The following is a 144179-nucleotide window of genomic DNA, read 5'->3' on the forward strand; positions in this document are numbered from 1 at the left end:
TTCGATTCAATTCTTTTCGATTCGATTCGATTTGATTCTTTTCGATTCGATTCGATTATTTTCATTACGATTCAATTCGATTCGATTCTTTACGATTCGATTTGATTCTTTTCGGTTCGATTCGATTTGATTCTTTTCGATTCGATTCGATTTGACACTTTTCGTTTTGATTCGATTCTTTTTGATTCGATTTGATTCTTTTCCTTTCGATTAGATTCTCTTTGACTCGATTCTTTTCGATTCAATTCGATTTGATTCTTCTCCATTCGATTCGATTTGATTCTTTTCGATTTGGTTTGATAAGATTCTTTTCGTTCCATTCAATTCCGTTCGATTCTATTCTATTTGATTCGATTCAATTCGATTATTTTCAATTCGTTTCTATTCGATTCTTTTCGTTTTGAATTGATTCTTTTCGATTTGATTTGATTCGATCATTTTGATTCGATTTGTTACATTTCAATTCGATTCTTTTCGATTCTGTTCAATTTGATTCTTTTGATTCAGTTCGATTCGATTCTTTTTGATTCGATTCGATTGTTTTCCATTCGATATGATTCGATTCGTTTCGATTTTTTTCGATTCGTTTCGATTCGAATCTATTCTATTCTTTTCGATTCAATTCAATTCGTTTGATTCTTTTCTTTTTTTTATTTATTTTTTTTTATTTTTTTTCGTTTTTCGTTTGATTCTTTTCAATTCAATTCGATTCGATTTGATTCGATTCTTTTAGATTCGATTCGATTCTTTTTGATTCGATACGATTCGATTCGATCGTTTCTTTTTTTTTTAATTTTTATTTATTTATGATAGAGAGAGAGAGAAAGAGGCAGAGACATAGGCAGAGGGAGAAGCAGGCTCCATGCACCGGGAGCCCGATGTGGGATTCGATCCTGGGTCTCCAGGAATGCGCCCTCGGCCAAAGGCAGGCGCCAAACTGCTGCGCCACCCAGGAATCCCTGATTTGATCTTTTCGATTCGATTCAACTCAACTCGTTTCTTTTAGATTCGATATTTTGGATTCGATTCTTTTCAATTCGATTAGATTCTTTTCGATTTCATTCTTTTCATTTTAATTCGATTCGATTCTTTTCAATTTGATTCGATTCTATTCTTTTCGTTTCAATTAGATTCTTTTCTATATATTTGATTCTATTCTTTTCAATTTGATTCGGTACTGTTCGATTCGATTCTTTTCAATTCAATTCCATTGGAATCGATTCTTTTCAATTCGATTCGATTCGATACGATTCTTTTCGATTGTATTCGATTCGATTCTTTTTGATTCAATTCGATATGATTCGATTCTTTTCGATTCCATTCGATACGATTCGATTCTTTTAGATTCAATTCTTTTTGATTCTTTTCATTTTGATTCGATTCGTTTCGATGCTATTCAATTCTATACTTTTCGATTGGATTTGATTCGTTTCTGTGCTATTCAATTTGATTTTTTTCGATTTGATTTGATTCTTTTCTTTTTTTTTAATTTATGATAGTCTCACAGAGAGAGAGAGAGAGAGAGAGAGGCAGAGACATAGGCAGAGGGAGAAGCAGGCTCCATGCACCGGGAGCCCGATGTGGGATTCGATCCCGGGTCTCCAGGATCGCGCCCTAGGCCAAAGGCAGGCGCCAAACCGCTGCGCCACCCAGGGATCCCCTGATTTGATTCTTTTCGATTCGATTTGATACTTTTTGATTCGATTCTTTTCGATTCATTTTGATTCTTTTCGATGTATTCGATTCGATTCTTCGATTCGATTCGATACGATTCAATTCTTTTCGATTCGATTCTATTCTTTTCGGTTCTATTCTATTTGATTCTTTTCAATTCAATTCAATATGATTCGATTCTTTTCGATTCAATGATACCATTCGATTCTTTTCGATTCAATTTGATTCCATTCTTTTCGTTTCGATTTGATTCTTTTCGATTCGATTTGATTCTTTTCGTTTCAATTAGATTCTCTTCGATTCGATTCTTTTCAATTCGATTCGATTTGATTCTTCTCCATTCGATTAGCTTCGATTTTTTTCTATTCGATTCGATAAGATTCTTTTCGTTCGATTCAATTCTGTTCGATTCTATTCTATTTTATTCGATTCAGTTCGATTATTTTCAATTTGATTCTATTAGATTCTTTTCGTTCGATTCGATTCTTTTCGATTTGATTCAATTCGATCATTTGGATTCGATTTCTTACATTTCGACTCGATTCTTTTCGATTCAGTTCGATTCGATTCTTTTTGATTCGATTCAATTCTTTTCCATTCGATATGATTCTTTTTTATTTGATTCTTTTCGTTTCAATTCGATTCGATTCTTTTCATTTCAATTTGATTCGATTCGTTTCGATTTTTTTCGATTTGTTTCGATTCGAATCTATTCGATTCTTTTCGATTCAATTCGATTCGATTTGATTCGATTCAATACTTTTCGAGTCGATTCGATTCTTTTCGATTCGTTTTAACTCAACTCGATTCTTTTCGATTCGATTTTTTCGATTCGATTCTTTTCAATTCGATTCGATTCTTTTTGATTTGATTCTTTTCCTTTCAATTCGATTCGATTCTTTTCAATTCGATTTGATTCTATTCTTTTCGTTTCAATTAGATTCTTTCGATTTTATTTGATTCGATTCTTTTCAATTCGATTTGGTACTCTTCGATTTGATTCTTTTCAATTCAATTGGATTGGAATCGATTCTTTTCAATTGTATTGTATTCGATTCGATTCTTTTTGGTATATTCGATTCGATTCATTTCGATTCAATTCGATATGATTTGATTCTTTTCGATTCCATTCGATACGATTCGATTCTTTTCATTTTGATTCGATTCGTTTTGATGCTATTCAATTCGATTCTTTTCTATTCGATTTGATTCATTTCGATGCTATTCAATTTGATTCTTTCTGATTCGATTCGATTCTTTCCGATTCAATTCGATACTTTTCGATGCGATTCGATTCGATTCATTTTGTTCTTTTAGATGTATTTGATTCGATTCTTTTCGATTCGATTCGATACGATTTGATTCTTTTCATTCGATTTGATTTGATTCTTTACGGTTCTATTCTATTTGATTCTTTTCAATTCAGTTCGATATTGTCGATTCTTTTTGATTCCATGATACCATTCTATTCTTTTCGATTCGATTCGATTCCTTTCTTTTCGCTTCGATTTGATCTTTTCGATTCGATTCTTTTCAATTCGATTCGATTATGTTCGATTGGATTCTTTTCAATTCAATTTGATTCGATATGATTCTTTTTTATTCCATTCGATTCGTTTTGATTCGATTAGATTTTCGATTCAATTCGATTCGATTCTTTTCGATTCAATTAAATACGATTCTGTTCTTTTCGATCGATTCGATTCTTTTTGATTCGATACGATTCGATTCGATTCTTTTCAATTCGATCTTTTTGATCGATTCGATTCGATTCTTTCACTTCTATTTGATTATTTTCGATTCTATTTGATTCTTTTCAATTGATTCGATTCAATTCTTTTCACTTCGATTCGATTCTACTCGATTCATTTCAAATCGATTCGATTCTTTTTGATTTGATCTATTTGATTCGTTTTGATTCAGTTCTATGCGATTCGATTCTTTTCGATTTGATTCGATTCTTTTCCACTCGATGTGATTCGATTCATTTTGATTTTTTTCGATTTGTTTCAATTCGAATCTATTCGATTCTTTTTGATTCAATTCGATTCGATTCGATTCTTTTTGGTTCTATTCTATTTGATTCTTTTCAATTCAATTTGATTCGATTCGATTCTTTTCGATTCAATGATACCATTCAATTCTTTTTGATTCGATTTGATTCCTTTCTTTTCATTTCGATTTGATCTTTTCGATTCGATTCTTTTCAATTCGATTCGATTATGTTCGATTGGATTCTTTTCGATTCAATTCGATTCGATACGAAACTTTTCTATTAGATTCGATTCATTTCGATTCTCTTTGATATTTTTGATTCGATCTTTTCAATTGATTTGATTCGATTCTTTTCGATTCAATTCTATTCGATTCTTTACGATGCAATTAAGTACGATTATTTTCTTTTTGATTCGATTCGATTCTTTTTGATTCGATACGATTCGATTCGATTCAACTCGATTCTTTTCAATTTGATCTTTTCGATCAATTCGATTCGATTCTTTTTGTTTCGATTAGATTCTTTTTGATTCGATTCGATTCTTTTCAATACAATTCTATTCTTTTCAATACAATTCTATTCTTTTTGATTCGATTCGATTCGATACGATTCGATTTTTTCGATTCTATTCGATTCAATTCCATTCTTTTCAATTTCATCTTTTCGTTTTGATTTGATTCTTTTCTATTTTATTTGATTTGATTCATTTCAATTAGATTCGATACTGTTCGATTCGATTCTTTTCGACTCAAGTCGATTGGAATCGATTCGATTATTTTTGATTCAATTTGATTCTATTCGATACGATTCCTTTTTCGATTCTTTTTGGTTCTGTCCGAATCGATTCTTTTCGATTCAGTTCAATTCGATTCTTTTCGATTCGATATGATTCGATTCGTTTCGATTTTTTTCGATTCGTTTCGATTCGAATCTATTAGATTCTTTTCTATTCAATTTGATTCAATTGATTCTTTTTGATTCAATTCGATTCGATTCGATTCGATTCCATTCGGTTCTTTTCAATTCGATTCGATTCATTTCTTTTAGATTTGATTCGATATGATTCTTTTCAATTCGATTCGATTAGATTCGTTTTGATTCGTTTCGATTCTCTTTGATTTTTTGATTCGATCTTTTCAATCGATTTGACTCGATTCGATTCTTTTCAATTCAATTATTTTCGAATCGATTTGATTCTTTTTGATTTGATCTATTCGATTCTTTTCGATTCAGTTCGATTCAATTCGATTCTTTTCTATTTGATTCTTTTCCACTCGTGATTTGATTCGTTTTGATTTTTTTCGATTTGTTTCAATTCGAATCTATTCGATTCAATTCGATTCTTTTTGATTCAATTCCATTAGATTCGATACGATTCGATTCTTTTCGATTCGATACGATTCGATTCTTTTCGATGCGAATCAATTCGATTCTTTTTTATTCGATTCGATTCTTTTAGATTTGATTCGATACGATTCTTTTCTATTCGATTCGATTCGATTCGATTCGTTTTTATTCATTTCGATTCTCTTTGATTTTTTTGATTCGATCTTTTCAATCGATTCGATTGGATTTGAGTCTTTTCGATTTGATTCGATTGTAATCTTTTCGATCAATTCGATTCGCTGTTTTTCATTTTGATTCGATTCTTTTCGATTCGATTTGATTCTTTTCGATTCTATTCTATTATTTTCTATTCCATTTGAATCGATTCATTTTGATTCAATTCGATTTTTTTCGATTCGATTCAATTAGATTCTTTTCGATTGGATTCAATTTTTTTCGATTCGAATCAATTTGATTCTTTTCGATTGGATTCCATTCGATTCTTTTCGATTTAATTCAATTCGATTCTTTTCGATTCTATTCATTTCGATTATTTTCGTTTAGATTAGATTCTTTTCGATTTGATTTTTTTCGATTCGATTCGATTCAATTCCATTATTTTGGTTAGGATCAATTCGATTCGATTCTTTTTTATTTGATTTGATTCTATTCAATTTCTTTCGATTCTATTCTATTCTATTTTCGATTCGATTCCATTCAATTCGATTCTTTTTGATTCGATTCAATTGTTTTAGATTTGATTCAATTCTTTCGATTCTATTTGATTTGATTCTTTTCGATTCGATTTGATACGATTCTTTTTATTTTGATTCGAATCGATTCTCTTCAGTTCGATTCATTTTGATTCTTTTCGATTCTATTCAATTCTATTCGATTTTTTTCGATTTGATTCGATTCGATTCTTTTAGATTCTATTTGATTTGTTTCTTTTCGATTCGTTTTGATTCGATTCTTTTTGATTCATGTCGATTCGATTCGATTCTTTTGTTTCGATTCGATTCTTTTCAATTCGAATCTTTTCATTACATGGAATTCGACTCTTATTGTTTCAATTCGATTCTTTTCGATTTGATTCTTTATGATTTTTTTCAATTCGATTCAATTCGATTCTTTTTTTAATGATAGTCACAGAGAGAGAGAGGCAGAGACACAGGCAGAGGGAGAAGCAAGCTCCATGCTCCGGGAGCCCGATGTGGGATTCGATCCCTGGTCTCCAGGATCGCGCCCTGGGCCAAAGGCAGGCGCTAAACCGCTGCGCCACCCAGGGATCCCTCAATTAGATTCTTTTTTATTCGAATCTATTCGATTCTTTTTGATTCGATTTGATTCTATTCGATTTTTTTCGATTTGATTCGATTAGTTCCTTTTCGATTCAATTCAATTCGATTCTTTTTGATTCAATTCAATTCATTTCTTTTTGATTCGATTCGATTCTTTTGCATTCGATTCTTTTGGATTCGATTCGATTCTTTTTGATTCGAATGGAGTAGATTCTTTTCATTTCGATTCGATTCATTTCGATTCGATTCTTTTCAATTCGAAGGTTTTCAAATCAATTCGATTCTTTTTGATTCGATTCGATTCTTTTCGTGTCGATTTGATTCTTTTTGATTCGATTCTTTTCTATTTGAATCGATTCGATTCTTTTCATTTTGATTCGATTTGATTCAATTCGATTCTTTTCGATCAATTCAATTTGATTGTTTTCGATTTGATTCGATTCGATTCTTTTCTATTCTATTCAATTCGATTATTTTCCATTCGATGATACAATTGGATTCTTTTCGATTCGATTCAATACGATTCGATTCTTTTTGATTAGATACAATTCGATTCTTTTCGATTCGATTCGATTCTATTTGATTCGATTCGACTCGATTTCATTCTTTTTGATTCGATTCGATTAGAATTTAATCGACTGATTCAATTTGATTCTTTTCTTTTCAGTTCGATTCTTTTCTATCCGATTTTTTTCTATTCAATTCGATTCTTTCAATTAAATTCGATTTGATTCGATTCGATTCTTTCCGTTTCAAATCGATTCGTTTCGTCTTTTCAATTTGATTCTTTTCGATTCGATTCGATTTTTTTAATTCGATTCGAGTCTTTTCTATTCGATTCGATTCTTTTCATTTCAATTCGATTCTTTTCGATTCGATTCTTTTTGATTCGATTCATTTCGATTCGATTCGATTCTTTTCAATTCGATTTGATTCTTTTCCCTTTGATCTGATTTGTTTCATTTCAATTCTTTTCGATTCATTTCGATTCTTTTCGATTCCATTAAATTTGATTCGATTCTTTTCAATTCGATTGGATTCTTTTCGATTTGATTCAATTCTTTCGATTCGATTTGATTTGATTATTTTCGATTCGATTCAATACAATTCTTTTCATTTCGAATCTAATCGATTCTCTTCGATTCAATTCGTTTCGATTCTTTTCGATTCTATTCGATTCTATTCGATTTTTTCGATTCTATTCTATTCGATTCATTTTGAATCATTTCGATTTGATTCTTTTCGAGTCGTTTCTATTAGATTCTTTTCGATTTGATTCAATTCGATTCAAGTCTTTTCGATTCGATTCAATTCAATACGATTCTTTTAGATTCGATTCGATCGATTGTTTTCGTTTCGATTCGACTTTTTGATTCGATTCTTTTCGATTCGATTCTTTTCAATTCGATTGATTCGATTCTTTTCAATTCTATGCTATTCAAAGCGATTCTTTTGTATTTGATTCGATTCGATTGTTTTCTTTTCGATTCGGTTCGATTCGTTTCTTTTCGAATCGATTCAAATCTTTTCGATTCGATTCTTTTCGATTCAATTCAATTCTATTAGATTCAATTCTTTTCGATTTGATTATTTAAGATTCTTTTCTTTTTTTTATTTTTTTTATTTTTATTTTTTTATTTATTTATGATAGTCACACAGAGAGAGAGAGAGGCAGAGACACAGGCAGAGGGAGAAGCAGGCTCCATGCACCGGGAGCCCTACGTGGGATTCGATCACGGGTCTCCAGGATCGTGCCCTGGGCCAAAGGCAGGCGCCAAACCACTGCGCCACCCAGGGATCCCTTAAGATTCTTTTCAATTCGATTCGATTCGGTTTTTTTTTATTCGAATCTATTCTATTCTTTTTGATTTAAATCTTTTCGATTCTTTTGATTCGATTCGATTCGAATCTTTTTATTTCAAATCCATTCATTTCGATTCGATTCTTTTCGATTCGATTCTTTTCGATTCGATTGTCTTTGATTCAATTCGATTCGATTCTTTTCGATTTGATTCCAATCGATTCTTTTCGATTTGAGTCGATTCGACTTTTTTGTTTCAATTTGATTCTTTTCGATTCGATTATTTTTGATTCGATTTGATTTGAGTCTTTTCGATTTGATTCGATTCTATTCTTTTCGATTGATTCGATTCTTTTTTCTCGTTTCGATTTGATTCTTTTCGATTCGATTCTTTTTTATTTGATTCTATTCTATTCTTTTCTATTCTATTCGAAACGATTCGTTTTGATTCAATTCAATTCTTATCGATTCGATTCAATTTGATTATTTTCATTTAGATTCGATTCTTATCGATTCGATTTTTTTATTCAAGTCAATTCAATTAGATTTTTTTCATTTAGATTCTATTTGATTCGATTCTTTTTGATTCGATTCGATTCTTTTCATTTAGATTCGATTCTTTTCAATTCGATTCTTTTCGATTCGATTCGATTGTTTTCATTTGAACTCGATTCTTTTCGATTCGATGCTTTTCAATTCAATTCGACTCGATTCTTTTTGTTTCGATTCGATTCTCTTGGATTCTTTTCGATTCTTTTCATTGCAATTCGATTCTTTTTGATTCGATTCGATTCTTTTCAATTCGATCGATTCGATTCTTTTCAATTCTATGCTATTCGAATCGATTCTTTTCTATTCATTTCGATTCTTTTCGATTCGATTCGTTATGATTCTCTTCAATTCGATTTGATTCTTTTCGATTCAAATCTATTCGATTCTTATTGATTCGATTCAATTCTAATCGATTTTTTCAATTCGATTCTTTTTGATTCAATTCGATTCTTTTCGATTCAATTCGATTCGTTTCTTTTCGATTCAATTCGATTCTATTAGATTAGATTTTTTCGATCCGAATAGATTCGATTCTTTTCGATTCAATTCAATTGTTTTCGATTCGATTCGATTCGAATTGGATCTTTCAATTCGATATGATTCTTTTCCATTCGATCTGATTCGATTCGTTTTGATTCTTTTTGATTCGATTCTTTTCGATTCGATTCTTTATGATTCTTTTCAATTGGATTCGATTCGATTATTTTGATTTGAATCTATTCGATTCTGTTTGATTCAAATCTGTTCAATTCTTTTGATTCGATTCAATTGTTTTCTATTCGATTCGATTATTTTTGATTCAATTCGATTCGATTCTTTTCGATTCGATACTTTTCTATTTGATTCGTTACAATTCTTTTCAATTCGATTCTTTTTGATTCGAATCATTCGATTCTTTTTGATTCGATTTGATTCTATTCGATTTTTTCTTTTTCTTTTTTTTAATTTGTTTTTATTTATTTATGATAGTCACACAGACAGAGAGAGAGAGAGAGAGGCAGAGAGGCAGAGACACAGGCAGAGGGAGAAGCAGGCTCCATGCACCGGGAGCCCGACGTGGGACTCGATCCCGGGTCTCCAGGATCGCGCCCTGGGCCAAAGGCAGGCGCCAAACCGCTGCGCCACCCAGGGATCCATGGATTTGATTATTTTCAATTCGGTTCGATTCGATTCGATTCTTTGTTTCTATTCGATTCTTTTGATTCGATTCTTTTCGATTCGAATCGATTAGATTGTTTTCATTTCGATTCGATTCATTTTGATTTGATTCTTATCGATTTTTTCGATTCTTTTCGTGTCGATTCATTTCTTTTCGATGATTCTTTTCGATTCGAATCGATTCGAATCTTTTCATTTCGATTCGATTCATTTCAATTCGATTCTTTTTGATTGGATTCAATTCGATTCTTTTCGAGTAGATTCAATTCGATTGTTTTCGATTTGATTCGATTCAATTCTTTTCTATTCTATTCAATTTGATTCTTTTGCATTCGATTCGATAAGATTGGATTCTTTTTGAGTCGATTCGATACGATTGGATTCTTTTCAATTCGATTCTAATCTTTTTTATTTGATTCGATTCTTTTCCATTGGATCTGACTTGATTCGTTTCGATTCTTTTCGATTCGATTCTTTTGGATTCAATATGGTTCGATTCGATTCTTTTCGATTCCATTAAATTTGATTCGGTTCTTTTCATTTCTATTACATTCTTTTCTATTCGATTCCATTCAATTCGATTCTTTTCGTTTCGATTTAATTGTTTTCAATTCGATTCAATTCTTTCGATTCGATTCGATTTGATTATTTTCGATTCGATTCAATACGATTCTTTTCATTTCGACTCGAATCGATTCTCTTCATGTGATTCGTTTAGATTCTTTTCGATTCTATTCGATTCTATTCGATTTTTTTCGATTCGATTCTATTCGATTTTTTCGATCGATTTGATTCGATTCTTTTCGATTCGTTTCAATTCTATTCTTTCTGATTCGTTTCTATTCGATTCGATTCTTTTGTTTCGATTTCATTCGATTCGATTCTTTTCGATTCGATTGTTTTCGAGTCGATTCGATTCAATACTATTCTTTTAGATTCGATTCGATTCGATTTTTTTGTTTCAATTCGAATTTTTTCTATTCGATTCTTTTCGATTCGATTCGATTCTTTTCAATTCGATCGATTCGATTCTTTTCAATTCTATGCTATTCGAATCGATTCTTTTCTATTCGATTCGATTCGTTACGATTCTCTTCAATTCGATTTGATTCTTTTCGATTCAAATATTTTCGATTCTTTTTGATTCGATTCGATTCGAATTGGATCTTTCAATTCGATATGATTCTTTTCCATTCGATCTGATTCGATTCATTTTGATTCTTTTTGATTCGATTCTTTTCGATTCGATTCTTTATGATTCTTTTCAATGGGATTTGATTCGATTCTTTTTGATTCGAATCTATTCGATTCTTTTTGATTCAAATCTGTTCAATTCTTTTGATTCGATTCGATTGTTTTCTATTCGATTCGATTCGATTCTTTTTGATTCAATTCGATTCGATTTGATTGCTTTCTAGTCGATTAGATTCGATTCTTTTCGATTCGATTCCTTTCAATTCGATTCTTTTCGATTCAATTCGATTCGATTGTTTTATTTCGATTTGATTCCTTTCGATTCGATTCGATTCGATACGATTCTTTTCATTTCGACTCAAATCGATTCTCTTCAATTTGATTCGATTCGATTCTTTTCGATTCGATTCAATTCTTTTCCATTCAATCTGATTCGATTCATTTCAATTCTTTTCAGTTCGATTCGATTCTTTTCAATTCAATTCGATTCGATTCTTTTCAATTCCATTCGATTCTTTTCTTCTGTATTCGATTCAATTCTTTTCGATTCTATTTGATTCGATTCCTTTTGTTTCGATTTGATTTGATTCAAATCTTTTCGATTCAAATTCCTTTCTTTTAGAATCGATTCGATTAAATTCGATTTTTTCGATTCGAATCTTTTTGATTCCATTCGATTCGATTCTTTTCGATTTGTATCGATTCGAGTCCTTTCGATTCGATTTGATTCTCTTCGATTCAATTTGATTCGATTTTTTTGGATTTGATTTGATTCGATTCGATTCTTTTCAATTCGATTCTTTTCATTTCCATTCAATTCGATTCAATTATTTTGGATTCGATTCAATTCTATTCTATTCGTTTTTTTCGAATCGATTCGAATTTCTGATAGACTTTTTCGATTTGATTCATTTGGATTCGATTTGTTTAGATTTGATTCAATTCGATTCCTTTCGATTCGATTCTTTTCGATTGGATTCAATTGTTTTTGTTTCGATTCCATTCGATTCTTTTCGATTCCTTTCTTTTCGATTCAGTTCGATCCTTTTCGATTCGTGTCTTTTCGATTCGATTCGATATTTTTCAATTCGATTCTTCTCAATTCAATTTGATTCTTTTCAATTCGATTGAATTCTTTACGATTCAATTAGATTCTTTTCATTCGATTTGATTTAATTCAAATCTATTTGATTCCATTCGATTTGATTCAATTCGATTCTTTTCAATTCGATTTGATTCGATTCTTTTCCATTCAATTCGATTCGATTTGAATCTATTCTATTAGATTCTTTTCAATTCGATTCTTTTCGATTCGATTCGATTAGATTCTTTTTGATTAGATTAAATTGGATTTTTTGATTCGATTCGATTCCTTTGATTCGATTTGTTTCGATTCGATTGAGTTGATTCTTTTCAGTTCGATTGGATTCGATTCTTTTCGATTGGATTCGATTCAATTCTTTTCGATTAGAATTGATTCGATTCAATTCGATTCTTTTCGATTGGATTCGATTCCTTTCAGTTGGACTCATTACCATTCGATTCGATTCAAATCAATTGTTTTCGATTTGATTCGATTCATTTTGATCAATACTATTCGATTCTTTTTGTTTCGATTCGATTCGATTCTTTTCGATTCGATTACATTCGATTCTTTTCGATTCAAGTTGATTCTATTCGTTTCAATTCTTTTTGAGTAGATTCTTTTCGATTTGATTCTTTCGATTCGATTCAATTCGATTTATTTCGATTCGATTATTTTTTATTCGATTCGATTTGATTCGAATCTTTTCGATTCGATTCGATTCTTTTCTATTTGATTTGGTTCAATTCTTTTCTTTTTTTTAAATTTTTTTTATTTATGATAGTCACAGAGAGAGAGAGAGAGAGGCAGAGACACAGGCAGAGGGAGAAGCAGGCTCCATGCACCGGGAGCCCGACGTGGGACTCAATCCCGGGTCTCCAGGATCGCGCCCTGGGCCAAAGGCAGGCGCCAAACCGCTGCGCCACCCAGGGATCCCTATTTGATTTGGTTCGATTCTTTCCGATTCGATTCGATTCTTATCGATTCAATTCTTTTCGATTCAATTCGATCCGATTTTTTCAATTCGATACGATTCTTTTCGATTCCATTCTACTTGATTCAATTCAATTCTTTTCGATTCAATTTTATTCGCTTCTTTTCGATTTGATTTGATTTGATTCTTTTTGATTCGATTCAATTATTTTCAATTCGATTCAATTCTTTTCGATTCTATTCAATTCGATTCGATTTGATTCAAATATTTTCGATTCGATTTGATCCAATTCGATTTGATTCTTTTCGATCGAGTCTTTTCGATTCGATTCATTTGGATTTGATTAGCTTCAGTTCGATTCTATTGTTTTTGATTCGATTCCATTCGATTCTATTCTTTTCGATTCGTCGATTTGATCCTTTTCCATTTGATTCTTTTCGATTCGATTTGATTCTTATCAATTTGATTCTTTTCGATTCGAATCTATTCTTTTCAATTCAATTCTTTTCAATTCGATTCTTTTCGATTCGATTCTTTAAGATTCGATTCTTTTTGATTCGATTCGATTCTTTTCGATTCGATTCAATTATATTCGATTCGAATCGTTTCGACTTGATTCGATTCAATTATTTTCAATTCGATTCGATTCGATTTGAATCGATTCGATTTCGATTCTCTTCGTTTTGAATCGATTCGAATCGATTATTTTCTATTTGATTCGATTATTTTCTATTAGATTTGTTTTGATTCAATTCTTTTCGATTTTATTTGTTTCAATTCGATTCAATTCGATTATTTTTTATTCGATTCAATTCTATTCGAATATTTTCGATTCGATTATTTTCTTTTTTTTTAATTTTTATTTATTTATGATAGTCACAGAGAGAGAGAGAGAGAGAAGCAGAGACACAGGCAGAGTGAGAAGCAGGCTCCATGCACTGGGAGCCCGATGTGGGATTCGATCCCGGGTCTCCAGGATCGCGCCCTAGGCCGAAGGCAGGCGCCAAACCGCTGCGCCACCTAGGGAACCCTCGATTCGATTATTTTCTATTAGATTCGATTCAATTCGATTAATTTCGATTCAATTCGATTCAACTATTTTCGATTCGATCTATTTCGATTGGATTATTTTCGATTTGATTCATTTCAAATCGTTTCGATTCGATTCGATTCATTTCAATTCAATTCGAATCGATTCGATTATTTTCGATTCAATCCGTTTCAAATCGATTATTTTCGATTCGATTCATTTCGATTAAATTCGATTCGATTAGAATCGATTGGATTATTTTCGATTCAATTAGTTTCAATTCGACTATTTTCGATTCGATTCATTTCGATTCTATTCGATTTGATTATTTTGATTCAACCCGTTTCTATTCGATTATTTTCGATTCGATTCATTTCAATTCGATTCGATTATTTTCGATTCAATTCGATTCGATTCGATTTGATTATTTTCGATTCAATTCATTCGATTCGATTACTTTCAATTCGATTCTTTTCGATTCGTTGATTCGGTTCTTTTCTTTTTGATTCTTTTTGATTCAAACGATTCTTTTCAATTTGATTCTTTTCGACTCGATTCTTTCCGATTCGATTCTTTTCGATTCGATTTGACACTTCGATTTGATTCGATTCGATATTTTCAACTCGATTCGGTTTTTTCGTCTCGATTCGATTCTTTTGTATTTGATTCGATTCAATTATTTTCGATTCGAATATTTTCGATTTGATTCATTTCTATTCGATTTATTCGATTCGATTCATGTCGATTCGATTATTTTCTATTCTATTCGTTTCAATTTGATTCGTTTCGATTACTTTCGATTCAATTCGAATTGCTTCGATTATTTTGGATTCGATTCAATTCGAATAATTTCGATTCGATTATTTTCCATTTGATTCATTTCGATTCGATTCGTTTCAATTTGATTCGATTCGATTATTTTCTATTCGATTCATTTCGATTTGATTATTTTCAATTCGATTCTAATCGATTCGTTTCATTTCGATTCGATTCGTTAATTTCTATTCGATTTGATTTGATTCGGTTCGATTATTTACGATTTCATTCATTTCGATTCGATTAATTTCGATTCGATTCATTTCGATTCAATTCGATTAGTTTCGATTCGATTCGATTCGATTCATTTTCGATTCGATTAGATTATCTTCAATTCGATTTGTTCGATTCGATTTTTTTCGATTTGATTCGATTCATTTCGATTCGATTAATTTCGATTCAATTATATTCGATTTGATTTGGTTCTATTCGATTCGATTCGATTATTTTTTATTCGATTCGATTCGAAATGATTCGATTATTTTCAACTCGATTCGTTTCGATTAGATTCAATTCGATTCGATTAATTTCGATTCGATTCGATTATTTTTGATTCGATTCGATTCGATTTTTTTCGATTCGTTTCATTTCAATTCGATTCGATTCGATTCTTTTTGTTTCTATTCAATTCAATTCGATTCGATTCTTTTAATTCCATTTGATTCGATTCTTTTGATTTGGTGTGATTCGATTCGATTTTTTCAATTCGATTCGATTTGATTATCGATTCGAGTCCTTTCGATTCGAATTCCTTTTTTCTGAATCTATTCGATTATATTTGTTTCGATTCGTTTCGATTCAATTGGATTCGATTAATTTCTATTCGAATCGATTCGATTCAATTATTTTCGATTCGATTTCTTTCAATTCAATTACTTTGATTTGATTAGTTTTGAATCAATTTGATAATCTTCGATTCAATTCGTTTCGGTTCGATTATTTTCGATTTGATTCGATTCATTTCGATTCGTTTCGTTTCAATTCAATTATTTTCGATTCGATTCATTTCGATTCGTTTCGATTATTTTCTATTTGATTCGATTCGATTATTTTCAATTCTATTCGTTTTGAATCGATTCAAACTGATTATTTTCTATTCGATTCTATTGATTATTTTCTATTCGATTCATTTCTATTCGATTCATTTCGATTTGATTTGATTCGATTCAAATATATTTTATTCGATTCGTTTCGATTAGATTCAATTCGATTCGATTAATTTCAATTCGATTCGATTTGATTATTTTTGATTCGATTCATTTCAATTCGATTCAATTTTTTCATTCGATTCAATTCGATTCAATCGATTCGATTCGATTATTTTCATTCGATTCGATTCAATTCGAATCTATTCGATTCAATTCTTTTTGATTCGACTATTTTTGATTCAATTCGATTCCTTTGGATTCGATTCTTTTCAATTCAATTTGATTCGATTCTTTTCAATTCGATTCGATTCTTCTTTATTTGATATGTTTTGATTCTATTCGATTCGATTTAATTAGATTCTTTTGAATCTATTCGATTCTTTTTGACTCGATCGATTCAATTTGATCTTTTTCAATTGATTCTATTCTTTTTGATTCAATTCGATTTCTTGGATTCGATTCAATTTGATAATTTTCATTTCGATTTGAAAGTTTTTGATTCGTTTCTTTTCAATTCTATTCGATTTGATTCTTTTCGAATCTTTTTTATTCAATTTGATTTGATTCTTTTCGATTCGATTTGATTCGATTCGATTAGATTTTTTCGATTCAATTAGTTTCGATTCTATTATTTTCGATTCGATTCATTTCGATTCGATTCATTTCGATTTTATTATTTTCGATTCGATTCGATTCAATTCAATTATTTTCGATTCGATTCATTTCGATTCGATTATATTCAATTCAATTCGTTTCGATTCAATTCAATTTGATTAATTTCTATTTAATTCGATTCTATTCGATTCAATTATTTTCGATTCGATTCGTTTCGATTCAATTATTTTCGATTCAGTTCGTTTTGTTTCCATTCAATTATTTTCGAGTCGATTCGTTTCGATTCGATTATTTACGATTCGATTCTTTTCGATTCGTTTCGATTATTTTTTATTCGATTCTATACGATTCGATTTTTTTCTATTCGATTCATTTTGATTCGATTATTGTTGACTCAATTAGTTTCGATTTGATTTAATTATTTTTGATTCGATTATTTTCGATTCGATTCATTTCGATTTGTTTCAATTATTTTTGATTCGATTCGTTTCGATTCGATTCTTTTCGATTCGATTCTTTTTGATTCGATTCAATTATTTTCGAGTCGATTCATTTCGATTCTATTCGATTCGATTATTTTTGATTCGATTCGATTCGATTCATTTCGATTCGATACTTTTCAATTCGATTCTTTTCATTTGATTTGATTCTTTACAGTTCGATCGATTCGATTCTTTTCAATTCTATATTATTCGAATCGATTCTTTTCTATTCGATTCGATTTTTTTCGATCCGTTACGATTCTTTCCAATTCGATTCGATTCAATTCTTTTCGAATCGATTCGATTCTAATCGATTTTTTTCAATTCGATTCTTTTCGATTCGATTTGATTCGATTCTTTTCTATTCGATTCGTTTCTTTTAGATTCGATTCTTTTCGTTTCGATTCTTTTCGATTCAATTCGATTCTATTCGATTCTATTATTTTTGATTCGATTTGATTCTTTTCCATTCGATCTGATTCGATTTGTTTCTATTCTTTGCTATTAGATTCGATTCAGTTTGATTCTATTCATTTCGATTCGATTCGTTTCCATTTGATTCTTTTCTATTTGATTCGATTCGATTCTATTTGATTCTTTTCGATTCAATTCGATTTGATTCGATTCGATTCTTTTCTATTCGTTTCAGTTCTTTTCATTTCAATTCGCTTCTTTTCTATTCGATTCGAGTCTTTGGATTCAATTTGATTCTAATTGATTCGATTCTTTTTGATTCGATTCGATTCTCTTCATTTCAATTCGCTTTTTTTCGATTTGATTCGATTAGTTTCTTTTCACTTAGATTCTTTTCGATTCAGTTTGATTCGAATCGATTCAAATCTTTTCTATAGATTAGAATCGATTTCATTCTTTTCGATTCGATTCGATTCGATTCTTTTCAATTCGATTCGATTCAGTTCGTTTCGATGCGATTCGATTCGATTATTTTCGATTAGATTCGATTCGGTTTGATTCTATTCTTTTCTATTTGATTGTTTTCGATTTGATAATTTTTGATTCAATTCGATTCGATTATTTTCAATTCGATTTGATTTGATTCGATTATTTTCTTTTCATTTCAATTTAATACTTTTCGATTCTCTTCGATTCGATTCTTTTCGATCGATTTAATTTGATTTGATTTGATTCTATTCGATTCTTTTCACTTCCATTCGATTCGATTATTTTGATTCGATGCGATTACATTTGATTTTTTTCGATTCGATTCTTCTCGATTCGATTTGATTCGAATTGATTAGATTTTTTCTATTTGATTCCATTTGATTCAATTCTTTTCGATTTGATTTTATTATTTTTGTTTCAATACGATAGTTTTTGTTTCGTTTCTATTCGATACCTATTCCTTTCTTTCCTAATTGATTCGAGTCGATTCGATTCTTTTCAATTCAGTTTGAATCGATCGATCATTTTCGATTCGATTCGATATTTTCGATTCGATTCTTTTTGGTTCGATTTTATTCAATTCAATTTGATTCTTTTCGATTTGTTTCCATTCTATTCGATTCGATTCTTTTCGATTCAATTCGATTCTTTCCTATTCAATTTGATTCTATTTGATTCAATTCAATTCGATTCTTATTGATTTGATTTATTTAGTTTTTTTCATTTTGATTCTTTTCGATTCTTTTCGATTCTCTTCGATTCGATTCTTTCTGATTTGATTAGATTCTATTCTTTTCAATTCGATTAGATTCGATTCTTTTTGATTCTTTTCAATTCAATCCTTTCGATTCTGTTCAATTCAATTCGATTCTTTTCAATTCGATTTGATTCAATTGGATTCTTTTCAATTCGATTCGATTCTTTTCGATTTGATTATTTTCGATTCTATTCAATAGGATTCTTTTAATTTTGATTCGAATCGATTCTTTTCGATTTGGTTCGATTAGATCTTTTTTATTCTATTGGATTCTATTCAATTTTTTCGATTCAATTCAATACGATTCTTTTCGATTCGATTCGATTCTTTTCGATATGATTCGATTCTTTTCGATTCGATTCTTCTGATTCGATTCAATTCGATTCTTTTAGATTCGATTGAATTCTACTCTTCAATTCTCTTTGATTCAATTAGATTCTTTTCGATTCAATTCGATTTGATTCTATTCGATTAGATTCGATTCTTTTTTATTCAATTTGATACGATTCTTTTCTATTCAAATCGATTCAATTCTTTTCGACTCGATTATATTTATTCGATTCAATTCTTTTCATTTCTATTTGATTCCTTTCGATTCGATTCGATTCGATTCTTTTTGACTCTTTGATTCTTTTCGATTCGATTCGATTCTTTTAGATTCGATTCAATTCTTTTCGTTCAATTCGATTCGATTCTTTTCGTTTCTATTCTTTTCGATTTGATTCTTTTTGATTCCATTCTTTTCGATTCGATTCGATTCAATTCGATTCTTTCGATTCCATTAAATTTGATTCGATTCTTTTTAATTCGATTCGATTCGATTCGTTTCGATTCGGTTCGATTTGATTCGATTCGTTTCGATTCGATTCGATTTGATACGATTCTTTTCATGTCGATTTGAATAGATTCTTTTCGATTCCATTCGATTCAATTATTTTTGATTCCATTCCATTCATTGCAATTCTATTCAATTTTATTCTATTCGATTCTTTTCCATTCGATTCGATTCGATTCTTTTCGATTCGATTTGATACGATTCTTTCATTTCGATTCAAATTGATCCTTTTCTATTCGATTCCATTCGATTCTTTTCTATTCTATTCGATTCTATTCGATATTTTTTGATTTGATTCTTTTCCATTCGATCTGATTTTGATTAGTTTTGATTCATTTCGACTCGATTTTTTTGATTCAGTTTGATTGGATTCGATTCTTTCCAATTCCATTAAATCTGATTTGATTTTTTCGATTCGATTCGATACTTTTATATTCAATTCGATTCGATTTTTGTCGATTCAATTGTTTTCGATTCGATTCATTTCTTTTCGATTCGATTCTTTTTGTTTCGATTCGATTCTATTCGATTCGATTCGACTCTTTTGGATTCGATTCCATTCGATTCTTTTCAATTCTATTCGATTCGAATACAATTTTTAGGAATCCATTCCATTCGATTCTTTTCTATTCGATTCAACTCAATTCTTTTCGATTCGATTCGATACGATTCTTTGTTTTTATTTTTTTATTTATTTATGATAGTCACAGAGAGAGAGAGAGGCAGAGACATAGGCAGAGGGAGAAGCAGGCTCCATGTACCGGGACCCTGACGTAGGATTCGATCCCGGGTCTCCAGGATCGCACCCTGGGCCAAAGGCAGGTGCTAAACCACTGTGCCACCCAGGGATCCCTCAATACGATTCTTTTTTATTCGATTTGATTCGATTCTTTTTGATTCGATTCGATTCATTTTGATTCGATTAGATTCTATTCGTTTTTTTATTTGATTCTTTTTGATATGATTCGATTCGATTCTTTTCGATTCGATTCGATTCTTTCATTTTGATTCGGTTCTTTTGATTCGATTCGATACTTTTCGATTCGATTTGATTCTTTCATTTCGATTCGATTCTTTTCGTTTCATTATCATTCTTTTCGATTCGATTCAATTCTTTTCAATTTGATTCGATTCGATTCTTTTCGATTCAATTTGATTCGATTCATTTCGATTCTATTTGATTCAATTCTTTTCTATTTGATCGATTCAGTTTGATTCTATTCGTTTCGATTTGATTCTTTTCTATTTGATTCTTTTCTATTTGATTCGATTCGATTCCTTTTGCTTCTTTTCGATTCAATTTGATTCGATTCGATTCGATTCTTTCAATTTGATTCGATTCTTTTCTCTTCGATTCGATTCTTTTCATTTCAATTCGCTTCTTTTCGATTCGCTTCTTTTCGATTCGATTTGATTCGATTCTTTCGATTCGATTTGAATCGATATGATTCTTTTCGATTCGATTTGATTCTCTTTAATTCAATTGGCTTCTTTTCAATTTGATTTGATTAGATTCTTTTCGATTCGATTCTTTTCGATTCAGTTCGTTTCGAATCGATTTGATTCTTTTATATCGATTAGAATCGATTTGATTCTTTTCGATTCGATTCGATTCAATTCGATTTGATTCTTTTCGATTTGATTCGATATAATTCTTTTCAATTCGATTCGATTCTTTTAGATTCGATTCGATTCGATTCTTTTCGATGTAGTTCGATTTTATTTGATTCTTTTCAATTTGATTATTTTCGATTCGATTCGATTCAATTCCGTTCTTTTTGATGCGACTGGATTCGATTCTTTCGATTTGATTTGATTCGGTTTGATTCTATTCATTTCGATTCGATTGTTTTCGATTTGATAATTTTTGATTCAATTCGATTCGACTATTTTCAATACAATTCGAATCTATTATTTTCTTTTCATTTCAATTCAATACTTTTCGATTCAATTTGATTCTAGTCTTTTCGATTTGCTTAGATTTGGTGCTTTTTGATTCTTTTGAATTCAATTCGATTCGATTCTTTTCGATTCGATTTGATTTGATTATTTTCGTTTCGATTCGATTTGATTCTTTTCATTTCGATTTGATTCGATTTGATCCTTTTTGATTTGATTCTTTCCGATTCAATTCGATTCGATTCAATTTTTTCGATTCGTTTCGATTCGATTATTTTTGTTTTGATTCAATAGTTTTTGATTTATTTCTTATCGATTCTTTTCTTATCGAATTCCATTCTTTTCGAATCAATTCGAGTCGATTCAATTCTTTTCGATTCGATTCGATTCAATTCTTTTCGACTCGATTCGTTTTGATGGCATTCTATTCTTTTCAATTGCATTCGATTCTATTCTTTTGATTCGGTGCGATTCGATTCGATTTTTTCTAATCGATTCGATTCGATTCTTTTCTGTTTGATTCAATTCGGTTTGATTCTATTCGTTTCGATTCGATTCTTTTCGATTTGATTCTTTTCTATTTGTTTCGATTCGAATTTTTTTGATTCTTTTTGATTCAATTCGATTCGATTTGATTCGATTCTTTCGATTCTATTCGATTCCAATGGGTTCGATTCTTTTCTAATCGAATCGATTCTTTTCATTTCAATTAGCTTCTTTTCGATTTCTTTTCCATTCAATTCGATTCGATTCAATTCTTCCGATTCGATTTGATTCGAATCGATTCGATTCTTTTCATTCGATTCGATTCGATTCTCTTCATTTCAATTTGCTTCTTTTCGATTTGATTCGATTAGATTCTTTTCGATTCATTCGATTCGAATCGATTCGATTCTTTTCTATCGATTAGAATCGATTTGATTCTTTTCGATTCGATTCTATTCTATTCAATTCGATTTGATTCTTTTCGTTTTGATCGATACAATTCTTTTCAATTCGATTTGATTCGATTCTTTTAGATTCGACTCGATTCGATTCTTTTCTATGCAGTTTGATTTTATTTGATTCTTTTTGATTCGATTCGATTCTTTTCGATGCGATTCGATTCGATTTGGTTCGTTTCGATGCGATTCGATTTTATTCGATTCTTTTCGATTCCATTCGATTCTTTTTAATTCGTTTCTTTTTGATTCCATTCAAATAATTTCAGTTCGATTAGATTCTTTTCAATTCAATTCGATTTGATTCGAAACTCTTTGATTCAATTCTTTTCGATTCGATTCGATTCGATTGTTTTCGATTCAATTCGATTCAATTCTTTTCGATTCAATTCGATGCTCTTCTATTCGATTCTTTTTTATTTGATTTGCTTCGATTATTTTTGATTCGATTCATTTCTTTTCGATTCGATTCGATTCTTTTTGATTCATTTCGAATTGATTCCATCTTTTTCGATTCGATTCGATTCAATTTTTTTCATTCGATATGATTTTTTTCGTTTCGATATGATAGTTTTCGATTTGTTTCTTTTCTTTTTCTTTCTTTTTTTAAATTTTTATTTATTCATGAAAGGCACACAGTGAGAGAGAGAGGCAGAGACACAGGCAGAGGGAGAAGCAGGCTCCATGCACCGGGAGCCCGACGTGGGATTCGATCCCGGATCTCCAGGACCGCGCCCTGGGCCAAAGGCAGGCGCCAAACTGCTGCGCCACCCAGGGATCCCGATTCGTTTCTTTTCGATTCTATTCGATTTGATTCTTTTCGTTTCGATTCGATTTGATTCGAATCTTTCGATTCGAGTCTTTTTGATTCGAATTCCTTTCTTTTAGAATCGAATCGATTCAATTCTTTTCGATTCCATTCAATTTGATTCTTTTTTTGAAACAATTCGATTCTTTTCGATGCCACTCTTTTCGATTAGATTCATTTGGATTCGATTCTTTTCGATTCGATTAGATTCGATTCTTTTCGATTCGAGTCGATTCTTTTAGATTCGTTTTCGTTTTGATTCGATTGTTTTCGATTTGATTATTTTTGATTCAATTCGATTTGATTATGTTCAATACGATTCGATTCTATTCGATTATTTTCTTTTCATTTCCATTCAATACTTTTGGATTCTCTTCGATTCGAATCTTTTCGATTCGCTTAGATTTGGTGCTTTCTGATTCTTTTCAATTCAATTCGATTCGATTCTTTTCGATTTGATTCTTTTCGTTTCGATTCCATTCGATTCTTTTCGTTTCGATTTGATTCGATTCGATCCTTTTTGATTCGATTCTTTTTGATTCGATTCGATTATTTTTGTTTCGATTCGATAGTTTTTGATTCATTTCTTATCGATTCTTTTTTATTCGAATTCCATTCTCTTCGAATCACTTCGAGTCGATTCGATTCTTTTGGATTCGATTTAATTCAGTTTTTTTCGCTTCGATTCGATTTGATTCTTTTCGTTTTGATTTGATATGATTTTTTCATTTCCATTCGAATCAATTCTCTTCGATTTGATTCGTTTCGATTCTATTCCTTTTTTTTTAATTCGATTCAATTCGATTCTTTTCGATTTGATTAGATTTCTTTTTGATTCGAATACATTCAATTCTTTTCGATTCTTTTCAATTTGATTCGATTCTTTTCTATTCGAATCTATTAGATTCAAATCGATTCTTTTCGATGTGATTCCATTCGATTCGATTCGATTCTTTTCTATTCTTTTGACTTGATTCGATTCCATTCTTTTCGATTCGATGAGATTCTTTTTGATTCACTTCGATTTAATCTTTCGATTCAATTAAATTAGATTATTTTCTTTTCAATTCGATTTTATTCCTTTCAATTCTCTTCGATTCGATTCAATTATATTCGATTCAGTTTGATTTGATTTATTTGATTGGATTCAATTCTTTTCGATTCTATTCTTTTCGATTAGATTCAATAAGATTCGATTCCTTTCAATTCGGTTCTATTAGATTCTTTTCAATTCTTTTCGAATCGATTTGATATGATTCGATTTGATTCGATTGTTTTCATTTTGATTCGATTCATTCGATTCTTTTCGCTTCCATTCGATTCGATTATTTTGATTTGATGTGATTAGATTAGATTTTTTCCATTCAATTCTTCGATTCGATTCGAATCGATTAGATTCTTTTCTATTTGATTCGATTCGATTCTTTTAGATTCTTTTTGAATCAATTCTTTTCGATTTGATTTGATTCAATTCGATTTTTTCGATTCGATTCGATTATTTCGTTGCGATACGATACATTTTGTTTCGTTTCTATTCGATACGAATTCCTTTCTTTCCTAATTGATTCGACTCGATTTGATTCTTTTCGATTCGATTTCATTCGATTCGATCCTTTTCGATTTGATTCGATTCGATATTTTCGATTCGATTCTTTTTGTTTCGATTATATTCATTTCAATTTGATTTTTTTCGATTTGATTCCATTCTATTCTATTCGATTCTTTTTTATTCTATTTGATTCTTTTCTATTCAATTTGATTCTATTTGATTCAATTCGATTCGATTCTTATCGATTCGATTCATTTTTTCATTTTGATTCGAATCGATTCATTTCGATTCTCTTCGATTCAATTCTTTTCGATTCGATTAGATTCGATTCTTTCCGATTCAATTAGATTCGATTCTTTCCGATTCAATTAGATTCATTCTTCTTTACTCTTTTCAATTCGATTTCATTTGATTCTTTTCAATTCAATTCGATTTGATTCTTTTTGATTCTTTTCAATTCGATTCCATTCGATTCTTTTCAATTAGATTCGATTCAATTCTTTTCGATTAAATTCGATTCGATTCATTCGATTCTTTTCGCTTCCATTCGATTCGATTCTTTTGATTCGATGCAATTCAATTTGATTTTTTGATTCAATTCTTTTCGATTCGATTCGAGTAGAATCGATTAGATTCTTTTCTATTTGATTCAATTCGATTATTTTTGATTCGATTCGATTCGTTTCGATTCAGTTCTTTTCAATTCAATTCGATTCGATTCGATTTTTTCGTTTCGATTGTTTTCGATTCTATTCTATTCGATCAATTCGATTTTTTCGATTCGATTCCATTCAATTTGATTAGATTCTTTTTTATTCTCTTCTATTCGCTTTTATTCGATTGTTTTCGATTTGATTCTTTTCGATTCGATTCTATTCGATTCAATTCGATTCTTTTCGATTCCATTCCATTCGATTCGATTTGAATCTTTTTTATACTATTCTATTCGATTCAATTCTATTCTTTTCGATTCGATTCTTTTCTATTCAATTCGATTTGATTCTATTATTTTTTTCGATTCTATTCAATTCTTTTCGATTTTCTTTGATTCGATTCTTTTTGATTCGCTTAGATTCGATTCTTTTCGATTATATTCAATCTATTCGATTCTATTCTTTGATTCTATTCAATTTGTTTCGATATTTTCGATTCGATTCTTTTTGTTACGATTCTATTCGATTCAATTTGATTCTTTCCTATTCGATTCAATTTGATTCAAATCGATTGGATTGTTTTTGATTCTATTCAATTCGATTCTTTTTGATTCTATTCGATTCTTTTTTATTGAATTCGATTCGATTCTTTTCGATTCGATTCGATTATTTTCGTTTCAATTCAATTCGATCCTTTTGGATTCTCTTTGTTTTTTTCTATTCGATTAGATTCGATTCTTTTTGATTCGATTAGATTCGATGCCTTTTGATTCTTTTCAATTCGATTCGATTCTTTTCCATTCAATTGTTTTGAATTCGATTCGATTCGATTAGATATTGTTGATTCGATTCTTTTTGATTCACTAAGCTTCTTTCCGATTCCATTCGATTCGATTTGATTCGATTCGATTCTTTTCGATTCTATTCTATTTGAGGCTTTTCAAGTCTATTCAATTCTATTCGAATCAATTCTTTTTTATTCAATTCTATTCCATTCTTTTCGATTCGATTCGATATGATTATTTTCGTTTCGATTCAATTCGATCCTTTTTGTTTCGATTTGATTCGATTCGAACCTTTTTGATTAGATTCTTTTCGATTCGATTCCATTTTTTCGATTCGTTTAGATTTGATTATTTTCGTTTCAATTCTATAGTTTTGGATTCATTTCTTATCGATTCTTTTCTTTTTGATTCGAATTCCATTCTTTATGAATACTTTCGAGGCAATTCGATGCTTTTCGATTTGATTCGATTTGATTCTTTCCGATTCGATTCGATTTTTTTCGATTTGTTTTGATTATTTTCATTTCGATTCGAGTTTTTGTTTCATTTTTTTTCTATTCAATTATTTTCGATTCAAGTTCCTTTCCTTTCAATTTGATTATTTTCGATTCGATTCCTTTCATTTCGATTCGATTCGATTCGATTATTTTCGATTCGACTCGATTCTATTCATTTCGATTCGATTCATTCTATTCTTTTTGCTTCCATTAGATTCAATTCTTTTGATTCGATGCAATTCGATTCGATTTTTTTCGATTCGATTCTTTTCAATTCGTTTCATTTCGATTCTATTAGATTATTTTCTATTTGATTCGATTCATTTCTTTTCGATTCCTTTCAATTCGATTCGATTCGATTCATTAGATTCTTTTTGCTTCCATTCAATTCGATTCCTCTGATTCGATGCTATTAGATTTGATTTTTTTGATTCGATTCTTTCTGATTCGATTCGATTAGAATTGATTAGATTCTTTTCTATTTGATTCGTTACAATTCGATTCTTTTAGATTAGATTCAATTCTTTTCAATTCGACTATTTTCTATTAGAATCATTTGGATTCGATTCTTTTCGATTTGATTTGTTTCGATTCGATTCAATTCTTTTTCATTTGATTTGTTTCGAATCATTTCAATTCGATTCGCTTCGATTTTTTTCATTTCGATACTTTGCGTTTCGATTCGATTCAATTCGATCCTTTTTGATTCGATTCTTCTCGATTTGATTCTTTTCGATTCTCTTCAATTCTATTCTATTCGTTAGATTCGATTCTTTTAGATTCGATTACATTCGATTCTTTTCGATTCGATTACATTCGATTCTATTCGATTCAAATCTTTTCGTTTTGATTCGATTCTTCTCGATTTGATTCTTTTCGATTCTCTTCAATTCTATTCTATTCGTTAGATTCGATTCTTTTAGATTCGATTACATTCGATTCTTTTCGATTCGATTACATTCGATTCTATTCGATTCAAATCGATTCTTTCCAATTCGATTCAATTCTTTTCGATTCTATTCAATATGATTTGATTCGATATTTTTTGATTCGATTCAATTCTTTTTGATTCAATTCTATACAATTCTTTCGATTTGATTTGATTAGATTGTTTTCGTTTCGATTCGAACCGAAGCTTTTCGATTCGATTTAATTCAATCTTTTTGTTTCGATTCTTTTCTATTCGATTCGATTCGATTCTTTTCACTTCCATTCGATTCGATTCTTTCGATTCGATGCGATTCAATTATTTTCGTTTCAATTAGATTCGATTCTTTTTGATTCGATTCGATTTAATCGATTAGATTCTTTTCTATTTGATTAGATTCAAGTATTTTCAATTTGATTCTTTTCGATTTGATTCGATTCAATTCGATTTTTTCGATTCGATTCGATTCAATTATATTCGATTCAGTTCGATTCGTCTCGATTTGATTTTTTTATTGTATTCGATTCTTTTTGATTCTATTCTTTTCTATTAGATTCAATTTGATTCGATCCTTTTCGATTCGATTCCATTTGATTAGATTCCTTTCGATTCTTTTCGAATCAGTTTGATTTGATTCGATTCGATTTTTTTCAATTCAATTCTATTCATTCGATTCTTTTTGCTTCCATTCGTTCAATTCTTTCAATTCGATGCGATTAGATTCGATTTTTTTCGATTCGATTCTTTTCGAATTGTTCTATTTGAATCGATTAGATTCTTTTCTATTTGATTTGATTTGATTCGATTCTTTTCGATTCGATTTGATTCTTTTCGATTCAGTTCTTTTCGATTCTTTTTGATTCGATTCGATTTTTTCATTTCGATTCTTTTCGATTTGATTCAATTCGATTATTTTCATTTAGATTCGATTCTTATCGATTCGATTTTTTTATTCAAGTCAATTCAATTCGATTTTTTAAATTTAGATTCGATTTGATTCGATTCTTTTTGATTCGATTCGATTCTTTTCATTTAAATTCGATTCTTTTCAATTCTATTCTTTTCGATTCGATTCGATTGTTTTCATTTGAACTCGATTCTTTTCGATTTGATGCTTTTCAATTCGATTCGACTCGATTATTTTTGTTTCAATTCGATTCTCTTGGATTCGTTTCGATTCTTTTCATTTCAATTCGATTCTTTTTGATTCGATTCGATTCTTTTCGATTCAATTCGATTCCTTTCTTTTCTATTTTATTCTATTCGATTCTTTTCGATTCGATTCCATACGATTTGATTCTTTCCTATTCAATTCCATAAGATTCGATTCTTTTCGATTCGATACGATTCGATTCTTTTAGATTCGATTTGATTGTTTTCGATTTGAATGTTTTTGATTTGATTCGATTAGAATTTGACTGATTGGATTGATTCTTTTCATTCCTGTTAGATTCTTTTCTATTCGATACTTTTCAATTTGATTAGATTCTTTTCATTCAATTCTATTCGATTCATTCGATTCTTTTCGTTTCAAATCGACTCGAATTGATTCGACTCGATTTTTTTCGATTCGATTCTTTTCGATTCGATTCTTTTCATTTCGATTAGAATATTTTCGAATTGATACGATTCGATTCTTTTCGTTTCAATTCGATTCTTTTCGATTCGATTCTTTTCCATTCGATCTAATTGGATTTGTTTCGATTCTTTTCTATTTGACTCTTTTTTATTCAATTCGATTCGATTCGATTCTTTTCGATTCCATTAAATTTGATTCGATTCTTTTCAATTCGATTCGATTCTGTTCGATTCAATTCCAATCAAGTCGATTCTTTTCTACTCGATTCAATTCGATTGATTTCGATTCGATTTGATTCAATTCTTTTCGATTCGATTCGATTTGACAATTCAGTTCGATTCATCTCGATTTGATTTTTTTATTGTATTCGATTCTTTTCGATTCTATTTTCTATTAGATTCAATTTGATTCGATTCTTTTCAATTCGATTCCATTTGATTAGATTCCTTTCGATTCTTTTCGAATCAGTTTGATTCGATTCGATTCGTTTTTTTTCAATTCGATTCTATTCATTCGATTATTTTTGCTTCCATTTGTTCAATTCTTTCAATTCGATGCGATTAGATTCGATTTTTTTCGATTCGATTTTTTTCGATTTGTTCGATTTGAATTGATTGGATTCTTTTGTATTTGATTTGATTCGATTCGATTCTTTTCGATTCGATTTGATTCTTTTCGATTTTTTTTATTCGATTCGATTTTTTCATTTCGATTCTTTTCGATTTGATTCAATTCGATTCGATTCTTTTCACTTCCATTCGATTCGATTCTTCTGATTCGGTGCGATTCAATTCGATTCTTTTCAATTTGATTCCATTCGATTCCTTTCTTTTCGAATCGAATAGATTCGATTCGTTTCGATTCGATTTGATTCGATTCAATTCTTTTCGATTCGATTCTTTTCGATTCAATTAGATTATTTTTGATTCGATTCTTTTCAATTCAATTCTTTTCGATTTCATTCGATTCGATTTTTTCAATTCGAATCTTTTCGATTTCAATCTATTCCATACAAATCTATTCTTTTCAATGCAATTCCATTCAATTCGATTCGATTCTTTTTGATTTGATTCGATTATTTAATATTCTATTCTTTTTTTATTTATGTATTTTTTCGATTCTTTTTTTTTCAATTCTTTTTGATTCAATTCAATTCGATTCTTTTGATTTCATTCGATTATTTTCGTTTCGATTCGATTCGACTCTTTTCAATTCGATTCGACTCTTTTCAATTAGATTAGGTTCGATTCTATTAGATTCAATTAGATTGGATTCTTTTCGATTCTTTTCAATTCGATTTGATTCTTTTCGATTCATATCAATTCGATTCAAATCGATTCTTTTCAATTCGATTCCATTTGATTCGATTCAATTCTTTTCAATTCTATTGAATACTATTCGATTCGATTCTTTTTGATTCTATTTGATCCTTTTTATTCAATTCGATTCGAATTTTTCGATTCAAATCGATTAGACTATTTTCATTTCGATTCAATTCGAAGCTTTTCGAATCTCTTATATTCGATTCTTTTCGAATCAATTCAATTCAATCTTCACGTGTCCATTCTTTTCATTTCAATTCGATCCTTTTTGATTCGATTCTTTTCGATTTGATTCGATTTGATTTATTTCGATTCACTTCGATTCGATTATATTCGTTTTGATTCGATAGTTTTTGATTCATTTCTTATCGATTATTTTGTTTTCGATTCGAATTCTATTCTTTTCTAATTGATTCGAGTCGATTTGATTCTTTTCGATTTGATTCGATTCAATTCTTTTCGATTCGATTATATTCGATTGATTTTGATTCTTTTCAATTGCATTCGATTTGATTCTTTTGATTCAGTGATATTGATTCGATTTCTCTCGATTCGATTCAATTAGAATTTTTTCAATTCGATTCTTTTCACTTCCATTTAATTCGATTCTTTTGATTTGGTGTGATTCGATTCGATTCTTTTCACCTTCATTTAATTCTATTCTTTTCATTTGATTCGATTCGATTTTTTTCGAAACGATTCGATTCTTTTCTATTTGATTCGATTCGATTGTTTCGATATGATTGTTTTCGATTCGAATCTATTCGATTCAAATCGATTCTTTCCCATTTGATTCCATTCAATTCTATTCAATTCTATTCTATTCAATTCAATTCGATTCTTTTCGATTCGATTCCATTCTTTTTGATTCAATTCGATTCGATTCTTTCGATTCGATTCAATTCGATTATTTTCATTTCGATTCGATTTGATTCTTTTCGATATTCTTCGATTCGATTCTTTCGATTCGATTAGATTCGATTATTTTTTATTCTAATAGATTCGATTCTTTTCAATTCGATTCGATTTGATTCTTTTCCATTCGAATCTATTCGATTCAAATCGATTCTTTTCGATGCGATTCCATTCGATTCGATCGATTCTTTTCGATTCTATTCTATTTGATTCCATTCTTTTTGATTCGATTCGATTCTTTTTTATTCAATTCGATTGGATTCTTTCACTTCGATTCGATTCGATTATTTTCGTTTCAATTTGATTAGATTATTTTCGATTCTCTTCAATTCGATTTGATTCGATTATATTCCATTCAGTTCAATTCGATTCGATTTTATTTTTTGATTGGATTCGATTCTTTCGATTCTATTCTTTTCAAGAAGATTCAATTAGAATCGATTCTTTTTGATACGATTCGATTAGATTTGATTCTTTTCCATTCTTTTCGAATCGATTTGATTTGATTCGATTTTTTTCGATTCGTTTCGATTCCATTCCATTCTTTTCATAGATTCGATTGTTTTTTATTCAATTCGATTCGATTATTTTCAATTCGATTCAATTCGATTCTTTTCGATTCGATTCGATTTGATTCATTCGATTCTTTTCGCTTCCATTTCATTCGATTCTTTTGATTCGATGCCATTCGATTCGATTTTTTTAATTCAGTTCTTTTTGTTTCGATTCGATTAGAATCGATTAGATTCTTTCTATTTGATTCTATTTGATTAGATTCCTTTCGATTCGATTAGATTCTTTTCGATTCAATTCTTTTCGATTCGATTACATTCGATTCAATTTTTCATTTCGATTCTTTTCAATTCGATTCTATTCAATTTAATTCGATTCTTTTCGATTCTATTCGTTCGATTCTTTTTTATTTGATTCGATTCATTTCAATTCGATTCGAATCTTTTTTATTCAATTCGATTCAATTCTTTCGATTCAATTCGATTTGATTATTTTTGTTTCGATTCGATTAGATTCAATTCTTTTCGATTCGATTCGATTCTTTACGATTCTTTTCAATTAGATTCGATTCGATTCTTTTCGATTCAAATCTCTTCGATTCAATTCGATACTATTTGATTCGAATTGATTCTTTTCACTTCCATTCAAATCGATTCTTTTGATTTGGTGCGATTCAATTAGATTCTTTTCAATTCAATTCGATTCCTTTCTTTTCTAATCGAATCGATTCGATTCGTTTTGATTCGATTCGATTCGATTTTTTGGATTCGAATCTTTTTGATTCCAATCTATTCCATTCAAATCGATTCTTTTCGATGCGATTCCATTCAATTCGATTAGATTCTTTTCGATTCGATTTGATTCTTTAACATTCGATTCTTTTTGATTCAATTTGATTTGATTCTTTAGATTCGATTCGATTATTTTCCTTTCGATTCGATTCGTTTCTGTTCGATTCTCTTCGATTCGAATCTTTTCGATTTGGTTAGATTCGATTCTATTCGATTCGATTCAATTGGATTCTTTTCTTTTTGATTCGATTTTTCCTATTGGATTAGATTCATTTCGATTCTATTGTTTTCTATTTGATTCGAATACATGATTTTCGATTCGATTCGATTCAATTTGATTTTTTTCTATTTGATTAGATTCTTTTTGATTCGATTCTTTTTGTTTCGATTCAATTGGATTCGATTCTTTTCGATTTGATTCAATTCATTTTTTTTCGATTTGATTCGATTTGATTTTATTCGTTTGATTCAAATCTTTTCGATTTGATTTTTTTCAATTCAATTCAATTCATTGCGATTTGATTCGATTCGATTCTTTTCGATTCTAATCGGTTCGATTCGAATCTGTTCGATTCAATTCTTTTCGATTCGATTTGATTATTTTCGATTTGATTCTTTTCATTTCGATTTGATTTGATTCTTTTCGATTCAATTCTTTTCAATTCGATTCCTTTCTTTTCGATTCTATTCGATTCGATTATTTTTGATTTGATTCAATTTGATTCTATTCTTTTCGTTTGATTCGATTAGATTCATTTGATTCTTTTCGCTTCCATTTGATTCGATTCTTTTTATTTGTTGCTATTCGATTCTTTTGATTCGATGCGATTCGATTCGATTTGATTTGATTCTTTTTGATTCGATTCGATTCGATTCTTTCGAATTCTTTTCGATTCTTTTCGATTCAATTCTTTCGATTCAATTCGATTCGATATATTTGGATTCGATCGATTCGATTTTTTTGATTTGATTCGATTCTTTTCGATTTGATTCTATTCGATTCAATTCGATTCTTTTGTATTTGATCCTTTTGATTCCTTTGGATTCTAGTCGATTCGATTCTTTTCGTTTCGATTCTATTCGATTCAATTCGATTCTTTTCTATTTGATCCTTTTGATTCCTTTGGATTCTATTCGATTCGATTCTTTTCGATTTGATTCTTTTCAATTCAATTCGTTTCTTTTCGATTCTCTTCGATTCGATTCTTTTCGATTCCATTCGATTCGATTCGATTCTGTTCCATTCGATTAGAATCAATTCTTTTCGAGTCGCTTCTTTCCTATTCGATTCTTTTCGATTTGATTCGATTCTTTTCAATTCGATTCGATTTGATTCTTTTCTATTCTATTCGATTCTATTCTTTTCGATTCGATTCGATACGATTCGATTCTTTTCGATTCGATTCAAATCGATTATTATTGATTTGATTTCATTCGATTCTATTCTTCTTGATTCGTTTCGATTCGATTCTTTTTGATTAGAATATTTTCGATTCGATTCAATTCGCTTCTTTTCGTTTCAGATCGATTCTTTTTGATTCGATTCTTTTTTATTCAATTTGATTCGACTCGATTCGATTCTTTTCATTTCAATTCGATTCGTTTTGATTCGATTCTTTTCTATCGATTTGATTCATTTCTTTTCGATTCCATAAGACTCGATTCGATTCTTTTTGAGTCGATTCGATTCCTTTCGTTTCGATTCAATTCTTTTCTATTCGATTCTTTTCAATTCAGTTCCATTCTTTTCGATTCGATTCAGTTCGATTCGAGTCTTTTCGATTCTTTTTGATTCGATTCAATTCGATTCTTTTTGGTTCGATTCCATTCGATTGTTTTCCATTCAATTTGATTCGTATCGATTCGATTCTTTTCAATTCAATTCGATTTGAATCGATTCTTTTCAATTCAATTTGATTTGATTCTTTTCAATTCTATTTGATTTGATTCTTTTCTATTCGATTCGATTAGATTCTTTTCACTCCGATTTGATTCTTTTTGATTCGATTCGATTCAATACGATTCAATTCAATTCTTTTCTTTTCGATTCGATTCAATTCTTTTCGATTCGATACGATTTGATTTGTTTCGATTCTATTGGATATGATTCTTTTCGATTCAAATCGATTCAATTCTTTTCGATTCAATTCATTTGATTCTTTATGTTTAGATTCGAATCTTTTCGTTTCCATTCTTTTCGATTCAATTCGATTCTTCTCGATTTGGTTCGATTCGGTTCGATTCTATTCGTTTTGATTTTATCCTTTTGATTTGATTCTTTTTGCTTTGATTCGATTCGAATCTTATCAATTCAATTCGATTCGATTCTTTTCGATTCAATTCGATTCGATTCGATTCTTTGTATTCAATTCGATTCGATTTGATTCTTTTCGAGTCAATTCAATTCTTTTCGATCCGATCTGATTCGATTCGATTCGATGCTTTTCATTTCAATTTGATTCTTTTCGATTCGCTTCTTTTTGAATGGATTCAATTCTTTTCATTTCGATTCAATTGATTTCTTTTCGATTCTTTTTGATAGGATACAATTCTTTTCTATTCAATTCGATTCTTTTCCATTCGATATGATTCGAATCGTTTATATTCTTTTCTATACGATTCTTTTCGATTCCATTCGATTCTTTTTGATTCCATTGAATTTGATTCGATTCTTTTTGATTTGATTCCATTCAATTTGATTCTTTTCGATTCGATTCGATTTGATTGTTTTCGATTTGTTCGATTCGATTCTTTTCGATTTGATTCGATTTCTTTTCGATTCGATACGATTCTTTTCATTTCGATTCGAATTGATTCTCTTCAATTCGATTCGATTCGATTCGATTCTTTTCCATTCGATCTGATTCGATTTGTTTCGATTCTTTTTGATTCGATTTGATTCGATTATTTTCATTTCAATTCGATAGTTTTCGATTCGTTTATTTTCTTTTCGATTCTTTTTGTTTCGAATTCCTTTCTTTTCGAATCGATTCGAGTCGATTCTATTCTTTTCGATTCTATTCGATTAGGTTCGATTCGATTTGATTATTTTCGATTCAATTCAATTCGATTCGATTCTGTTCGATTCGATTCTATTCGGTTTGATTCGATTTGATTCGATACATTTCACTTCCATTCGATTCGATTATTTCGATTTGATGCGATTCTATTATTTTCATTTCGATTGATTCTTTTCGATTTGATTTTTTTCGATTCGATTCGATTCTTTTAGATTTGATTTGATTCGATTCTCTTCGATTCTTTTCAATTCGATTCGATTCAATTCTTTTCGATTGAATTCATTTCGATTCTTTTCGATTCGATTCGATTCGATTATTTTCAATTCGATTCATTCTATTTGATTTGATGTTATTCAATTGGATTTGATTCTTTTCGATTCTATGCTTTTCGATTAGATTCAATTAGACTCAATTCTTTTCGATTCGATTCGATTAAATTAGGCTCTTTTCGATTCTTTTCAAATCGATTTGATTCAATTCGATTTGATTCGATTAGATTCTTCTCAATTTGATTCAAATCGATTTGATTCTTTTTGATTCGATTCAATAAGAATATATTCCACCGATTTGATTCGATTCTTTTCGTTTCAGTTCGATTCTTTTAGATTCGAATCTTTTCAAATCGATTCAATTCTTTTCATTCAATTCGATTCGATTCATTTCGATCCGATTAGATTCGATTCAATTCTTTTCGTTTCACTTCAATTCTTTTCGATTCGATTCTTTTTGATTCGATTCGATACATTTCGTTTCGATTTGGTTCTTTTCGATTTGTTTCAGTTTGATTCTTTTCGATTCGATTCAATTATATTTGATTCTTTTCGATTCTATTTGATTTGAATATTTCGATTCGAATCACATCGATTCTTTTTTATTCGACTCGATTAGATTCTCTACATTTAGATGCGATTCTTTTTTATTTTATTCGATTTGATTCTTTTCAATACGATTCGATTCTTTTCAATTCGATTCGATTCTTTTAGTTTCGATTGGATTCTTTTCTATTCGATTCAATTCGATTCTTTTTGACTCGATTTGATTCGATTCTTATGGATTCGTTTCAATTTGATTCTTTTCAAATCGTTTCGATGATTCTTTTCTATTCGAATCAAGTCGATTCTTTTATATTCTATTCAATTTGATTCTTCTTGATTGAATTCAATATGATTAGATTCCTTTTGATTCGATTCGATACAATTCGATTAATTTCTATTTGATTCAATTCGATTCTTTTTGATTCAATTCGATTCGAATTGGTTCGATTTTTTTATTCGTTTCGATTCGATTGTTTTCGATTTAATTCGATATGATTCTTTCCGATTCGATTTGATTCGATTCGATTCTTTTCGATTCGATTCTTTTCGATTCGATTCGATTCGATTAGATTCTTTTCCATTCGATTCGAATTGATTCTTTTCGTTTCAAGTCGATTCTTTTCTATTCGATTCTTTTTGATTCGATTCAATTCTTTTCGATTCTTTTCAATTCGATTCGATTCGATTTTTTCGATTCTATTCATTTCGATTCGATTCGTTTTGATTCTTTTGATTCGATTCGTTCCGATTCTTTTCTATTCTATTCTATTCGTTCTTTTCGATTCAATTCGATTCGATTCTTTTCTATTTGATTCGATTCGATTCTTTTCGATTTGATTCAAATCGATTATTTTCGATTCGATTTCATTCGATTCGATTCTTCTAGATTCGTTTCGATTCGATTCTTTTTGATTAGAATATTTTCCATTTGATTCGATTCGCTTCTTTTAGTTTCAGATCGATTCTTTTTGATTCGATTCTTTTCGATTCGATTCTTTTCGATTCAATTCGATTCGACTCGATTCGATTCGTTTCGTTTCAATTCGATTCATTTAGATTCGTTTCTTTTCTATCGATTCGATTCGATTCTTTTCGATTCCATTCGATTTGATTCGATTCTTTTCGAGTCGATTCGATTCTTTTCATTTCGATTCAATTCTTTTCGATTCTTTTCAATTCGTTTCAATTCTTTTCGATTCGATTCGGTTTGATTCGAGTCTTTTCGATTCTTTTTGATTTGATTCAATTCGATTCTTTTTGGTTCGATTCGAATCAATTCTTTTCCATTCGATTAGATTCGTATCGATTCTTTCAATTCGATTCGATTCTTTTCGATTCGATTCGATTCTTTTCGATGCGATTCAATTCGATTCTTTTCGATTCGATTTGATTCGATTCTTTTCAATTCTATTCGATTTGATTCTTTTCTATTCGATTCCATTAGATTCGTTTCGCTCCAATTTGATTCTTTTCGATTCGATTCGAAACGATTCGATTCTTGTCGATTCGTTTCAATTCTTTTCTTTTCGATTCGATTCCATTCAATTCTTTTCGATTTGATATGATTCGATTTATTTCGATACTATTGGATATGATTCTTTTCGATTTGATTCAAATCGATTCGATTCTTTTTGATTCGATTCGTTTGATTCTTTACGTTTAGATTTGAATCTTTTCGATTCGATTCTTTTCCATTCGATTCGATTCAATTCGATTCTTCTGGATTCTATTCGTTTCGATTTTATTCTTTTCGATTTGATTCTTTTTGCTTTGATTCAATTCGATTCTTTTCGATTCGACTAAATTCTTTTCGATTCCATTCGATTCGATTCGATTCTTTGTATTCAATTCGATTCGATTCGATTCTTTTCGAGTTGATTCGATTCTTTTCGATCCGATTCGATTTGATTCGATGCTTTTCATTTCAATTCGATTCTTTTCGATTCGCTTCTTTTTGATTGGGTTCTATTCTTTTCATTTCGATTCGATTCATTTCTATTCGATTCTTTTTGATAGGATTCGATTCGATTCTTTTCGATTCAATTCGATTCTTTTCCATGCGATCTGATTTGATTCTTTTAGATTCTTCTCTATTCGATTCTTTTTTATTCCATTCGATTCAATTCTTTTCAATTCCATTGAATTTGATTCGATTCTTTTCGATTCGATTCGATTCTTTTTGATTTGATTACATTGAATTCGATTCTTTTCGATTCGATTCAATTGTTGTGGATTCAATCGTTTCGATTCTTTACGATTGGATTCGATTTCTATTCTATTCAATTCGATACGATTCTTTTCATTTCGATTCGAATCGATTCTTTTCAATTCGTTTCGATTCGATTCTTCTCGATTAAATTCGATTCTTTTCCATTCGATCTGATTTGATTCATTTCGATCCTTTTCGATTCGTTTCGATTAGTTTTTGATTCGTTTCTTTTCTTTTCTATTCTTTTTTTTCGAATTCCTTTCTTTTTGAAACGATTCGAGTCGATTCTATTCTTTTCGATTTGATTCGGTTCAATCCGATTCGATTATTTTCGATTCAATTTGATTTGATTCGGTTTGATTCGATTTGATTCAGTTCGATTCGATACTTTTCACTTCCATTCGATTCGATTCTTTGATTTGATGCGATTTGATTATTTTCATTTCGATTGAGTCTTTTCGATTCGATTCGATTTTTTCGATTTGATTTGATTTGATTCTTTTTGATTCTTTTCAATTCGATTTGATTCGATTCTTTTCAATTGAATTCATTTCGATTATTTTTTATTCGATTTGATTCGATTATTTTCGATTCGATTCGTTCGATTTGATTTGATGTTTTCGATTGGATTTGATTCTTTTCGATTCTATACTTTTTGAATAGATTCAATTAGACTCAATCTTTTCGATTCGATTTGATTAAATTAGGTTCTTTTCGATTCTTTTCGAACCTATTTGATTCGATTTGGTTCTTTTAGATTCGATTTGTTTCGATACAAATTGATTAGATTCTTTTCTATTTGATTTGATTCCATACGATTCGATTCTTTTCAATTCGATTCTATTCGAGTCGATTTGATTTTTTTGATTCGATTTGATTCGATTATTTTGGTTTTGATTCGATAGTTTTCGATTCGTTTCTTTTTGATTCTATTCTTTTCGATTCGAGTTCTTTTCGAATCAATTCGAGTCGATTCAATTCTTTTCGATTTGATGCGATTCGATTCTTTTCACTTCCATTCGCCTTGATTTTTTTGATTCACTATGATTTGATTCGATTTTTTTCGATTCGATTCGATTCTTTTCAATCGATTCTTTTCAATTCGATTCGATTCAATTCTTTTCGATTCAACTCTATTCAATTCTTTTCAATTCGATTTGTTGGATTCCATTCTTTTCGATTCCATTCTATCAAATCAATTAGATTCTTTTCTAGTTGATTCGATTCGATTCTTTTCCATTCGATTCGACTCAATTCTTCTCAATTCGATTCGAGTCCAGTTGATTCTTTTTGATTCGATTAAATTAGAATATATGCGACCGATTTGATTCGATTCTTTTCAATTCGGTTCGATTCTTTTCGATTCGATTCTTTTCAAATTGATTCGATTCTTTTCATTCAATTCGATTCGATTCTTTTTGATCCAATTCGTTTCAATTCGATTCTTTTCGATTAGATTCGATACATTTCATTCCGATTCGATTCTTTTCGATTCGATTAAATTCGATTTATTTCAACTCGATTCAATTCTTTTCTTTTCGATTCTATTTTATTTGAATCTTTTCGATTTGATTCAAATCGCTTTGATTCTTTTCAATTCGATTCGATTCTTTTCATTTAGATTCGATTCTTTTCGATTTGATTCGATTCTTTTCAATACGATTCAATTCTTTTCGATTCGATTCAATTCTTTTTGATTCAATTATTTTCAATTCAATTTGATTCGATTCGATTCTTTTCCATTTGATTCAAATTGATTCTTTTCGTTTTGAGTCTATTCTTTTCTATTCGACTCTTTTTTATTCGATTCGTTTCTTTTCTATTCTTTTCAATTCGATTCATTCGATTCTTTTCGAATTGATTTGATTCGATTCTGTGGTATCGGTTCGATTCTTTTCTATTTGATTCTTTCGATTCGATTCGTTTTGATTCGTTTCGATTCGATTCGTTCCAATTCTTTTCTATTCTATTCGATTCGTTCTTTTCGATTCAATTCGATTCGATTCTTTTCTATTCTATTCGATTCGATTCTTTTCGATTCGATTCGATACAATTCGATTCTTTTCGATTCGATTCAAATCGATTATTTTCGATTCGATTTCATTCGATTCAATTCTTCTTGATTCGTTTCGATTCTTTTTTGATTAGAATGTTTTTGATTTGATTTGATTCAATTCGCTTCTTTTCGTTTCAGATCGATCCTTTTCAATTCGATTCTTTTCGATTCAATTCGATTCGACTCGACTCGATTCGATTCTTTTCGTTTCGATTCGATTCGTATCGATTTGATTCTTTTCTATCGATTCGATTCTTTCGATTCGATTCTTTTCATTTCGATTCAATTGTTTTCAATTCGTTTCGATTCTTTTCAATTCGATTCGGTTGGATTCGAGTCTTTTTGATTCTGATTCGATTCAATTCGATTCTTTTTGGTTCGATTTGATTCGATTCTTTTCCATTCGATTCGATTCTATTTGATTCTTTTCGTCTAGATTCGATATGATTTTTTCATTTCAATTCGAATGGATTCTATTCGATTCGATTCGTTTTGATTCTTTTCGATTTCATTCGATTCTATCCTTTTTTTATTCGATTCATTTCGATTCTTTTCGTTTCAATTCGATTCTTTTCTATTCTATTTGATTTGATTCTTTTCAATTCGATTTGATTCAATTCGATTCTTTTCGATTCGATTCATTTCAATTTGTTTCGAATTGATTCTTTTCGATGTGATTCAATTCGATTCTTTTCGATTCGTTTCAATTCGATTCTTTTCAATTCCTTTCAAATTGATTCTTTTCTATTTCATTTGATTCGATTCTTTTTTTGATTCGATTCTTTTGTTTCGATTTGATTCTTTTCGATTCTATTGTTTTCGTTACATTCGATTCGATTCTTTTTGTTTCAATTCGATTCGTATCGAATTGAAATGAATCGATTAAAAAATAATCGATTAAAAAAAAGAAAATAATCGATTCACATCGAATCAAATCGAAAATAATGGAAACGAATAGAATCGAAAATAATCAAATCGAATCGAAAAGAATTGAAACGAATAGAAAATAATCGAAATGAATCGAATCGAAAAGAATTGAATCGAATAGAAAAGAATCGAATCGAATCGAATCGAAAAGAAACAAATTAAAAATAATCAAATCGAATTGAAAATAATCGAATCGAATTGAATCACATTGAAAAGAATCGAATCAAATCGAAAAGAATCGAATCAAAAAGAATCTAATCGAATGAAATCAAAAATAATCTAATCGAAAATATCGAATTGATTGAAAAATAATCGAATTGAATCGAAAATAATCGAATCGAATATAATCAAATTTAATCGAATTCAATCGATAATAATCAATCGAATCGAATTTAATCGAATCGAATCGAATAAAAAATAATCGAATCGAATCGAATCGAAAATAATCGAATCCAATAGAAAATAATTGAAACTCATCGAAAGAATCGAATCGAATCAAAAAGAACCGAATCGAAATTAATCGAATCGAATTTATATACTCGAATCAAAAAGAATCGAATCACATTGAATCGAATCGAAAATAATCGAATTGAATTTAATTGAAAATAGTGAAATCAAATCGAAAATAATTGAGTCGAAAGTAATCTTATCGAATCGAAAATAATCAAATCGAATCGAATAAAATCAAAAATAATTGAAACGAATCGATTCAGTTGAATTGAAAACAATCGAATCGAATCGAACCGAATTGAATCGAAAATAATCCAATCCAATCGAATCGAATATAATTGAATCGAATCGAAAAGAATTGATCAAATCAAAAATAATCGAATCGAATAAAAAATAATCGAATCAAATCCAATCAAATCGAAGCGAAAATAATCAAATTGAATTGAATTGAATCGAAAATAATCGAATCGAATCAAAATGAATCGAATCAAATCAAATCCAATCGAATTGAAATTAATCAAATCGAATAAAAAATAATCGCATCAAATCAAATTGAATCGAAAATAATCGATTCGCATCAAATAGAATCGAAAATAATCCAATAGAATTGAATCGAAAATAATCGAATCGAATCGAAAGTAATTCAATCGAATCGATAATAATCCAATCGAAAGATTTGAACCGATTCGAATTGAAAATAACCGAATCCAATCGAATCTAATCGAAAATATTCAATTCGCATCTAATTGAATCGAATCGAAAATAATCGAATAGAATTGAATAAAAAAGAATCGAATCGAATGAAATCGATTGAAAAGATCGAATCAAAAAAATCAAAAAGAATCGAAATGAATCAAAACGACTCGAATCGAATCGAATTGAAAAGAATCGTATCGAATCAAATCTAAAAGAATCGAATCGAATCAAAAAGTATCGAATTGATTCGCATCGAAAGGAATTGAATCGAATCGTATCGAATTGAAAATAATCAAATCGAATCGAATGGAATTGAATCAAAAAGAATCGAATCAAATCGAATTGAATCGAAAAGAATCGAATAGATTGGATTTGAAACAAATCGAAAAAAATCAAAACGAATCGAATCACATCGAGTGGAAAAGAATCGAATCAAATCGAAAAGAATCGAATCGAATTGAATCGTAATGAAAAGAATCGAATTGAATCGAAAAGAATCGAATCGAATTGAATCGTAATGAAAAGAATCTAATTGAATCGAAAAGAATCGAATCGAATCGAATCAAAAAGAATTGAATCAAATGCAATCAAATCGAAAAGAATCGAATCGAATAGAAAAGAATCAAATCGAATTGATTGAATCGAAAAGAATCATATCGAATCGCATCGCATCAATTCGAAAATAATTCGATCGAATTGAATAAAAATAATCGAATCAAATCTAATCGACTCGAGAATAATTGGAATTGAATAGAATCGATAATCAAATCGAATCAAATCGATTCGAAAAAATCAAATAAGATTGCATTGAACCAAAAGTAATCGAATCGAATCGTAATGAATTGATTTGAATTGAAAAGAATCGAATCGAATTGAATTGAATCGAAAAGAATCAAATCGAATCAAAAAAGAATCGAATCCAAAGAATCGCATTGTAGAAAATCTCATCGAAACGAAAAGATTCAAATCGAAACGAATCTAAACGAAAAGAATCAAATCTAATCGAATCGAATCGAAAAGAATCGAATCGAAAAGAATTGAATCGAAAAGAATCGAATCGAATCAAATCGATTGAAAAGATCGAATCAAAAAATCAAAAAGAATCGAAATGAATCTAATCGAATCGAATAGAAAAGAATCATATCAAATCAAATCTAAAAGAATCGAATCGAATCAAAAAGAATCGAATAAAAACGATTCGCATCGAAAAGAATCGAATCGAATCGTATTGAATCGAAAAGAATCGAATCAAATCGAATGGAATTGAATCAAAAAGAATCGATTCGAATTGATTCGAAAAGAATCGAATAGATTCGATTTGAATCAAATCGAAAATAATCAAAACGAATCGAATCACATCGAGTTGAAAAGAATTGAATCAAATCGAAAAGAATCGAATCGAATTGAATCGTAATGAAAAGAATCGAATCGAATCGAAAAGAATCGAATCGAATCGAAAAGAATTGAATCGAATGCAATCAAATCGAAAAGAACCAAATCGAATTGAAAAGAATCAAATCGAATTGATTGAATCGAAAAGAATCGAATCGAATCGAATCGCATCGAATCGAAAGTAATTGAATTGAATAAAAAATAATCAAATTGAATCGAATCGAGAATAATTGGAATTGAATTGAATCGATAATCGAATCGAATCAAATCGAGTCGAATCAAAAATAATCTAATCGAATCAAATCGATTCGAAAAAAATCGAATCAGATTGCATCGAATCGAAAATAATTCAATCGAATTGAATCGTATTGAATTGATTTGAATCAAAAAGAATCGAATCGAATCGAATTGAATCGAAAAGAATCAAATCGAATCAAATCAAAAAGAATCGAATCCAAAATATCGAATAGTAGAGAATCTAAACGAAACGAAAAGATTCAAATCAAATCGAATCGAAAAGAATCAAATCTAGACGAAAAGAATCGAATCGAAAGAATCAAATCGAATCGAAAAGAATCGAATCAAATCAAATCGATTGAAAAGATTGAATCAAAAAAATATAAGAGAATCGAAACGAATCAAAACGACTCGAATCAAATTGAAAAGTTCGTATCGAATCAAATCTAAAAGAATCGAATCGAATCGAATCAAAAAGAATCGAATTGAATTAAATCGAAAAGAATTTAATCAAATGCAATCAAATTGAAAAGAATCGAATCAAATAGAAAAGAATCAAATCGAATTGATTGAATCGAAAAGAATCGAATCGAATCGAATCGCATCGAATCGAAAATAATTCAATCGAATTGAATAAAAAATAATCGAATCAAATCGAATCAAATCGAGAATAATTGGAATTGAATTGAATCGATAATCGAATCGAATCAAATCGAGTCGAATCGAAAATAATCGAATCGAATCAAATCGATTCGAAAAAAATCGAATCAGATTGCATCGAATCAAAAGTAATCGAATCGAATCGTATTGAATTGATTTGAATCGAAAAAATCAAATCAAATCAAAAAGAATCGAATCCAAAGAATCGAATTGTAGAAAATCAAATCGAAACGAAAAGATTCAAATAGAAACGAATTGAATTGAAAAGAATCGAATCTAAACGAATAGAATGGAATCGGAAAGAATCAAATTGAATTGAAAGGAATCGAATCGAATAGGATTGAATCGAAAAGAATCGAATCGAATCAAATCGATTGAATAGATTGAATCAAAAAATCAAAGAGAATCGAAACGAATCAAAACGAATCGAATCGAATCGAATAGAAAAGAATCGTATTGAATCAAATCTAAAGGAATCGAATCGAATCGAATAAAAAAGAATCAAATCGAATTCATTCGCATTGAAAAGAATCGAATCGAATCGAAAAGAATCGAATCGAATAGAATTGAATCAAAAAGAATCGAATCGAATTGAATCGAAAAGAATCGAATAGATTCGAATTGAAACAAATCGAAAAAAATCAAAACGAATCGAATCACATCGAGTGGAAAAGAATCGAATCAAATCAAAAAGAATCGAATCGAACTGAATCGAAAAGAATCGAAGAGATCAAAAAGAATCGAATCGATTCAAAATGAATCGTGTAGAATCGAATCGAAGTGAAAAGAATTGAATCGAATCGAATTGAAAAGAATCGAATCGAATCAAAAAGAATCTAATCGAAACAAAAAGAATCGAATCGAATTGATCGAAAAGATCAAATTGAAAAGAATCGAGTTGAATCGAATCGAATCGTATCGAATCAAAAAGAATCGAATCGAATCAAAAAGAAAATAATCGTACTTAATTGCATCGTAAAGAATCGAATAGAATTGAATCGAAAAGAATCGAATCAAATCAATTGAAAAGATCGAATCAAAAATATCAAAGAGAATCGAAATGAATCGAATCTAATAGAAAAGTTTCGTATCGAATCGAATTGAATCGAAAAGAATCCAATCGAACATAATCGAATCGAATTGAAAAGAATCGAATCGAAAAGATCAAATCGAAATGAAAAGAAAGGAATCAAATCGAATCAAAAAGAATTGAATGGTATCATTGAATCGAAAAGAATCGAATCGAATCAAATTGAATTGAAAAGAATCAAATAGAATAGAACCAAAAAGAATCGAATCGAATCGAATTGAATCAAAAAGAATCGAATAGATTCGAATTGAAACAAATCGAAAAAAATCAAAATGAATCGAATCACATCGAGTGGAAAAGAATCGAATCAAATCGAAAAGAATCGAATCGCATAGAACTGAATCAAAACGAATCAAATAGATCAAATCAAAAAGAATCGAATCGATTTGAAATGAATCGAGTAGAATCGAATCGAAGTGAAAAGAATTGAATCGAATCAATTGAAAAGAATCAAATAGAATCGAAAATAATCAAATAGAAGTGAAAGAATCGAATCGAATCGATCAAAAAGATCGAATTGAAAAGAATCGAATCGAATCGTATCGAATCAAAAAGAATCGAATCGATCGAAAAGAACAGAATCGTATTTAATTGAATCGAAAAGAATCGAATCGAATTGAATCGAAAATCTAATCGAATCAAAACGAATCGAATGGAATAAAAAAGAATCATATCGAATCAAATTGAATTGAAAAGAATCCAATCGAACATAATCGAATCGAATTGAAAAGAATCGAATCGAAAAGATCAAATCGAAGCGAAAAGAAAGGAATCGAATCGAATCGAAAAGAATAGAATGGTATCATGGAATCAAAAAGAATCGACAATATCGAACTGAATTGAAAAGAATCAAATAGAATAGAACCGTAAAGAATCAAATCAAATCGAATGAAAAGAATCAAATCGTATCGAATCGAATCGAAAAGAATCGAATCAAATACATCTAAAAGAACAAAATGAATCGAATCGAATCGCATCGAAAAGTATCGAATTGAATCGGAAAGAATCGAATCGAATCAGAAAGAATCAAATTGAATAGCATCGAAATGAATCAAATCGAATAGAAAAGAATCGAATTGAATAGCATCAAAACGAATCGAATCAAAATGAAAAGAATCGAATCGTATCGAATGGAATCGAAAAGAATCAAATCATATCGAATTGAATCGAAATGAATCGAATCGAATATACCAAAAAGAATCGAATCGAATACAATACAATTGAAAAGAATCGATTCCAATCCAATTGAATTGAAAAGAATCAAATCGAAGAGTACCAAATCGAATTGAAAAGAATCGAATCAAATAAAATCGAAAGAATCTAATTGAAACGAAAAGAATAGAATCAAATCGAATTGAAAAGAATCGAATCGAATTGAAAGGAAAAGAATCAAATCAAAAAGAATCGAATCGAATTGAAAAGAATCGAATCGAAAAAATCGAATCGAAAAGAATCGAGTTGAGTTAAAACGAATCGAAAAGAATCGAATCGACTCGAAAAGTATTGAATCGAATCAAATCGAATCGAATTGAATCGAAAAGAATCGAATAGATTCGAATCGAAACAAATCGAAAAAAATCGAAACGAATCGAATCAAATTGAAATGAAAAGAATCGAATCGAATTGAAACGAAAAGAATCAAATAAAAAAGAATCATATCGAATGGAAAAGAATTGAATCGAATCAAAAAGAATCGAATCGAACTGAATCGAAAAGAATCGAGTCGAAATGTAAGAAATCGAATCCAAATGATCGAATTGAATCAAATCGAAAAGAATCGAATCGAACGAAAAGAATCTAATAGAATCAAATTGAAAATAATCGAACTGAATCGAATAAAATAGAATAGAATCGAACAGAATTGAATCGAACGAAAAGAATCTTATCGAATCGAATAGAAAAAAATCGAAGCTAATCGAATGGAGAAGAATCAAATCGAATCGAATTGAAAAGAATCGAATCGAAGAGAATCTAATTGAAACGAAAAGAATCAAATCGAATCGAAAAGAATCAAATCGAAACGAAAAGAATGGAATCAAATTGAATCGAAAAGAATCGAATGGTATCATTGAATCGAAAAGAATCGAATCATATTGAATTGAATTGAAAAGAATCAAATAGAATAGAACCGAAAAGAATAGAATCGAATCGAAAAGAATTGAATCGTATCGAATCGAATCGAAGAATCGAATCGAATACATCGAAAAGAATCAAAATGAATCGAAAAGAATCGAATCAAAAAGTATCAAATCGAATCGAAAAGAATCAAATCAGGGGATCCCTGGGTGGCGCAGCGGTTTGGCGCCTGCCTTTGGCCTAGGGCGCGATCCTGGAGACCCGGGATCGAATCCCACATCGGGCTCCCGGTGCATGGAGCCTGCTTCTCCCTCTGCCTATGTCTCTGCCTCTCTCTCTCTCTCTCTCTCTCTGTGAGACTATCATAAATTAAAAAAAAAGAAAAGAATCAAATCAAATCGAAAAAAATCAAATTGAATAGCACAGAAACGAATCAAATCCAATCGAAAAGTATAGAATTGAATAGCATCGAAACGAATCGAATCAAAATGAAAAGAATCAAAAAGAATTGAATCTAAAAGAATCGAATCGTATCGAATGGAATCGAAAAGAATCGAATCATATCGAATTGAATCAAAAAGAATCGAATCGAATACAATCGAAAAGAATCGTATCGAATCGAATCGAATTGAAAAGAATCGATTCCAATGGAATTGAATTGAAAAGAATCGAATCGAACAGTACCGAATCAAATTGAAAAGAATAGAATCAAATATATAGAAAAGAATCTAATTGAAACGAAAAGAATAGAATCGAATCAAATTGAAAAGAATCGAATCGAATTAAAATGAAAAGAATGAAATCGAAAAGAATCTAATCGAATTGAAAAGAATCGAATCCAAAATATCGAATCTAAAAGAAACGAGTTGAGTTGAATCGAATCGAAAAGATCAAATCAGGGATTCCTGGGTGGCGCAGCAGTTTGGCGCCTGCCTTTGGCCGAGGGCGCATTCCTGGAGACCCAGGATCGAATCCCACATCGGGCTCCCGGTGCATGGAGCCTGCTTCTCCCTCTGCCTATGTCTCTGCCTCTTTCTCTCTCTCTCTATCATAAATAAATAAAAATTAAAAAAAAAAGAAACGATCGAATCGAATCGTATCGAATCAAAAAGAATCGAATCGAATCTAAAAGAATCGAATCAAATCGAATCGAATTGAATTGAAAAGAATCAAACGAAAAACGAAAAAAAATAAAAAAAAATAAATAAAAAAAAGAAAAGAATCAAACGAATTGAATTGAATCGAAAAGAATAGAATAGATTCGAATCGAAACGAATCGAAAAAAATCGAAACGAATCGAATCATATCGAATGGAAAACAATCGAATCGAATCAAAAAGAATCGAATCGAACTGAATCAAAAGAATCAAATTGAACAGAATCGAAAAGAATCGAATTGAAATGTAACAAATCGAATCAAAATGATCGAATCAAATCAAATCGAAAAGAATCAATTCAAAACGAAAAGAATCGAATAGAAACGAATTGAAAATAATCGAATTGAATCGAATCAAATAGAATAGAATCGAACGGAATTGAATGGAACGAAAAGAATCTTATCAAACCAAATCGAAAAGAATCAAATCGAATCGAATGGAGAAGAATCAAATCGAATTGAATCGAAAAGAATCGAGTCAAAGAGAATCTAATCGAAAGGAAAAGAATCAAATCGAATCAAAAAGAATCGAATCAAAACGAAAAGTGTCAAATCGAATCGAATCGAAAAGAATCAAATCGAATCGAACCGAAAAGAATCAAATCGAATCGTAAAGAATCGAATCGAATTGAATCGTAATGAAAATAATCGAATCGAATCGAAAAGAATCAAATCGAATCGAATCGAAAAGAATTGAATCGAATGCAATCAAATCGAAAAGAATCGAATCGAATTGAAAAGAATCAAATCAAATTGATTGAATCGAAGAGAATCGAATCAAATCAAATCGCATCGAATCGAAAATAATTGAATTGAATTGAATAAAAAATAATCGAATCGAATCGAGAATAATTGGAATTGAATTGAATTGATAATCGAATCAAATCGAGTCGAATCGAAAATAATCGAATCGAATCAAATCGATTCGAAAAAATTGAATCAAATTGCATCGAATCAAAAGTAATAGAATCGAATCGTATTGAATAGATTCGAATTGAAAAGAATCAAATCGAATCGAATCAAAAAGAATCAAATCGAATCGAATCAAAAAGAATTGAATCCACAGAATCGAATTGTAGAGAATCTAATCGAAACGAAAAGATTCGAATCTAAACGAAAAGAATCGAATCTAAACGAAAAGAATCGAATCGAATAGAAATGAATCAAATCGAATCGAAAAGAATCGAATAGAAAAAAATCAAATCGAATCGAAAAGAATTGAATTGAAAAGAATCGAATCGAGTCAAATCGATTGAAAAGATCGAATCAAAAAATCAAAGAGAATCGAAACGAATCAAAACGAATCGAATCGAATCGAATTGAAAAGAATTGTATCGATTCAAATCTAAAAGAATCAAATAGAATCGAAAAGAATCGAATGGAATGGAATCGAATCGAATCGAATTGAATCGAAAAGAATCAATCGAATTGAATTGAATAGAAAAGAATCGAATAGATTCGAATCGAAATAAATTGAAAAAAATCGAAACAAATCTAATCATATCGAATCGAAAAGAATCGAATCGAATCAAAAAGAATCGAATCGAACTGAATCGAAAAGAATCGAATCGAACACAAGCGAAAAAATCAAATTGAAAAGAATCGTATCTAATAGAATCGAATGAATCGAAAATAATCGAATCGATTCCAATCGACTTGAGTCGAAAAGAATCGAATTGAACAGTATCGAATCTAATTGAAATGAATCGAATCAAATAAAATAGGAAGGAATCAAATCAAAACGAAGAATCGAATCGAATTGAATAGAAAAGAATCGAATTGAATTGAATCGAAAAGAATCGAATCGAAACAGAAAGAATGGAATTGAATCGAAAAGATCGAGGTGAAAAGAATGGAATTGAATTGAATCGAATTGAAAAAATCGAATCGTATCGAATCGAAAAGAATCGAATCGAATCGAATTGAAAAGAATTGAATCGAATGCAATTATATCGAAAAGAATTGAATCGAATAGAAAAGAATCATATCGAATTGATTGAATTGAAAAGAATCAAATCGAATCACATCGACTCGAAAATAATTCAATCGAATTGAATAAAAAATGATCGAATCAAATCGAATCAAATCGAGAATAATTGGAATTGAATCGGTAATCGAATCGTATCAAATCGAGTCGAATCGAAAATAATCGAATCGAATCAAATCGATTCGAAAAAATCGAATCAGATTGCATTGAATCAAAAGTAATCGAATCGAATCGTATTGAATTGATTTGAATTGAAAAGAATCGAATCGAATTGAATCGAAAAGAATCAAATCGAATAGAATAAAAAAGAATCGAATCCACAGAATCGAATTGTAGAGAATCTAATCGAAATGAAAAGATTCGAATCGATCGAATCAAAAAGAATCGAATCTAAACTAAAAGAATGGAATCGAATCAAATTGAAAAGAATCAAATCGAATCAAAAAGAATCGAATAGAAAAGAATCAAATTGAATCGAAAAGAATTGAATCGAAAAGAATCGAATCGAATCAAATCGATTGAAAAGATCGAATCAAGAAAATTAAAGAGAATCGAAACGAATCAAAACGAATTGAATTGAATCGAATTGAAAAGAATCGTATCGAATCAAATCTAAAAGAATAGAATCGAATCAAAAAGAATCGAATTGATTCGCATCAAAAAGAATCAAGTCGAAGTGTATCAAATCGAAAAGAATCGAATGTATTCGAATCGAATGGAATTGAATCAAAAAGAATCGAATCGAATCGAATTGAATCGAAAAGAATCGAATAGATTCGAATTGAAACAAATAAAAAAAGTCAAAACGAATCGAATCACATCGAGTGGAAAAGAATCGAATCAAATCGAAAAGAATCGAATCGATTCGAACTGAATCGAAGACTCGAATAGATCAAATCAAAAAGAATCGAATTGATTCGAAATGAATCGAGTAGAATCGAATCGAAGTGAAAAGAATTGAATCGAATTGAAAAGAATCGAATCGAAACGAAAAGAATCGAATCTAATCGATCGAAAAATCAAATTGAAAAGAATCGAATTGAATCGAATCAAAACGAAAAGAATCGAATCAAATCGTTTCGAATCAAAAAGAATCAAATAGAATTGAATCGAAAAGAATAGAATCGTATTTAATTGAATCAAAAAGAATCGAATCGAATTGAATCGAAAAGAATCGAATCGAATCAAAACGAATCGAATCGAATCGAAAAGAATTGTATCGAATCGAACTGAATCGAAAAGAATCCAATCGAACATAATCGAATCAAATTGAAAAGAATCGAATCAAAAAAATCAAATGGAAACGAAAAGAAAGGAATCGAATTGAATCGAAAAGAATCGGATGGTATCATTGAATCGAAAAGAATCGAATCATATCGAATTGAATTGAAAAGAATCAAATTACAATAAAACCGAAAAGAATCAAATCGAATCGAATCAAAAAGAATCGAATCGTATCGAATTGAATCGAAAAGAATCGAATCAAATTCATCAAAAAGAATCAAAACGAATCAAAAAGAATCGATTTGAATCAAATCAAAAAGTATCGAATCGAAATCAATCGAATCGAATCGAAAAGAATCAAATTGAATAGCATTGAAACGAATCAAACGAATTGAAAAGAATCAAATTGAATAGCATAGAAATGAATCAAATCAAAATGAAAAGAATCAAATCGAATTGAATTGAAAAGAATCTAATCGTATCGATGGAATCGAAAAGAATCGAATCATATCCAATTGAACCGAAAAGAATTTAATCGAACACAATCGAAAAGAATCGTATCGAATCAAATCGAATTGAATAGAAAAGAATCTATTCCAATCGAATTGAATTGAAAAGAATCGAATCGAACAGTACCGAATCGAATTGAAAAGAATAGAATCAAATAAAATCGAAAAGAATCTAATTGAAATGAAAAGAATCAAATCGAATCACATTGAAAAGAATCGAATTGAATTGAAACGAAAAGAATCAAATCGAAAAGAATCGAATCGAATTGAAAAGAATCGAATCGAAAAAATCGAATCGAAAAGAATCGAGTTGAGTTGAATCGAATCGAAAGAATCAAATCGAATCGAATCGTATCGAATCGAAAAGAATCGAATCGAATCGAATCGAAAAGAATAGAATCGATTCGAAAAGATTCGTATCGAATTGAATCAAATCGAAAATAATCGAATCTAATCGAAAAAATCGAATCAAATCGAAAGGAATAGAATCGAAACAAAAGATGTGAAACGAATTGAATCAAATCGAAAGGAATCGAATCGAATCGAAAAAATCGAAACGAATCGAAAAGAATAGAATCGAAAAGAATCGAGGAGAATTGAATCGAAAAGAATAGAATCGAATCATATAGAAAAGAATCGAATCAATTTGAATGGAAAAGAATCGAATTGAATCGAATCAAATCAAAAAGACTCGAATCGATCGAATCGAAAAGAATCGAATCGAATCAAATTGAATCGAAAAGAACCTATCAAATCGAAAAGAATCGAATAGATAAGAATCGAATTGAAAGAATAGAATCGAATTGATTCAAATCGAAAAGAATCGAATCAAATCAAATCCCTAACCCTAACCCCTAACCCTAACACTAAACCTATCCTAACCCTTAACCCTAACCCTTAACCCTAACCCGAACACTAACCCTAAAGTTAAACCGTACCCTAACCCTAACCCATACCCTAACCCTAACAGTTACCCTAACACTAACCTGTACCCCAAACCTAACCAGTACACTAACCCGTACCCTAACCCGTACCCTAACCCTAACCCATACACTAATGCGTCCTCTAACCCTAACCCTAACCAGTACTCTAACACAAACTGGTACCCTAACCCGATACCCTAACCCGTATCCTAACCCTAACCCTAACATGTACCTATCCATAAACCTAATACAAACCCCTAACTCTAAACCTAACCCTACCACCTAACGCTAACCCTAAACCCTAACCCCTAACCTTAAACGAAAACCTAACCCTAACCCCTAAACCTAACCTTAACCCCGACCCCTAACCCTAATCCTAACCTGAACCCCTAACCACTAACCCTAAACCTAACCCTAACCCTTAACCCTAACACTTAACTCTAACCCTAACACTAACCCTAATCCTAACACTAACCCAAACCCTAACCCTAACCCCAGCACTAACCTTAACCCCTAAACTTAACACTAACACTTACACTAACCCTAACACCTAACCCCTAACCCTAGCCCTAACTCCTAACACCTAACACCTAACCCTTAACACTAACCCTTAACCCTAATCCTACCCCTAACCCCTAACCCTAACCCTAACCCTATCCCTAACCCTTAAACCTAACACTTAACCCTAACCCTAACCCTAAATCAAACCCTTACACCTAAACCTAACCCTAACTCTAACCCCTCAACCTAACCCTAACCCTAACACTAACCCTAAAACTAAACCTAACCCCTAACTCTAAACCTAACCCTAAACCTAACCTGAAACCTAACCCATACACTAACCCGTACCCTAACCCTAACACTCACCCGTAACCTAAACCGAACCCTAACCTGTACCCTAACTCTAACCCGTACCCTAAACCTAACCCTAACCCATATCCCGTACAGTAACCCTAACCCTAACCCTTACACTAACCCTAACCCGTACCCTAACTCTAACCCGTACCAATACCCAAACCCTACCTGTACCCTAACCCGTACACTAACCCTAACCCGTACACTAACAAGTACCCTAACCCTAAACCTAACCCTTTCCCTAACTCTAACCGCAACCCGTACTCTAACCGTAACCTGTACCCTAACCCTAACCCTAAACCTGAACCTAACCCTAACCCTAACCTCTAACACTAACCCTATCCCCTCACCCTAACACTAACCCTAAAACTAACCGTAACACTAACCCTAACCTTAACCCGAAACCTAACCCACACACACACCCATAACCTAACCCTAACCCTAACCCATACACTAACCTTAACCCGTAACCTAAACCTGACCCGTACCCTAACCCTAAACTATACCTTAAACCTAACCCTAACCCGTACCCTAACCCTAACCCTATCCTGTACCCTAACCCTAACCCTAACCCTAACCTGTAGCCTAACCCTAACACTAACCCTAACCCATACCCTAACCCATACCCTAACCCTAACCTGTACCTTAAACCTAATCTTACACGCACCCTAAAGCTAACCTGCACCCTAACCCTAACCCATACCCTAACCCTAACCCCTACCCTAACCCTAAACCGTACCGTACCCTAACCCGTACCCTAACCCGTATCCTAACCCTAAACCTCACCCGTACCCTAACCATAACCCTAACCCTAACGCTAACCCCTAACCCCTAACACTAACACTAACCCAAACCCCTATCCCTAAACCTAACCCTAACCCCTAACTCTAACCCTAATCCTAACCCTAAAACCAACCCCAACACCAAACCCAACTCCAACCATAAACATAACCCTTACCCCTAACTCCTAACCCTAACCCTAACCATAACCCAAACCCCTTACCCTTAACCCTAACCCTAACCCTTAACGCTAACCCTTATCACTAATGCTAACCCTAACCCTAACCCAAAACCTAAACCTAATTCCTAACCCTAACCGTAACCTAACCCTAACCCCTAACCCCTAACCCTAACCCTAACCCTAACCCTAACCCCTAACCCATAACCCCTAAACCTAACCCTAACCCTTAACCCTAACCCTTAACCCTATCCCTAACCCTAACCCAAAACCTAACCCTTAACCCTAAGCCAAACCCCTAACCCCTAACCCTCACCCTAACCTAACCCTTAACCCTACCCTTAACCCTAACCCTAACCCAAACCCTAACCCTTATCCCTACCCTTAACCCTAACCCTAGGGATCCCTGGATGGCACAGCGGTTTGGCGCCTGCCTTTGGCCCGGGGTGCGATCCTGGAGACCCGGGATCGAATCCCACATCAGGCTCCCGTTGCATGGAGCCTGCTTCTCCCTCTGCCTGTGTCTCTGCCTCTCTCTCTCTCTCTCTCTGTGTGACTATCATAAATAAATAAAAAATTTTAAAAAATACCCTAACCCTAACGGTAACCAAGACCCTAACCGTAACCCCAAAACTTAACCCTAACCCTAACCCTAACACTACCTCTAAAACCTAACCCCGAACCCCTAATGCTATCCATAACCTTAACCTCAACACTTAACCCTAAACCTAACCCTAACCCTTACCCTAACCCATACCCTAACCCTAACCGAACACTAACCGTAACCCGTACCCTAACCCTAACCGGTACCCTAACCCTAAACCATACCCTAACCCCAACCCTAACCCGTACACTAACCCTAACCCGTATCCTAACCCTAACCCCTTACCCTAACCCTAACACGTAACCTAAATCTAACCCTGACCCTAACTCAAACAATACCCTAACCCTAATCTTAACCCGTGCCCTAAACCTTACGCTAACCCCAACCTTAACGCTAACCCGTACACTAACCCTAAATGGTACCCTAACACTAACCCTAACCCGTACCCTAATCCAACCCTAAAACTAACCCTAACCCGTACCCTAACCCTATACTGTACCCTACCCAAACCCTAACCATAACCCGTACTCTAACACTAAAACTACCCCTAAACCTAACCCTAAATCTAATCATAAACCTAACCCTATCTCTAAACCTTACCCTAACCTAACCCTAACCCTCACCCTAACCTTATCCCTAACACGTAAACTAACCCTAACCCTAACCCTAACCCATAAACTAAACCTAACCCTAACACTACCCTAAACAGTACCGTAACCCTAAACCTAACGTGTACCTTAACCCTAACCCTAAAACTAGCCCTAAGCCATACCCTAACCCTAACCGCCCAACCCTAACCCAAACCCTAAAGCTAACTCCTAACCCTAACCGTAACCCTAACCCTAAAACTAACCCTAACCCCTAACCCCTAACCCTAACCCATAACCCTAACCTGAACCCGAACCCCTAACCCCTAACCCTAACCCTAACACTACCCTAACCCATACCCTAACCCTAATCCATACCCTACCCTAACCCTAACCATTACCCGTACCCTCACACTAAAACTACCCCTAACCTAACACTGACACATATCATAACCCTAACCCTATCTCTAAACCTAACCCTAACCCTAACCCTAACACTAACCTAACCCTCAACCTCACCCTAACCCTATCCTTAACACGTAAACTAACCCTAACCCTAACCCTAACCCGTAAACTAACCCTAACCCTAACCCTAACCCTAAACAGTACCTTAACCCTAACCCTAACCCTAAGCCTAACCCTAAGCTGTACCCTAACCCTAACCCTAACCCAAACCCGTACCCTAACTCTTACACTAAATCTCCCATACCCTAACCCTAACCCGTACCCTAACCCTAACCCTAATCCGTACCCTAACCCGTACCGTAACCCTAAACCTAACCCGTACCCTAAACCTAACCATAAACCCAAACCTAACCTGAACCCTAACTCTAACCCGTACCCGAACCCTAAACTGTAACCTCACCTGTACCCTAACCTGTACCCTAACCCGTACCCAAACCCTAATCCTATCCCGTTCCCTAACCTGAAACCTAACACTAACCCGTACACTAACCCTTAACCGTACCCGTACCCTAACCCATAAACAAACACATACCCTACCCCTAACCCTAACCTGAACCCGTACCCTAAACCTAACCCTAAACCCAACCCTAACCCTAACCCTTTCCCTACCCCTAATCCTAAATGTATCCCATACCCTAACCCGAACCCGAACCCTAACCCATAACCTAACCCTAACCCTAACCCTAACCCGTAACCTAAACCTAACACTATAACTAACCCTAAACAGTACCCTAACCCTAACCCTAACCCTAAACCCTAACCCTACCCCTAACCCCAACCCTAACTGAAACCTAATCCTAACCCTAACCCTAACCCGTAACCTAAACCTAACCCTAACCCTAACCCTAAACAGTACCCTAAACCTAACCCTAATCCGTAACCTAACCCAAACCCTAACACTAACCCTAAACCTAACCCTATCCTGTACCCTAACCCAAACCCTAACCGTTACCAGTACCCTAACCCATACATTAACCCGTACCGTAATCCATACCATATCTCTAAACCGTACCCTCACCCTAATCCGTAACCTAACCCAAATCTATACCCTAAACCTAAGCCTAAACTGAACCCTAATCATAACCCTAACAGTAACCCTAACCCGTAGCCTAACCCTAACCCGAACCCTAAACATAACCCGAACTCTAATAACTCTAACCCTAACCTGTACTCTAACCCTAACCGTAACTCTAACCTGTAACCTAACCCTAACCCTAACCCTAACGCTAAACAGTACCCTAAACCTAACCCTATCCCATACCCTAACCCTAAACCTGACCCTTAACCTAACCCTAAACCTAACCTTAACCCGTACCCTATTCCTAACCCAAACCCTAACGCTTACACTAACCCTCAATTGTACCCTAACCCAAACTCGAACCCGTACCCTAACCCTAACCTTACCCCAACCCTAAACCTAACGAAACCCAATCCCTAATCCTAACCCTAACCCTAACCTAATCCTAACCTTAACCCTTACCCTATCCCTAACCTTAACCCGTAATCTATCCCTAAACCTAACCCTAAACCTAAACAGTACCCTAACATTAACCCTAACCCATACCCTAACCCTAACCTTAACCATAAACCGAAACCGAAACCTAAGCCCTACCCTAACCCTAACACTAACCCATACCCTAATCCGTAACCTAACCCGTAACCTAATCCTAAACCTAACCCTAACCCGTAGTCTACCCCTAACCCTGAACCTAACCCTAACCCTAACCTGAACCCTAACCCTAACCCTAACCCTAACCCTAACCCTAACTCTAAGCTTCAACAGGACCCTAACCCTAACCCTAACCCGTAACCTAGCCCAAACTTTACAGCATTGGAAGTCAGGTCGTTCCATGAATAAAGCTCTACTACACCTGGAGACACAACCGTTGAAGCCTGCAGATTGCCACTTGCGTCCCATGAGCGTCTGACAAACATGTCTAGTGAGGATGTTCGTAACTGCATCTGCAGGCAGTGTGGAACTGGGAAGGACCGCGTGTCAGCTCACCTCGCAGAAGGAAGTTCCCCAGAGAGACAGCTTTCAACAAGGTACTCAGGTTTGGAAGTTAGTATGTAGCTCCCTTCTGAGGAAGGAATTACTCAGAAGTCGTTGGATTGGGCTAGGAGACACTTGCCTCTCACAAAACTTTTGTCCCGTATCGAACGACGTCCTTTCGAAGTGAAAGGTACAGGCGATCAGCATGTGGGAGGAACAAGCCATAAGCTCATCCAAAGGAGTGTGCATCACTTGGAGGCAGGTGTCCGGTAGTACGAAATTGACAATGCAGACACTTGGTTCTCACTCCGCTACTGTCCCGCATAGAACAGAATGCTGTGGAAGCGGAACATACAGGCCGTCAGATTGTGGGAGGTACAGGCCATAAGCTCAACTCTGAGAAGCGTGTATGCTTTGCAGGCAGATGTCTGCTAGCCACTCTTTTATGGGAGTTAGAACCTAGCTACACTTCAATTGAACAAGGCTGTTGGAAATCGCTGTATTGAACTCAGTTACACGTGACTACAAGCCTGAAACGTCTACATGCTTTTCACAACCTCTTCCAGCACCTAACATAAGGATGTTAGGACCTATGTCTACAGGCAGTCAGGTTGCGGGAGGGTCCCGCCCTCACCTCAACTCTCACAAGGAAGCATGTCTAGAAGCCAGCTTTCAACTAGCTGCATTCTTCTGGCCCTGAGAACGCAGCTGTATTCTAACTCAGGAGGTTCCAAGAATACCACTCTACTCCACCTGGAGACACCTTCAAGGCCTGCATTATTCCACTTGCGTCTCACAGGCTTCTGACAAGCGTCTCTAGTGAAGACGTTGGAAAGACATTCTGCAGGCAGTGTGGAACTGTGAGGGACTGCGTGTGAGCCCAACTCTCGGATGTAAGTTGCCGTTGGATGCAGGGTTCAATTAGCTAGTATGGAACTTAGTATGTAGCACCAGTGTAAGACAGGAATTACTAGGAAATCGCAGGATTGAGCTTGGAGGCACTACTCTTGTGGACCTCACCTGGACGAGGTGACTGGTTCCCACGTAGGACTCCCCTGGACCTGATAACTTTGCTACACACTTTGGCCTCACCTGGCCCTGATGACTCTGGGCCCCACTGAGGCCTCAATCTGGACCTGGTGACTGTGGTCCCCACCTGGGTCTCACCTGGACCTGGTGACTCTCGTTCCCACATGAACCACACCTGGACCTGGTGACTGTGGTGTCCTTCTAGCCTCACATTTACCTGGTGTCTCCGGTCCTCACCAGGGCCTCACATGGATCTGGTGACTCTGGCCTGCAGGTTGGCCTCACCTGGAGCTGGTGAGTGGGGTTGCCACCTGGGCCTCACCCATACCTGGTGACTCAGGTCCCCACGTGGGCCTCACTTGGACCTGGTGAATCTGGTCCTTACCTGGTCCTCACCCGGACCTGGTGACTCTGGTCACAACCTGGGCCTCACCTGGACCTGGTAAATCCTGTCCCCATCTGGGCCTCACCCAGTCCTGGTGACTTTGTTCCCCACCTGGACCTGATTACTGTGAACTCCTTCTTTGCCTCACCTGGACAGGTGACTCTGATCCTAACTGGGCCACACCCAGATCTGGTGACTCTGGTCCTCACCTGGGCATGATTGGGACCTGGTTACTCTGTTCCACACCTGTCCCTCACCTGGACATGATGACTCTGGAAATGCTCTGGGCCTCACTCTGAACTGGTGACTCTGGAACCCATCTTGATGTCACCTGGGCCAGGTGATTCCGGTACCCCTCTAGGCCTCAACCAGACCTGGTGACTCTGGTCCTAAACTGGGCCTCACCTGCACCTAGGGAATATGCTCCCCACCTGGGCATCATATGGACCTGGTGACTCTGATCCCTACTTGGGCATCATAGGGACATGGTTACTCCATTCCCCACTGGGACTCACCTGGATCTGGTAACTCTGGTCCTCACTATGGCCTCTTCTGTACCTGGTGACTCTGGCCCCACCTGGGCCTCACCTGGAACTGGCGACTCTGATTCTCAGAATGGCCTCACCTGACCTGGTGACTGTGGTTCCCACCGGGACCTCACCTGGACCTCATGTGTCTGGTCCCCACCTGGGCCTCACCTGGACCTGGTGTCTCTGGTACCCACCTGGGTAGCATCAGGACATGGTTTCACTCTTCCCTAACAGGGACCCATCTGGACCTGTTAACTCTGGTCTTCACCTGGGCCACAACTGGACATGGTGATACTGGTTCCCACCTGGGTCTCCCCTGGACCTGGTGATTCTGATCCCCACCTGGGCCTCACTTCTAACTGGTGATTCTTGTTCCCACATGGACCTCATGTGGACATAGTGGCTGCAGTGTTTCTACCTTCTCATGGACCTGGTGACTCTGGTCCCAACCAGGGCCTCACCAGGACCTGGTGAGTGTGGTTGCCACCTGCACCTCACCTGGACCTGGTGACTCTGGTCTGCACCTGAGACTACCCTGGATCTGGTGACTGTGGTCCCCACCTGGCCTCACTTGGACCTGGTGACTCTGATCCCCATATGGGCCTCACCTGGCCCTGTTGACCATGGTCCTCAACTGGGCATAATTGGGACCCAGTTACTGTTTTCCACAACTGGAACTCACCTGGACGAGGTGACTCTGGTCCCCCTCTGGGTTTCCCCCTGCCCGGGTGACTGTGAACCCCACTTTGGCCCGAATTTGTCGTGCTGACTCTGGTTGCCACCTGCGCCTCCCCTCGAACTGTTGACTCTGGTTCTTTCAAGTGCCTCCCCTGTACCTGGTGATCCTGGTTTCCATCTGGGTCTCACCTGGACCTGGAGACTCTTGTCACGACCTAGGACTCACCTGGACCTTGTTACTGTGTTCCACACCTGGGCCTCACGTAGACCTGTTGACCATGGTCCCCAGCCAGCCTCACATGGACCTGTTGCCTCTGGTTCCCCCTGAGCCTCACGTGTACCTGGTATCTCTGGTCCACAACTTGGCCTCATCTGGACCTGGTGACTCTGGTCCGCACCTGGGCTCCACCTGGATCTGGTGACTCTGGTTCCCACCCGGACCTCTCCTGGACCTGCTGACTCTCTTTCCAACATGGACCTCCCCTGGATCTGGTGACTCTGGTCCTCAGTTTGGCCTCACTGGACCTGGTGACTCTCGTCCCAACTTTGACCTAACTCAGACCTGGTGAATCTTGTCCCCACCTAGGACTCACCCAGACCTGGTGACTCTTGTCCTCAGCTATGCCTCAATTCGACCTGATGAATCTGGTCCTCACGTGGGCCTCTCATGGACCTGGGACTCAGCTGGATAGAGTGGCTCTGGTTCCCACATGGGGCTCACCTGATACTGGTGACTGTGGTCTCCTTCTATGCCTCACCAGGACCTGGTGATTCTGATCCCCATCTGGGACTTGCATGGCCCTAGTAACTCTGGTCCTCACCTAGGCATCATTGGGACCTGGATACTTTATTCCACACCTGGGCCTAACTTTGACTGGGGACCTCTGGTCTCACTCTGGGCCTCAATCGAAACCGGATACTCTGGTTCCCCCTCTGGGCCTCACCCTTACATGGTGACTCTGGTCCCCCCCTGGGCTTCACTTGGACCTGGTGAATCTTGTCCTTACCTGTTCCTCACCTGGACCTGGTGACTCTGGTCAACACCTGGGTCTCACCTGGACTTGGTGAATCTTGTTGCCACCTGGGCCTCACCTGGACCTTGTGACTGTGATCCCCACCTGGACCTCACCTGGTTCTGGTGGCTCTGGTTCCCATATGGGGCTCTCCTGGACCTGGATCCTGTGGTCTCCTTCTGGCCTCACCTGGAACCAAATGACTATGATCTATATTTGGGCCTCACCTGGACCTGGTGACTCTGGTCCTTACCTGGGCATCGTTGGTTTCCGGTACTGGTTACTGGTTACTCTCTTCTCTACCTGGGCCTCATCTGGAACTGGTGACTCTGGTCACCCTCGGAACCTCACCCTGTCTTGGTGACTGTGGTCCCACCTGGTCCTCACCTGGACGAGGTCACTGCTTCCCACAGGGACTTCAACTGGACCTGGTGAATCTGGTCCTCACATGGGCATCATGAAACCTGGTTACTCAGTTCTACTTCGGGGCCTCACCTGGACCTAGTAACTCTCATCCCCCTCTGGGCCTCACCCTGATGTGGTGACTCTGGTCCCCACCTGGATATAACCTGCACCGGGTGACTCTGGTCCCCCTTTGGGCCTCACCCGGACCTGGTGAATATAATCATCACTTAGGCCTTGTCTGGACCTTGTGACACGGGTCCCACCTGGGCATAATTGGACATGTACTCTGTTCCCCACCTGGGACTCACCTGGCCCTGATAACTTTGCTCCACACTTTGGTCTCACATGGCCCTGATGACTCTGGGCCCCCCACCTAGGCCTCAATCTGGACCTAGTGACTGTGGTCCCCACCTGGGTCTCACCTGGACATGGTGACTCTCGTTCCCACAAGAGCCACACCTGTACCTGGGGCTTGTGATGTCCTTCTAGCCTCACATTTACCTGGTGACTCCGGTGCCCACAAGGGTCTCACCTGGATCTGGTGGCTCTGGCCTGCAAGTTGGCCTCACCTGGAGCTGGTGAGTGGGGTTGCCACCTGGGCCTCACCCATATCTGGTGACTCAGGTCCCCACGTGGGCCTCACTTGGACCTGGTGAATCTGGTGCTTACCTGGTCCTCACCCGGACCTGGTGACTCTGGTCACCACCTGGTCCTCACCTGGACCTGGTGAATCTGGTCCCCATCTGGGCCTCACCCAGTCCTGGTGACCTTGTTCCCCACCTGGACCTGATTGCTGTGGACTACTCTTGGCTTCACCTGGAACTGGTGTCTCTGATTCTATCTGGGCCTCACCCAGATCTGGTGACTCTGGTCCTCACCTGTGGACCATTATGACCTGGATACTCTGTTCCACAAGTGAGTCCCACCTGGACATGATGACTCTGGTCTCACCCTGACCTGGTGACTCTCATCCCCATCTGAATGTCACCTGGACCAGGTGAGACTGGTACCCCTCTAGGTCTCAGCCAGACCTGGAGACTCTGGTCCTCAACTGGACCTCACCTGGACTTAGTGAATATACTCCCCACCTGGGCCTCATATGGACCTGGTGACTGTGGTCCCTACCTGGGCATCACTGGAACATGGTTACTCTATTCCCCACTGGGACTCACCTGGACCTGGTAACTCTGGTCCTCACGTTGGCCTCTTCCATACCAGGTGACTCTGGCCCCACCTGGGTCTCACCTGGAACTGGTGACTCTGATCCTCAGCATGGCCTCACCTGACCTGGTGACTGTGGTTCCCACCGGGACCTCACCTGGACCTCATGTCTCTGGTCCCCACCTGGGCCTCACCTGGACCTGGTGTCTCTGGTACCCACCTGGGTAGCATCAGGACATGGTTACACTGTTCCCTAACAGGGACCCACCTGGACCTGTTAACTCTGGTCTTCACCTGGGCCACTCCTGGACATGGTGACACTGGTTCCCACCTGGGTCTCACCTAGTACTGGTCAATCGGATCCCCCCTGGGCCTCACCTGTAAATGGTGATTCTCGTTCCCACATGGACCTCATGTGGACCTGGCGGCTGCAGTGTTTCTAACCTCTCATGTACCTTTTGTCTCTGGTCCCCACCAGGGCCTCACTGGGACCTGGTGAGTGTAGTTGTCACCTGCACCTCACCTGGACCTGGTGACTCTGGTCTGCACCTGAGACTACCCTGGATCTAGTGACTGTGGTCCCCACCTGGGCCTCACTTGGACCTGGTGACTCTGATCTCCATCTGGGCCTCACCTGGCCCTGTTGACAATGGTCCTCAACTGGGCATAATTGGGACCCGGTTACTGTGTTCCACAACTGGAACTCACCTGGACCAGGTGACTCTGGTCCCCCTCTGGGTCTCACCCTGACCTGGTGACTGTGAACCCCCCTTTGGCCTCACTTGGAACTTGTGACTCTGTTTGCCACCTGCGCCTCAACTCGAACTGTTAACTCTGGTACTTTCAAGGGCCTCCCCTGTACCTGGTGATCTGGGTCACCACCAGGGCCTCACCTGGAGGTGGTGACTGTGTTCCACACCTGGGCCTCACGTAGACCTGTTGACCATGGTCTTCAGCCGGCCTCACATGGACCTGTTGCCTCTGGTCCCCACCTGGGACACGTGTATCTGGTAACTCTTGTCCTATCCCGTGCCTCATCTGGACCTGGAGCCTCTGGCCCCACCTGGGCTTCACCTGGATCTGGTGACTCTTGTCCCCACCTGGACATCTTCTGGACCTTGTGACACTCTTTCCAGCATGGACCTCACCTGGATCTGGTGACTCTGGTCCTCAGTTTGGCCTCACCTCGACCTGGTGACTCTCGTCGCTACTTTGACCTAACTCAGTCCTGGTGAATCTTGTCCCCACCTAGGCCTCACCCAGACCTGGTGACACTTGTCCCCAGTTAAGCCTCAATTCGACCTGATTAATCTGATCCTCACGTGGGCGTCCCATGGACCTGGGACTCAGCTGGATATAGTGGCTCTGGTTCCCACATGGGGCTCACCTGATACTGGTGGCACTGTCTTTCTATGCCTCACCAGGACCTGGTGATTCTGATCTCCATCTGGGCCTTTCATGGCCCTAGTAACTCTGGTCCTCACCTAGGCATCATTGGGACCTGGATACGTTATTCCACACCTGGGCCTCACTTTCACCGGGGACCTCCGGTCCCACTCTGGGCCTCAAACTAAACTGGTTACTCTGGTTCCCCCTCTGGGCCTCACCCTTACCTGGGTCCCCCCCTGGGCTTCACTTAGACCTGGTGAATCTGGTCCTTACCTGGTCCTCATCTGGACTTGGTGACCCTGGTCACCACCTGGGTCTCTCTGGACTTGGTGAATCTTGTTGCCACCTGGGCCTCAACTGGACCTTGTGACTGTGGTCCCCACCTGGCCCTCACCTGGATCTGGTGGCCTGGTTCCCATATGGGGCTCTCCTGGACCTGGTTCCTGTGGTCTCCTTCTGGCCTCACCTGGAACAAAACGACTCTGATCCATATTTGGACCTCACGTCGACCTGGTGACTCTGGTCCTTACCTGGGAATCATTGGGACCTGGTTACTCTCTTCTTTACCTGGGCCTCACCTGGACCTGGTGACTCTGGTCACCCTCTGGACCTCACCCTGACCTGGTGACTGTGGTCCCACCTGGGCCTCACCTGGACGAAGTCACTGCTTCCCACAGGGACCTCACCAAGACCTGGTGAATCTGGTCCTCACATGGGCATCATGGGACCTGGTTACTCAGTCCACATCAGGGCCTCATCTGGACCTAGTGACTCTCGTCCCCCTCTGGGCCTCACCCTGATGTGGTGACTCTGGTCCCCACCTGGATACCACCTGGACCGGGTCACTCTGGTCCCCCTCTGGGCCTCATCCGGAGCTGGGGACTCTGGTCCTCAACTGGGCCTCAACAGGACCTGGTGAATCTACTCCTCACTTATGCCTCGTCTGGATCTTGTGACTCGTGTCCCACCTGGCATCAATGGGACATGGTTATTCTGTTCCCCACCTGGGACTCACCTGGCCCTGATAACTTTGCTCCACACTTTGGCCTCACCTGGCCCTGATGACTCTGGGCCCCACCGAGGCCTCAATCTGGACCTGGTGACTGTGGTCCCCACCTGGGTCTCACCTGGATGTGGTGACTCTCGTTCCCACATGAACCACACCTGGACCTGATGACTGTGGTGTCCTTCTAGCCTCACATTTACCTGGTGACTCCGGTCCCCAACAGGGCTTCACATGGATTGGTGACTCTGGCCTGCAGGTTGGCCTCACCTGGACCTGGTGAGTGGGGTTGCCACCTGGGCCTCACCCATACCTGGTGACTCAGGTCCCCACGTGGAACTCACCTGGACCTGATGAATCTGGTGACCACTTAGGCCTCACCCAGTCCTGGTGACTTTGTTCCCCACCTGGACCTGATTGCTGTGGACTCCTTCTTGGCCTCACCTGGAACTGGTGTCTCTGATTCTATCTGGGCCTCACCCAGATCTGGTGACTCCGGTCCTCACCTCGCATCATTGGGACCTGGTTACTTGTTCCACACCTGAGCCTCACCTCACTCGAATCGATTTGTTTCTTTCCGATTCGACTGTTCAGTTCGATTATTTTGGATTTGAATCTTTTCAATTCGATTCTGTTCTTTTAGATTCGATTCGATTCGACTTTTTTCGATTCGATTCTTTTCTATTGGAATCGATTCTTTTCGATTTAATTCAATTCTTTTCAATTCGATTCGATTCCTTTTGATTCGATTCTTTTCGATTTTTTTCGATTCAATTAGATTCTTTTCGATTCAATTCAATTTGATTCTATTCGATATGATTCTTTTCGATTCGATTAGATTCGATTTGAATCTATTCGATTTGATTCTTTTCAATTCGATTCTTTTCGATTTGATTCGATTCAATTCTTTTCGATTCGGTGCGATTCGATTATTTTTTTTTATTTTTATTTATTTATGATAGTCACAGAGAGAGAGAGAGGCAGAGACACAGGCAGAGGGAGAAGCAGGCTCCATGCACCGGGAGCCCGATGTGGTATTCGATCCCCGGTCTCCAGGATCACGCCCCGGGCCAAAGCCAAGTGCCAAACTTCTGTGCCACTCAGGGATCCCGGTTCAATTCGATTCTTTTTGATTTGATTCTATTCTTTTCAATTCAATTTGATTTTTTTGATTTGATTAGATTCTTTTCGATTTGGTTAGATGAAATACTTTTTGATTTCAATCAATTTGATTCTTTTTGATTTGATTCGATTCGATTCGGTTCGATTCATTTCAATTTGATTCGATTCGAATCGATTTTGTTCGATTTGATACGATTCTTTTCATTCACTTATATTCGATTCTTTTCGATTCGTTTCTTGTCGATTCCATTCGAATCTTTTCAATTGGATTTGAGCCAGAGTCACCTGGTACAGAAGAGGCCAAAGTCAGGACCAGAGTTACCAGGATCAGGTCAGTCCCAGTGGGGAATAGAGTAACCATGTCCCGATGATGCCCAGGTAGAACCAGAGTCACCAGGTCCAGATGAGGCGCAGGTGGGGAGCATATTCACTAGGTCCCGGTGAGGCCCAGTTGAGGACCAGAGTCACCAGGTCTAGTTGAGGCCTATGGGGTACCAGAATCACCTGGTCCAGGTGACATCCAGATGGGGACCAGAGTCACCATGTTAGGTGAGGCCCAGAGGGGATCCAGAGTCACCATGTCCAGGGGAGGCTCAGGTGTGGAACAGAGTATCCAGGTCATAATGGTCCACAGGTGAGGACCAGAGTCACCAGATCTGGGTGAGGCCCAGTTAGGATCAGAGTCACCAGTTCCAGGTGAGGCCAAGAAGGAGTCCACAGCAATCAGGTCCAGGTGGGGAACAAAGTCACCGGGACTGCATGAGGCCCAGATGGGGACCAGATTCACCAGGTCCAGGTGAGGCCCAGGTGGTGACCAGAGTTACCAGTTCTGGGTGAGGACCAGGTAAGGACCAGATTCACCAGGTCCAAGTGAGGCCCACGTGGGGACCTGTGTCACCAGGTATGGGTGAGGCCCAGATGGCAACCCCACTCACCAGTTCCAGGTGAGGCCAACCTGCAGGCCAGAGTCACCAGATCCAGGTGAGGCCCTGGTGGGGACTGGAGTCACCAGGTAAATGTGAGTCTACAAGAACACCACAGTCACCAGGTCCAGGTGTGCTCATGTGGGAAGGAGAGTCACCAGGTCCTGGTGAGACCCAGGTGGGGACCACTGTCACCAAGTCCAGATTGAGGCCTAGGTGGGGCCCAGAGTCATCAGGGCCAGGTGAGGCCAAAGTGTGGAGTGAAGTTATCAGGTCCAGTTGAGTCCCAGGTGAGAACCAGTCACCTCGTCCAGGTGAGGTCCACAAGAGTAGTGCCTCCAAGCTCAATCCTGCGACTTCCTAGTAATTCCTGTCTTACACTGGTGCTACATACTAAGTTCCATACTAGCTAATTGAACCCTGCATCCAACGGCAACTTACATCCGAGAGTTGGTCTCACACGCAGTCCCTCACAGTTCCACACTGACTGCAGAATGTGTTTCCACAGTCTTCACCAGAGAAGCTTGTCAGAAGCTTGTGAGACGCAAGTGGAATAATGCAAGCCTGGAAGGTGTCTCCAGGTGGAGTAGAGTGGTATTCTTGGAACCTCCTGAGTTAGAATACTGCTGCATTCTCAGGGCCAGAAGAATGCAGCTAGTTGAAAGCTGGCTTCTAGACATGCTTCCTTGTGAGAGTTGAGGTGAGGGCGGGACCCTCCCGCAACCTGACTGCCTGTAGACATAGGTCCTAACATCCTTATGTTAGGTGCTGGAAGAGGTTGTGAAAAGCATGTAGACATTTCAGGGTTGTAGTCACTTGTAACTGAGTTCAATACAGCGATTTCCAACAGCCTTTTTCAATTGAAGTGTTACTAGGTTCTAACTCCCATAAAAGAGTGGCTAGCAGAGCCTGCAAGGCATACACGCTTCTCAGAGTTGAGCTTATGGCCTGTACCTCCCACAATCTGATGGCCTGTACGGATCGCTTCCACAGCTTTCCGTTCTATGCGGGACTGTAGCCAAGTGAGAACCAAGTGTCTGCATTGTCAATTCGCGACTACCGGACACCTGCCTCCAAGTGATGCACACTCCTTTGGATGAGCTTATGCCTTGTTCCTCCCACATGCTGACCGCCTGTACCTTTCACTTCGAAAGAACGTCGTTTGATACGGGACAAAAGTTTTGTGAGAGGCAAGTGTCTCCTAGCCCAATCCAACTTCTGAGTAATTCCTCCCTCAGAAGGGAGCTACATACTAACTTCCAAACCTGAGTACCTAGTTGAAAGCTGTCTCTCTGGGGAACTTCCTTCTGAAAGATGAGCTGACACGCGGTCCTTCCCAGTTCCACACTGCCTGCACATGGAGTTACGAACATCCTCACTAGACATGTTTGTCAGACGCTCATGGGACGCAAGGGGCAAGCTGCAGGCTTCAAGGTTGTGTCTCCAGGTGCAGTAGAGCTTTATTCATGGAACAACCTGACTTCCAACGCTGTAAAGTTTGAGTTAGGTTACGGGTTAGGGTTAGGGTTAGGGTCCTGTTTAAGCTTAGGGTTAGGGTTAGGGTTAGGTTAAGGGTTAGGGTTCAGGTTAGGGTTAGGGGTAGGCTACGGGTTAGGATTAGGGTTAGGGTTAGGGTTAGGTTACGGGTTAGGTTATGGGTTAGGGTATGGGTTAGTGTTAGTGTTAGGGTTAGGGGACGGGTTAGGGTTCGGTTTAGGTTTACGGTTAGGGTTAGGGTTAGGGTACGGGTTAGGTTAAAGTTAGGGTACTGTTTAGGGTTAGGGTTAGGGTTAGGTTACGAGTTAGGGTTAGGGATAGGGTAAGGGTTAAGGTTAGGATTAGGTTAGGGTTAAGGTTAGGATTAGGGATTGGGCTTCGTTAGGTTTAGGGTTGGGGTAAGATTAGGGTTAGGTTATGGGTTAGAGTTTGGGTTAGGGTACGGGTGAGGCTTAGGGTAAGCGTTAGGGTACGGGTTAGGATTAGGGTACGGGTTAAGGTTAGGTTTAGGGTTAGGTTTAGGGTTAGGTTTAGGTTTAGTGTATGGGATAGGGTTAGGTTTAGGGTACTGTTCAGCGTTAGGGTTAGGGTTAGGTTACAGGTTACGGTTATGGTTAGGGTTAGAGTACGGGTTAGGGTTATAGTTAGAGTTTGGGTTATGTTTAGGGTTCGGGTTAGGGTTAGGCTATGGGTTAGGGTTAGTGTTAGGGTTATGATTAGGGTTCGGTTTAGGCTTAGGTCAGGGTACAGTTTAGTGTTAGGGTGCGGGTTAGGGTTAGGGTAGGGTTTAGAGATATGGTATGGATTACGGTACGGGTTAAGATATGGGTTAGTGTACTGGTAACGGTTAGGATTTGGATTAGGTTTAGGGTTAGGGTTAGGGTACAGGATAGGGTTAGGTTTACGGTGTTAGGGTTTGGGTTAGGGTACGGGTTAGGTTTAGGGTTAGGGTCGGTTACGGTTAGGGTTAGTGTTAGGGTTAGGTTTCGGTTAGGGTTAGGGGTAGGGTTAGTGTTTAGGGTTAGGGTTAGGGTACTGTTTAGGGTTAGGTATAGTGTTAGGTTTAGGTTACGGGTTAGGGTTAGGGTTAGGTTATGGTTTAGGGTTAGGGTTAGGGTTCGGGTTAGGGTATGGGATACGTTTTGGGTTAGGGTTACGGAACGGGTTAGGGTTAGGGTTGGGGTTAGGTTTAGGCTTAGGTATGGGTTCAGGTTAGGGTTAGAGGTAGGGTATAGGTTTGTTTATGGGTTAGGGTAGGGTACAGTTACGGATTTGTGTACGGGTTAGTGTTAGGGTTTGGGTTAGGGAACGGGATAGGATTATGGTTTGGGTACGGGTTAGGGTACAGGTTAGGGTGCAGGTTAGTTTATGGTTTAGGGTTAGGGTACAGGTTAGAGTTAGGGTTCAGGTTAGGGTTAGGGTTAGGTTTAGGGTACGGGTTTGGTTTAGGGTTATGGTATGGGTTAGGGTACGGATTAGCTTAGGGTTAGGATACGGCTTAGGGTTAAGTTTAGGGTTAGCGTTAGGGTTAAGGTACATGTTAGGGTTAGGGTTAGGGCACTGTTTAGGGTTAGGGTTTGTGTTAGGTTTAGTTTATGGGTTAGGGTTAGGGTTAGGGTTAGTTTATGTGTTAGGGATACGGTTAGGGTGAGGGTTATGGTTAGGTTTAGGGTTAGGTTTAGAGATAGGGTTAGGGTTATGATTAGAGTTAGCGTTTGGTTTAGGGGTAGTTTTAGTGTTAGGGTACGGGTTATGTTTAGGGTTAGAGTAGGGTACGGTATAGGGTTAGGGTACGGGTTAGGGTTAATTTTAGGGTTAGGTTTAGGGTACGGGTTAGGCTTAGTGTTAGGGTACCATTTAGGGTTAGTGTACGGGTTAGTGTTAGGGTTGGGGTTAGCGTAAGGGTTAGGGCACGGATTAGGATTAGGGTTAGGTTATTGTTTGGGTTAAGGTCAGGGTTAGATTTAGGTTACGTGTTAGGGTTAGGGTATGGGTTAGTGTTAGGATACGGGTTAGGGTTAGTGTACGGGTTAAGGTTGGGGTTAGGGTATGGTTCAGGGTTAGGGTACGGGTTAGGGTTAGGGTATGGGTTACAGTTAGGGTTCGGTTAGGGTTAGGGTACGGGTTAGGGTAAGGGTTAGGGTTAGGTTTAGGGTTAAGTGTTGAGTTTAAGGGTTACGGAGAGCATTAGAGGTTAGGGGTTAGGGTTAGGGGTAGTGTTAGCGTTAGGGTTAGGGTTAAGGTTTGTGGTTACTGATAGGGTTTGGGGTTAGGCTTAGGGTTTGGGTGGGTTAGGGTTAAGGGTAGGGTTAAGGGTTAGGGTTAGGTTTAGGGATTACGGGTTTTGGTTATGGTTAGGGGTTAGGTTTTGTGTTAGGGTTAGGGTTCGGGTTAAGGGTTAGGGTTAAGTGTTAGGGTTATGGGTAGGGTTAGGGGTTAGCGGTTAGGGGGTAGGGCTAGGGTTAGTGGTTAGGTGTTAGGGTTAGTGTTAGTGTTAGGGTTAAGGTTAGGGGTTAAGGTTAGGGTTAGTGTTTAGGGTTGGGTATGGGTTAGTGTTAGGATTAGGGTTAGGGTTAGGGTTAAAGGTTAGGGTTAAAGGTTAGTGTTAGGTTTAGGGTTAGTGGTTAGGGGTTCAGGTTAGGGTTTGGGGTAGGGGTAGGGGTTAAGGTTAGGGTTAGGGTTTAGGGTTAGGTTTTGGTTTAGGGTTAGGGTTAGCGGTTAGGGTTTAGGGTTAGGGTTAGGTGTTAGGGTTAGGGTTATGGGTTAGGGTTAGGGTTATGGTTAGGTACATGTTAGTGTTAGGGTTAGGATACAGGTTAGGGTACCGGTTAAGGTACGGGTTAGTGTTAGAGTACTGGTTAGGTTAGGTTTAGGGGACGGGTTAGTGTACAGGTTAGGGGACGGGCTTAGGGTTAGGGGACGGGTTAGGGTCCGGGTTAGGGTTGGGGTACAGGTTAGTGTTAGTGTACCTTTTAGGGTTAGCGTACTGGTTTGGTTAGGATACGGGTTAAGTTTAGGGTTAGTGTTCGGGGTAGGGTTAGGGTTAGGGTTAGGGGTTAGGGTTAGGGTTAGTGTTACGGTTAGGGTTAGGGTTAGGGTTAAGTGTTAGAGTTAAGGCATAAGGTTAGTATAGGTTTAGTGTTAGGGGTTAGGGGTTAAGTTTAGGGATTTGATTCGATTCGATTCTTTTCGATTCGATTCGATTCGATTCAATTCTTCTCGATTCGAATTGATTCGATTCAATTCTTTCAATTCGATTCTTATCGATTTGATTCTTTTCGATTAGATATATTCTTTTCTATTCGATTCAATTTTATTCGATTCGATTCTTTTCGATTCGATTCGATTCGAGTCTTTTTGATTCAATTCGTTTCAATTCGATTCTTTTCAGTTCGATTCGATTCAAATCTTTTTGATGTGATTCAATTCGATTCTCTACGATTCGATTCGATTCTTTTCAATTCGAGTCGATTTTTTTCGATTCGATTCGATTCTTTTCCATTCGATTTGATTCGATTCTTTTCGTTACGATTCAATTCTATTCTTTTCGATTTGATTTTCTTCGATTCAATTCGATTCTATTCTTTTCGATTCGATTCAATTTTTTCGATTCGATTCGATTCCTTTTGATTCGATTCAATTCGATTCAAATCTTTTGTTTCGATTCGATTCTTTTCGGTTCGATTCGATTTTTTTCGATTCGATTTGATTCTTTTCGGTTTGATTCAATTTGATTTGAATGTTTTCAAATCAATTTTATTCTTTTCAATTCGATTCGATTCTATTCTTTTCGATTCGATTCTTTTCGATTCGATTTGATTCTTTTCGATTCGATTCGATTCAATTCTGTTCGATTTGATTCGATTCAATTCGATTCGATACTTTTCGATTTGATTCTTTTCGATTCGATTCGATTCTTTTCGATCTGATCGATTCTTTTCAATTCGATTCGATTGGATTCAATTTGATTCTTTTCGATGCGATTCGATTATTTTTGATTCGACTCAATTCGATGGTTTGATTCGATTATTTTCGATTCGATTTGATTCGATTCTTATCGATTCGATTCGATTATTTTCGATTCAATTCGATTCTATTCGAATATTTTCGATTCGATTCGATTGCATTAGATTCGATTATTTTTTATTCAATTCGATTCGATAATTTTTTATTTGATTCGATTCATTTCGGTTCGATTCGATTATTTTTGATTCATTTGAATTCAATTTGATTATTTTCGATTCGACTTGATTGGATTCGATTCGATTATTTTCAACTTGATCTGATTTCTTTTGATTCGATCGATTCTTTTTGTTTCGATTCGATTCTTTTCGATTCGATTCGATTTGATTATTTTCTATTCAATTCGGTTCGATTCGATTATTTTCAACTCAATTCGATCGATTCGGTTCAATTATTTTCGATTCGATTCGATTATTTTTGATTCGATAAGATTACTTTCGATTCGATTAATTTCGATTCGATTTCATTATTTTCAATTCAATTCAATTAGATTATTTTCGATTCAATTCAATGCGAATCGATTATTTTCTATTAGATTCGATTCAATTATTTTCGATTTGATTTGATTCGATTATTTTCAATTCGATTCAATTCGATTATTTTCATTTCAATTCGGTTCAATTCGATTCTATTATTTTCTTTTTTTGAGAATCTATTATTTTCGATTCGATGTTTCGTATCGATTCGAATCATTTTGATTCAATTCGATTATTTTCGATTTGAATCGATTATTTTCTTTTCGATTCGATTCTTTTCTATTCGGTTTGATATTTTCGATTCGAATCCACTCGAATCTTTTTGATTCAAGTATATAAGATTCGATCCGATTCTTTTTGATTCAATTCGATTCGATTCGATACGATTCTTTTCGATTTGATTCTATTCATTTTGATTCGACTCGATTCTTTTCGATTCAATTCTTTTCGATTCAATTAAATACGATTCAATTCTTTTCGATTCGATTTGATTTGATTCTTTTTGATTCGATACCATTCGATTTGATTCTTTTCGATTTGATTCGAATCAATTCGATACTTTTCAATTCGATCATTTCGATCAATTCGATTAGATTCTTTTCATTTCGATTCGATTCTTTTCGATTCGATTCAATTCTTTTCAATTCGATTTGATTCGTTTCCTTTCGTTTCGATTTAATTCTTTTCTATTTTATTTGATTCGATTCATTTCAATTAGATTCGATACTGTTTGATTCGATTCTTTTCGATTCAAGTCGATTGGAATCGATTCGATTCTTTCGATTCTATTTGACTCGATTCGATACGATTCTTTTCGATTCGATTCTTTTCGGTCTGTTCGATTCGATTCTTTTCGATTCAGTTCGATTCGATTCTTTTCTATTTGGTTTGATTTTTTCGATTCGAATCGACTCGAATCTTTTTGATTCAAGTATATAAGATTTGATCCGATTCTTTTCGATTCAATTCGATTCGATTCTATACGATTCTTTTCGATTTGATTCGATTCATTTTGATTCGACTCGATTCTTTTCGATTCAATTCTTTTCGATTCAATTAAATACGATTCTATTCTTTTCGATTCGATTTGATTTGATTCTTTTTGATTCGATACGATTCGATTTGATTCTTTTCGATTTGATTCGATTCAATTCGATATTTTTCAATTCGATCATTTCAATCGATTCGATTCGATTCTTTTCTTTTCGATTCGATTCTTTTCGATTCGATTCAATTCTTTTCAATTCGATTCGATTCGATTCCTTTCATTTCGATTTGATTCTTTTCTATTTTATTTGATTCGATTCATTTCAATTAGATTCGATACTGTTTGATTCGATTGTTTTCGATTCATGTCGATTGGAACCGATTCGATTTGATTCGATTCGATACGATTCTTTTCGATTCGATTCTTTTCGGTCTGTTCGATTCGATTCTTTTCGATTGAGTTCGATTCGATTCTTTTTGATTTGATTTGATTCTTTTCGATTTGATATGATTCGATTCGTTTCGATTTTTTTCGATTCGTGTCGATTCAAATCTATTCGATTCTTTTCTATTCAATTCGATTCGATTCTTTTCGATTCGATTTGATTCGATTCGATTCTTTTCGATTCGATTCGATTCTTTTTGATTCGATACAATTCGATTTGATTCTTTTTGATTCGATTTTTTCGAATCCATTCTTTTCAATTCAATTCAATTCTTTTATTTTTTTATTTATGATAGTCACAGAGAGAGAGAGAGGCAGAGACATAGGCAGAGGGAGAAGCAGGCTCCATGCACCGGGAGCCTGATGTGAGATTCGATCCAGGATTTCCAGGATCGTGCCCTGGGCCAAAGGCAGGCACCAAACCGCTGTGCCACCCAGGGATCCCTGATTCGATTCTTTTAAATTTGATGCTTTTCGATTCGATTCGATTCGCCTCTTGTCATTTCGATTCGATTCTTTTTGATTCGATTCGATTTGACTCTTTTCGTTTCGATTATATTCTCTTCGATTTGATTCTTTCGATTCGATTCGATACGATTCGATTCTTTTCGATTCGATACCATTCGATTCGATTCTTCTCGAATCGATTCAATTCGATTGTTTTTGATTCGATTCGATTCTTTTCGATTCGATTCTTTTCGATTCGATTCTTTTCGATTTGATTCGATTCGATCATTTGGATTCGATTTGTTACATTTTGATTCGATTCTTTTAGATTCGATTCAATTCAATTCTTTTGGATTTAATTGGATTCGTTTAGATAATTTTTGATTCGATTCGATCCTTTTACCCTAGCTTCGATTTGATTCTACTCGATTCAATTCATTTCGATTCTTCTTGATTCAATTCTTTTTGATTCGGTTTGATCCTTTTCGATTCAATTTGATTCTTTTCGATTTGATTCGATTTGATCATTTGGATTCGATTTGTTACATTTTGATTCGGTTCTTTTCGATTCAATTCGATTCGATTCAATTCTTTTGGATTTAATTGGATTCGTTTAGATGATTTTTGATTCGATTCGATTCTTTTCCCCTAGCTTCGATTTGATTGTACTCGATTAAATTCATTTCGATTCTTCTTGATTCAATTCTTTTCGATTCTTTTTGATTCGGTTTGATTCTTTTCGATTCAATTCGATTCTTTTCGATTCAATTCGATTCGATTTAATTGTTTTTGAATCCATTAGATTCGATTCGACTCGATTTGATTCGATTCGATTATCAATTCGATTCAATTCCAATTATATTCGATTCGAATCGATTTGATTATTTTTTATTCAATTCGATTCAATTATTTTCGATTCGATGCAATTTGATTCGATTCTTCTCATTTCAATTCAATTCGATTCTTTCGAATTCGATTCGATTCGATTCTTTTCGTTTCGATTCGATTTTTTTCGATTTGATTCAATTCTTTTCAATTCGATTTGATATTCTTCGATTCAATTCTTTTTGATTCAATTCAATTCGATTCGATTCTTTTCGATTAATTTCGATTCGATTCCATTCGATTCGATTCTTTTCGATTCGATTCTTTTCGATTCAATACGATTCGATCGATTCTTTTTGATGCGAATCAATTCGATTCCATTCTTTTTGTTTCGATTGATTCGATTCTTTTAGATTTGATTTGATACGATTCTTTTCAATTCGATTTGATTTGATTCGATTCGTTTTGATTTGTTTCGATTCTCTTTGATGTTTTTTGATTCGATCTTTTCAATCGATTTAATTCGATTCGATTCATTTCGATTTGACTCGATTTGAATTTTTCGATTCTATTCTTTTCAATTCGATTCTTTTCGACTCGATTCGATTCGATTTTTTTCTATTCGATTCTTTTCGATTCGATTCGACTCGACTCTTCGTTTCGATTCGATTCTTTTTGATTCGATTTGATTCTTTTCGTTTCGATTAGATTCTTTTCGATTCGATTCTTTTCGATTCGATTCGATTTGATTCTTCTCCATTCGATACGATTTGATTCTTTTCGATTCGATTCGATAAGGTTCTTTTCGTTCGATTCAATTCTGTTCGATTCTATTCCATTCGATTTGATTCGATTGTTTTCAATTCGATTTTATTCGATTCTTTTGGTTTCGATTCGATTCTTTTCGATTTGATTCGATTCGATCATTTGGATTCAATTTGTTACATTTCGATTCGATTCTTTTCGATTACGTTCGATTCGATTCTTTTCAATTCGATTGGATTCTTTTCCATTCGATATGATTCCATTCGTTTCGATTTTTTCGATTCGTTTCAATTCGAATCTATTCGATTCCTTTTTTTAAACATTTTTTTAAATTTTTATTTATTTATGATAGTCATCAGAGAGAGAGAGAGAGAGGCAGAGACACAGGCAGAGGAAGAAGCAGGCTCCATGCACCGGGAGCCGGATGTGGGATTCGATCCCGGGTCTCCAGGATTGCGCCCCAGGCCAAAGGCAGGCGCTAAACAGCTGCGCCACCCAGGGATCCCCTATTCGATTCTTTTCTATTCAATTCGATTCGATTGATTCTTTTCGATTCATTCGATTCGATTCCATTTGATTCGATTCTTTTCGATTCGATTCGATTCGATATGATTCGATACGATTCTTTTCAGTTTGATTTTTTCGATTCCACTCTTTTCAATTCCATTCTTTTCGATTTGATTCTTTTCGTTTCAATTCGATTCGATTCTTTTCAATTCGATTCGATTCGATTCTTTTTGTTTCGATTAGATTCTCTTCGATTCGATTCTTTTCGATTCGATTCGATTTGATACGATTCAATTCTTTTCGATTTGATACCATTCAATTCGATTCTTCTAGAATCGATTCAATTCAATTCGATTCTTTTCGATTCGATTCTTTTTTATTTGATTCGATTCGATCATTTGGATTCGATTTGTTACATTTCGACTCGATTCTTTTCGATTCGATTCGATTCGATTCAATTCTTTTGGATTTAATTGGATTCGTTTAGATAATTTTTGATTCAATTCAATTCTTTTCCCCTAGCTTCGATTTGATTCTACTCGATTCAATTCATTTCGATTCTTCCTGATTCAATTCTTTTTGATTCTTTCTGATTCGGTTAGATTCTTTTCGATTCAATTCGATTCTTTTCAATTCGATTCAATTCAATTGTTTTTGAATCCATTTGATTCGATTCGATTATTTTCTTTTTTTTTTTCGATTCGATTATTTTCGATTTGACTCGATTTGATTCGATTCGATTATCGATTCGATTCAATTCCAATTATTTTCGATTTGATTCGATTCGATTATCTTTTATTCAATTTGATTCAATTATTTTCGTTTCGATGCTATTCGATTCGATTCTTCTCATTTCAATTCAATTCGATTCTTTCGAATTCGATTCGATTCGATTCTTTTCAATTTGATTCAATTCTTTTCAATTCGATTTGATACTGTTCGATTCAATTATTTTCGACTCAATTCAATTCGATTCGATTCTTTTCAATTAAATTCGATTCGATTCTTTTCGATTTGATTCGATTCTTTTATATTTGATTTGATACGATTCGTTTTGATTCGTTTCGATTCTCTTTGATGTTTTTTGATTTTATCTTTTCAATCAATTTGATTCGATTCGATTCATTTCGATTCGATTCGATTCGAATTTTTCGATTCTATTCTTTTCAATTCGATTCTTTTTGATTCGATTCGATTCGATTTTTTTCATTTCGATTCTTTTCGATTTGATTCAATTCATCTCTTTTCGTTTTGATTCCATTCTTTTCGATTCGATTTGATTCTTTTTGTTTCTATTAGATTCTCTTCGATTCAATTCTTTTCAATTCAATTCTTTTCGATTCGATTCAATTTGATTCTTCTCCATTTGATTCGATTCGATTCTTTTCGATTCGATTCAATAAGATTCTTCTCATTCGATTCAATTCTGTTCGATTCTATTCTATTCGATTCGATTCGAATATTTTCAGTTCGATTCTATTCGATTCTTTTCGTTTCGATTCGATTCTTTTCAATTTGATTCGATTCGATCATTTGGATTCAATTTGTTACATTTCGATTCGATTCTTTTCGATTCAGTTCGATTCCATTCTTTTCAATTCAATTCGATTAGATTTGATTCTTTTCAATTCAATATGATTCGATTCGATTCGATTCTTTTCTATTCCATTCAACTCAACTTGATTCTATTCGATTTTTTTGATTCGATTCTTTTCAATTCGATTCGATTCGATTCTTTTCGTTTCAATTAGATTCTTTTCAATTTTATTTGATTCGATTCTTATCAATTCGATTCGGTACTGTTCGATTAGATTCTTTTCAATTCAATTTGATTTGAATCGATTCTTTTCGATTCAATTCGATATGATTCGATTCTTTTCGATTCCATTCGATACGATTAGATTCTTTTTGATTCGATTCGATTCTTTTCATTTTGATTTGATTCGTTTCGATGCTATTCAATTTGATTCTTTTCGATTCGAATCGATTCATTTCGATGCTATTCAATTCGATTCTTTTCTATTCGATTCGATAATATTTGATTCGATTTGATTCGATTCTTTTCGATTCGTTTTGATTCTTTTCATTGTATTCAACTCGATTCTATTCGATTTAATTCGATACGATTCAATTCTTTTTGATTCGATTCGAATCTTTTCGATTCTATTCGATTTGATTCTTTTCAATTCAATTCGATATGATTCGATTCTTTTCGATTCAATGATACCATTCGATTCGATTCTATTCGATTCGATTCCTTTCTTTTCGGTTCGATTTGATTCTTTTCGATTCGATTCTTTTCAATTCGAATCGATTATGTTCGATTGGATTCTTTACGATTCAATTCGATTCAATACGATTCTTTTCGATTTGATTTGTTTTGATTTGATTCGATCCTTTTCGATTCAATTCGATTCGATTATTTTGATTCAATTAAATACGATTCTATTCTTTTCGATTTGATTTTTTTATTCGATACGATTCGATTAGATTTTTTTCGATTTGATTCAATATGATTCTTTTCGATTCGATTCGATTCGATTCGTTTTGATTCGTTTCGATTCTCTTTGATTTTTTTGATTCGATCATTTCAATCGATTTGATTCGATTCGATTCTTTTCGATTCAATTCTTTTCGATTCGATTTGATTCTTTTCTATTCGATCCTTTTCCATTCAATTTGATTCTTTTCGATTCGATTCGATTTGATTCTTTTCGTTTAGATTCGATTCTTTTCGATTCGATTTGATTCGAATCTTTTCATTTCGATTAGATTCTCTACAATTCGATTCTTTGGATTCGATTCGATTTGATTCTTTTCAATTCGAATCGGTTCAATACTATTTGATTACTTTTGATTCGATGCAATTTGATTCGATTTTTTTCGAATTGATTTGATTCGATTTGATTATCGATTCAATTCAATTCCAATTATTCTCGATTCAATTCGATTCGATTATTTTTTATTCATTTCAATTATTTTCGATTCGATGCGATTCGATTTGATTCTTTTTGATTCAATCAATTTGATTTGATTCTTTTCAATTCGATTCGATTCTTTTCGATTTGATTGCATTCGATTCAATTCTTTTCGATTCGATTCGATTCCATTCTTTTCGATTCGATTCGTTTCTTTTCATTACGGTTCAATTCAATTCGATTCTTTTCGATTCGATTTGATTCTTTTCGGTTCGCTTCAATTCGATTCTTTTCGACTCGATTCGATTCTTTTGTATTCTTTTCAATTCGATTTGATTCGATTATTTTCGATTCGATTAGATTCAATTCGATTCGTTTTTTTTGAATCGATTCAATTCTTTTCGATTCCACTCCTTTCGACTTGATTTATTTGGATTCTATTCTTTTCAACTCGATTAGATTCTACTCTTTTCAATTCGATTCGACTCTTTTTGATTCGTTTCTTTTCGATTCTATTCGAATATTTTCGTTTCGATTAGATTCTTTTCGATTCAATTCGATTCGATTCGAAACTCTTAGATTCAATTCTTTTTGATTTGATTCAATTCAATTCGATTGTTTTCGATTCGATTCAATTCAATTCTTTTCGATTCGATTCAATTCTTTTCGATTTTTTCCATTCGATTCTTTTTATTTGATGTTTCAATTATTTTCAATTCGATTTGATTCGATTCTTTTCCATTCGATTCGATATTTTTGATTCGATTCAATTGTTTTTTATTAGATTTCTTCGATTCTTTTCGATTCGTTTCAATTCGATTTTTTTCGTTTTGATTCGATAGTTTTTGGTTCGTTTCTTTTTGATTCGATTCAATTAGAATCTTATGATTTGAGTCTTTTTGATTCGAATTCCTTTCTTTACCAAACGATTCGATTCGATTAGATTCTTTTCGATTCGATTCGATTCCTTTCCATTCGATTCCATATTTTCAATTCGATTCGATTCTTTTTTATTAGATTTTTTCGATTCTTTTCTATTCGATTCGATTCTTTTTGATTTGATTTCATTCTTTTCTATTCGATACAATTCGATTCAATCCTTTTCGATTCAATTCGATTCTTTTCAATTCGATTCGATTCGATTATTATATTCGATTAGATTTGGTCTTTTTCGATTCAATACGATTCTCTCCGATTCGATTTTTTTCGTTTCCATTCGATAGTTTTCTATTCGTTTCTTTTCTATTCGATTCGATTCTTTTCGATTCGATTCGATTCGAATCTTTCTATTCGAGTGTTTTTTATTTGAATTCCTTTCTTTTCGAATCGATTCGATTTGATTCTTTTCGATTCGATTCAATTCTTTTTGATTCGATTCGATTCGATTCAATCGATTATTTTCACTTCCGTTCGATTCGATTCTTTTGATACGGTGCGATTCGATTCGATATTTTTCGATTCGATTCGTTTCGATCCTTTTCGATTCTAGCCTCTTCTATATGAATTTCTTTCTTTTTGAATCAATTTGATTCGATTCTTTTCGATTTGATTCTTTTCGATTCAATTCGATTCGATTCTTTTTGATTTGATTCGATTCTTTTCTATTTGATTTGATTCGATTCGATCCTTTTCGATTTGATTCGATTCTTTTCAATTTGATTTGATTCTTTTCCATTTGATAAAATTCGATTCGATCCTTTTCGATTCGATTCGATTCTTTTTGATTCGATTCAATTAGATTCTTATATTCAATTCCATTCGATCTTTTTCGATTCGATTCGATTCTCTTCGATACGATTAGATTCGATTTTTTTCATTTCTATTCGACATTTTTCTATTCGTTTCTTTTCTATTTGATTTGATTCTATTCTTTTCTATTCAATTCGATTCGATTCGAATCTTTCTAATCGAATGTTTTTTATTTGAATTCCTTTCTTTTCGAATCGATTCGATTCTTTTTGATTCGATTCAATTCGATTATTTTGATTCGATTCCATTTGATTCGATTATTTTCACTTCCATTCGATTCAATTCTTTTGATTTGGTGCGATTCGATTCGATTATCTTCTATTTGATTCAATTCAATTCTATTTGTTTCTTTCTAAACGATTCGATTCTTTTCGATTCCACTCCTTTCGACTTGATTCATTTGGATTCGATTATTTTCGATTCGATTCTTTTCGATTCAATTCGATTTGATTCTTTTTAATTCATTTCTTTTTGATTCCATTCGAATGTTTTGGTTCGATTAGATTCTTTTCGATTGAATTCGATTCGATTTGAAACTCTACAATTCGATTGTTTTCGATTGGATTCGATTGTTTTCGATTCCATTCAATTCAATTCTTTTCGATTCGATTTGATTCTTTTCGACTCGATTCGATGTTTTTCTATTCGATTCTTTTTTATTTGATTTGTTTCGATTATTTTCTATTATATTCGTTTCGATTCTTTTCGATTCGTTTCGATTCTTTTTGATTCGTTTAGAATTGATTAGATCCTTTTCGATTCGATTCAATTTGATTTTTTTTGATTCGATACGATTTTTTTCTTTTCGATATGATAGTTTTCGATTAGTTTCTTTTCGATTCTATTCGTTTCGATTCTTTTTTTTTGATTCGATTCTTTTTGTTTCGATTAGATTTGATTCGAATCTTTCGATTCGAGTCTTTTCGAGTCGAATTCCTTTCTTTTAAAATCGATTCCATTCAATTCTATTCAATTCGATTCAATTCGATTCGTTTTTTCTGAAACAATTCGATTCTTTTTGATTCCACTTTTTTCGATTAGATTCATTTGGATTCGATAGTTTTCGATTCGATTAGATTCGATTCTTTTCGAATCGATTCGATTCAATTCTTTTTGATTCGTTTCTTTTTGAAACCATTCGAATCTTTTCGGTTCGATCAGATTTTTTTTCAATTCAATTCGATTCGATTCGAAACTCTTCGATTCAATTGTTTTCGATTTGATTGGATTCGATTGTTTTCGATTCGATTTGATTCAATTCTTTTCTATTAGATTTGATTCTTTTCAATTCGATTCGATTTTTTCTATGCGATTCTTTTTATTTGATTTATTTCGATTATTTCCTATTCGATTCGATTCTTTTTGATTCGTTTAGAATTGATTAGATCCTTTTTGATATAATTCGATTCGATTTTTTTGATTCAATACGATTTTTTTCTTTTCAAAATGATAGTTTTCGATTAGTTTCTTTTCGATTCTATTCGATTCGATTCTTTTGGTTTCGATTCGATTTGATTCGAATCTTCCGATTCGAGTCTTTTCAATTCGAATTCCTTTCTTTTAAAATCAATTCGATTCAATTCTTTTCGATTTGATTCACTTCGATTCGTTTTTCTGAAAAAATTCGATTCTTTTTGATTCCATTCTTTTCGGTTAATTTCATTTGGATTCGAAACTTTTCGATTTGATTAGATTCGATTCTTATGAATCGATTCGATTCGATTCTTTTTGATTCGTTTCTTTTTGATTCCATTCGAATCTTTTTGGTTCGATTAGATTCTTTTCAATTCAATTTGATTCGAATGGAAACTCTTCGATTGAATTCTTTTCAATTCGATGCTTTTCGATGCGATTCAATTCGATTCTTTTCGATTCGATTCAATTCATTTCTTTTCGATTCGATTTTTTCTATTCAATTCCTTTTTATTTGATTTGTTTCAATTATTTTCGATTCGATTCGATTCTTTTCAATTCGATGCGATTCGATCCTTTTGGATTCGATTCGATTCAATTCCATTTTTTTCGTATCGATACGATAGTTTCCCATTCTTTCTTTTTGATTCTATTCGATGTGATTCTATTTGTTCCGATTCCATTTGCATATGGAAGTATCAGGCCTGTACTCACCATTATCAGAGTTGAATATAGTGATTTCAAACGGCCTTCTTCAATCAGAGTGTAGCTAGTTTCTAACTCCAATGTACGAGTGGGTAGGAGACATCAGCCTCCCAGGCGTACACACTTTTGAGAGATGAGCTTATGGCCTGTACTTCCCACATCCTCCTCCAGGTACACTGCACTGGTAACAGGCCTAGGCTCGATGCGTGACTGAAGTGTTGTGAGAGATAAGACGAAAGTTCTGGCACACAAGACTAGGGCCCCGAAGCTCAATCCTGCGATTTCCTAGTAATTTTTATCTTAGACAGGTGCTACATACTAAGTTCCATACGTGAGAGCTAGCTGAACCCCAAGTCCAAAAGCATCTCTCTTCCAAGAGTTGAGTTCACACCCAAACCCTCACAGTTCCACACTGCCTGCAGAATGAGTTTTGAACATCTTCACCAGAGACGTTTGTCAGAAGCTTGTGAGAAGCAAGTGGAATAATGCAGGCCTGGAAGGTGTCTCCAAGTGCAGTAGAGTGGTATTCTTCGAACCTCCTGAGTTAGAAGACTGCTATGATCTTACGGCCATTAGAACGCAGCCAGTTGAAAGCTGGCTTCTAGGCATGCTCTCTTGTGAGAGTTGAGCTCAGGGCAGGACCCTCCCCCATCCTGCCTGCCCATAGTCATACCTGCTAACATCCTTAAGTGAGATGATGGGAGAGGTTGGAGAAATGCAAGTGGAAGTGTCTGGACTGTACTCACGTGCATCTGACTTCAATACAGCGATAGCCAACGTCCTTGTTCAATTAGAGTGTAGCTTAGGTATACCTCGCTTCGATAAGTGTTTAGCAGACATCAGCTTGCAAAGCATACACATTGCTGAGAGTTGAGCTTACGGCATGTACCTCCCCAATCCTGACTGCCTGAAAGTTCGGCTTCCACAGCATTTCGTTGTATACGGGAGACAAGCGGAGTATAAACCAAGTGTCTCCCTTGTCAATATCGCACCTAGTGGACAGCTGCCTACTAGGCATGCACACTCCTTTGGCTTGAGCTTATGGCTTGTACCTTCCACATGCTGACCGCCGGTACGCTTCACTTCCAAAGGATTTCGTTCGATACGAGATGCAAATTTTGCAAGAGCCAAGTGTCTCTTAGTTAAATCCAGCGACTTCTGAAGAATTCCTCCCTAAGATGGGAGCTACATACTAACTTCCAACCTGAGAACGTAGCTGAAAGCTCTCTCTTTGGGAATTTCCCGCTTGGAGATAAGCTGAAACATGGTCCTTCCCAGTTCCACACTGCCTACAGATACAGTTACGAACATCCTCACTAGACATGTTTGTCAGAAGCTCATGGGATGCAAGGGCCAGCTGCAGGCTTCAATGGTTGTGTCTCCAGGTGCAGTAGAGCGGTAGTCATGGAACGTCCCACCTTACAATGCTGCTACGTTCTCACGGCCATCAGAACGAGCTAGTAGAAAATTGGCTTCTAGGCATGCTTCCTTCTGAGGCTGAGTTCAGGGCAGGACCATCTTGCATCCTGCCTGCCCGTAGACGTAACTGCTAATATCCTTATGTGAGGTGCTGGGAGAGGGTGGTGAAATGCATGTGAAAGTGTCAGGCCTGTACTCACGATTATCTGAGTTGAATACAGCGATTTAAAACAGACTTCTTCAAAGAGTGTAGCTAGTTTCTAACTCCCATGTAAGAGTAGGTAGCAGACATCTGCCTCCCAGGCGTACACACTTTTGAGAGTTGAACTTATGGCCTGTACTTCCCACATCCTGCCTGCAGGTACACTTCGCTGCAAACAGGCCTAGGCTCGATGCGTGACTGAAGTGCTGTGAGAGGTAAGTGGAAAGTCTCGGCACACAAGACTAGTGCCTCCAAGCTCAATCCAGCGATTCCCAGTAATTCCTGTCTTAGACAGGTGCTACATACTAAGTTCCATACGAGAGAAGCTAGCTGAACCCGGAGTTCAAAAGCATCTCTGTTCTGAGAGTTGAGCTCATACCCAGTCCCTCACAGTTCCACATGGCCTGCAGAATGAGTTTTAAAAATCTTCACCTGAGACGTTTGTCAGAAGCTTGTGAGACACAAGTGGAATAAGGCAGGCCTGGAAGGTGTCTCCAGGTGCAGTAGAGTGGTATTCTTCGAACCTCCTGAGTTAGAAGACTGCTTTAGTCTCACAGCCATTAGAACGCAGCTGGTTGAAAGCTGGCTTCTAGGCATGCTCTCTTGTGAGAGCGGAGCTCAGGGCAAGACTCTCCCCCATCCTGCCTGCCCATAGTCTTGGCTGCTAACATCCTTAAGTGAGGTGCTGGGAGAGGTTGGAGAAATGTGAGTGGAAGTGTCAGGACTCTACTCACATGTATCTGAGTTCAATACAGCGATTGCCAATGTCCTTGTTCAATTAGAGTGCAGCTGGGGTATACCTCACATCAATAAGTGTCTGGCAGACTCGGCCTGCAAAGCATACACACTTCTGAGAGGTGAGCTTATGGCTTCTACCTCCGCCATCCTGACTGCCTGTACGTTTCGCTTCCACAGCATTTCGTTGTATGCGGGAGAATAGCAGAGTGAGAACCAAGTGTCTGCCTTGTCAATTTCGCACCTAGAGGACAGCTGCCTCCAAGGCATGAACACTCCAATGGATTAAGCTTAGGACTTGAACCTCCACATGCTCACCGCCTGTACGCTTCGCTTCCAAAGGATTTCTTTTGATACGGGACGCAAGTTTTGCGAGAGGCAAATGTGTCTTAGTTCAATCCACAACTTATGAGGAATTCCTCCCTCAGATGGGAGCTACATACTAAATTCCAAACCTGAATACCTAGCTGAAAGATCTCTCTCTGTGGAACATCCCTCTCAGAGATGAGCTGAAACGGTCCTTCCCAGTTCCTCACTGCCTGCAGATACAGTTATGAACATCCTCACTAGACATGTTTGTTAGAAGCTCATGGGACACAAGGGGCAAGCTGCAGGCTTCAAGGTTGTGTCCTCAGGTGCAGTAAAGTGGTATTCATGGAACATCCAGAATTACAATGATGCCACTTTCCAATGGCCATCAGAACGCAGTTAGTAGAAAGCTGGCTTCGGGGCATGCCTCGTTTTGAAAGCTGAGCTCAGGGCAGGACACTCCCGCATCCTTCCTGCTCGTAGTCGCGGCTGCTAACATCCTTATGTTAGGTGCTGGGAGAGTTTAGAGAAATGCAAGTGGAAGTGTCAGGGGTGTACTCACGTGCATCTGACTTCAATACAGCGATTGCCACGTCCTTGTTCAATTACAGTGTAGCTCGTGTATACCTCGCCTCCATATGTGTCTAGCATACATCAGCCTGCAAAGCATACACACTTCTGAGAGTTGAGCTTATGGCCTGTACGTTCTGCTTCCACAGCATTTCGTTGTATCGGGAGAGTAGCGGAGTGAGAACCAAGTGTCTGCCTTGTCAATTTTGCGCCTAGCCGACAGCTGCCTCCAAGGCATGCACACTCCTTTGGATTGAGCTTAGGAATTGAATCTCCCACATGCTGACCGCCTGTATGCCTCGCTTCCAAAGGATTTCGTTCGATACGGGACCCAAGTTTTGCGCGAGGCAAATGTGTCTTAGTTCAATCCAGCAACTTCTGAGGAATTCCTCCCTCAGATGGGAGCTACATACTAACTTCCAAACCTGAAACCTAGCTGAAAGCTCTCTCTCTGGGGAATTTCCTTCCGTGAGAAGAACTGACACGCCGTCCTTCCCAGTTCCACACTGCCTACAGATGCAGTTATGTACATCCTCACTAGACATGCTTTCAGAAGCTCACGGGACACAAGGGCCAGCTGCAGGCTTCAATGGTTGTGTCTCCAGGTGCATTAGAGCGGTATTCATTGTAAGCGTACCGCCTTGCAATGCTGCTACATTCACAAAGCCATCAGAAGGAGCTAGTAGATAGCTGGTTTTTAGGCATGCTTCCTTTTGAGAGCTAAGATCAGGTCAGGACCCTCCCTCATCCTGCCTGCCCGTAGACGTAACTGCTAATGTGCTTATGTTAGGTGCTGCATCCTAACTGCCTATAGACATAGGTCCTAGCATCTTTATGTTAGGTGCTGGAAGGGGTTGTGTGAAAGCCTGTGGAAGTGACAGGCCTGCACTCTCGCGTATCTGAGTTCAGTACAGCGATTGCCAAAGTCGTGTTCAATTCGAGTGTAGCTCGGTTCTAGCTAGTTCTCCTTTGGATTGAGCTTTTGGCTTGTACCTCCCACACGTTGACCGCCTGCACGCTTCGCTTCCAAAGGATTTTGTTCGATACGGGACGCAAGCTGTGTGAGTGGCAAGAGTCTCTTAGCTCCATCCAGTGACTTCTGAGGAATTCCTACCTCAGAAGGGAGATACTAACTAACTTCCAAACCTGAGTAACTCCTTGAAAGCTGTCTCTCTGGGGAACTTCCTTCTGCGGGGTGAGCTGACATGCCATCCTTCCCAGTTCCACACTGTCTGCACATGGAGTTAGGAACATCCTCACTAGACATGTTTGTTGGAATCTCGTGGGATGCAAGGGCCAAGGTGCAGGCTTCAATATTTGCGTCTCCAGGTGCCGTAGAGCGGTATTGATGAAACGTCCTGACTTACAATGCTGCTTCTTTTACACGGCCATAACAACTCAGCTAGTGGAAAGCTAGCTTGCAGGCATGCTTCCTTTGGAGAGCAGAGCTCAGGGCAGGACCCTCCCGCATCCTGCATGACTGTAGACGTAGAGACTAACATCCTTATGTTAGGTGCTGGGAGAGGTTGTGAGAAAAGCATGTGGAAGCGTTGGGCCTGAACTCATGCCTCTCTGAGTTGAATACAGCGCTTTCCAACGGCCTTCTTCAATCAGAGTGTAGCTAGTTTCTAACTCCCATGTACGAGTGGATAGCAGACATCTGCCTCACGACGTACACACTTTTTAGAGTTAGCTTATGGCCTGTACTACCCACATCCTGCCTACAGGTACACTTCGCTGCAAAGGGGCCTAGGCTTGATGCGTGACTGAAGTGTTTTGAGAGGTAACCGGAATGTCCCGGCACACAAGACAAGTGCCTCCAAGCTCAATCCAGCGATTTCCTAATAATTCCTGTCTCAGACTGGTGCCACATACTAAGTTCCATAGGTGAGAAGCTAGCTGAACGCCCTGTCCAAAGGCAACTTACTTCTGAGAGTTGAGCTCACACTCAGTCCCTCGTAGTTCCACACTCCCTGCAGAATGAGTTTCCAACATCTTCACCATAGATATTTGTCAGAGGCTTCTGAGACACAAGTTGAACAATGCAGACCTGGAGGGTATGTCCAGGTGCAGGAGAGTGGTAATCTTGGAACCTCCTGACTCAGAATACTGCTGCGTTCTCACTGCCATAAGAACGCAGCTGGTTGAAAGCTGGCTTCTAGGCATGCTTCCTTGTGAGAGCTGAGGTCAGGGCAGAACCCTTCCGCATCCTGCCTGTAGACATAGGTCCTAGCATCCTTACGTTAGGTGCTGGAAGGGGTGGCGTGACAAGCCTGTGGAAGTAACAGGCCTGTACTCTCGTGTATCTGAGTTCAATACAGCGATTGCCAACGTCCTTGTTCAATTCGAGTGTAGCTCAGTTCTAGCTCCTTTGGATAAGTGTCTAGCAGACATCGGCCTGCAAAGCATACACACTCCTGAGCCTTGAGCTTATGGTTGCAACTCCCCCATCCTGACAGCCTGTATGGTCTGCTTCCACAGCATTTCGTTGTATGCGGGACAGGAGCGAGGTGAGAACCAAGTGTCTGCCTTGGTAGTTTTGCGCCTAGCAGACCCCTGCCTCCAACGCATGCACACTCCTTTGGATTGAGCTTGTGGCTTGTACCTCCCCACAGCCCGAGGAGTAGGTGGAGGGTGACACTTTAAGCTGAATGGCCTGTGTCTTGAAGAAGTTGGCTTTCTTTACTTGGGAAAGATATCATGCCAAAAAAAATTAAAAAGAAAGAAAAAGAAAAAAGTACCTATAATGGAAAGAGTATTATGGCTGAGACATGTGTAGGAAGCTTTGCTACTGCCATCAAGTTGGGTGACACAAAAGGCAATCTGGAATTAAGAAGCAGGAACACGTTAACTGTCTATTTAATACAATACATTCATTATGCAAATCTCCTACTTCCTGCTACTTGGACTCTCATTCTTATAGATTAGGAGGAGGTTCCTCTCTTTCACAATTGCTGCAGAATCGTTTTGTATGAAGTATGGTCGTGCCTCCCCGACCCCCTGAAAACCATGAGCATCGATGTTGACTGCTGGATCTGTCACCTCAGCAAACTGGATGTGACTTGTGCCTTGTTGGATTGCCAGAATGTAGAAAGAAATGTACTGTTCTTTTCTTAACAATGTAATTTCTAGGACCGAACATTATTTTAGTTTCATGTTTAATTTGAATTAAATATATACTGTGGTTTAAAAAAAAAGAATCGAATCGAATAGAAAATAATTGAAAGAAATCAAATAAAAAGGAATCGAATGGAAAAAATCGAATCGAATTGAAATGAATTGAATCGAATTGAAAAGAATCAAATCGAATCGAATTGAAAATAATCGAATCAAAAAGAATTCAATCGAAGTATTTCGAATCAAATCGAATTGAATCGAAAAGAATTTAATCGAACCGAAATGATGTGAATGGAATCAAAAAGAAACGAATCAAATATAATCGAATAGAATCGAATCGAAAATAATCGAATCTAATCGAATCGAAAAGTATTGAATCCAAATGAATCTAATCGAAAAGAGTAGAATCAAAAATAATTGAATTGCTTCAGAAAAAACGAATTGAATTGATTCGAATCGAAAAGAATTGAATCGAATTGATTCTAAAAGAAAGGAATTCGAATTGAAAAGACTCGAATCGAAAGATTAGAATCAAATCGAATTGAAACAAAAAGTATAGAATCGAATACAATCGAAAAGAAACTAATCGAAAACTATCATATCGGAAATAAAAAAATCATATCGAATTAAAAAAATCGAATCGAATCGAATTGAAAAGTATCTAATCAATTCGAAACGAATCAAAAAGAATCGAATCGAATCGAAAAGAATCAAATCAAATCGAATAGAAAATAATCGAAAAATATCAAATAAAAAAGAATCGAATAGAAAAAAATTGAATCGAATCGAAAAGAATCAAATCAAATTGAAAAGAATTGAATCAATTCGAATTGAAAACAATTGAATCCAATCAAATCCAATCGAAAACAATTGAATCGAACAGATTCGAATCGAATCGAAAAGAATCTAATCGAACCAAAAACATTCGAATAGAATAAAAAAGAAATGAATTAAATAGAATCAAATCGGAATGAATCAAAAAGAATCGAATCGAATCGAATCAAAAATAATCGAATCCAAATGAATCGAGTCCAAAGGAGTGGAATGGAAAAGAATCGAATCGTTTAGAAAGAAATGAATCGAATTGAATCAAATCGAATCGAAAATATTCGAATCAAATCTAATTGAAAAGAATCAAATCGAATCAAAAAGAATCAAATCCAATCAAAAAGAATCAAATCGAATTGAAAAGAATCGAATTCAAAATAATCGAATCAAAGAGTAGAATCGAAAAGAATCAAAACGATTCGAATAAACCGAATCGAAGAGACTCGAAAAGAATCGAATCAAATCGAATCAAAAAGAATTGAATCGAATTGAAAATAATCGAATCAAATCGAATCAAAAAGAATCAAATCGAATCAAATCGAAAGGAATCGAATTGAATCGATTCGAAAAGAAAGGAATTCAAATCAAAAACTTTCGACTAGAAAGATTTGAATTGAATCGAATCGAATCGAAAAGAATCGAAATGAATTGAGTAGAAAAGAAACGAATAGAAAACTATCGAATGTAAATGAAAAAAATCGAATCGAAGAGAATTGAATCGAATCGAAGAGAATCTAATCGAAAAGAAAAGGATCGAATCTAATTGTATCGAATAGAAAATAATCAAATCAAACGAAAAGAATTGAATCGAATTGAAAAGGATCGAATCGAATCAAATTGAATAGAAAAGAATCGAATCTAATTGAAAAAAATCAAATCAAATCGAAAAGAATCGAATCGAATCGAAAAGAATCTAATAGAATCGAAAAGAATCGAATCGAATTGAATCAAATTGAAAAGAACTGAATTAAATCGATTCGAAAAGAAAGAAATTCAAATCGAAGAGACTCGAATCAAAGAGAACCGAATCGAATCGGAAAAAAATAGAATCGAATCACACCAAATCAAAAGAATCGAATCGAATGGAAGTGAAAATAATCAAATTGAATCGAATTGAATCAAGAAGAATCAAATCGAATTGAATAAAAATGAATCGAATCGAATCGAAAAGAATCGAATCGAATCAATTTGAAAAGAAAGGAATTCAAATCAAAAACACTCGAATAGAAAGATTCGAATCGAATCGAATCGAAAAGAATTGAATCGAATCGAATAGAAAAGAAACGAATAGAAAACTATCGAATGGATACGAAAAAAATCGAATCTAATCGAATCAAAGAGAATCGTATCGAATCGAAAAAATCGAATCAAATCGAATATAAGAATCGAATCGAATCGAAAATAATCGAATCGAAAATGATTGAATCGAATTGTAACGAATAGAAAAGAATCAAATCAAATCGAAAAGAATCGAATCGAATTGAAAAGGATCGAATCGAATCAAATCAAATAGAATCGAATCGAAAAAAATCGAATCGAATTGAATCAAAAAGATCAAATCAAATCGAAAAGAATAGAATCAAATAGAAAAGAATTGAATCAAATCGAAAAGAATCGAATCAAATCGATTCGAAAAGAAAGAAATTTGAATAGAAGAGACTCAAATTGAAAAGAAACGAGTAGAATCGAATAAAAAAAATCGAATCAAATCACACCGAATCAAAAGAATCAAAATCAATGGAAGTGAAAATTATCGAATTGAATCCAATCAAATCAAATGAATCGAATCGAAAAGGATCGAATCGAATTGAATAGAAAAGATCGAATCGAATCAAAAAGAATCAATCGAATTGAATCGAAAATAATCAAATCAAAAAAAGAATCTAATCAAATCGAAAAGAATCGAATCAAATTGAAAATAATGGAATCGCATTGAAACAAATTGAAAATAATCGAATCAAATCGATTTTAAAAAAAGAAATTTGAATAGAAGAGACTCGAATTGTAAAGAAACGAATAGAATCGAATAAAAAATCGAATCAAATTGCACCGAATCAAAAGAATCAAAATCAATGGAAGTGAAAATTATCGAATCGAATCCAATCGAATCAAAAAGAATCAAATCAAAAAGAATCGAATCGAATCGATTCAAAAAGAAAGGAATTCAAATCAAAAACACTCGAATAGAAAGATTCGAATAGAATCGAATCGAATCAAAAAGAACAGAATCGAATGGAATAGAAAAGAAACGAATAGAAAACTATCGAATCGAAACAAAAAAATCGAATTGAATCATATCGAATTGAATCGAAAAAGATCAAATCGAATCAAATAAAAGAATCAAATCGAATCGAATCGAAAAGAATTGAATCGAATCGAAAAGAATCGAATCGAATTGTATCGAATAGAAAAGAATCAAATCGAAAAGAATCGAATCAAATTGAAAAGGATCGAATCGAATCAAATCGAATAGAAAAGAATTGGATTGAATTGAAAAGAATCAAATCAAATTGAATCGAAAAGAATCAAATCCAATCGAAATGAATCGAATCGAATCGGAAAGAATCGAATCGAAACGAAAATAATCAAATCGAATCGAATCAAAAAGAACTGAATCGAATCAAATTGAAAAGAATCGAAACTAATCGAATGAAAGCAAAAAGAATCTAATCGAATCAATTCTAAAAGAAAGGAATTCGAATTGAAAAGACTCGAATCGAAAGATTCGAATCAAATCGAATCGAAACAAATAGAATCGAATCGAATAGAATTGAAAAGATACGAATCAAAAAAAAGAAAAGATACGAATCGAAAACTATCATATCGAAACGTAAAAAATCATATCAAATCGAATCGAATTGAAAAGGATCGAATTGATTCGAAATGAATCAAAAAGAATCAAATCGAAAAGAAACAAATCAAAAAGAATCGAATTGAATCGAAAAGAATAGAACCTAATGAATCGAAAAGAATTGAATCAAAATAAATCGAGTCGAAAGGCGTGGATTAGAAAAGAATCGAATCGATTCGAAAAAAACGAATCGATTGAATCGAATCGAATCGAATCGAAAATAATCGAATTGAATCGAACTGAAAAGAATAGAAAAGAATCGAATCGAATCGAACCGAAACGAAAAGAATCAAATCGAATCGAAAAGAATCAAATCGAATTGAATCGAAAAGAATCGAATCGAAAAGGACCGAATCATAAAGAATCGAATTGAATAAAAAAGAATTGAATCAGAGTCGAATCGAAAAGAATCGAATCGATTTGAAAAACACGAATTGATTTGAATCGACTCGAAAAGAATCGAATCGACTCGAAAAGAATCGAATAAAAAAGGATCGAATCAAATCAAATCGAAAAGAAACAAATCAGATCGATTAGAAAAGAAAGATTCTAATCGAAGAGACTCGAATCAAAAAGAATCGAATCGAATGGAATCGAAAATAATCGAATTGAATCGCACCGAATCAAAAGAATCGAATAGAATGGAAGTGAAATTAATCGAATCGAATCGAATCAAAAAGAATCGAATCGAATCGATTCGAAAAGAAAGGAATTCAAAACAAAAACACTCGAATAGAAAGATTCAAATCGAATCGAATCAAAAAGAATTGAATCGAATTGAATAGAAAAGAAATGAATAGAAAACTATCGAACGGAAATGAAAAAATAGAATCGAATCAAAGAGAATCGTATCGAATCAAAAAAATCGAATCAAATCGAATATAAGAATCGAATCGAATAGAAAAGAATCGAATCGAATCGAAAAGGATTGAATCGAATTGTATCGAATAGAAAAGAATCAAATCAAATCGAAAAGAATCGAATGGAATCGAAAAGGATCGAATCGAATCAAATCGAATAGAAAAGAATCGAATCGAATCGAAAGAATCGATCGAATTGAATCGAAAAAATCAAATCAAAAAAAAGAATCAAATCAAATTGAAAAGAATCGAATCAAATCGAAAAGAATCGAATCGCATCGAAACAAATCGAAAATAATCGAATCAAATCGATTTGAAAAGAAAGAAATTTGAATAGAAGAGACTCAAATTGTAAAGAAACGAATAGAATCGAATAAAAATATCGAATCAAATCGCACTGAATCAAAAGAATCAAAATCAATGGAAGTGAAAATTATCGAATCGAATCCAATCGAATCAAAAAGAATCGAATCAAATCGATTCGAAAAGAAAGGAATTCAAATCAAAAACACTCGAATAGAAAGATTCGAATAGAATCGAATCAAATCGAAAAGAACCGAATCGAATGGAATAGAAAAGAAATGAATAGAAAAGTATCGAATCGAAATGAAAAAAATCGAATCGAATCGTATCGAATCGAATCAAAAAAGATCGAATCGAATCAAATAAAATAATTGAATCGAATTGATTCGAAAAGAATTGAATCGAAAAGAATCGAATTGAATTGTATCGAATAGAAAAGAATCAAATCAAATTGAAAAGAATCGAATCGAATTGAAAAGGATCGAATCGAATCAAATCAAATAGAAAAGAATCGGATCGAATCGAAAAGAATCGAATCAAATTGAATCGAAAAGAATCAAATCCAATCGAAATGAATCGAATCGTATCGGAAAGAATCGAATCGAAACGAAAATAATCAAATCGAATCGAATCAAAACAACTGAAACGAATCAAATTGAAAAGAATCGAAACTAATCGAATGAAATCGAAAAGAATCTAATCGAATCAATTCTAAAAGAAAGGAATTCGAATCGAAAAGACTCGAATAGTAAGATTCGAATCAAATCGAATCGAAACAAAAAGAATCGAATCGAATCGAAATGAAACGAATCGAAACTACATATCGAAACGTAAAAAATCATATCAATTCGAAAAAAATCGAATCGAATCGAATTGAAAAGGATCAAATCGATTCGAAATGAATCAGAAAGAATTGAATCGAAAAGAATCGAATCGAAATGAAACGAATCAAAAAGAAACGAATCAAATCGAAAAGAATAGAATCTAATCGAATTGAAAAGAATCGAATCAAAATAAATCGAGTCGAAAGGTGTGGAATTGAAAAGAATCAAATCGATTTGAAAAAAACGAATCAATTGAATCAAATCGAATCGAAAATAATTGAACTGAATCGAATTGCAAAGAATAGAAAAGAATCGAATCGAATCGAAAAGAATCGAATCGAACCGAAACGAAAAGAATCAAATCGAATCGAAAAGAATCGAATTGAATCGAAAAGGATCGAATCGAAGAGACTCGAATCATAAAGAATCGAATCGAATCAAAGAGTCGAATCGAATCGATTTGAAAAAAACGAATTGATTCGAATTGACTCGAAAAGAATCGAATCGAATCAAAAAGAATCAAATAGAATCAAAAAGAATCGAATCGAATCAAATCGAAAAGAATCAAATCAATTCGAAAAGAAAGAAATTCGAATCGAAGAGACTCAAATCGAAAAGAATTGAATCGAATGGAATCGAAAATAATCGAATCGAATCGCACTGAATCAAAAGAATTGAATCGAATGGAAGTGAAAATAATTGAATCCAATCGAATCAAAAAGAATTGAATCAAATCGAAAAGAATCGAATCGAATCGATTCAAAAAGAAAGGAATTCAAACCAAAACCACTCGAATAAAAAACAAACAAAAAAACCCACTCGATTAGAAAGATTCGAATCGAATCAAATCGAATCGAAAAGAATCGAATCGAATAGAATAGAAAAGAAACGAATAGAAAACTATCAAATGGAAATGGAAAAATCGAATCGAATCAAATCGAAGAGAATCGAATCGAAAAAGATCGAATCGATTCGAATATAAGAATCGAATCGAAAAGAATTGAATCAAATCGAATCGAAAAGGATCGAATCGAATCAAATCGAATAGAAAAGATTCGGATCGAATCGAAAAGATTCAAATCGAATCGAAACAAAAAGAATCACATCGAATAGAATCGAAAAGAACGATTCAAAAACTATCGTATCGAAACCAAAAAAATCGAATCGAATCGAATCTAAACAAAAAGGATCGAATCGAATCGAATTGAAAAGAATCGAATCGAATCGAATCGAAAATAATTGAAACAAATCAAATAAAAAAGAATCGAATAGAAAAAATCAAATCGAAAAGAAATGAATCGAATCAAAAGAATCTAATTGAAAGGAATCTAATCGAATAGATTCAAATCGAATCGAGTCGAAAAGAATTGACTCGAAACGAAAAGAATCGAATCGAAAAGTATCGAATCGAATTAAAAAAACGAATCGAATCTAATCTAAAAGAATTGAATTGAATCGAATCGAATTGAAAAGATCATATCGAATCGAATAGAAAAGAATCGAATCGAATCAAATCGATTCGAAAAGAATGGAATTCGAATCGAAAAGACTCGAATCGAAAAGAATCAAATCGAATTGAATTGAAAAGAACTGAATCGAATCAAATAGAAAAGAATAGAATTGTAAAGAATCGAATAGAATAGATTCAAATCGAGTCGAATCGAATCGAAAAGAATGGAATTGAATCGAAAAGGATCGAATCGAATCAAATCAAATATAAAAGAAACGAATCGAATCGAAATCGAATCGAATCGAATCAAATCGAAAAGAATCAAAAAAAGTCAAATAAAAAAGTATCAAATCGAATCGAAAAGTATCGAATTGAATCGAATCGAATCAAATCGAAAGAATTGAAGCGAATTGAATCAAAAATAATCGAATCCAAACGATTCAAATCGAAAAGAATCAAATCAAATCAAATAAAAAAGAATGGAATCAAATCAAATCCAATAGAAAAGAATCAAAACAAATGGAATGAAAAAGAATTGAATCAAATCACAAAATTGATTTGAACTAAAAAGAATCGAATCAAATAGAACCGAATTGATTCAAATCGAAAAGAATCGAATTGAAAGGAATCTAATCGAATAGATTCAAATCGAATCGGATCGAAAAGAATTGACTCCAATCGAAAGGAATCGAATCGAAAAGTATCGAATCGAATTGAAAAAACGAATCTAATCTAGATCTAAAAGAATAGAATAGAATAGAATTGAATTGAAAAGATCATATCGAATCGAATAGAAAAGAATCGAATCAAATCGATTCGAAAAGAAAGGAATTCGAATCGAAAAGACTCGAATCGAAAAGAATCAAATCGAATCGATTCGAAAAAAATCGAATCGAATCGCATGGAATCAAAAGAATCGAATCGAATGGAAGTGTAAAGAATCGAATCGAATCGAAAAGAATCGAATCAAAAAGAATTGAATCGAATCGAAAAGAATCGAGTCGACACATTTGATTCGAATCGAATCAAATTGAAAAGAAATGAATAGAAAACAATCGAATCAAATTGAAAAAAATCGAATCGAATCGCATCCAAAAAAATCCAATGGAATCGAATCGAAAAGAATCGAATCGAATCACATAGTTTGGAAAAGAAAGGAATTCGAATAAAAAAAACTCGAATCGTAAGATTCGAATCGAATCAAATAAAAAAGAAACGAATCAAATACTATCGAATCAAAACGAAAAAAATCGAATCGAATCGAATCGTATCGAATAGTAAAGAATCAAATCAAATCGAAAAGAATCGAATTGAATCGAAAAGAAAAAATCTAATAAAAAAATTGTATTGAAAATATTGAATTGAATGGAAAAGATTCGAATCGAATCGAAAAGAATTAAATTGAATCGAACCGAAAACAATCGAATCGAATCGAATCAAATTGAAAGGAAATGAATCAAAAACTATCATATCGAAATGAAAAAAAATCGTATCGAATCGAAATAAATCAAATCGAATCGAATCGAAAGGGATCGAATTGATTCGAAACAAATCAAAAAGTCGAATCGAATGGAAAAGAATCGAATTGAATCGAATCAAAAATAATTGAAACAAATCAAATAAAAAACGAATAGAAAAAAATCAAATCGAATCGAAAAGAATCGAATTGAATAAAAAAGAATTAAATCGAATCGAACCGAAAACAATCGAATCGAATCGAATTGAAAAGAATTGAATCATAGTGTTTTGAATCAAATTGAATGGAATCGAAAAGAATTGTATCTAATCGAATCGAAAAGAATCGAATCCAAATGAATCGAGTCGAAAGGATTGGAATCGAAAAGAATCGAATCGTTTAGAAAAAACAAATCAAAATGAATCGAATCGAATTGAAAATAATCAAATCGAATCGAATTGAAAAGAATAGAAAGAATCGAATCGAAGAGAATCAAATCGAATTGAATCAAAAAGAATCGAACATAATGGAATCAAAAAGAATCGAATCAAATCGAAAAGAATCGAATCCAAAATAATCGAATCGAAGAGTCGAATCGAAAAGAATGGTATCGAATCGAAAAGAATGGAATCGAATCGAATCGAAAAGAAAGGAATTCAAATCAAAAAGACTCGAATAGAAAGATTCAAATCGAATCGAATAGATAAGAATCGAATCGAATCAAATCAAATCCATTAGAAAAGAAAGGAATTCGAATTGAAAAGACTCGAATCGAAAAGAATCGAATCGACGCGATTCAAAAAAAATCGAATCGTATCACACGGAATAAAAGAATCAAATCGAATGGAAGTGTAAAGAATCGAATCGAAAAGAATCGAATCGAATCGAAAAGAATTGAATCAAGTCGAAAGATTCAAATCGAATCAAATCGAAAAGAAACAAATAGAAAACTATCGAATCAAATCAAAAAAAATTGAACCGAATTGAATCGCATCGAAAAAAATCAAATCGAATCGAATCGAAAAGAATCGAATCAAATAAAAAATAATCGAATCAAATCGTTTGGAAAAGAAAGGAATTCGAATCGAAAAGACTCGAATCGTAAGATTCGAATTGAATCGAATCAAAAAGAAACGAATCAAAAACTCAAATCGAAATAAAAAAATCGAATCGAAAAGAATCAAATCAAATCGAAAAGGATCAAATTGAATCATATCGAATAGAAAAGAATCAAATCAAATTGAAAAGAATCAAATCAAATTGAATAGAATCAAATCGAATTGAATAGAAAAGAATCAAAAAATCTAATAAAAAAGAATCGATCGAATCGAAAATATCAAATCAAATGGAAAAGAACCGAATCAAATGGAAAAGAATTGAGTGGAAAAGAATCGAATCGAATTGAATCAAAAGGAATCGAATCAAATCTAAAAGAATCGAATCGAATCGAATCGAAAGGAATCGAAAAGAATAGAAAACTGTCTATTCGAATCTAAAAGAATCGACTCAAATCGAATCAAAGAAAATCAAATTGAATCAAAAAAATCGAATTGAACCTTAAAGAATAGAATCGAATCGAAAAGAATCGATTCGAATCGAAAAGAACCGAATCGAATCAAATCTAAAAGAATCGAATTGAAAAGAATCTAATCGAATAGCTTCAAATCGAATTGAATCGAATATAATCGAATTGAATCGAAAAAAATCAAATCGAATTGAAAAAAATTGAATTGAATCGAATCTAAAAGAATTGAATTGAAAAAATAGATTCGAATGGAATCAAAAAGAATCGAATCAAATCGATTCGAAAAGAAAGGAATTTGAATCGAATTGAGTCGAAAAGAATCGAATAGATTCGAATTGAATCGAAATGAAAAAATTTGAAACGAATCTAGTCAGATCGAATGGAAAAGAATCGAATCAAATAGAAAAGAATTGAATCGAATCGAACCGAATCAAAAATAATCAAATAGATCGAATCAAAAAGAATCGAATCGATTTGAAATGAATAGAGTAGAATCAAATCGAAGCGAAGTGAAAAGATTCGAATCGAATCGAAAAGAATTGAAATGAATCGAACTGAATCCAAAAGAATTGAATCGAATCGAACAGTATAGAATCGAATGCAAAGAATCGAATGCAAAGAATCGAATCAAATCAAAAAGAATCGAATCGAATCGAAAAGAATCAAATTGAATCAAATCGAAAAGAATCGAATCACATCTAATTGAATTGAAAGGAATCAAATCGAATAGAACCAAAAAGAATCGAATCGAATCGAATCGAATCGAAAAGAATCAAATTGAATAGCATCAAAAAGAATCGAATCGAATCTAAAAGAATCGAATTGAATCGAATCGAAAAGAATTCAATCGAATTGAATCGAATCGAAAAGAATCGAATTGAACCGAAAAGAATCAAATCGAATGGAATTGAATAGAATTTAATTGAATCCAAAAGAATTGAATTGAATCGAATTGAATCGAAAAGAATCGAATAGATTCAAATCGAATCGAATTAAAAAAATTTTTTTTTTCAAATTGAAAAAATTTGGAACGAATCTAATCAGATAGAATGGAAAAGAATCGAATCAAATCGAAAAGAATTGAATCAATATGAACTGAATCAAAATAATCGAATAGATCGAATCAAAAAGAATCGATCGATTTGAAATGAAAAGAGTAGAATCTAAACTAAGCAAAGTGAAAAGATTTGAAACGAATTGAAAAGAATCGAAACCAATCGAATTGAATCCAAAAGAATTAAATCGAATCGAAGAGTATCGAATCGAATCCAAAGAATCGAATTGAATCAAATCGAAAAGAATCAAATCGAAAAGAATCGAATCGAAAAGAAAAGAATCCAATTATATCGAATCAAATCGTAAACAATCAAATCGAATCGAATCGAAAAGAATCGAATTGAATTGAATCGAAAAGAATCGAATGGTATCGAATTGAATCGAAAAGAATCGAATCTTATCTAATTGAATTGAAAAGAATCAAATCGAATAGAACTAAAAAGCATGGAATCGAATCGAATCAAATCGAAAAGAATCGAATCGTATCGAATCGAATCAAAAAGAATCTAATCGAATAGCATCGAAAAGAATCGAAATGAATAGAAAAGAATCAAATCTAATTGAATCGAAAAGAATCAAATCGAATCGAAAAGAATCGAATTGAATAGCATCGAAACGAATCGAATCAAAACGAAAAGAATCGAATCTAATTGAATCGAAAAGAATCAAATCGTATCGAATGGAATCAAAAAGAATCGAATCATATTGAATTGAATTGAAAAGAATTGAATCGAATAGAACTGAAAAGAATCGAATCGAATACAATCGAAAAGCATCGTATCGAATTCGAATCGAATCGAATTGAATTGAAAAGAATCGATTCCAATGGAATTGAATCGAAAAGAATCTAATCGAACACCGAATCAAATTGAAAAGAATCGAATCAAATAAAATCGAAAAGAATCTAATTGAAACGAAAAGAATCGAATCGATTCGAATAGAATTGAAAAGAATCGAACTGAATCGAAACGAAAAGAATCAAATCGAAGAGAATCGAATCGAATAGAAAAGAATCGAATTGAAAAAATCGAATCGAAAAGAATCGAGTTGAGTTGAATCGAATCGAAAAGAATTGAGTCAAATCGTATCGAATAGAAAAGAATCGAATCGAATCCAAAACAATCTAATCGAATGGAATTGAATCGAAAAGAATCAATCGAATCGAATTGAATCGAAAAGAATCGGATAGATTCAAATTGAAACGAATCAAAAAAATTGAAACTAATTGAATCATATTGACTGGAAAAGAATCGAATCGAATGAAAAGAATCGAATCAAAAAGAATCGAATTGAACAGAACCAAAAAGAATCGAATCGAATTGAATTGAAAAGAATCGTATCGAATTGAATCGAATTGAATGGAAAAGAATCGAATCGATTCCAATCGAATTGAATCGAAAAGAATCGAATCGAACAGTATCGAATCTAATTGAAATGAATCGAATCAAATAAAATAGAAAAGAATCAAATCGAAAGGAAAAGAATCGAATCGAATCGAATTGAAAAGAATCGAATCAAATAAAATAGAAAAGAATCGAATCGAAACAAAAAGAATTGAATCGAATCGAATTGAAAAGAATCGAATTGAATCAAAAAGAATCGAATTGAAATGTATCGAATCGAAGCGAAAAGAATCAAATTGTATCGGAAAGATCGAATCGAATCGAATTGAATCGATTTGAATCGAAAAGAATCGAATCTAATCAAATTGAATCGAAAAGAATCGAATCGGATCGAAAAGAATAGATTCGTATAGAATCTAATCGAAAAGAACCAAATCGTATTGAAATGAATTGAAAAGAATCGAAATGAATAGAATCGAAAAGAATCGAATCTAAAAGAATCGCATCAAAACAAAAAGAATCAAATCAAATCGACTCAAAAAGAATCGAAAAGAATCGAATCGAATCAAAAAGAATGGAATCGAATCGAATCAGAAAGAATCGAAACGAATCGATTCGAAAAAAATCGAATGAGATCGAATCGAAAAGAATTGAATCGATTCGAATTGAAAAGAATCAAATCGAATTGAATTGAAACAAAAAGAATTGAATTGAATTGCACCGAATCGAAAATAATTGAATCGAATTGAATAAAAAATAATCAAATCGAATCGAATATAATTGGAATTGAATTGAATCGATAATTGAATTGAATCAAATCGAATCGAGTCGATTGAAAATAATCGAATCAAATCAAATAGATTCAAAAACAATCGAAACAAATTGAATCGAATTAAAAATAATCAAATCAAATCGTATCGAATCAAATAAAAAAGAATCGAATTGAATCGAAAAGAATCGAACCGAATCGAAAAGAATCGAATAGAATCGAATCAAAAAGAATTGAAATTAATCGAATCGAGTAGAATCGAATCGAAGCTAGGCGAAAAGAATCGAATCGAATCAAAAATTATCTAAACGAAAAATAAAAAAATTATCTAAACGAATCCAATTGAATAAAAAAGAATCGAATCGAAAAGAATCGATTCGAAATGTACAAATCGAAAAAAATAAAATAAAATAAAAAAAAGAAATGTACAAATCGAATCCAAATGGTCGAATCAAATCAAATCGAAAAGAATCCAATCGAAATGAATCGAATCGAAATGAAAAGAATCGAATTGAAAAGAATCGAATCGAATCGAATAGAATAGAATCGAACAGAAATGATTCGAATGAAAAGAATCTTATCGAATCGAATCGAAAAGAATCAAATATAATCGTAGAGAATTGAATTGAAAAGAATTGAATCAAAGAGAATCTAATCGAAACAAAAAGAATCAAATTGAATCGAATCGAAAAGAATCGAATCGAATCGAAAAGAAAGAATTGAAAAGAATCAAATTGAATTGAATCAAATCGAAAATAATCGAATCGATTCATATCGAACCGAAAAGAATCAAATCGAATCGAATCGAAAAGAATAGAATTGTATTGAAAAGAATCGAATTGCATCGAAAAGAATCAAATCGAATTGAATCAAAAAGAATTGAATCGAATGCAATCAAAACGAAAAGAATCGAATCGAATCGAATTGAAAAGAATCAAATCGAATTGATTGAATTGAAAAGAATCGAATCGAATTGAATCACATCGAATCAAAAATAATTGAATCGAATCGAATTGAAAATAATTGGAATTGAATTGAATTGATAATTGAATCGAATCAAATCGAGTTGAATTGAAAATAATCGAATCGAATCAAATCGATTCGAAAAAAATCGAATCAAATTGCATCGAATCAAAAATAATCTAATCGAATTGTGTTGAATCGATTCGAATTGAAAAGAATCGAATCAAATCGAATCGAAGTGAAAAGAATAAAATCGAATCGTATCGAATCAAAAAGAATCGAATCGTATCGAATCGGATCGAATCGAAAAGAATCGAATCGGAAAGAATTGAATCGAAGAGAATCTAATCGAAATGAAAAGAATCGAATCGAATCAAAAAGAATCGAATCGAAACAACAAGAGTCGAATCGAATCGAATCAAAAAGAGTCAAATTGAAAAGAATCGAATCGAAAAAGTCGAATGGAAAAGAATCAAATTGAATTGAATCGAATCGAAAAGAATCAAATCGAATCATATCGAATTGAAAAGAATCTAATTGAATCGAAAAGAATCTAATTGAATGGAATCGAATCGAATCAAATTGAATCAAAAAGAATCAATCAAATCGAATTGAATAAAAAATAATCGAATAGATTCGTATCGAAAAGAATCGAAAAAATCGAAACGAATCGAATCATATCAAATCGAAAAGAATCGAATCGAATCGAAAAGAATCGAATCAAAGTGAATCGAAAGGAATCGAATCGAACAGAACCGAAAAGAATCGAATCGAAAAGAATCGTATCGAATTGAATCAAATTGAATCGAAAAGAATCGAATCGATTACAATTGAATTGAATCAAAAAGAATCGAATCGAACAGTATCAAATCTAATTAAAATGAATCGAATCAAATAAAATAGAAAAGAATCAAATCGAAACGAAAAGAATCGAATCGAATTGAATTGGAAAGAATCGAATTGAATCGAAAAGCAACGAATTGAAAAGAATCGAATCGAAACGGAAAGAATCGAATCAAATGGAAAAGATCGAATTGAAAAGAATCAAACTGAATTGAATTGAATCAAAAGAATCGAATCGTATCAAATCGAAAAGAATCAAATCGAATCGAATCGAAAAGAATAGAATTGTATTGAAAAGAATCAAATCGTATCGAAAAGAATTGAATTGAATCGAATCAAAAAGAATTGAATCGAATGCAATCAAATCGAAAAGATTCGATTCAAATGGAAAAGAATCAAATCGAATTGATTGAATCGAAAAGAATCAAATCGAATTGAATCACATCGAATAGAAAATAATTGAATCGAATTGAATAAAAAATAATCGAATCAAATCGAATTGAATCGAGAATAATTGAAATTGAATGGAATCGATAATCGAATCGAATCAAATCGAGTCAAATCGAAAATAATCGAATCAAATCAAATCGATTCGAAAAAATCGAATCAAATTTCATCGAATCAAAGTAATCGAATCGTATTGAATCGATTCGAATTGAAAAGAATCAAATTGAATCGAATCAAAAAGAATCGAATCCAAAGAATTGAATTGTAGAGAATCTAATCGAAACGAAAATATTCGAGTCGAATCGAATCAAATCAAAAGAATCAAATCTAAACGAAAAAAAATTGAATAGATTAGATCAAAAAGATCGAATTGAATGGAATCAAATCGAAAAGAATCGAATCGAATCGTATCAAATCAAAAAGAATCAAATTGAATTGAATCAAAAAGAATAGAATCATATTTAATTGAATCGAAAAGAATCGAATCGAATCAAAATGAATTGAATCAAATCGAAAAGAATCGTATCGAATTGAATTGAATCGAAAAGAATCCAATCGAACATAATCGAATCGAATTGAAACAAATCGAATCGAAAAGAGTCGAATCGAAACGAAAAGAAAGGAATCGAATCGAATCGAAAAAAAATTGAATGGTATCATTGAATCGAAAAGAATTGAATCATATCGAATTGAATTGAAAAGAATCAAATCGAACAGAACCCAAAAGAATCGAATTGTATCGAATCGAATAGAAAAGAATCGAATCGAATCCATCGAAAAGAATCTAAACGAATCGAAAAGAATCGAATCGAATCCAAAAGAATCGAATTGAATAGCATCGAAACGAATCGAATCAAAATGAAAAGAATCGAATCGAATCGAAAAGAATCGAATCGAATAGAATCGAAAAGAATCGAATCAAATACAATAGAAAAGAATCGTATCGAATCAAATCGAATTGAATCGAAAAGAATCGAATTGAATCTTATATACTCGAATCAAAAAGAATCGAGTTGATTCAAATCGAAAATATCAAACCGAATCGAAAAGAAAAGAATCTATTCAAATAGAAAATAATCGAATTGAATCAAAACGATTCGAATCAATACGAAACAAATCGAATCGAAAATAATAGAATCAAATCGAACTGAATCGAAATGAAAATAATCAAATTGAATCGAATTGAAAATAATCGAATCAAATCAAATCGAAAAAAATTGAATCGAATCTAATCGAAAATAATCGATTTGCATTGAATCGAATCGAAAATAATCGAATTGAATTGAATTGAAAATAATGAAATAGAATTGAAAATAATCGAATCAAAAGTAATCTTATCGAATCGAAAATAATCGAATCGAATCGAATCAAATAAAAAATAATTGAACCAAATCGATCGAATTGAATTGAAAATAATTGAATCAAATCGAACCGAATTGAATCGAAAATAATCGAATCGAATCGAATTGAAAATAATCGAATCGAATTGAGAAGAATCGATCGAATGAAAAATAATCAGATCGAATTGAAAATAATCGAATCCAATCCAATCAAATCGAATCGAAAATAATCGAATTGAATTGAATCGAAAGTAATCGAGTCAAATCGAAATTAATCGAATCCATTCAAATCGAATCGAATCGAAAATAATCAAATCGAATTGAAAATAATCGCATCGAATCGAATCGAATCGAAAATAATCCAATCAAATGGAATTGAAAATAATCCAATCGAATCGAAAAGAATCCAATCCAATCGAAAAGAATCCAATCGAAAAGAATCAAATCGATTCGAATAGAAAATAATCGATTCGAATCGAAAATAATCGATTCGCATCGAATTGAATCAAATCGAAAATAATTGAATCGAATTGAATCGAAATTAGTCGAATCGAATCGAAAATAATCGAATCGAAAATAATCAAATCGAATCGAAAAGAATCAAGTCAAATCAAATCGATAATAATCTAATCGAATCATCGAATCGAATCGAATCAAAAAGAATGGAATCGAAGAGAATCGAATCGAAAATAATCGAATCAAATCAATAGAATCGAAAACAATCAAATAAATGGAAACCAAAAGAATCAAATTGAATTGAAAAGAATCAAATCGAATCGAATCGAAAATAATCGAATCAAATCGAATCAAAATATCGATTCATATCGAATCGAATCGAATAGAAAATAATAGAATTGAATCGAAAATAATCAAATCGAATCGAAAATAATCGAATCGAATTGAAAATAATCGAATCGAAAATAATCGAATCGATTCCAATGGAAAATAATCGAAACGAATCGAAAAGAATCAATTCGAATCGAAAATAATCGAATCGAATCGAAAATAATCGAATCGAATCAAATGGAAAATAATCGAATCGAATTGAAAATAATCGAATCGAAAATAATCGAATCGAATCAAATGGAAAATAATCGAATCGAATAGAAAATAATCACTGAATCGAATCGAAAATAATCGAATCAAAAAGAATTGAGTCATTTGAATCATAAATATTGAATCGAATCGAAAAGAATTGAATTGAACTGAAAAGAATTGAATCGAATTGAAAAGAATCGAATCGAATCGAATCGAAAATTATCTAATCGAATCGAATGTAATTGAATCGAAAATAATCAATTCGCATTGAATTGAATCAGAAATAATCGAAATGAATTGAAAAGAATCAAATCGAATCGAAAATAATCTAAACTAATCCAATCGAATCAAATTGAAAATAATCGAAATGAATTGAAAAGAATCAAATCGAATCGAAAATAATCTAAACTAATCCAATCGAATCAAATTGAAAATAATCGAAACGAATCGAACCGAATTGAATCTAAAATAATCTAATCGAATCGAACCAAATTGATTCGAAAATAATCGAATCGAATTGAATCGAAAATAATCAAATTGAATCGAATCGAATTGAATCAAAAATAATCGAATCGAATCGAATCGAATCGAAAATAGTCTAACCGAATCAAATCGAATTGAATCAAAAATAATCGATTCGAATCGAAAATAATCGAATTGAATCGAAAAGAATCGAATCAAATAAAAAAGAATTGAATCGAATCAAAAATAATCGAATCAAATCGAATCAAAAATAATCAAATTGATTTGCATTGAATCGAAAATAATTTCATCGAATCGAATTGAATCGAAAATAATCGATAGCATCGAATCGAATTCGATTCGATCCTTTTCGATTCGATTCGATTCTTTTCGATTTGATTTGATTCTTTTCTATTCGATACAATTCAATTTGATCCTTTTTGATTCGATTCGATTCTTTTCGATTAGATTCAATTCGATTCTTACATTCAATTCAATTCGATCTTTTTTGATTTGATTTGATACGATTCGATTCGAATTTTTTTGGTTCCATTCGATAGTTTTCTATTCGTTTATTTTCTATTCGATTCGATTCGATGCTTTTCTATTCGATTCGATTCGATTCGAATCTTTTCGATTCAATTCGATTCAATTCTTTTCTATTGGATTTGATTCGTTTAGTTTCTATTCGTTTCGATTCTTTTCGATTCGGCTCGATTCTTTTCTATTCTTTTCAATTCAATTCGATTCGATTATTTTCAATTCGATTCGTTTTTTTCAAATCGTTTCGAATCTTCGATTCCACTCCTTTCGACTCGATTTATTGGATTCGATTCTTTTTGATTCGATTCGATTCCTTTTGATTCGATTTGATTCAAATCTCTTTGATTCATTTCTTTTCAATTCTATTCGAATCTTTTCGATTTGATTTGATTCTTTTCGATTCGATTCGATTTTTTCTATTCGATTCTTTTTCATTTGATTTGTTTCGATTATTTTCTATTCGATTAGATTCAATTCTTTTCGATTCAATTCGATTCTTTTTGATTCGTTTCGAATTGATTAGATCCTTTTCAATTCGATTTGATTCGGTTTTTTTACTCGATACGATTTTTTTCTTTTTGATATGATAGTTTTCGATTAGTTTCTTTTCGATTCTATTCGATTCGATTCTTTTTGTTTCGATTCAATTTGATTCGAATCTTTCGATTCGAGTCTTTTCGATTCAAATTCCTTTCCTTAAGGATCGATTCGATTCAATTCTTTTCGATTCGATTCAATTCGATTCATTTTTTCTGAAACAATTCGATTCTTTTTGATTCTACTCTTTCCAAATAGTTTCATTTGGATTCGATACTTTTTGATTCGATTCGATTCTTTTCGATTCGTTCGATAAGATTCTTTTTGATTCGTTTCTTTTTGATTCCATTCGAATAATTTCAGTTCGATTAGATTCTTTTCGATTCAATTCGATTCGATTCGAAATTCTTCGACTGAATTGTGTTCGATTCGATTCTTTTTGATTCGATTTGATTCGATTCGATTCAATTCATTTCTTTTCGAATCGATTCCTTTTTATTTGATTTGTTTCAATTATTTTCGATTCGATTTGATTTGATTCTTTTCAGTTCGATGCGATTCGAACCTTTTGGATTCGATTCGATTCAATTTGATTATTTTCGTTTCGATATGATAGTTTCTGATTCGTTGTTTTTGATTCTATTCGATGCGATTCTTTTTGTTTCGAATCGCTTTGCATGTGGAAGTATCAGGCCTGTACTCACGAGTATCTGAGTTGAATATAGTGATTTCACACAGCCTTCTTCAAAGAGTGTAGCTAATTTCTAACTCCTATGTACGAGTGGGTATCAGACATCTGCCTCCCAGGCGTACACACGTTTGAGAGTTGAGCTTATGGCCTGTACTTCCCACATCCTCCTGCAGATACAATTCGTTGCTAACAGGCCTAGGCTCGATGCATTTCTGAAGTGTGAGAGGTAAGAGGAAAGTCCCGGCACAAAAGACTAGTGCCTCCAAGATCAATCCAGCGATTTCCTAGTAATTCCTGTTTAGACAGGTGCTATATACTAAGCTCCATACTTGAGAGCTAGCTGAACCAGAGTCCAAAAGCATCTCTCTTCTGAGAGTTGAGCTCACACCCAGTCCCTCACAGTTCCACATTGTCTGTAGAATGAGTTTTGAACATCTTAACCAGAGACGTTAGTTAGAAGCTTGTGAGACAGAAGTGGAATAATGCAGGCCTGGAAGGTGTCTCCAAGTTCAGTAAGGTGGTATTCTTCGAACCTCCTGAGTTAGAAGACTGCTATGGTCTCACAGCCATTAGAACACAGCTAGTTGAAAGCTGTCTTCTAAGCATGCCTCCTTTTGAAAGATGAGCTAAGGGCAGGACCGTCCCGCATCCTGCGTGCCCGTAGTCGTAGGTGCAAAAATCCTTATGATAGGTGCTGGGAGAGGTTGGAGAAATGCAAGTGGAAGTGTCTGGACTGTACTCACGTGTATCTGAGTTCAAAGCAGAGATTGCCAACGTCCTTGTTCAATTAGAGTGTAGCTCGTGTATACCTCGCCTCAATAAGTGTCTAGCAGACATCGGCCTGCAAAGCATACACACTTCTGAGAGTTGAGCTTGTGGCCTGTACCTCACCCATCCTGACTGCCTGTACGTTACTCTACCACAGCATTTCGTTGTAAGTGGGACAGTAGCGGAATGAAAACCAAGTGTCTGCCTTGTCAATTTCCCGCCTCGCGGACAGCTGCCTCCAAGGCATGCACACTCCTTTGGATTGAGCTTAGGACTTGGAACTCTCACATGCTAACTGCCTATACGCTTCACTTCCAAAGGATTTCATTCGATACGGGACGCAAGTTTAGCCAGAGGCAAATATGCCTTAGTTCAATCCAGCAACTTCTGAGGAATTCCTCCCTCAGATGGGAGCTACCTACTAACTTCCAAACCTGAGTACCTATCTGAAAGCTCTCTCTCTGGGGAACATCCCTCTCGGAGATGAGCTGAAACATGGTCCGTCACAGTTCCACACTGCCTGCAGATACAGTTACAAACATACTCACTAGACATGTTTGTCAGAAGCTTATGGGATGCCAGGGGCAAGCTGTAGGCTTCAAGGTTGTGTCTCCAGGTGCAGTAAAGTGGTATTCATTGAAATCCTGAATTACATTGCTGCCACATTCTCATGGCCATCAGAACGCAGTTAATAGAAAGCTGGCTTCGAGGCATGCCTCCTTTTGAAAGCTGAGCTCAGGGCAGTACCCTCCCGCATCCTGCCTGCCCGTAGTCGTAGCTCCTAACATCCTTATGTTTCATGCTTGGAGAGGTTGGGGAAATGCAAGTGGAAGCATCAGGACTGTACTCACGTGTATCTGAGTTCAATACAGTGATTGCCAACGTCCTTGTTCAATTAGAGTGTAGTTCGGGCATACCTCGCCTCGATAAGTGGCTAGCAGACATCGGCCTGCAAAGCATACACACTTCTGTGAGTTGAGCTTGCACCTGTAACTCCCCCATCCTGACTGCCTGTACGTTCCTCTTCCACAGCATTTCATTGTATGCTGGAAAGTAGCGGAATGAAAACCAAGTGTCTGCCTTGTCAATTTCCCGCCTAGCAGACAGCTGCCTCCAAGGCAAGCACAATCCTTTGGATTGAGCTTAGGTCTTGAACCTCTCACATGCTGACCGCCTGTATGCTTCGCTTCCAAACGATTTCGTTCGATACGTGACGCAAGTTTAGTGAGAGGCAAATGTGTCTTAGTTCAATCCAGCAAATTCTGAGGAATTCCTCCCTCAGATGGGAGCTACATTCTAACTTCCAAACCTGAGTACCTAGCTGAATGCTCTCTCTCTGGGGAACATCCCTCTCGGAGATGAGCTGAAATGTGGTCCTTCCCAGTTCCACACTGCCTGCAGATACAGTTACAACCATCCTCACTAGACATGTTTGTCAGAAGTTCATGGGATGCCAGGGGCAAGCTACAGGCTTCAAGGTTGTGTCTCCAGGTGCAGTAAAGCGATATTCATGGAACATCCTGAATTATAGTGCTGTCACGTTCTCATGGCCATCAGAACACAGTTAGTAGGGGATCTCTGGGTGGCGCAGCAGTTTGGCGCCTGGCTTTGGCCCAGGACGCGATCCTGGAGAGTCGGGATCGAATCCCACATCGGGCTCCCAGATCATGAAGCCTACTTCTCCCTCTGCCTGTGTCTCTGCCTCTCTCTCTCTCTCTGTGACTATCATAAATAAATAATTTAAAAAAATAAAAATAAAAATAAAAAAAAGAACGCAGTTAATAGAAAGCTGGCTTCGAGGCATGCCTCCTTTTGAAAGCTGAGCTCAGGGCAGTACCCTCCCGCATCCTGCCTGCCCGTAGTCGTAGCTCCTAACATCCTTATGTTTCATGCTTGGAGAGGTTGGGGAAATGCAAGTGGAAGCGTCAGGACTGTACTCACGTGTATCTAAGTTCAATACAGAGATTGCCAACGTCCTTGTTCAATTAGAGTGTAGCTCGGGTATACCTCGACACGATAAGTGTTTAGCAGACATCAGCCTGCAAAGCATACAAACTTCAGAGAGTTGGGCTTATGGCCTGTACCTCCCCCATCCTGACTGCCTGTACATTCTTCTTCCACAGCATGTCGTTGTATGCCGGACAATAGTCCAGTGAAAACCAAGTATCTGCCTTGTCAATTTCGCGCCTAGCGGACACCTGCCTGCAAGGCATGCACACGCCTTTGGCTTGAGCTTATGGCTTGAAACTCCCTCTTTCTGACTGCTGGTATGCTTCGCTTCCAAAGGATTTCATTCGATACGGGACGCAAGTTTTGCGAGAGGTTAGTGTCCCTTAGTTCAATTCAGTGACTTCTGAGGAATTCCTCCCTCAGATGGGAGCTACACACTAACTTCCAAACCTGAGTACCAAGCTGAAAGCTCTCTCTCTGGGGAATTTCCTTCTTTGAGATGAGCTGACACGCGGTCCTTCCCAGTTCCACACTGCCTGCAGATACAGTTACAAACATCCTCACTAGACATGTTTGTCAGAAGCTCATGGGATGCCAGGGGCAAGCTGCCGGCTTCAAGGTTGTGTCTCCAGGTGCAGTAAAGCAGTATTCATGGAACATCCTGAATTACAATGCTGCCACCTTCTCATGGCCATCAGAACGCAGTAAGTAGGAAGCTGGCATCGAGGCATTCCTCCATTTGAAAGCTGAGCTCAATTCAGGACCCTCCCGCAAACTGCCTGCCCATAATCGTCGCTGCAAAAATCCTTAGTTTCGTGCTGGGAGAGGTTGGAGAAATGCAACTGGAAGTGTCAGGACTGTACTCACGTGTATCTGAGCTCAAAACAGCGATTGCCAACGTCCTTGTACAATTAGAGTGTAGCTCGGGTATACCTCGCTTCAATAGGTGTCTAGGAGACATCGGACTGAAAGCATACAAACTTCGGAGAGTTGAACTTATGGCCTGTACCTCCCCCATCCTGACTGCATGTACAGTCCTCTTCCACAGAATTTCGTTGTGTGCGGGACAGTAGCCCAGTGAATCCAAGTGTCCGCCTTGTCAATTTCAAGCCTAGCGGATACCTGCCTGCAAAGCATGCACACGCCTTTGGCTTGAGCTTATGGCTTGAACCTCTTTCTTGCTGACCGCCTGTATGCTTCGCTTCCAAAGGATTTCCTTAGAAACGTGACTCACGTTTTGCGAGAGCCATGTTTCCCTTAGTTCAATTCAGTGACTTCTGAGGAATTCCTACCTCAGATGGGAGCTACATACTAACTTCCAAACCTGAGTACCAAGCTGAAAGCTCTCTCTCTGGGTAATTTCCTTCTGTGAGATGAGCTGACACACGGTTCTTCCGAGTTCCACACTGCCTGTAGATGCAGTTATGAACATCCTCACTAGACATGTTTGTCAGAAGCTCATGGGATGCCAGGGCAAACTGCAGCCTTCAAGGTTGTGTCTCCAGGTGCAGTAAAGCGGTGTTCATGGAACATCCTGAATTACAAGGCTGCTACATTCTCATGGCCATCAGAACCCAGTTGGTAGAAAGCTGGCTTCGAGGCATGCCTCCATTTGAAAGCTGAGCTCAAGGCAGGACCCTCCCGCATCCTACCTGCTTGTAGTCGTATCTGCAAAAATCCTTATGTTTGGGCCTCGAGAGGTTGGAGAAATGTAAGTGGAAGTGTCAGGACTGTACTCACGTGTATCTGAGTTAAATACAGTGATTGCCAACATCCTTGTTCAATTAAAGTGTAGCTCGGGTATACCTCGCCTCGATAAGTGTCTAGCAGACATCGGCCTGCAAAGCATACACACTTCTGAGAGTTGAATTTACGCCTTGTACCTCGCACATGCTGACTGAAGATACACTTTGCTCCTATCAGGCCTAGGCTCGATGCGTGACAGAAGTTTTGTCAGAGGTTAGTGGAAGGTGCCGGCCCACATGACTAGTGTCTCCAAGCCCAATCCAGAGATATGTGAGGAACTGCTCTCTTAGATGGTGCTACATACTAAGTTCCATACATGAGAAGCTAGTTGAACACAGTGTCCAAAGGGTACTTGCTTCTGAGACTTGAACTCACCCCCAGTCCCTCACAGTTCCACACGGCCTTCAGATGGAATTTCGAACATCCTCACTAGACATGTTTGTAAGAAGCTCATAGGACACAAGGAGCTAGCTGCAGGCTTCAAATCTTGTCTCTCCAGTTGCAGTAGAGCGGTATACATGGAACATCCTGCTTACAGTGGTGCTACATTCTCAAGGCCATAACAACGCAGCTAGTAGAAAGCTGGTTTCGAGGCTAGCTTCCTTTTGAGAGCTGAGCTCAGGGCAGGACCCTAACACACCCTGCCTGACTGTAGACGTAGCTGCTAACATCCTTGTGTTAGGTTATGGGAGAGGTTGTGAGAAAACCATGTGGAAGCGTCTGGCCTGAACTCACGTGTATCTGAGTTGAAAAAAGCTATTTCCAACGGCCTTCTACAATCAGATTGTAGCTATGTTCTAAATCCCATGTACAAGTGGGTAGCAGAAATCTGCCTCCCAGGCATACACACTTTTGAGAGTTGAGCTTATGGCCTGTACTTCCCACATCCTGCCTGCAGGTACACTTCACTGCTAACAGGCCTAGGCTCGATGCATGACTGAAGTGTTGTGAGAGGTAAGTGGAAAGTCCCGGCACGCAAGACTAGTGCCTCCAAGCTCAATCCAGTGATTTCCTAGTAATTCATGTGTTAGACTAGTGCTACATACTAAGTTCCATAGGTGAGAAACTTGCTGAACGCCTTGTCCAAAAACAACTTACTTTACAGAGTTGAGCTCGCACTCAGTCCCTCACGGTCCGATACTGCCTGCAGAATGAGTATCAAACATCTTCACCATAGACTTTTGTCAGAATCTTGTGAGACGCAAGTGGAACAATGCAGACCTGGAAGGTATCTCCAGGCTCAGTAGAGTGGTCATCTTGGAACTTCCTGAATTAGAATACTGCTACATTCTCACTGCCATAAGAACGCAGCTAGTTGAAAGCTGACTTCTAGGCATGCTTCCTTTTAAGAGCTGAGGTCAGGGCAGGACCGTCCTGCATCCTGACTGCCTGTAGACATAGGTCCTAGCATCTTTTTGTTAGGTTCTGGTGGAGGTTTGCGAAAAGCATGTGGAAGTGACAGGCCTGTACTCACGTGTATGTGAGTTCAATACAGCTATTGCCAACGTCCTTGTTCAATTCGAGTGTAGCTCGGTTCTAGCTCCCATCAATAAGTGTCTAGCAGACATCTGTCTGTAAAGCATACACACTTCTGAGAGTTGAACTTATGCCCTGTACCTTCCACATGCTGTCTGCAGGTACACTTCGCTCCTATCAGGCCTAGGCTCGAATCGTGACAGAAGGGTTGTGAGAGGTTAGTGGAAGGTGCTGGCCCACACGACTAGTGTCTCCAAGCCCAATCCAGAGATATGTGAGGAACTACTCTCTAGGATTGGTGCTACATACTAAGTTCCATACATGAGAAGCTCGTGGAATGCAGTGTCCAAAGGGTACTTTCTTCTGAGACTTGAGCTCACCCCCAGTCCCTCACAGTTCCACAAAGCCTTCAGATGAAATTTCGAACAGTGAGGAATAGAAGTGCTGGTCAGAAGCTCATAGGACAAAGGAGCTAGCTGTAGGCTTCAATGCTTGTGTCTCTAGGTGCAGTAGAGCGGTATACATGGAACCTCCTGACTTACAATGTAGCTACATTCTCACGGCCATAAGAACAGCAGCTAGTGGAAAGGTGCATTCGAGGCGTGCTGCTGAGGATCAGAGCCACCCGTTCCAGGTGAGGCCTAAGTGGGGCCAGAGTCACCTGGTACAGAAGAGGCCAAAGTGAGGAACAGAGTTACCAGGTCCAGGTGAGTCCCAGTGGGGAATAGAGAAACCATGTCCCCATGATGCCCAGTTAGGGACCAGAGTCACCAGGTCCAGATGAGGCCCAGGTGGGGAGCATATTCACTAGGTCCAGGTGAGGCCCAGTTGAGTACCAGAATCACCAGGTCTGGTTGAGACCTAGAGGGGTACCAGATCACCTGGTCCAGGTGACATCCAGATGGAGACCAGAGTCACCAGGTCATGGTGAGGCCCAATGGGGTTCCAGAGTCATCAGGTCCAAGTGAGGCTCAGGTGTGGAACAGAGTAACCAGGTCCCAATGATGCCCAGGTGAGGACCAGAGTCACCAGATCTGGGTAACGCCCACATAGGGTCCGAGTCACCAGTACCAGGTGAGACCAAGAAGGAGTCCACAGCAATCAGGTCCAGGTGGGGAACAAAGTCACCAGGACTGGGTGAGGCCCAGATGGGGACCAGAATCACCAGGTCCAGGTGAGGCCCAGGTGGTGACCAGAGTCACCGGGTCCGGGTGAGGACCCGGTAAGGACCAGATTCACCAGGTCCAAATGAGGCCCACGAGGGGACCTGAGTCACCAGGTATGGGTGAGGCCCAGGTGGCAACCCCACTCACCAGGTCCAGGTGAGGCCAACCTGCAGTCCATAGTCACCAGATCCAGGTCAGGCCCTGGTGGGGACCAGAGTCACCAGGTAAATGTGAGGCTAGAAGTACACCACAGTCACCAGTTCCAAGAGTGGTTCATGTTGGAACGAGAGTCACCAGGTCCAGGTGAGACCCAGGTGGGGACCACAGTCACCAGGTCCAGATTGAGGCCTGGGTGAGGGGCCCAGAGTCATCAGGGCCAGGTGAGGCCAAAGTGTGGAGCTAAGTTATCAGGTCCAGGCGAGTCACAGGTGGGGAACAGAGTAACCATGTCCCATTGATGCCCAGGTGGGACCAGAGTCACAAGTTCCACATGAGGCCTAAGTGAGGAGTAGATTCACCAGGTCCTGTTGAGGCCCAGTTGAGGACCAGAGTCCCCAGCTCTGGGTGAGGCCCAGAGGAGGACCAGCTTCACCCAGTGCAAGTGATAAACAGGTGGGGACCAGAGTCACCACGTCAGGGTGAGGCCAAGAGGGGGACGAGAGTCACTAGGTCTAGATGAGGCCCTGATGTGGAACTGAGTAACCAGGTCCCATGATACCCATGTGAGGACAGATTCACCAGGTCCAGGTGAGGTCCCTGTGGGAACCAGTCACCTCGTCCAAGTGAGGCAAGGTGGGACCACAGTCATCAGGTGTGGGTGAGGTCCAGACGGTGACCAGAGTCATCAGGTCCAGGGGAGGCCCAGGTAGAGAAGAGAGTAACCAGGTCCCAATGATGCCCATTAAGGACCAGAGTCGCCAGGTCCGGGTGAGGCCCAAATATGGATCAGGGTCGTGTTGTTCTAGGTGAGGCCAGAAGGAGACCACAAGAACGAGGTCCAGGAGAGCCCCATATGGGAACCAGAACCACCTGATCCAGGTGAGGTGCAGGTGGGACCACAGTCACAAGGTCCAGGTGAGGCCCAGGTGGCAACAAGATTCACCAAGTCCAGGTGAGACCCAGGTCGTGACCAGAGTCACCAGGTCCAGGTGAGGTCCAGGTAAGGACCAGATTCACCAGGTCCAAGTAGAGCCCAGGGGGAGACCAGAGTCACCAGGAAAGAGTGAGGCCCAGTAGGGGGACCAGAGTAACAAGTTTAGTGTTTGGCCCAGAGTGGGAACAGAGGTCCCCAGTCAAAGTGAGGCGCAGGTGTGGAATAGAGTATCCAGGTCCCAATGATGCTAGGTGAGGACCAGAGTCACTAGGGCCATGCAGGGCCCAGATGGGGATCAGAATCACCAGGTCCTGGTGAGGCATAGCAGGAGACCACAGTCACCAGTATACGGTGATCCCCATGTGGGAACAAGAGCCACTGTATCCAGCTGAGTCCCAGGTCCATGTGAGGCCCACGTGAGGACCAGATTCATCAGGTCGAATTGAGGCATAGCTGGGGCAGGTCTGGGTGAGGCCTAGGTGGGGAAAGATTCAGCAGGTCTGAGTTAGATCAACGTGGGGACGAGAGTCACCAGGTCCAGTGAGGCCAAAATGAGGACCCGTGTCACCAGTTCCAGGTGAGGTCCATGTTGGAAAGAGAGTCACCAGCTTCAGGAGAGGTCCAAATGGGGACCAGAGTCACCATATCCAGGTGAAGGCCAGGTGGGGACCAGAGTCACCAAGTCCAGATGAGGCACAGGAGAGGACCAGAGTTACAGTTACACGTGAGGCCCAGGTGCGGACCAGAGTCACCAGATCCAGGTGAAGCACAGGTGGGGAAAAGATTCACTAAGTCCACTGAGGCCCATGTGAGGACCAGATACATCAGGTCGAATTCAGGCATAGCTGGGGACAAGAGTCACCAGGTCTGGGTGAGGCCTAGGTGGGGACAAGATTCAGCAGGCATGAGTTAGGTCAAAGTGGGGACGAGAGACACCAGGTCCAGGTCAGGCCAAACTGAGGACCAGAGTCACCAGATCCAGGTGAGGTCCATGTTGGAAAGAGAGTCAGAAGGTCCAGAAGAGGTCTAGGTGGGGACCAGAGTCACCAGATCCAGGTGAAGTCCAGGTGGGGACCAGAGTCACCAGATCCAGGTGAAGCCCAGGTGGGGACCAGAGTCACTAGGTCCAGATGAGGCTTAGGTGAGGACCAGAGTTACCAGGTACACGTGAGGCACCGGTGGGGATCAGAGGCAACAGGTCCATGTGAGGTCGGCTTGGGGACCATGGTCAACAGGTCTACTTGAGGCCCAGGTGTGGAACACAGTAACCAGGTCCAGGTGAGTCCCCGGTGGTGACAAGAGTCACCACGTCCAGGTGAGGCCCAGGTGGAGACCAGGATCACCAGGTACAGAGGAGGCCCTTGAAAGAACCAGAGTCAACAGTTCGAGGTCAGGCGCAGGTGGCAACCAGGGTCAGCAGGTCCAAGTCAGGCCAAAGTAGGGTTCACAGTCACTAGGGCACGGTGAGACCCAGAGGGGGACCAGAGTCACCTGGTCCAGGTGAGGTCCAGTTGTGGAACACAGTCACCGGGTCCCAATTTTGCCCAGTTGAGGACCATGGTCAACAGGGCCAGGTGAGGCCCAGATGGGGACCGGAGTCCCCAAATCCAGGTGAAGCCCAGGTGGGGATCACAGTCACCAGATCCAGGGTAGTCTCAGGTGCAGACCAGAATCACCAGGTCCAGGTGAGGTGCAGGTGGCAACCACACTCACCAGGTCCCGGTGAGGCCCTGGTCGGGACCAGAGTCACGAGGTACATGAGAAGCTAGAAACACTGCAGCCACCAGGTCCACATGATGTCCATGTGAGAACGAGAATCACCAGTTACAGGTGAGGACCAGGTGGGGATCCGACTCACCATGTCCAGGTGAGACCCAGGTGGGAACCAGTGTCACCATGTCCAGGTGTGGCCCAGGTGAAGACCAGAGTTAATAGGTCTGGCTGGGTCACTGTTAGTGAACAGTGTAACCATATCCTGATGCTACCCAGGTGGGTACCAGAGACACCAGGTCCTGGTGAGACCCAGATGGGACCAGAGACATGAGGTCCAGGTGTGGTCCCGATGGGAAACACAGTCAGCAGGTCAGGTGAGGCCATGCTTCGGATCAGAGTCACCTGTTACAGGTGAGGCCCAGGTGGAGCCAGAGTCACCTGGTACAGAAGAGGCCAAAGTCAGGACCAGAGTTACCAGGATCAGGTCAGTCCCAGTGGGGAATAGAGAAACCATGTCCCCATGATGCCCAGGTAGAACCAGAGTCACCAGGTCCAGATGAGGTGCAGGTGGGGAGCATATTCACTAGGTCCCGGTGAGGCCCAGTTGAGGATCAGAGTCACCAGGTCTAATTGAGGCCTAGAGGGGTACCAGATTCACCTGGTCCTGGTGACATCCAGATGGGGACCAGAGTCACCACGTCAGGGTGAGGCCCAGAGGGAGATGTGAATCACTAGATCCAGGTGTGGCCCCGATGTGGAACTGAGAAACCAGGTCCAATAATGCCCATGTGAGGACCAGAGTCACCAGGTCCAGGAGAGTTCCTTGTGGGAACCAGTCACCTCGTCCAGGTGAGTCCAGGTGGGACCATAGTAACCAGATCAGGGTGAGGTCCAGAGGGGGACCAGAGTCACCAGGTCCAGGTGAGGCCCAGGTATATAAGAGAGTATCCAGTTCCCAATGATGCCCAGGTAAGGACCAGAGTCACCAGGTCCAGGTGAGGCCCAAATATGGATCAGAGTCATTTTGTTCCAGGTGAGGCCAGAAGGAGACCACAGGAACCAGGTCCAGGAGAGCCCCATATGGGAACCAGAGCCCAGGTGAGGTCCAGGGGGGACCAACGTCACAAGGTCCATGTGATGCCCAGGTGGCAACAAGATTCACCAAGTCCAGGTGACACCAAGATGGTGATCAGAGTCACCAAATCCAGATGAGGCCCAGGTGGGGACCACAGTCACCAGATCCAGGGTAGGATCAGGCAAGGACCAGATTCACAAGGTCCAAGTGAAGCCCAGGGTGGGACCAGAGTCCCCAGGTAAGGGTGAGGCCCAGAAAGGTAACCAGAGTAACCAGTTTAGTTTGAGGCCCAGAGTGGGACCAGAGGTCCCCGTTCAAATGAGGCCCAGGTGTCGAATAGAGTATCCAGGTCCCAGTGAAGCCTAGGTGAGGACCAGAGTCACTAGGGCCATGCAAGACCCAGATGGGGATCAGAATCACCAGGTCCTGTTGATGCATAGGAGGAGACCACAGTCACCAGAATCAGGTGAGCCCCATGTGGGAACCAGAGCCACTATATCCAGCTGAGTCCCAGGTCCCGATAAGGCCCACGTGAGGACCAGATTCATCAGGTCGAATTGAGGCATACCTGGGGACAAGAGTCACCAGGTCTGGGTGAGGCCTCAGTGGGGACAAGATTCACCAGTTCTGTGTTTGGTCAAAGTGGGGACGAGAGTCACCAGGTCTAGGTGAGGCCAAACTGAGGACCAAAATCACAAGATCCAGGTGAGTTCCATGTTGGAAAGAGTGTCACCAGGTCTAGGAGAGGCCCAGGAGGGGACCAGAGTCACTACATCCAGGTGAAGCACAGGTGGGGAAGAGATTCACCACGTCCACGTGAGGACCACGTGAGGACCAGATTCATCAGGTCGAATTGAGTCATAGCTCGGGACAAGAGTCACCAGCTACGGGTGAGACCTAGGTGGGGACACGATTCACCAGATCTCAGTTAGGTCAAAGTGGGGATGAGAGTCACCAGGTCCAGGTGAGGGAAACCTGAGGACCAGAGTCACCAGAACCAGGTGAGGTCCATGTTGGAAAGCGAGTCACCAGTTCCAGGAGAGGTCCATGTGGGGAGCAGAGTCACAAGATCCATGTGCAGCCAGGTGGGGAACAGAGTCACCAGGTCCAGATGAGGCCCAGTGAGAACCACAGTTACCAGGTACACGTGAAGACCAGGTGGGGACCAGAGGCAACAGGTCCATGTGAGGCCCAGGTGAGGACCAGAGATACCAGGTACAAGTGACGCCCAGGTGGAGACCAGAGGCAACACGTGTGGAACAACGTCCATGTGGGGACGGCTGGGGTCCATGGTCAACAGGTCTAGGTGAGGCCCATGTGTGGAACACAGTAACCAGGTCCAGGTGAGTCCCAGGTGGTGACAACAGACACCACGTCCAGGTGAGGCTCAGGTGGACCAGGATCACAGGGGAGGCCCTTGAAAGAACCAGAGTCAAAAGTTCGATAGAGGTGCATGTGGCAACCACACTCACCAGGTCCCGGTGAGGCCCTGGTGGGGACCAGAGTCACCAGGTACATGAGAAGCTAGAAACATTGCAGCCACCAGGTCCACATGAGTTCCATGTGGAACGAGACTCACCAGTTACAGGCGAGGCCCAGGAGGGGATCAGACTCACCAGGTCCAGGTGAGACCCAGGTGGGAACCAGTGTCACCATGTCCAGGTGTGGCCCAGGTGAAGACCAGAGTTAACAGGTCCAGGTGTGTCGGTATTAGGGAACAGTGTAACCATGTCCTGATGCTACACAGGTGGTTATCAGAGGCACCAGGTCCAGGTGAGGCCCAGGTGGGGACCAGAGTCATGTGATCCAGGTGAGGTCCCGGTGGGAACTACAGTCACCAGGTCAGGTGAGGACATGCTGAGGATTAGAGCCACCAGTTCCAGGTGAGGCCCAGGTGTGGCCAGAGTCACCTGGTACAGAAGAGGACAAAGTGAGGACTAGAGTTACCATGTCCAGGTGAGTCCCAGTGGGGAATAGAGTACCATGTCCCGATGATGCCCAGGAAGGAAACAGAGTCACTAGGTCCAGATGAGGCCCAGGTGGAGACCACAGCCACAAGGTCCAGATTTAGGCCTAGGTGGGAGACCAGAGTCATCAGGGCCAGGTGAGGCCAAAGTGTGGAACAAAGTTATCAGGTCCAGGTGAGTCCCAGGTGGGAACCAGTCACCTCGCCCAGGTGAGGCCCACAAGAGTAGTGCCTCCAAGCTCAATCCCACGAGTTCCTAGTAATTCCTGTCTTATACTGGTGCTACATACTAAATTCCATACTAGCTAATTGAACCCTGCATCCAAAGGCAACTTACATCCGAGAGTTGGGCTCACACGCAGTCCCTCACAGTTCCACACTGACTGCAGAATGTGTTTCCAACGTCTTCACCAGAGACGCTTATCAGAATCTTATGAGATGCAAGTGGAATAATGCAGGCCTGGAAGTTGTCTCCAGGTGGAGTAGAGTGGTATACTTGGAACCTCCTGAGTTAGAATACTGCTGCGTTCTCAGGGCCAGAAGAATGCAGCTAGTTGAAAGCTGGCTTCTAAACATGCTTCCTTGTGAGAGTTGAGGTAAGGGTGGGACCCTCTCGCAACGTGACTGCCTGTAGACATAGGTCCTAACATCCTTATGTTAGGTGCTGGAAGAGGTTGTGAAAAGCATGTAGACGTTTCAGGCTTGTAGTCACGTGTAACTGAGTTCAATACAGCGATTTCCAACAGCCTTGTTCAATTGAAGTGTAGCTAGGTTCTAACTCCCATAAAAGAGTGGCTAGCAGATATCTGCCTGCAAAGCATACACGCTTCTCAGAGTTGAGCTTATGGCCTGTACCTTCCCCATCCTCACTGCCTGTACGATCCACTTTCACAGGATTTTGTTGTAAGCGGGAGAGTGGCGGAGTGAGAACCAAGTGAGAGCCTCGTCAATTTCGCGCCTAGCGGACACCTGCCTGCAAGGCATGCACTCTCCTTTGAATTGAGCTTATGGCTTGTACCCCCACATGCTGACGGCCTGTACACTGTACTTCCAAAGGATTTCGTTCGATACAGGACACAAGTTTTGCGAGAGGCAAGTGTCTCTTAGTTCAATCCAGCGACTTCCGAGGAATTCCTCCCTCAGATGGGAGCTACATACTAACTTCCAAACCGGAGTACCTAGCTGAAAGCTCACTCTCTGGGGAATTTCCTTCTGTGAGATGAACTGACACGCGGTCCTTCCCAGTTCCACACTGCCTGAAGATGCAGATACGAACATCCTCACTAGACATGTTTGTCAGAATCTCATAGGATGCAAGGGCCAGCTGCAGGCTTCAATGGTTGTGTATCCAGGTGCAGTAGAGCGGTATGCATGGAACGTAATGCCTTTCAGTGCTGCTATGTTCTCACGGCCATCAGAACGAGCTAGTAGAAAGCTGGCTTCTAGGCATGCTTCCTTTGAGAGCTGAGCTCAGGGCAGGACTCTCCCACAACCTGCCTGCCCGTAGACGTAACTGCTAATATCCTTATGTTAGGTGCTGAGAGAGGACGGCGAAATGCATGTGGAAGTGTCAGGCCTGTATTCCCAATTATCTGAGTTGAATACAGCGATTTCAAATGGCCTTCTTCAGAGTGTAGCTAGTTTCTAACTCCCATGTACGAGTGGGTAGCATACATCTGCCTCCCAGGCGTACACACTTTTGAGAGTTGAGCTTATGTCCTGTATTTCCCACATCCTGCCTGCAGGTACACTTCACTGCTAACAGGCCTAGGCTCGATGCGTGACTGAAGTGTTGTGAGAGGTAAGTGGAAAGTCCCGGCACACAAGACTAGTGCCTCCAAGCTCAATCCAGCGATTTCCTAGTAATTCCTGTGTTAGACTGGTGCTACATATTATGTTCCATAGGTGAGAAGCTTGCTGAACACCTTGTCCAAAAGCAACTTACTTTACAAAGTTGAGCTCGCACTCAGTCCCTCATGGTCTGATACTGCCTGCAGAATGAGTATCAAACATCTTCACCATAGACTTTTGTCAGAATCTTGTGAGACGCAAGTGGAACAATGCAGACCTGGAAGGTATCTCCAGGCTCAGTAGAGTGGTCATCTTGGAACTTCCTGAATTAGAATTCTGTTACATTCTCACTGCCATAAGAACGCAGCTAGTTGAAAGCTGACTTCTAGCCATGCTTCCTTTTAAGAGCTGAGGTCAGGGCAGGACCGTCCTGCATCCTGACTGCCTGTAGACATAGGTCCTAGCATCTTTATGTTAGGTGCTGGAAGAGGTTGTGTGAAAAGCATGTGGAAGTGACAGGCCTGTACTCACGTGTATGTGAGTTCAATACAGCTATTGCCAACGTCCTTGTTCAATTAAAGTGTACCTCGGTTCTAGGTTCCATCAATAAGTGTCTAGCAGACATCTGTCTGTAAAGCATACACACTTCTGAGAGTTGAACTTGTGCCTTGTACCTCCCACATGCTGACTGCAGATACACTTCGCTCCTATCAGGCCTAGGCTCGAATCGTGACAGAAGGGTTGTGAGAGGTTAGTGGAAGGTGCCGGCTGACACGACTAGTGTCTCCAAGCCCAATCCAGAGATATGTGAAGAACTGCTCTCTAGGATTGGTGCCAGATACTAAGTTCCATACATGAGAAGCTAGTGGAATGCAGTGTCCAAAGGGTACTTTCTTCTGAGATTTGAGCTCACCCCCAGTCCCTCACAGTTCCACATGGCCTTCAGATGAAATTTCGAACATCCTCACTAGACGTGTTCGTCAGAAGCTCATAGGACAAAAGGAGCTACCTGTAGGCTTCAACAACGCTTGTGTCTCTTGTGAAGTAGAGTGGTATACATGGAACCTCCTGACTTACAATGTAGCTACATTCTCACAGCCTTTAGAACGCAGCTAGCGGAAAGGTGCATTCGAGGCATGCTGATGAGGATCAGAGTCACCCGGTCCAGGTGAGGCCCAGGTGGGGCCGGAGTCACCTGGTACAGAAGAGGCCAAAGTGAGGAACAGAGTTACCAGGTCCAGGTGAGGCCAACCTACAGGCCATGCAGAGGAACCATGTCCCGATGATGCCCAGGTAGTTACTAGAGTCACCAGGTCCAGATGAGGCCCAGGTGGGGAGCATATTCACTAGGTCCAGGTGAGCCCCATTTGAGGACCAGAGTCACCAGGTCTGGTTGAGGCCTAGAGGGGTACCAGAATCACCTGGTCCTGGTGACATCCAGATGGGGACCAGAGTCACCAATCACGGTGAGCCCCAGAGGGGGTCCAGAGTCATCATGTCCAGGTGAGGCTCAGGTGTGGAACAGAGTAACCAGGTACCAATGATGCTGAGGTGAGGACCAGAGTCACCAGATCTGGGTGATGCCCAAATCGAATCAGAGTCACCAGTTCCAGGTGAGGCCAAGAAGGAGTCCACAGCAATCAGGTCCAGGTGGGGAACATGCCACCAGGACTGTGTGATGCCCAGATGGGGACCAGATTCACTAGGTCCAGGTGAGGCCCAGGTGGTGACCAGAGTCACCGGGTCCAGGTGAGGACCAGGTAAGGACCAGATTCACCAGTTCCAAGAGGCCCACGTGGGGACCTGACTCACCAGGTATGGGGGAGGCCCAGGTGTCAACCTCACTCACCAGGTCCAGGTGAGGCCAACCTGCAGGCCATAGTCACCAGATCCAGGTCAGGCCCTGGTGGGGACCGGAGTCACCAGGTAAATGTGAGGCTAGAAGGACACCACAGTCACCAGGTCCAGGTGTGGTTCATGTGGGAACGAGAGTCACCAGGTCCAGGTGAGACCCAGGTGGGGACCACAGTCACCAGGTCCAGATTGAGGCCTAGTTGGGATGCCCAGAGACATTAGGGCCACGTGAGGCGAAAGTGTGGATCAAAGTTATCAGGTCCAGGTGTGTCCCAGGTGGGGAACAGAGTAACCATATCCCATTGATGCCGAGGTGGGACCAGAGTCACAAGGTCCAGACGAGGCCTAAGTGAGGAGTAGATTCACCAGGTCCTGTTGAGATCCAGTTAAGGACCAGAGTCCCCAGCTCCAGTTAAGGCCCAGAGGAGGACCAGCTTCACCCAGTGCAAGTGATAAACAGGTGGGGACCAGAGTCAACACGTCAGGGTGAGGCCAAGAGGGATCGAGAGTCCCTAGGTCCAGATGAGGCCCCAATGTGGAACTGAGTAACCAGGTCCCATGATGCCCATGTGAGGCCCAGAGTCACCAGTCCAGGTGAGGTCCCTGTGGGAACCAGTCACCTCCTCCAGGTGAGGCCCAGGTGGGACTACAGTCACCAAGTCAAGGTGAGGTCCAGAGGGTGACCAGAGTCACCAGGTCCAGGGGAGGCCCAGGTAGAGAAGAGAGTAACCAGGTCCCAATGATGCCCAGGTAAGGACCAGGGTCACCAGGTCCAGGTGAGGCCCAAATATGAATCAGGGTCGTGATGTTCCATTTGAGGCCAAAGGAGACCACAGGAACGAAGTCCAGGAGAGACCCATATGGGAACCAGAACCACCAGATCCAGGGCAGATCCAGGTGGGGACCACAGTCACAAGGTCCAGGTGAGGCCCAGGTGGCAACAAGATTCACCAAGTCCAGGTGAGACCCAGGTGGTGACCAGAGTCACCAGGTGCAGGTGACGACCTGGTAATGACCAGATTCACCAGGTCCAAGTGAAGCCCAGGGAGGGACAAGAGTCACCAGGTAAGGGTGAGGCCCAAAAAGGGAACCAAAGTAAGCAGTTTAGATTGAGGCCCAGAGTTTGACCATAGGTCCCCGGTCAAAGTGAGGCCCAGGTGTGGAATACAGTATCCAGGTCGCAATGCTGCCTAGGTGAGGACCAGAGTCACTAGGACCATGCAAGTCCCAGATGGGGATCAGAATCACCAGGTCCCGGTGAGGCATAGAAGGAGACCACAGTCACCAGTATACGGTGATCCCCATGTGGGAACCAGAGCCACTGTATCCAGCTGAGTCCCAGGTCCATGTGAGGCCCACGTGAGGACCAGATTCATCAGGTTGAATTGAGGCATAGCTGGGGACAAGAGTCACCAGGTCAGGGTGAGGCCTAGGTGGGGAATGACTCACCAGGTCTGAGTTAGGTCACAGTGGGGACTAGAGTCACCACGTCCAGATGAGGCCATACTGAGGACCAGAGTCACCAGATCCAGGTGAGGTCCATGTTGGAAAGAGAGTCACCAGGTCCAGGAGAGGTCCAGGTGGGGACCAGCGTCACCGGATCCAGGTGGAGCAGTGGGGACCAGAGTCACCAGGTCCACATGAGGCCCAGGTATGGATCAGAGTTACCAGGTACACGTGAGGCCCAGGTGGGAACCAGAGGCAACAGGTCCATGTGAGACTGGCTGGGGACCATGGTCAACAGGTCTATGTGAGGCCCAGGTGTGGAACATTGTAACCAGGTCCAGGTGAGTCCCAGGTGGTAACAACTGTCACCAGGTCCAGGTGAAACCCAGATGGGTACCAGGATCACCTGGTACACGGTAGGCCCTTGAAAGAACCAGAGTCAACAGTTCGAGGTGAAGTGCAGGGGTCAACCAGAGTCAGCATGACCAAGTCAGTCCTATGTGGGGTTCACAGTCACCCGGGCAGGGTGAGATCCAGAGGGGGACCAGAGTCACCTGGTCCAGGTGAGGTCCAGTTGTGGAACAGTGTAACCGGGTCCCAATTATGCCCAGTTGAGGACCATGGTCAACAGGGCCAGGTGAGGCCCAGATGGGGATCAGAGTCACCAGATCCAAGTGAGACCCAGGTGGAGACCACACTCACCAGATCCAGGGTAGTTTCAGGTGCAGACCAGAATCACCAGGTCCAGATGAGTCCCAGGTTGGTACCATATTCACTAGGTACAGGTGAGGCCCAGTTGAGGACCAGAGTCACCAGGTCTTTTTGAGGCCTAGAGAGGTACCAGAATCACCTGGTCTGGTGACATCGACATGGGGACCAGAGTCACCTGGTCAGGGTGAGGCGAAGATAGGTTCCAGAGTCAAAATGTCCAGGTGAGACTCAGGGGTGGGACAGAGTAACCAGGTCACAATGATGCCCAGGTGAGTACCAGAGTCACCAGGTCTGGGTGAGGCCCAGAAAGGATCAGATTCACCAGTTCCAGGTGAGGCCAAGAAGGAGTCCAAAGCAATCAGGTCCAGGTGGGGAACAAAGTCACCAGGACTGGGTGAGGCCCAGATGGAGACCAGATTCACCATGTCCAGGTGAGGCCCAGGTGGTGACCAAGTCACCAGGTCCGGGCGAGGACCAGGTAAGGACCGGATTCACTAGGTCCATATGAGGCACATTTGGGGACCTGAGTCACTGGGTATGGGTGAGACCCAGGTGGCAACCCCACTCACCAGGTCCAGGTGAGGCCAAACTTCAGGCCAGAGTCACCAGATCCAGGTGAGACCCTGGTGGGGTCCGGTATCACCAGGTAAATGTGAGGCTAGAAGGACACCAGAGTCACCAGGTCAAGGTGTGGTTCATGTGGGAACGAGAGTCACCAGGTCCAGGTGAGACCCAGGTGGGGACCACAGTCACCAGATCCAGGATAGTCTCAGGTGCAGACCAGAGTCACCAGGTTCAGGTGAGTTGCACGTGGCAACCACACTCACCAGGTCCCGGTGAGGCCCTGGTGGGGACCAGAGTCACCATGTCCATGAGAAGGTAGAAACACTGCAGCCACCAGGTCCACATGAGGTCCATGTGGGAACGAGAGTCACCAGTTAGAGGTGAGGCCCAGGTGGGTATCAGACTCACCAGGTCCAGGTGAGACCCAGGTGGGAACCAGTGTCACCCTGTCCAGGTGTGGTCCAGGTGAAGACCAGAGTTGACAGGTCCAGGTGGGTTCCTGTTAGGGAACAGTGTAACCATGTCCTGATGTTACCCAGGTGGGTACCAGAGACAACAGGTCCAGGTGAGGCCCAGGTGGGGACCAGAGACATGAGGTCCAGGTAAGGTCCCTGTGGGAACCACAGTCACCAGGTCAGGTGAGACCATGATGAGGATCAGAGTCACCAGTTCCAGGTGAGGCCCAGGTGAGGCCAGAGTCACCAGGTAGAGAAGAGGCCAAAGTGAGGACCAGGTTTACCAGATCCAGGTGAGTCCCAGTGGGCAATAGAGTAACCATGTCCCGATGATGCTCAGGAAAGGACCAGAGTCACCAGTTCCAGATGAGGCCCAGGTGGGGAGCATATTCACTAGGTCCAGGTGATGCCCAGTTGTGGACCAGAGTCACCAGGTCTGGTTGAGGCTTAGATGGGTACCGTAATCACCTGGTCCAGGTGACATCCAGATGGGGACCAGAGTCACCAGGTCAGGGTGAGGCTCAGAGGGTTTCCAGAGTCATCATGCCCAGGTGAGGCAAAGGTGTGGAACAGATTAACGAGGTCCCAATGATGCCCAGGTGAGGACCAGAGTCACCAGATTTGGGTGTGGTCCAGATAGGATCAGTGTCACCTGTTCCATGTGAGGCCAAGAAGGAGTCCGCAGCAATCAGGTCCAGGTGGGGAACAAAGTCACCAGGACTGCATGAGGCCCAGATGGGGACCAGATTCACCATGTCCAAGTGAAGCCCAGGTGGTGACCAGAGTCACCAGGTCCGGGTGAGGACCAGGTAAGGACCAGATTCACCAGGTCCAAGTGCGCCCACGTGGGGACCTGAGTCACCAGGTATGGGTGAGGCCCAGTTGGCAACCCCAGTGACCAGGTCCATGTGAGGCCAACCTGCAGGCCAGAGAAACCAGATCCAGGTGAGGCCCTGGTGGGGTCCGGAGTTGCCAGGTAAATGTGAGGCTAGAAGGACACCACAGTCACCAGGTCCAGGTGTGGTACATGTGGGAACGAGAGTCACCAGGTCCAGGTGAGACCCAGGTGGGGACCACAGTGACCAGGTCCAGATTGAGGCCTAGGTGGGGGCCCCAGAATCATCAGGGCCATGTGAGGCCAAAGTGTGGAGCAAAGTTATCAGGTCCAGTTGAGTCCCAGGTGGGAACCAGTCACCTCGTCCAGGTGAGGCCCACAAGAGTAGTGCCTCCAAGTTCAATCCCACGAGTTCCTAGTAATTCCTGTCTTACACTGGTGCTACATACTAAGTTCCATACTAGCTAATTGAACCCTGCATCCAAAGGCAACTTACATCCGAGAGTTGGGCTCACACGCAGTCCCTCACAGTTCCACACTGACTGCAGAATGTGTTTCCAACGTCTTCACCAGAGATGCTTGTCAGAAGCTTGTGAGACGCAAGTGGAATAATGCAGGCCTGGAAGGTGACTTCAGGTCGAGGAAAGTGGTATTCTTGGAACCTCCTGAGTTAAAATACTGCTGTGTTCTCAGGGCCAGAAGAATGCAGCTAGTTGAAAGCTGGCTTCTAGACATGCTTCCTTGTGAGAGTTGAGGTGAGGGCAGGACCCTCCCACAACGTGACTGCCTGTAGACCTAGGTCCTAACATCCTTATGGTAGGTGCTGGAAGAAGTTGTGAAAAGCATGTAGACGTTTCAGGCTTGTAGTCACGTGTAACTGAGTTCAATACAGCGATTTCCAACAGCCTTGTTCAATTGAAGTGTAGCTAGGTTCTAACTCCCATAAAAGAGTGGCTAGCAGACATCTGCCTGCAAAGCATACACGCTTCTCAGAGTTGAGCTTATGGCCTGTACCTCCCACAATCTGACGGCCTGTACGTTCCGCTTCCACAGCATTCCGTTCTATGCGGGACAGTAGTGGAGTGAGAACCAAGTGTCTGCATTGTCAATTTCGCGACTACCGCACACCTGCTTCCAAGTGATGCACACTCCTTTGGATGAGCTTATGGCTTGTTCCTCCCACATGGTGACCGCCTGTACCTTTCACTTCAAAAGGACGTCGTTCGATACGGGACACAAGTTTTGTGAGAGGCAAGTGTCTCCCAGCCCAATCCAACAACTTCTGAGTAATTCCTCCCTCAGAAGGGAGCTACATACTAACTTCCAAACCTGAGTACCTAGTTGAAAGCTGTCTCTCTGGGGAACTTCCTTCTGAAAGATGAGCTGACACGCGGTCCTTCCCTTTTCCACACTGCCTGCACATGGAGTTACGAACATCCTCACTAGACATGTTTGTCGGAAGCTCATGGGACGCAAGGGGCAAGCTGCAGGCTTCAACGGTTGTGTCTCCAGGTGCAGTGGAGCTTTATTCACGGAACGAACTGACTTAATGCTGTAAAGTTTGGGTTAGGTTATGGGTTAGGGTTAGGGTTAGGGTCCTGTTTAAGCTTAGGGTTAGGGTTAGGGTTAGGGTTAGTGTTAGGGTTCAGGTTAGGGTTAGGGGTAGTTTCAAGTTTAGTGGTAGGCTACGGGTTAGGGTTAGGGCACGGGTTAGGTTATGGATTAGGGTATGGGTTAGTGTTAGTGTTAGGGTTAGGGTATGGCTTAGGGTTAGGGTTAGTGTTAGGGTATGGCTTAGGGTTTGGTTTTGGTTTACGGTTAGGATTAGGGTTAGGGTACGGGTTAGGGTTAAAGTTAGGGTACTGTTCAGGGTTAGGGTTAGGATTAGGTTAGGGTTAGGATTAGGGATTGGGTTTCATTAGGTTTAGGGTTGGGGTAAGGTTAGGGTTAGGGTACGGGTTCGAGTTTGTCTTAGGGTACAGGTGAGGGTTAGGGTAAGCGTTAGGGTACGGGTTAGGATTAGGGTACAGGTTAAGGTTAGGTTTTGGGTTAGGTTTAGGGTTAGGTTTAGGGTTAGGTATGGGATGGGGTTAGCTTTAGGGTACTGTTTAGCGTTAGGGTTAGTGTTAGGGGTAGGTTACAGGTTAGAGTTACGGTTAGGGTAGAGTACGGGTTAGGGTTAGTGTTAGAGTTCGGGTTATGTTTAGGGTTCGGGTTAGGGTTAGGCTCTGGGTTAGGGTTAGTGTTACGGTTATGATTAGGGTTTGGTTTAGGCTTAGGTTTAGGGTACAGATTAGGGTTAGGGTATGGGTTATGGTTAGGGTGAGGGTATGGTTTAGAGATATGGTATGGATTACGGTACAGGTTTAGGTATGGGTTAGGGTACTGGTAACGGTTAGGGTTTGGGTTAGGTTTAGGGTACGGGTTAGGGCTAGGTTTAGGGTTAGGGTTAGGGTACAGGATAGGGTTAGGTTTAGGGTTAGTGTTAGGGTTTGGGTTAGGGTACGGGTTAGGGTTAGGTTTAGGGTACTGTTTAGGGTTAGTGTTAGGGTTAGGTTTAGGTTACGGGTTAGGGTTAAGATTAGGGTTAGGGTAGGTTACGGTTAGGGTTAGTGTTAGGGTTAGGTTTCGGTTAGGGTTAGGGTTAAGGTTAGGGTACTGTTTACGGTTAGGTATAGTGTTAGGTTTAGTTTATGGGTTAGGGTTAGGGTTAGGGTGAGGTTATGGGTTAGGGTTAGGGTTTGGGTTAGGGTATGGGATACGTTTAGGGTTAGGATTAGGGAACGTGTTAGGGTTAGGGTTGGGGTTAGGGTTAGGCTTAGGGTATGGGTTCAGGTTAGGGTTAGGGGTAGGGTATGGGTTTGTTTATGGGTTAGGGTACAGGTACGGTTACGGGTTAGTGTTAGGGTTCAGGTTAGGGAACAGGATAGGATTAGGTTTTGGGTTCGGGTTAGGGTACAGGTTAGGGTACAGTTTAGGTTACGGTTTAGGGTTAGGGTACGGGTTAGGGTTCGTGTTAGGGTTAGGATTTAGGGTTAGGTTTTGGTTTAAGGTTAGGGTTAGGGTTAGGGGTATGGTTAAGGGTTAGGGTTAAGGGTTAGGGTTAGGGGTTCGGGTTCGGGTTAGAGCTGGGGGTTAGGGGTTAGGTTTAGGATTAGGGTTAGGGGTTAGGGTTAGGGTTAGGGTTACAGTTAGGGTTAAGAGTTACGGTAAGGGTTTGGGTTAGGGTTAGGGTTAGGATTAGGGTACGGCTTAGGGATAGGGTTAGGGTTAAGGTACATGTTTGGGTTAGGGTTAGGGTACTGCTAGGGTTAGGGTTAGGGTTAGGTTTAGTTTATGGGTTAGGGTTAGGGTTAGGGTTAGTTTACGTGTTAGGGATACGGTTAGGGTGACGGTTAGGGTTAGTTTAGGATTAGGGTTAGGGTTAGGGTTAGAGATAGGGTTAGGGTTATGATTAGTTACGGTTAGGTTTAGGGGTGTTTTAGTGTTTGGGTACGGGTTATGGTTAGGATTAGGGCAGGGTACGGTACAGGGTTAGGGTACGGGTTAGGTTAGTATTAGGGTTAGGATTCGGGTACGGGTTAGGGTTAGTGTTAGGGTACCATTTAGGGTTAGTGTACAGGTTAGCGTTAGGGTTGGGGTTAGCGTAAGGGTTAGGGCACAGGTTAGAATTAGGGGTAGGGTATTGTTTGGGTTAGGGTCGGGGTAAGATTTAGGTTATGTGTTAGGGTACGTGTTAGGGTTATGTGTTAGGGTACGGGTTAGGGTTAGTGTACGGGTTGGTTGGGGTTAGGGTATGGTTTAGGGTTAGGGTACGGGTTAGGGTTAGGGTACGAGTTATGGTTAGGCTTCAGTTAGGGTTAGGGTCAGGGTTAGGGTTAGGTTTAGGGTTAAGTGTTGAGGTTCAGGGTAAATAAATAGCGTTAGTGGTTAGGGGTTAGGGGTAGTGTTAGGGTTATGGTTAGGGTTAAGGTTTGGGGTTACGGTTAGGGGTTAGGGTTAGGGTTTGGGTTAGGGTTAGGGTTAAGGGTAGGGTTAAGGAATAGGGTTAGGGTTAGGGTTAGGGGTTAGGGGTTTTTTAAGGGTTAGGGGTTAGGGTTAGGGTTAAGGGTTAAGGTTAAGGGTTAAGGTTAGGGTTAGGTTTAGGGGTAATGGGTTAGGGGTTAGGGGTTAGGGGTTAGGGTTAGGGTTGGGGGTTAGGGGTTAGGGTTAGGGTTACGGTTAGGTTTAGGAATTAGGTTACGGGTTAGTGTATGGGTTAGGTTTCAGGTTAGGTTTAGGGTTAGGTTTAGGGTTAAGGTTAGGGTTAGTGTTAGGGTTATGTTTAGGGTTAGGGTAAGGGTGAGGGGTTAGGGTTAGGTTTAGGGTTAGGGGTTAGGTGTTGGGTTAGGGTTAGGGTTAGGGTTAGGGTTAAGGGTTAGGGTTAAGGGTTAGGGTTAGGATTAGGTTTAGGGGTTATGGGTTAGGCATTATGGTTAGGGTTTGGGGTTAGGGCTTAGGGTTAGGGTTACGGTTAGGGTTAGGAATTAGGTTTAGGGTTTGTGTTAGGGTTAGGTTTAGGGTTAGTGTTAAGGGTTAGGGTTAAGGATTAGGGTTAGGGTTTGGGGTTAGGGTTTGGGTTAAGGTTAGTTTTAGGGTTAGGGTTAGGGTGAGTTTAGGGTTAAGGTTATGGTTAGGGTACGGGTTTGCGTTAGGGTGTGGGTAAGATTAGGGTTATGGTACGGGTTAGGGTTAGGGTATGGGTTAGGGTATGGGTTAGGGTTATTGTTAGGGTTAGGGTATGGGTATGGGTTAGGGTTAGGGTACAGGATCGGGTTAGGGTTAGGATACGGGTTAGGGTTAGTTTTAGGGATTGGGTTAGGTTTAGGGTATGGGTTAGGGTTAGGGTACGGGTTAGGGTTAGGTTTAGGGTATGGGTTAGTGTATGGGTTAGGTTACAGGTTAGGTTTAGGGTTCGGTTTAGGGTTAAGGTTTGGGTTAGTGTTAGGGTTATATTTAGGGTTAAGGTAAGGATGAGGGGTTAGGGTTAGGTTTAGGGTTAGGGGTTAGGTTTAGGGTTATGTTAAGGTTTAGGGTTAGTGTTAGGGTTAGGGTACGGGTTACGTTAGAGTAAGGGTTACGGTTATGGTTAGAGAACAGGTTAGGGAACGGGTTAGGGTACTGGTTAGTGTACGGGTTAGGGTACGGGTTAGGGCTAGGGTATGGGTTAGGGTAGGGTACAGGTATGGGTTAGGGTTAGGGTATGGGTTAGGGTTAGTGTAAGGGTTAGGGTTAGGGTTAGGGTATGGTTTAGGGTTAGGGTATGGGTTAGGGTTAGGGTACGGGTTACGGTTAGGGTCGGTTAGTGTTTGGGTTAGGGTAAGGGTTAGGGTTAGGTTTAGGGTTAAGTGTTGAGGTTCAGTGTAAATAAATAGCGTTAAGGGTTAGGGGTTAGGGGTAGTGTTAGGGTTAGGGTTAAGGTTTGGGGTTATGGTTAGGGTTAGGGGTTAGGGTTAGGTTTTGGGTTAGGGTTAGGGTTTAGGGTAGGGTTAAGGAATAGGGTTAGGGTTAGAGTTAGGGGTTAGGGGTTTGGGTTAGGGTTAGGGGTTAGGTTTTAGGCTAGGGTTAGGGTTAGGGTTAGGGTTTAGGGTTTGGGTTAAGAGTTAGGGTTAGGGTTAGGGTTAGGTTTATGGGTTATGGGTTATGGGTTAAGGTTAGGGTTGGGGGTTCAGGGTTAGGGTTAGGCTTACGGTTAAGGTTAGGAATTAGGTTTAGGGTTTGGGTTAGGGTAGGGTTAGGTTTAGTGTTAAGGGTTAGGGTTAAGAGTTAGGGTTAGGGTTAAGTGTTAGGTTTTGGGTTAGGGTTAGGGTTAGGTTTAGGGTTAGGAGTTTGGGTTAGGGTTAGGGTTAGGGTTATGTTAAGTTTAGTGTAAGGGTTAGGGTTAGGGTACGGGTTATGGTTAGAGTACTGGTTACGGTTATTTTTAGGGAACGGGTTAGGGTTAGGGTTAGGGTACTGGTTTGTGTGTGGAAACGGGTTAGGGCTAGGGTTAGGGTTAGGGTTATGTTTAGGGTTAGGGTATGGGTGAGGGGTTAGGGGTTAGGTTTAGGGTTATGTTAAGGTTTAGGGTTTGGGTTAGGATTAGGGTACGGGTTATGGTTAGAGTATGGGTTACGGTTACGTTTAGGGAACTTGTTATAGTTAGGGTTAGGGTACTGGTTTGTGTATGGGTTTGGGTACGGGTTAGGGCAAGGGTACGGGTACGGGTTAGGGTTAAGGGTCGGATTAAGGATTAGGTTAGGGTTAGGGTTAGGGTTAGGGTTAGGGTTAGGGGTTAGGGGTTTGGGTTAGGGTTAGGGGTTAGGTTTTGGGTTAGGGTTACGGTTAGGGTTAAGGGTTAGGGATTAGGTTTAGGGTTAGGTTTAGGGGTTATGGGTTATGGTTTAGGGGTTAGGGTTAGGGTTTAGGGCTTAGGGTTAGGGTTACGGTTAGGGTTAGGAATTAGGTTTAGGGTTTGGGTTAGGGTTAGGGTTAGGGTTAGCGTTAGTGTTAAGGGTTAGGGTTAAGGGTTAGGGTTAGGGTTAGTGGTTAGGGTATGGGTTACGGATAGAGTACGGGTTACGGTTACGGTTAGGGAACGGGTTAGGGTTAGGGTACGGGTTAGGGTTAGGTTTAGGGTACGGAATAGGGTTAGTGTAAGGGTTAGGGTTAGGGATAGTGTACAGGATAGGGTTATGGTTAGGGTTCGGGTTTGGGTGCGGGTTAGGGTACGGGTTAAGGTTAGGTTTAGGGTACAGGTTAGAGTTAGGGTACAGGTTAGGGTTCAGTTTAGGTTATGGGTGAGTGTTAGCGTTAGGGTACGGTTTAGTGCATGGGTTAGGTTTCAGGTTAGGTTTAGTGTTAGGTTTAGAGTTAGGGGTTAGGGTTAGTGTTAGTGTTAGTTTTAGGGTTAGGGTTAGGGTTAGGAGTTAGGGTTAGGTTTAGGGGATAGTGTTAGTGTTAAGGTTAGGGGTTAAGGTTAGGGTTAGGGTTTGGGTTAGTGTTAGGATTAGGGTTAGGGTTAGGGTTAAGGGTTAGGGTTAAGGGTTAGGGTTAGGTTTAGGGTTAGTGGTTAGGGGTTCCGGTTAGGGTTAGGGTTAGGGGTAGGGATTAAAGCTAGGGTTAAAGGTTAGGGTTCGTTTTTGGTTTAGGTTAGGGTTAGGGGTTAGGTTTTAGGGTTAGGGTTAGATGTTAGGGTTAGGGTTAGGGTTAGGGGTTAGGATTAGGGTTATGGTTAGGTACGTGTTAGTGTTAGGGTTAGGATACGGGTTAGGGTACGGGTTAGTGTTAGAGTACTGGTTAGGGTTAGGGTTAGTGTACGGGTTAGTGTACGGGTTAGGGTGTGGGCTTAGGTTTAGGGTACGGGTTAGCTATGGGTTAGGGTATGGGTTAGGGTTGAGGTGCAGGTTAGTGTTAGGGTACCTGTTAGGGTTAGAGTATGGTTAGGGTTAGGGTACGGGTTAAGTTTAGGGTTAGTGTTCGGGTTAGGGTTAGGGATAGGGGTTAGGGTTAGGGTTAGGGTTACGGTTAGAGTTAGGGTTAGGTTTAAGGGTTAGGGTTAAGAGTTAGGGTTAGGATAGGTTTAGTGTTAGGGTTAGGGGTTAGGGTTAGGGATTTGATTCAATTCGATTCTTTTCGATTCGATTCAATTCAATTCTTTTCGATTCGAATTGATTCAATGCAATTCTTTCAATTCAATTCTTATCGATTCGATTCGATTCGATTCAATAGATTCTTTTCTATTAGATTCAATTTGATTCGATTCATTTTGATTCGATTCGATTCGAGTCTTTTTGATTCGATTCATTTTGATTCGATTCTTTTCAGTTCGATTCAATTGAAATCTTTTCGATGTGATTCAATTCGATTCTTTATGAATCGATTTGATTCTTTTCAATTCGACTCGATTATTTTCGATTCGATTCTTTTCCATTCGATTTGATTCGATTCTTTTCGATACAATTCGATTCTATTCTTTTCGATTCAATTCTCTTCGATTCGATTCTATTCTTTTCGATTCGATTCGATTTTTTCGATTCGATTAGATTCCTTTAGATTCGATTCAATTCGATTCAAATCTTTCGTTTCGGTTCGATTATTTTCGATTCGATTCGATTTTTTTCGATTAGATTCGATTGTTTTCAATTTGATTCAATTTGATTCGAATCTTTTCGAATCGATTCTGTTCTTTTCAATTCGATTCAATTCGATTCTTTTCGATTCGATTTTTTTCGATTATATTCTTTTTGATTCGATTCGATTCAATTCGATTCGATTCGATTCGGTACTTTTCGATTCGATTCTTTTTGATTTGATTCGATTCTTTTCGATTTGATCAATTCTTTTCAATTCAATTCGATTCGATTCGATTCAATTTGATTCTTTTTGATTCGATTCGATTATTTTTGATTTGACTCAATTCGATGGTTTGATTCGATTATTTTCGATTCGATTTGATTCAATTCTTTTCGATTCGATTCGATTATTTTCGATTCAATTCGATTCTATTTGAATATTTTCGATTCAATTCGGTTGCATTAGATTCGATTATTTTTGATTCAATTCAATTCGATTATTTTGATTTAATTTGATTCATTGCGGTTCGATTCGAATATTTTCGATTTGAATCGATTCGATTCTTTTCGTTTCGATTCTTTTTTATTCGATTCGATTATTTTCAATTCGATAGATTGTTTTCGATTCGATTATTTTCAATTCAATTCGATTCAATGTGAATCGATTATTTTTATTCAATTCGATTCGATTGGATTATTTTCGATTCAATTTGATTCGATTCGATTCTTTTCGATTCAATTCGATTATTTTCGATAAATTCGGTTCCATTCGAATCGATTATTTTCGATTCAATTCGATTTGATTCGGTTCGATTTTTTTTTTAATTTTTTTAAATTTTTATTTATTTATGATAGTCACAGAGAGAGAGAGAAAGGCAGAGACACAGGCAGAGGGAGAAGCAGGCTCCATGCACCGGGAGCCCGATGTGGGATTCGATCCAAGGTCTCCAGGATCGTGCCCCGGGCCAAAGGCAGGCGCCAAACCGCTGTGTCACCCAGGGATCCCCAGGTTCGATTATTTTCGATTCGATTCGATTCTGTTCGATTATTTTCGATTGGATTCGATTCGATTATTTTCGAATCAATTTGGTTCGATTCGATTCGGTTATTTTTGATTCAATTCGGTTTGATTCGATTCGATTATTTTAGATTCAATTCGGTTCGATTCAATTCGATTATTTTCGATTTGATTCGATTGGATTAGTTTAGATTATTTTCAATTCGATTCGAATCTTTTCAATTCTATTCAATTATTTCCGATTCGATTCAATACGAATTGATTATTTTCAATTCGATTACATTCAATTCGATTCGATTATTTTCGATTCGATTCGATTCGATTCGATTCTTTTCAATTCGATCAATTCTTTTCAGTTCAATTCGATTCTTTTCGATTCGATTCAATATTTATGATTTGAATCGACTCAATTCTTTTCCATTCAATTATTTTCTATTCGATTCGGTTATTTTCGATTCGATTCGATTATTTTCGATTCGATTCGATTCGATTATTTTCGATTCGATTCCATGTGAATCGATTATTTTCTAATCGATTCATTTTAATTCAATTCGATTCAATTCAATTCGATTTGATTATTTTCGATTCGATTCGATTATTTTTGTTTTGATTCAATTCGATTATTTTCGATTCGATTCGATTATTTTCGATTCGATTTGATTCTTTTCGATTCGTTTCAATTATTTTCCATTCGAATTGATTTGATTATTTTCGATTCGATTATTTTCAATTCGATTCGTTTATTTTCGATTCGATTTGATTATTTTTGATTCAATTCAATTCGATTATTTTCTATTCGATTCGATTCGATATAAATCGATATTTCGATTCGATTCGATTTGATTATTTTCGATTCGATTCGGTTCGATTATTTTTGATTCAATTCGATTTGATTCGATTATTTTCGATTCGATTTGATTCTTTTCTATTCGATTCGATTGTTTTCGTTTCCATTCTATTTGATTGTTTTCGATTCGATTGATTTGACTCGATTATTTCGATTCGATTCGATTTTCTTCAATTCCATTATTTTCTTTTTTTATGATTTTATTTATTTCTTCATGATAGTCACACAAAGACAGATAGGCAGAGACACAGGCAGAGGGAGAAGCAGGCTCCATGCAGGGAGCCCGACGTGGGACTCGATCCCGGGTCTCCAGGATCGTGCTCCGGGCCAAAGGCAGGCGCCAAACCGCTGTGCCACCAGGGATCCCTATTCTTTTCGATTCGATTCGATTCTTTTCAATTCAATTCGTTTATTCAATTCGATTAGTATCGATTCGATTTGATTCGATTCTATTCGATTCAATTTGATTATTCGATTCAATTATTATCGATTTGATTTGATTCGATTCTTTTCGAATTGATTCAATTATTTTCTATTCGATTATTTTAGATTCGATTCGATTATTTTCGATTCGTTTCGATTCTCTTCGATTCCATTCTTTTTGTTTTGAATCGATACGATACATTTCGATTCGATTCTTTTCAATTCGATTCGATTCTTTTCAATTCGATTCGATTATTTTCGATTCAATTCGATTCAATTATTTTCGATTTGATTCGATTCGATTATTTTCGATTCGAATCGATTCGATCCTTTTCGATCGGATTATTTTCGATTCGATTGGATTATTTTAGATTTTATTCGATTATTGTCGATTCAATTTGATTGGATTATTTTCGATTCGATTTGATTATTTTCAATTCGATTCGATTTGATTCGATTTGATTAATTTCGATTTGACTTGATTATTTTCGATTCAATTCAATTCAATTTGATTATTTTTTATTCGATTTGATTTGATTTGATTCGATTATTTTCAATTCGATCCAATTATTTTTGATTCGATCGATTGTTTTCAATTCGATTAGATTATTTTCAATTCGATTCGATTCAATTATTTTC

Source organism: Canis aureus, chromosome 20, assembly GCF_053574225.1.
Source record: "Canis aureus isolate CA01 chromosome 20, VMU_Caureus_v.1.0, whole genome shotgun sequence".
NCBI classification, from domain to species: Eukaryota; Metazoa; Chordata; class Mammalia; order Carnivora; family Canidae; genus Canis; species Canis aureus.